The sequence below is a fragment of the Dendrobates tinctorius genome, unplaced genomic scaffold (assembly GCF_039654945.1).
Source record: "Dendrobates tinctorius isolate UK_male_01 unplaced genomic scaffold, ASM3965494v1 ptg000027l, whole genome shotgun sequence".
Taxonomy (NCBI): Eukaryota; Metazoa; Chordata; class Amphibia; order Anura; family Dendrobatidae; genus Dendrobates; species Dendrobates tinctorius.
This window is the reverse complement of record NW_027361695.1, coordinates 17,635,899-17,780,077: the sequence shown is the minus strand read 5'-3', so window position 1 is coordinate 17,780,077 and position 144,179 is coordinate 17,635,899. Positions and strand designations below refer to the sequence as shown.

The following is a 144,179-nucleotide window of genomic DNA, read 5'->3' as shown; positions in this document are numbered from 1 at the left end:
AGAATTTCATCAAAAAGAGAATTTATTTCAGTTCTTCTATACAAAATGTGAAACTCATATATTATATAGAGTCATTACACACAGAGTGATCTATTTCACGTGTTTATTTCTGTTAATGTTGATGATTATGGCTTACAGCAAATGAAAACCCAAAAGTCATTATCTCAGTAAGTTAGAATAATTAAGCGTTTAAAAAGGTCCCTTAGTCTTTTTCCGTAGCTCCACAATCATGGGGAAGACTGCTGACTTGACAGATGTCCAGAAGGCAGTCACTGACACACTCCACAAGGAGGGGAAGCCACAAAAGGTCATTTCTAAAGAATCTGGATGTTCACAGAGTGCTGTATCCAAGCATATTAATGGAAAGTTGAGTGGAAGGAAAAAGTGTGGTAGAAAAAGGTGCACAAGCAACCGAGATAACCGCAACCTTGAAAGGATTGTTAGGAAAAGGCCATTCAAAAATTTGGAGAGATTCACAAGGAGTGGACTGCTGCTGGAATCATTGCTTCAAGAGCCACCACACACAGACATATCCAGCACATGGGTTACAAGTGTCACATTCCTTGTGTCAAGCCACTTATGACCAATAGACAACGCCAGAAGCGTCTTACCTGGGCCAAGGAGAAAAAAAAACTGGACTGTTGCTCAGAGGTCCAAGGTGTTGTTTTCAGATGAAAGTAAATTTTGAATTTCATTTGGAAATCGCGGTCCCAGAGTCTGGAGGAAGAGTGGAGAGGCCACAATCCAAGCTGCTAGAGGTCTAGTGTGAAGTCTCCACAATCAGTGATGGTTTGGGAAGCCATGTCATCTGCTGGTGTAGGTCCACTGTGTTTTATCAAGACCAAAGTCAGGGCAGCTGTGGCACCTCATCCAAAGGGGTGATATCCCACCCTCAGGTAAGGAGGGATTACCACCCAGGACTCTTGACACTGCACTCAACACACACACTAGCTAGTCAGGGCACCTGGGCGTACCCTTCGGGAGGATGGCCTCATCCCTGACTGGCTAGGAAAGGGTGTAGGGGGGTTAGTGTAGAAGGTAGGTAGAGTGGGAGGAGCTTAGGTAGTGGAGTGATAGTTAGGCATCCAATCAGAGTGAGAAAGGTGACGGTGGGAAGACCTAGTTCTAAGGTAAAGAGATCCTTCCAGAAACTAGTCAGTTGGTGACAGGCCCACCGAGAGAGCAGGATTGCTGTAGGGGACTGTGGGTGGAAAAGAGAGAAACATCTTAACCACGCTCCTGGACTAGGAAGAAGGGGTCCTAGGGGCACGGGTAGTGCGACTGGCCACCCGTGGTGCCCGCATCCTAGAAGGGAAGGACCAGGCCAGAGCGAAGGAGCCGGCCCCTGAAACTAGTGGAGGATTACAAGACTCAGCTGGCAAGCCAGAGGTAACTTTAAGTGCCTCAGCCACAGCCACAAGCACCCTCCAAAAGGCAGCGGTATGAGTAACGGACCTCGGGGCCTGACCCACGTCGCCTGAGGAGATCCGTGGCTGCCAGCTGGGGGCACTACTTGTGAAGGCACAGGGCAGGGAAAGTAAGGAGAATTCAGCGCATAGACACGGCCTTGAGAGAGACACAAGGAGGAGTCCTGAAAGGTGTACCCAATCTGCCTGGGAGTTTGCCGGACCCCTCTTTCGGAGGACGCAGCTCTAAGTGGACCAACGTGTACACGAAACTTTTGAGTAAAAACCCAGAAACTGCACCCAACCGTGTCCTTTGAGTTATTTTACAACTGCCTGCCTCACACTGGAAACTCTACCATCAGTCACCAGCTCAACTGCCCTGGGACACAGCTCTACCCGTGGAGAGCTTCACCATCTTAGCTGCTAAATCATCATCCCAGAGGGTCTGCATTGCAGCGTCGGCTATCCTAGCCGAGAACCACGGGTGGCGTCACGATTCCCCTTTTCCTAATTCATTTTCCTACCATCTTCCCCTTCATCTGAACTTCCATCATCTACACTGGACACCCAGGGCCACGGACCAGGTCACTATCACCACCGTGACACACTTCCCCTTTGAAAGAGCCTGATCAGCCCGGTACCGAGTACCCCCCGGCCCTGCGGGGCGTTCCACGGCCATCTACCAGTAAATTTTAGAGCATTTCATGCTTCCCTCTGCCAACAAGCTTTTTGGAGATGGCAATTTCATTCTCCAGCAGGACTTGGCACCTGTCCACACTGCCAAAAGTACCAATAGCTGGTGTAAAAACAACAGTATCACTGTGCTTGATTGGCAGCAAACTCACCTGACCTTAACCCCATAGAGCAGGGGTGGGCAATTAATTTTCCCGAGGGGTCACATGAAAGACCATGACTATTGTGGAGGGCTGAACCAATACACCAAAATTAATTCTTCTCAATATTAATATCGATATTTTATCATTATTATATTATTGTCAATTTTATTCATATTAATTGTATCAGAATTGTATATTGAGCAAAATTAAGTATGCTGACATCCGCCTATATATCGTTTGAACCCGAGCACAGCCCCTTCTGTATATCATATGAGCACCCCAACATCCCCTTGTATGCGTTATGAGCCCCACACAGCCTCCCTATATACACTGCATGAGCCCCACACAGCCTCCCTATATACTGCATGAGCCCCACACAGCCTCCCACATATACAGCATGAGCCCTACACAGCCTCCCTATACACTGGTGAACAACTTGTGCAGGCAGCAAGGATTTGGATTCTTGGACCATGGCATGAATCACCTCTACGATGGACTTCTCGCAAGAGATGGGATACACCTCACAAAACCTGGGAAACACACATTCGCCAGAAGACTTGCCACACTCATCAGGAGGGCTTTATACTAGAAGAAGAGGGGATGGGAAGAAAAACAGCAGACAAGAACATGCAGCCAGGGCCGCCATCAGGGCATGACAGCCCTTACTGCTGTATGGGGCCCGATGAACATCAGTACAGAAGGGGGCCCGCAGATCAGGGGCCCCGCTCCTGTGCTGCCAGTCATCGGGCCCCAAGTGCTGTGCGTCATAGGGGCACCGGGCAGGCCCCATGTGTGTGCTGCGATCGGGCCTGCAGCGCACACATCAGCAGAGCCGCCACAGCACCTGACATCCCAAAGATAGAGAAGAGCTGAAGGACCTGTGGTGACGTCATCATTATCACAGGCCTTCAGCATTGATCAGATCCGCCCCCTGATCACATGACGATGACGTCACTACAGGTCCTTTCAGCTCACACAGCAGCAGCTCCATCTTCAGCGCAGGAGCGAGGTCAGGTAAGAAGAAAGTTTTTATTTTTGAAAGGGGCAATATGTATCCCTGGCAGAATGGAGACACGGGGGCAGGATTGGAGACACACAGGGGCAAATATGGAGAAGGGGCAGGATTGGAGTCACACAGGGGCAAATATGGAGACAGGGGGCAGGATTGGAGACACAGGGGCAAATATGGAGACAGGGGGCAGGATTGGAGTCACACAGGGGTAAATATGGAGACAGGGGGCAGGATTGGAGACACAGGGGTAAATATGGAGACACGTGGGCAGGATTGGAGACACACAGGGGCAAATATGGAGACAGGGGGCAGGATTGGAGTCACACAGGGGCAAATATGGAGACAGGGGGCAGGATTGGAGACACAGGGGCAAATATGGAGACGGGGCAGGATTGGAGACACAGGGGCAAATATGGAGACAGGGGGCAGGATTGGAGTCACACAAGGGCAAATATGGAGATGGGGCAGGATTGGAGACATACAGGGGCAAATATGGAGACAGCGGGCAGGATTGTAGTCACACAGGGGCAAATATGGAGACAGGGGGCAGGATTGGAGACACGGGCAAATATGGAGATAGGGAGCAGGATTGGAGTCACACAGGGGCAAATATGGAGACAGCAGGCAGGATTGTAGTCACACAGGGGCAAATATGGAGACAGGGGGCAGGATTGGAGACACAGGGGCAAATATGGAGACGGGGCAGGATTGGAGTCACACAGGGGTAAATATGGAGACGAGGCAGGATTGGAGACACACAGGGGCAAATATGGAGACAGGGGGCAGGATTGTAGTCACACAGGGGCAAATGTGGAGACGGGGCAGGATTGGAGTCACACAGGGGCAAATGTGGAGACCGGGCAGGATTGAAGTCACACAGGGGCAAATGTGGAGACAGGGGGCAGGATTGGAGACACAGGGGCAAATGTGGAGACAGGGGGCAGGATTGGAGTCACACAGGGGCAAATATGGAGACAGGGGGCAGGATTGGAGTCACACAGGGGCAAATATGGAGACGGGGCAGGATTGGAGACACAGGGGCAAATATGGAGACAGCGGGCAGGATTGTAGTCACACAGGGGCAAATATGGAGACGGGGCAGGATTGGAGACACAGGGGCAAATATGGAGACAGTGGGCAGGATTGTAGTCACACAGGGGCAAATATGGAGACGGGGCAGGATTGGAGACACACGGGCAAATGTGGAGACATCGGGCAGGATTGTAGTCACACAGGGGCAAATGTGGAGACAGGGGGCAGGATTGGAGTCACACAGGGGCAAATGTGGAGATGGGGCAGGATTGAAGTCACACAGTGGCAAATGTGGAGACAGGGGGCAGGATTGGAGTCACACAGGGGCAAATATGGAGACTGGGGGCAGGATTGGAGTCACACAGGGGCAAATGTGGAGACAGGGGGCAGGATTGGAGTCACACAGGGGCAAATGTGGAGACAGGGGGCAGGATTGGAGTCACACGGGCAAATGTGGAGACAGGGGGCAGGATTGGAGTCACACAGGGGCAAATATGGAGACAGGGGGCAGGATTGGAGTCACATAGGGGCAAATGTGGAGACAGTGGGCAGGATTGGAGTCACACGGGGCAAATGTGGAGACGGGGGCAGGATTGGAGACACACAGGGGCAAATATGGAGACAGGGTGCAGGATTGGAGACACACAGGGGCAAATATGGAGACAGGGGGCAGGATTAGAGACACACAGGGCCAAATATGTAGATACGGGGGCAAAATGCAAGACATGGGGGTAGAATGCAAGACATGGAGGCAGAATGCAGACATGGGGGCAAAATGCAAGACATGGGGCAGAATGCAAGACATGGGGACAGAATGCAAGACATGGGGGTAGAATGCAGACATGGGGACAGAATGCAAGACATGGGGACAGAATGCAAGACATGGGGGCAGAATGCAAGACATGGCAGAATGCAGACATGGGTGCAGAATGCAGACATGGGTGCAGAATGCAGACATGGGGGCAGAATGCAAGACATGGGGGCAGGCAGAATATGACAGTGAGACACAGGAGGGGGCTGAATGTGACAGTGAGACATGGGGCAGTCTGCCCCCATGTCTGCATTCTGCACCCATGTCTGCATTCTGCACCCATGTCTGCATTCTGCACCCATGTCTGCATTCTGCCATGTCTTGCATTCTGCCCCCATGTCTTGCATTCTGTCCCCATGTCTGCATTCAGCCCCCATGTCTGCATTCTGCCCCCATGTCTTGCATTCTGTCCCCATGTCTTGCATTCTGCCCCATGTCTTGCATTTTGCCCCCATGTCTGCATTCTGCCTCCATGTCTTGCATTCTACCCCCATGTCTTGCATTTTGCCCCCGTATCTACATATTTGGCCCTGTGTGTCTCTAATCCTGCCCCCTGTCTCCATATTTGCCCCTGTGTGTCTCCAATCCTGCACCCTGTCTCCATATTTGCCCCTGTGTGTCTCCAATCCTGCCCCCTGTCTCCACATTTGCCCCTGTGTGACTCCAATCCTGCCCACTGTCTCCACATTTGCCCCTATGTGACTCCAATCCTGCCCCCTGTCTCCATATTTGCCCCTGTGTGACTCCAATCCTGCCCCCTGTCTCCACATTTGCCCCTATGTGACTCCAATCCTGCCCCCTGTCTCCATATTTGCCCCTGTGTGACTACAATCCTGCCCACTGTCTCCACATTTGCCCCTATGTGACTCCAATCCTGCCCCCTGTCTCCATATTTGCCCCTGTGTGACTCCAATCCTGCCCCCTGTCTCCACATTTGCCCGTGTGACTCCAATCCTGCCCCCTGTCTCCACATTTGCCCCTGTGTGACTCCAATCCTGCCCCCTGTCTCCACATTTGCCCCTGTGTGACTCCAATCCTGCCCCCTGTCTCCATATTTGCCCCTGTGTGACTCCAATCCTGCCCCCTGTCTCCACATTTGCCCCTGTGTGACTTCAATCCTGCCCCGTCTCCATATTTGCCCCTGTGTGACTCCAATCCTGCCCCCTGTCTCCACATTTGCCCCTGTGTGACTACAATCCTGCCCGATGTCTCCATATTTGCCCCTGTGTGTCTCCAATCCTGCCCCGTCTCCATATTTGCCCCTGTGTGACTCCAATCCTGCCCACTGTCTCCATATTTGCCCCTGTGTCTCCAATCCTGCCCCCTGTCTCCATATTTACCCCTGTGTGACTCCAATCCTGCCCCCTGTCTCCATATTTGCCCCTGTGTGTCTCCAATCCTGCCCCCTGTCTCCATATTTACCCCTGTGTGACTCCAATCCTGCCCCCTGTCTCCATATTTGCCCCTGTGTGTCTCCAATCCTGCCCCGTCTCCATATTTGCCCCTGTGTGACTCCAATCCTGCCCACTGTCTCCATATTTGCCCCTGTGTCTCCAATCCTGCCCCCTGTCTCCATATTTACCCCTGTGTGTCTCCAATCCTGCCCACGTGTCTCCATATTTGCCCCTGTGTGACTACAATCCTGCCCGCTGTCTCCATATTTGCCCCTGTGTGACTCCAATCCTGCCCCCTGTCTCCATATTTACCCCTGTGTGACTCCAATCCTGCCCCCTGTCTCCATATTTGCCCCTGTGTCTCCAATCCTGCCCCCTGTCTCCATATTTGCCCCTGTGTGACTCCAATCCTGCCCCGTCTCCATATTTGCCCCTGTGTGTCTCCAATCCTGCCCCCGTGTCTCCATTCTGCCAGGGATACATATTGCCCCTTTCAAAAATAAAAACTTTCTTCTTACCTGACCTCGCTCCTGCGCTGAAGATGGAGCTGCTGCTGTGTGAGCTGAAAGGACCTGTAGTGACGTCATCGTCATGTGATCAGGGGGCGGATCTGATCAATGCTGAAGGCCTGTGATAATGATGACGTCACCACAGGTCCTTCAGCTCTTCTCTATCTTTGGGATGTCAGGTGCTGTGGCGGCTCTGCTGATGTGTGCGCTGCAGGCCCGATCGCAGCACACACATGGGGCCTGCCCGGTGCCCCTATGATGCACAGCACTTGGGGCCCGATGACTGGCAGCACAGGAGCGGGGCCCCTGATCTGCGGGCCCCCTTCTGTACTGATGTTCATCGGGCCCCATACAGCAGTAAGGGCTGTCATGCCCTGATGGCGGCCCTGGCTGCATGTTCTTGTCTGCTGTTTTTCTTCCCATCCCCTCTTCTTCTAGTATAAAGCCCTCCTGATGAGTGTGGCAAGTCTTCTGGCGAATGTGTGTTTCCCAGGTTTTGTGAGGTGTATCCCATCTCTTGCGAGAAGTCCATCGTAGAGGTGATTCACGCCATGGTCCAAGAATCCAAATCCTTGCTGCCTGCACAAGTTGTTCACCAGTGTATAGGGAGGCTGTGTAGGGCTCATGCTGTATATGTGGGAGGCTGTGTGGGGCTCATGCAGTATATAGGGAGGCTGTGTGGGGCTCATGCAGTGTATATAGGGAGGCTGTGTGGGGCTCATAACGCATACAAGGGGATGTTGGGGTGCTCATATGATATACAGAAGGGGCTGTGCTCGGGTTCAAACGATATATAGGCGGATGTCAGCATAATTAATTTTGCTCAATATACAATTCTGATACAATTAATATGAATAAAATTGACAATAATATAATAATGATAAAATATCGATATTAATATTGAGAAGAATTAATTTCGGTGTATTGGTTCGGCCCTCCACAATAGTCATGGTCTTTCATGTGACCCCTCGGGAAAATTAATTGCCCACCCCTGCTCTATGGGGTTAAGGTCAGGTGAGTTTGCTGCCAATCAAGCACAGTGATACTGTTGTTTTTACACCAGCTATTGGTACTTTTGGCAGTGTGGACAGGTGCCAAGTCCTGCTGGAGAATGAAATTGCCATCTCCAAAAAGCTTGTTGGCAGAGGGAAGCATGAAATGCTCTAAAATTTACTGGTAGATGGCCGTGGAACGCCCCGCAGGGCCGGGGGGTACTCGGTACCGGGCTGATCAGGCTCTTTCAAAGGGGAAGTGTGTCACGGTGGTGATAGTGACCTGGTCCGTGGCCCTGGGTGTCCAGTGTAGATGATGGAAGTTCAGATGAAGGGGAAGATGGTAGGAAAATGAATTAGGAAAAGGGGAATCGTGACGCCACCCGTGGTTCTCGGCTAGGATAGCCAACGCTGCAATGCAGACCCTCTGGGATGATGATTTAGCAGCTAAGATGGTGAAGCTCTCCACGGGTAGAGCTGTGTCCCAGGGCAGTTGAGCTGGTGACTGATGGTAGAGTTTCCAGTGTGAGGCAGGCAGTTGTAAAATAACTCAAAGGACACGGTTGGGTGCAGTTTCTGGGTTTTTACTCAAAAGTTTCGTGTACACGTTGGTCCACTTAGAGCTGCGTCCTCCGAGAGAGGGGTCCGGCAAACTCCCAGGCAGATTGGGTACACCTTTCAGGACTCCTCCTTGTGTCTCTCTCAAGGCCGTGTCTATGCGCTGAATTCTCCTTACTTTCCCTGCCCTGTGCCTTCACAAGTAGTGCCCCCAGCTGGCAGCCACGGATCTCCTCAGGCGACGTGGGTCAGGCCCCGAGGTCCGTTACTCATACCGCTGCCTTTTGGAGGGTGCTTGTGGCTGTGGCTGAGGCACTTAAAGTTACCTCTGGCTTGCCAGCTGAGTCCTGTAATCCTCCACTAGTTTCAGGGGCCGGCTCCCTCGCTCTGGCCTGGTCCTTCCCTTCTAGGATGCGGGCACCACGGGTGGCCAGTCGCACTACCCGTGCCCCTAGGACCCCTTCTTCCTAGTCCAGGAGCGTGGTTAAGATGTTTCTCTCTTTTCTACCCACAGTCCCCTACAGCAATCCTGCTCTCTCGGTGGGCCTGTCACCAACTGACTAGTTTCTGGAAGGATCTCTTTACCTTAGAACTAGGTCTTCCCACCAACGTCACCTTTCTCACTCTGATTGGATGCCTAACTATCACTCCACTACCTAAGCTCCTCCCACTCCACCTACCTTATACACTAACCCCCCTACACCCTTTCCTAGCCAGTCTGGGATGAGGCCATCCTCCCGAAGGGTACGCCCAGGTGCCCTGACTAGCTAGTGTGTGTGTTGAGTGCAGTGTCAAGAGTCCTGGGTGGTAATCCCTCCTTACCTGAGGGTGGGATATCACCCCTTTGGATGAGGTGCCACAGCTGCCCTGACTTTGGTCTTGATAAAACACAGTGGACCTACACCAGCAGATGACATGGCTTCCCAAACCATCACTGATTGTGGAGACTTCACACTAGACCTCTAGCAGCTTGGATTGTGGCCTCTCCACTCTTCCTCCAGACTCTGGGACCGCGATTTCCAAATGAAATTCAAAATTTACTTTCATCTGAAAACAACACCTTGGACCTCTGAGCAACAGTCCAGTTTTTTTTCTCCTTGGCCCAGGTAAGACGCTTCTGGCGTTGTCTATTGGTCATGAGTGGCTTGACACAAGGAATGTGACACTTGTAACCCATGTGCTGGATATGTCTGTGTGTGGTGGCTCTTGAAGCAATGATTCCAGCAGCAGTCCACTCCTTGTGAATCTCTCCAAATTTTTGAATGGCCTTTTCCTAACAATCCTTTCAAGGTTGCGGTTATCTCGGTTGCTTGTGCACCTTTTTCTACCACACTTTTTCCTTCCACTCAACTTTCCATTAATATGCTTGGATACAGCACTCTGTGAACATCCAGATTCTTTAGAAATGACCTTTTGTGGCTTCCCCTCCTTGTGGAGTGTGTCAGTGACTGCCTTCTGGACATCTGTCAAGTCAGCAGTCTTCCCCATGATTGTGGAGCTACGGAAAAAGACTAAGGGACCTTTTTAAACGCTTAATTATTCTAACTTACTGAGATAATGACTTTTGGGTTTTCATTTGCTGTAAGCCATAATCATCAACATTAACAGAAATAAACACGTGAAATAGATCACTCTGTGTGTAATGACTCTATATAATATATGAGTTTCACATTTTGTATAGAAGAACTGAAATAAATTCTCTTTTTGATGAAATTCTAATTTTGTGAGTAGCACCTGTATATGGAGCAGTTTCAGAGTGTATTTATTCCTTTCACCACAAGATGTCAGTATACAGTTATAATTTGTTATGTTGTAATAATATAAATCTGCCACAAGATGACACCCTTACCCAGCATTGATTTTTCATAGTTACAGAATGGTTTCTTTATTCCCATTGAGACCTGTAGGGGGAAAGGTTTAACACTATAAATGCTGACAGGGCCAGAGTTATGGGCAGCCAGACGCCTAGGGCCCACCAGTGCCACCCCCTCTCCGCATCGCACATTCAACTTATCGGCATCATAGATGCTGATAAAGTTGAAAGCAGTGATGGAGGAGAGAGCATCATGTGATGCTCCCTCTCCCATCGCTCCCCCTCTGATGAGACACTCTGCAGAAGCCAGAGCAGCTGGGGAACAAGAAGGAGGTAAGTGTTTTGTGTGTGAGTCTGGGCACTGCACTATACTGTGTGTTTGTTTGTGGGGGGCTGCATTATACTGTATGTAGGGCTGCTTTATACTATGAGTGTGTTTGTGGGGGCTGCATTATACTGTATGTAGGGCTGCTTTATACTATGAGTGTGTTTGTGGGGGCTGCATTATACTGTATGTAGGGCTGCTTTATACTATGAGTGTGTTTGTGGGGGGGCTGCATTATACTGTATGTAGGGCTGCTTTATACTATGAGTGTGTTTGTGGGGGGGCTGCATTATACTGTATGTAGGGCTGCTTTATACTATGAGTGTGTTTGTGGGGGCTGCATTATACTGTATGTAGGGCTGCTTTATACTATGAGTGTAAAACGGAAACGTTTCGGTCCTAATAGCGGACCTACATCAGTCACCGTTAAAGTTCACACAGGGTTGTGGGTGGACCCATGAGATCACTTCATAACTAGACTTAGTCAGGGTATTTCGGATAATGCCGCCCTTTATTGTAGAAAGTACGGCCAAATTCACATTAGAGAAAACCAGAATTATTTGACAGACTGTTGTCTGTGCTAGCAGGTCAGGTAGGCAAAAAGAGGAAGGGTGGCAGGGCAGACCATGTCACAGATTACTGCCGGCATGTGATGATGATATGCCTGAGTCTGAGCTGGTAAGTCATGGAGGAGCCGGGTGCTGTGTGTCGTGCCGGGGCAGCGTGGGGACGCGGTATCCACCGCTCAGCCGCATAGCAATGCATGGAGCCGCACGCTCCGCTCCCGAGTACTGGCGGTAATGCCGGGTATTAACATGCAAGACATGGCTGTGTTTCTCGCATGTGTGATCCCGGCCTTAGAGGAACAAAAAAAATTTACTTTTTCTTCCCATGTAGAATACAAATACATAGAAATACACTGCTATATACAATGTATCTCTGTGTATAAAAGTAAAATCTGCTTCTGGGTTCACTAACTCCAATACAGCCCAGGATTACCAAATCCTCCTGTCTACTTCATTGTGGCTCATTGCTAGAGCTTCTCCCTGTGAACATGAGATCATTGGTTTGAGACTTGGGGTCCGTCCTACCCCTATTTCCCACCCCTGAGGAGGAGGAGCTCTGTAGCAATGAAGATGTTGAAGAGAGGTGAGTATTTGAAGCCCAGGATGGTGAGACTGAGCCATCAAATTAGGATAGTCCTGGTGACTCCACAATGGCTGGAAGCTTTGTTTCCTACCCCATAGATCAAGTGGCATTATCAACACTGAGAGGTGAGGATGGAGATACACAAGATGTTTCAGCAGCTGATTGGGGCCCATGTGAGGCTCCACTAGTGAATAGGATCAATTATGTAAATGACTCGCTGATCAGAGTTTGATCTGAGTGTCAGTTTATTGTGATCCGATTCTCTCGAAGGCGAGAAACAGCGCAGATGTGGAAAAGATGGAGAGTTTAATCTCTCCATCTTCTCCATTGTTTGAGTCTGCAGATGTCTGATTGCACTCGGATGATAGCAGCACGGATGAAAAGCGCCTATACAAGTGTACCGGTCTGTGGAAACATGTACAGGACGTGGATGCCATTCGTGTGCAGGTCTTATTTAACATTGCTAAGTAGAGGAGAAGTTTTGTAATTCATTTATCCACCTGTGAAAAACACTAATGACACTGATGGTAAAAACAGACACTGATGACACTGATGGTAAAAACAGACACACTGATGACACTGATGGTAAAAACAGACACACTAATGACACTGATGGTAAAAACAGACACACTAATGACACTGATGGTAAAAACAGACACACTAATGACACTGATGGTAAAAACAGACACACTGATGACACCGGTACCTCGTTCAGATGTCATTTTTTTGCACATATAAGAAAAACGGCCCGAGTTTTTAACAGAGTCTCATCAAAGTTTGAACAGAACTTTATCAGTTTTTTTCACTGTTGAGAAAAAAAAAAAGTTTCTCCACCTATCAGTCATTGAAAAATGGACAACACGCGGAGGATAGCATCCAAGTGCTATCTGATTTTTTTCACGGACCCAAAGACTTGCATTGCCGACTTTTGATCCGCCCCTCGGATCAATAGTGGACATTTTTCAGCAATTTTGCACAAACCTCTCGGTCCGAGGAACAAAATCTGACGTGAACAGCCCCACGGACTGTCATATGCACAAGTGCTATAAAGAACAGAACACGGCACTTCTGGTAGGTGGGTCCAATCCTATTATTCAATAAACATAAACATTTGGCACTCGTAGATGATTCAAGACATTATTTTTTGATAGTGATGAGTGAACGTGAGGACTCGAGCATATTATTGGAGCACGCCGAAGACACTCGGTTAGCACTCGAGCATGCTCATTTAACACCTTATCCCAGCACATACGCTCATAACTACTAAAAACAATGTCTGGAATCAAATACGAGTGCCAAATGTTTATGTTTATATGTATAAGTGCAATTCATTAAAAACACGGATAACACTTGTACAAGAAAAAAGGACAACGGAACGAGTCCTAACAGTGCGATCATCTTACACACTGTCCTTGGACAGGAATTTTGAAAAGCGTAAACTAAAAAGAATGAGTTGTGTAATATTGGAATGGCAAATATTGAGAAGTTGATATTCTTTCTGTATCTCTCTGATTGATATGTGTTTAGATTAATTTTATTTATTTAATGTCAACCCAAAAAATGGAAATTTAGTAATATGTCGAATAGCCGGTCTTGTGTGAGTTAAATGCTTAATACAAATTAATAAAGGAACCGGATTGAGACATGCCGGATATTTCACGGATATTTGTTTAGAAGTTATTAGCGTAAGAAGAACAGAGACTTCACTGTGCTTTAATATCATCAAGAGACAATTATATAAATGAGGAAACACATGGATGTTTGTCTAAGGCTACTTTCACACATCAGGTTTTCGGCGTCAGGCGCGATCCGGCGTCGTGCCGGAATGCCGGATCCGGCAAATGTTTTGTAAAACCTGATGTGCCGGATCCGGTTTTCTGCTGGATCCGTCTTGTTCTTGACAGACAAAACCGGATCCGTCTCATCCGGTTCATCCGTTTTTCTATCCGTTTTTCTACAGATTACGCCGGATCCGGTTTTTAAAATTGACCCTTGTGGCCTTCCGAACGGGATTGGCTACTGGAAAACTATATATAGAGTGTTCCTACAGCCCTTCTTTGACAGGTTGTAGAGAAGAAAGTGCAGGTTGGAGAGAAGAGCAAGTTACTGGCGAAGATGGATGTTGTCATTGGAAATATTACCACTAGAAGTTCTGTGACGGTTTCAGTAATGAGGGACAATTTTGCACTATACTTTATGTCACCTCAAGGCAGAGTACACTGGCAGGATGACAGAGTGTGAAAGATTTGTGCCCTAACCAAACTTGTGTACCTTCTGGACCAACAGTATATACCTTTGCCAACCAAAGTTGGCTATCTTGTCATGGTCTTACTATTTTTACCTTTAGGCCACAGGTGTGTACCTGGTTGTGTTTTATGCAAAGTATTTCACCTTTTAACAAAAGTTGTGTACATTGTTAGGAAATCACCAACAATAAACACAACTTTTTAGGTGAAATACTTTGCTTCAAACACAACCAGGAACACAACTGTGGCAAAAAGCTAAAATTTACCCACAGTTATACCTGGTTTTGAATACCTTTTTACCTTTGAAATACCCTGTATTTAACCTTTTTTTTAAACATAGTTCGCCGCAGAAAGAAATGACAGACAACCAGTGTGAAACGATAATTTAACTTTTATTTAAAATTTTTTTTTTTTGTAAAATGTTTTTAAAGTGCAAAAAACTTTTTTAATAAAGGTTTTAAACCCAATGGGCATTTTTATTAAAAAACACACATTACAAATCTGTGTAGTGTGGGGTGGAAATACTGCTGGAGGGGCTGCGGGACACTTCGACACTGGGTGTGTGGAGAGAGGACTGGGATCGTGGTGGGGAAGGAACAGTTAGAGGTGAAGGTGTGGAAAAAGCTTCAGAATGGGTGGACATGTGGGAGGCAGAAGAGGTGGTGGGCGGTGGAGTGGAGGGTTGGGCAGGGACTGTAGGAGCAGATGATGTTGATGGAAAGTTGTATGGGGAAGGAGTTTGGTACGGGGAAGGAGTTTGGTACAGGGAAGGAGTTTGGTACGGGGCAGGTTGCTGGAAGTGGGGAGATGTCTGGTACTGGGGAGGTTGCTGGTACTGGGAAGGTTGCTGGTACTGGTGAGGTTGCTGGTATGTAATAGGAGGGGGAGGATGGAAAGTGGCTGGAGGGGGTGTAATAGGAGGGGGAGGATGGAAAGTGGCTGGAGGGGGTGCAGGTGGAGGAACTACAGTGGTGGGAGGTGGAGGTTGGGAGGTAACCTGCTGTAGAGCACCGTGGCACGAATGCATTACATGCATCTGCTGGGTAGGAGATAGTGTTGCCATGCGCTCCACAACAGACCTGAAAAAGGTGTGGTTTGGCGAAGATCTTGCTTCTGAATGCATGGTTTGCAGAAGTGTCTTCACCTCCAGAATGCTGGAGTTGATCTGCTGAAAGCCTGCGGAGATTTGCTCTGACAAGACTTTTAGACAGTTCTGGAAAGATGCATTCAGATGCAAGAACTCTTGCGCATAACTCTTTTCCTGACCCCTCTGCCGCTGCCGCCCAGTACCCGCAGGTGTACTAGAGGTGGCAGGGGCAGAAGGGCGGGGTAAAGGGAAAGCGATCTCCTCACCAGCAGCTTCATGTAATGTAGGCGGCCACGATGCTCCTGTGCTGGTGGATGGGACAGATGGGTCGAATGTGTGGGAAGGCTGGGAAGGTGCAGATGTACCGGGGCGGTCGAAGTGTCCCTCGGTGCCGGTCTCCTCAGGGATCGCCTCAGAAGGGTCCAATCGTGCAGGCTCCCGAGTGCTGCTCACCGTGCTGTGGAATAAAGAGAAAAAAAAACAATTAAAATACTGACATGGTATGGCCCTGGCTGAAAAAAAAAAGTTACATCTAACATTTTTTTTCACATGTGGTGTGTAATATTTACCTTCTAGTGACCATTGTTTCCCGGAGGAACGACAGGGCTTGTGCGTACTTGTACTTGCTCCTGCGTCCTCCAGATCCACTCGGGGCCCGCATCTCTTTATTGAACTCCTTCTTGAAACGATCCCTCACAGACCGCCACCGATTCACAATTCTGTTCCCTGAAACGAGAAAGGAGTGGTTAGTATACAACATCAGTGTTTCACAAACTCCAGTCCTCATGGTCCCCAGGGGTCATGTTTTCAGGATTTCCATAGTAAATAGAAATCCTGAACACATGATCCGTGGGGACCACGAGGACTGGAGTTCGGGAAACACTGGTTTACATCAAGCAACCGGTACTGTATATACTTACGCTCTTTAATCTGGGCCCGAACATCGAGGTCCTCCCAGCGGCCCACAAGGAGCGAACAGATTTCCTCCCAGAGTCGTCGGGTAACGATAAGGTCAGCGTGACGGCGGTCAGCCATATTCCAGAGCGGCTCCCTTTCTCTGACGAGATCGATGAGGTGGTCCACATCGAGTCCTCCATCCTCACCGTCAGAGTCGGGAGCACGCTGTGAAGGCTGTTAAAGAAAAAGACAAAAATAACATAATTAGCCTCCACAAAAGAAATGAAATAAAAAGTGCAAAAAAACAAAGCAAAAATATTTATACTTACACGCTGGTGACCGCCGCGTTGCTGTCGCCGACGACCCTGGGAGGCACTGCGAGGACCTCTTGGCCGAGCACCAGATTGGGAAGACTAGAGAAGAAAACAAAAAATGTTATGTCTTTGGATGTAGGCATTTGTTTGCTGTGTGTGGTCTGCAGAACATTGTTTTCTATGTGTTGTGTGTAGTGTGATGTTGTGTTTCTGCGTTTGATGCAAAAAACTTACCAATTGTGAGCCCACTCCAGGTGTCTGTTCACCCCTTCCTTCTTCTTCTGGGAGCTCCTCTTCATCTTGTGATTCCTGTTTTGAAATAAAAGGCAATGAATAGACATATATTACAGAGATGATGGATTTTGGAAATAAAAACTTACCGTCAAGCGCTGACGATGCGAGGGAGGGCTCCCAGAAGATGATATGCTGTCCTGTTGATGGCCAGACTCCATGGCTGTGGGTATTGCTGCTGCTGTTGCTGCTGCCAGTGATGCCATTTCTGCTGCTGCTGCTGCTGCATCTCTTGGGCGGCTGTTGAATAAAGAGAAACAAAGGGCCAATGAATATCTTGATATTCCATGGCCCTAGTTTGGAGGAATGGGGGATTTGATAATTACCGTCTCTCATCTGCTGCTGGACTCCCCTCCTCAGCATGTTCCATTTGCTGCTCCATTTGGGGTGGTGGTGGTGCTGATGGTGCTGCAGTGGTCTCCTGCCTTCTCCTGCTGCGCTTGGTTGCTTTCTTGGGTGGCATGTTGGGTGTGGCTGTTGGTCCCACTGTCTTGCTTTTATATATGTCTTGTGGGCAGAGCTACTGAGCATGCTCAGACCAAAAAAACCGAATCCAGCCACCGGATCCGGCTTTCGCCGGATCAGGCGCATTGCGGCGCTCATAGGCTTTCATTGTGTGAAAAAGCCGGACGCGCCGGATCCGGTGGGTCCGGCTTTTTCGCCGGAGACAAAAAACGTTACAGTAGCCGTTTTTTCCAGACGCCGGATCGCGACACATTGCCGGATCCGGCGAAAACCGGATGAAACGCATGGCCATCCGGCGCGATCCGGCGCAAATGCAAGTCAATGGGGGGGAAACCGGATCCGGCATTGCATTTCGCCGGATCCGGTTTCTGTCAAAAGCGCCGGATCACTCCTGACGGCGAAAACCTGATGTGTGAAAGAGGCCTTAGCAGGATTGTGCACAGTAACCTACAGGCAGTGTCAGGTTGGTGCCGTTATACTGATAAAAAAGAAAAAATGATACCTGGTGATGAAATCCATCTTGTGGTTGTTGTTTAATCTTTATTTTCAGTTCTGAGTTAATGAGACTCTCGTGCTCCAGGGCGACCTGTGGGAACGACTGTGGGTGGCCTGTGGGAGGGGCTGTGAGGGGTCTTTATGCTCTGCTTACATATCCATCTGTATGGGCTTATGACAGGTCACTGATCCATCACTGGTCTGCCCCTTGTTTTGTATACTGTATATCTTATTGTTTGGAACAAAACAAAAATTACATTCATCATGCAAGTGTCATTTTGCTAGAGGGAAAAAAGTTGTCTCAAGCAAGATGGCGCTGGCCGCGCCTGCGCAGTAGGATCGATTCTGTTCCGAATTATGCGCTGCGCCATTTTGAGGAAGACATTTTTTCTTCTCAAGAAATTTATATGACTAAATGAAATGAAAATATGGGTGTTATAGATCCGGACATGCTACAGCGTCGGTGCCTGCGTGATGAATGTAATTTTGGTGCAGGTGCTGTAGAAATGTTGTCACCCTGTCTAAACAGGACAGTAAATGCCTGCCTATCGGATTGCATGTAGTCAATCGGCAGTCGTTTAACGACTGTGGTTGGTCACTCTAGATGGGGCCATTGTTATTACTTGTTATTAAGAATTGTGCCAGGTACAAGAGAAACCATCAAGAGCCAAGACAGAGGTAAGTGCCCAAACTGAAGGAATAGGCCAATGCTGAGAAATCCACAGAACTGTAGTTCTTTAGTGGTGGAAAGTAGGTGGTCATCCAACTATGACGCCTGTATCTGTTACACATCTCATTCCAATGCCATGGGAGCTAAAATGGAGTGATGTCCTCTTTTATCACTTTAGCACCCTATATCATTCTTGGAAAGTCATAAGACAACTGTGACGCTGAGAAACTATTCACTGGCAAGCCGCGAGGCATGGTAGCCAGGAGGTCTGAGGTCAAATACCTGGAGGGCTCTTAGTACAGAGGGGTTAAATAAAAGCGTGGGTCCGGTAACAATCAGGGGTCAATTACAAGGAGGGCTCCTAGCACAGAGGTGTGATACAAAAAGTGTGGTCAGGTAACAGTTCAGGGTCAAATGCCAGGAGGGTACATCAAAAGCAGAAGGGGAAATCCAAAAGAGTAGTCACAACAAAATCCAAGGTAATCAGCAATGTCAGAGTCAGACACAGAGCAAGCAAACACACCTACCTAAAGCAAATCTACAACTGACACAGACTACCAGCAGCTAGCCAGCTAAATACCTTGCAAATGATTAGGGATGGGAGGCAACTGAGGAAACGCCCAGAGAATAAACTACATTGAGCAGCAGGGCTGTCAATCAAGCTGTTCACAACCCAGCACACCCTGCATTAGATTGGGTAACTGGACTGTCACTCACAACAATGACAGTCCAGCACACTCCAGATCCCATAGGGTGGCTGAGCTGTCACTCACAACGTTCCCTGGCCACAGTCAATGTACAGGGTGGGCCATTTATATGGATACACCTAAATAAAATGGGAAGGGTTGGTGATATTAACTTCCTGTTTGTGGCACATTAGTATATGGGAGGGGGGAAACTTTTCAAGGTGGGTGGTGACCATGGTGGCCATTTTGAAGTTGGCCATTTTGGATCCAACTTTATTTTTTTCAATGGGAAGAGGGTCACGTGACACCAAACTTATTGAGAATTTCACAAGAAAAACAATGGTGTGCTTGGTTTTAAAGTAACTATTCTTTCATGAGTTATTTACAAGTTTATGACCATTTATAAAATGTGTTCAAAGTGCTGCCCATTGTGTTGGATTGTCAATGCAACCCTCTTCTCCCAGTCTTGACACACTGATAACAACACCGCAGAAGAAATGCTAGCACAGGCTTCCAGTATACGTTGTTTTAGATGCTGCACATCTCATGTCTTCACAGCATAGATAATCGCCTTCAGATGACTCCAAAGATAAAAGTCTAAGGGGGTCAGATCGGGAGACCTTGGTGGACATTAAACTACCGCACGATGACCAATGCACTTTGTGTTGCCCTCTTTATGCACTGAAGATGGCACGTTCCCTGAGTTTTTCCAGCAAGATGGTGCACCCACACATTATGGGTGTCAGATCCGAGCATTCCTACAAGGAATCTGACCCACTTAGACTAGCATTTCTTCTGCGGTGTTGCTATCAGTGTGTCAAGAGAAGGAGAAGAGAGTTGCATTGACAATTCAACACAATGGGCAGCACTTTGAACACATTTTATAAGTTGTCATAAACTTGTAAATAACTCATGAAAGAATAAAGTTATGTTAAAACCAAGCACACCATTGTTTTTCTTGTGAAATTCTCAATAAGTTTGATGTGTCATATGACCCTCTTCCCATTGGAAAAATAAAATTGGATCCAAAATGGCCGCCTTCAAGATGGCCGCCATGGCCACCACCCATCTTGAAAAGTTTCCCCCCTCCCATATACTAATGTGCCACAAACAGGAAGTTGATATCACCAACCATTCCCATTTTATTTATGTGTATCCATATAAATTGCCCACCCTGTAGAAACTGTGACGACAACATATTGGAATTTCTGAATATTTTCTTAAAAATAGTATTTACTTTTATCATCCATTTATTATAGTGTAAATCACTTTGAAACCCTTGCATGGAGCCCCAGACTGAAGAAGATTGACAGTCATCTTGTGTGTCTTCCATTTTCTATTAATTGGTACAAAGAGAAGGCTGGTAGTGCAATAAGAGACTGCGCTGCTGTGGTAGAATTCAAGGTATCATCAGGTATTGATGCCCTGATGAAGTGAGCTGGGACTGGCTCAGGAAACGCGTTGGCAATAAAGATATCTTGAGTTCTACCACAGCAGCGCAGTCTCTTAGGCTACTTTCACACACCAGTTTTTTGCCGTCAGGCAGGATCCGGCTATTTTTAGAAAAAACGGATCCGGCATAAATTTTGGAGAACTGTAGAAACGGATCCGTTTTTTGCTGGATCCGTCTAGCAGGTTATATCTGTTTCCTGGGGGCTGGCCAATTGGATCTGAGCATGCGCAGACTTAAAAAAACGGATCCGGTGGCTGGATCCGTCTTTTTCTGGATCCGGCGCATTCCGGCGCCCATAGACTTTCATTGTAGCAAAAAGCTGGAAGCGCCGAATCCGGCGCTTCCGGCTTTTTCGCCGGAGACAAAAAACGTTACAGTAGCCGTTTTTTCCAGACGCCGGAATGAGACAAGTAGCCGGATCCGGCAAAAAACGGATGAAACGCAATGCCATCCGGCGCGATCCGGCGCTAATGCAAGTCAATGGGGAAAAACTGGATCCGGCATTGCATTTTGCCGGATCCGGTTTTACAAAAAAAAGCCGGATCGCGCCTGACGGCAAAAAACTGATGTGTGAAAGAGGCCTTATTGCACTACCAGCCTTCTCTTTGTACCAAGTCCTTGGACCTTGTGCAGACTGCTGCAGCTGTTTTATGCGATTATAGGTGTTGTGACTCTCACAACCCTATCAGGTGAGCCTAACACTTACTGTGCACTCATCTACTTTCCATACAGACCTACGCATTGGAAGCGCCCTGTCTCCCCCTTTTATTTTCTATTAATTGGTCCAACAGTTGTTGCCTTATCAGTAAACTGCTTGCCTATTGTCCTGTAGCCCATCCCAGCCTTGTGCAGGACTACAATTTTGTCCATGGTGTCCTTAGCCAGCTCTTTGGTCTTGGCCATAGTGGAGAGGTTGGAGTGTGATTGATTGAGTGTGTGGACAGATGTCTTTTATACAGGTAATGAGTTCAAACAGGTGCAATTAATACAGATATTAAGTGCAGAGTTGGAGGTCTGTGAGAGCCAGAATTCTTGCTGGTTGATCAGTGATCAAATACTTATTTCTTGCAATAAAATGCAATTTAATTATGTAAAAATCACACAATGTGATTTTCTGATTTTTATTTTTAGATTCTGTCTCTCACAGGTGAAGTGAACTTACGATAAAAATTACAGACCTCTCCATTCTTTGTAGGTGGGAAAACTTGCAAAATCGTCAGTGTATCAAATACTTGTCTTCCCCACTGTATGTATATATTATTTTGCATTGGCTTCCATGTGCTTAAAATGCATTCTCCCCAATGTTGGTATTACTGAAGATGGTATGATAATTATTAAAGACATGTTGGACTCAGTGGTGTGGAGAGGGGGCGTCCAATATGACAGATGCTGCAGGTGCAACATGTTTGTCCTGTCCCATTGTCGAGAAGATTGGTAGACCAGTCTCCAGCCTTAAAAAATCTTCACTGAGCCAAAGGCAAGTGCCACTTCTTCTGGCAAAGCACTGGTGCAATGAGTGCCAAGACTGAATGAGATGACAAAAGCTGCAATGAATATTCTACAGCTCCCCGTCTCTCCCCTCACAACTGATTTTGTGAGACAAAAGACAGAGGCCTGCTGGTAAAGCTGTCCCACATTTTTTAGGAATAGTGTCCCCTTTCAAAAGAAAAATCATTAATGTTATAATGAACTTTTAAGCTTTTACATACTTTTTACATACAGTAATAAGGCTAGGACTAGGGTTAGCACTAGGAATAAGGTTGAGGTTAGGAGTAGGGATAGGTTTAGTCCTTGTGTAAAGTGCTCGAGGTGTCTGCCTTGGGCGAGCTGCTGCTTCTCCACGCCCTGGTATTCCACAAATATACAGTGTCCCAGTCCGTCAGTGTTGTGCTATGTAAAATGCAGTGTACTCACTTGCAGGCCAGAGACCTCTGCTGCATCCACGTCCTTTGGTTCAGGATCAACCACACACATCAGGGGACACCTAGTTCGTTTCAACAGGATGAACTTTACTGGGCAGTTCAAGTACATCAGTCCTTAGCACACAGTATTGGGCACAGCACCCTCCGGTTCCAATTTAATTAACACATTACATTTCAAGCCTCTGCTTACGTTCAGCTCAGATTATCCCTACGCTTAAACAACATGTCAGCCCCAGGGATTTCTCGTCCGGCACCACAGCACTTCCCAGATCCATTATATTTCCCTCTTGTGTTTCCTCTTCCGGCTTCCTCTCAATGGAAGGAAGTGAGGCACACTCCTCAGTATCTTGTTCAAGCCATAGGTCCTGGTCCTGGTCGTTACAGGTATGTCTGCAGGAAATTTGGTACGACCTCAAGCTTTATACTCCACGTGCCTCCAGCCCACTGCAAATTGAACCTGAACTTCACACGAACTTACAACTCACTATCTGGTTATATTATTATCTTCTATCTGACTAAACAGGAAAGTGTTCCTCTTTTTGCTTACTCTATCCCCTCTCAGTATGGGCTATTGCCAAAGCATTCAACTGTATCCTAACTTGCTTTGCTATCTAACATACTATTAGGCCCACCATTTCCTATCTTCCCCAATGTTCCTATCTATCATTGCCTAGCTACTAACCAATGTACTATGCTTTCCTTAAACCTGAGCTGAGTGTACCAGAGTTACCTTACAGTAACCACACAGCATCATCAGTAGCTATAACGTTCTATGCATTTTACATTACACGACAAAACGCAATACATCCTTATGTTAGTATTCACATTATAAATGTTGTCTTCAGGGGTAGGTATATGACAGTCCTTGTCACACTGTTACATTAGGGTAATATAATAGTTAGGCTGGGCTTCAAAGAAGATCATTGATTATACTATAAATGGAATTACTGTATATAGAATACTGAAAATGTCACAGGTTCAAGATCCCTAAGAAGACTAAAATATAAAAAAGTGTTTGAAAAAATCTAAGTGTTTGAGTCCTCGCTTCCCCTCCCCCCTTTTCCCAATTTAACAATAATTAAATAAAATAATAAATAAGCAATTAAACATATCTGGTACCATCATGTACATAATTGTCCAATCTATTAAAATCTAAAATTAATTGACTTGTCTGGTAAAGTGCATATAGTCAAAATGCCAGAATTGCTATTTTTCGATTTCTCAAAAAAATACAATAAAAAGTGATCAAAGCATCATACGAATCTCAAAATGGTATCAATAAAAACATGAGCTCACCACACAAAAAATAAGTCTACAAATAGCACCAATAATACAAATATATATAAAAAGGTTATCGATATGATAACATGGCAAACAAAATAATTTTTTACAAAGTTCTGAATTGTTTCAACTGCTAAAATAATTTAAATCAAAAACTATACAAGTTTGCTATCACTGTAATCATACTGATCTCAATAATCATGGTCATTGCCGGGTCATTTTTACCAAACACCGTACCCTGCAAAAATGAAAACACAAATACCAATGACGGAAATACAGTTTTTTTTCGCCATTTCACCACAACTGGAAGTTTTCTTCCCTGTTTTTTTTTTTTTAAGCACATTGTATAGTAATGTAATAAATGATGGAATTCAAAATGACAAGTTGACGTGGAAAAAATAAATTCTTATATGGCTATGTTAAGGAATATTAGTTATGCCTCTTCCAAGAATGTAGGAGGGATACAAAAGGGCAGAAACAAAAAATTACTTTGGGGGGAAGAGTTGAGAAATCTGCACAGAATTTTTCACCATACTTATTGCTAAAAATATTTTATTGCATTTTATTCATTATATTTCCACGCCAAACCTTTTAATTTCTTCTAGATACTTGAAACTGCAAGGAATTGCAGCAACAAGGGAATTTCCTCAGTGGCTGGTACAAAATATGTCCAGATGGAGAGAATCCCCTTACAGTCTTGTGTGACATGGACACAGATGGTGGAGGATGGATTGTGAGTGATGAAACAGCTTTTATTTCTTCTAAGCGACTCATTGAACAGAAGCTCTTACTTCATCCCGAACGGTACACGGTACTTACGGTAATTCTCCTTGTTGATAGGTTTTTCAGAGACGGTATGATGGCAGCGTGAATTTTTCAGAGGTTGGAATGACTACAAACAAGGGTTTGGTAATCAGTCGAGTGAGTTCTGGCTGGGGAATGACCATATTCACAACCTCACCTCTTCAGGTACCTACTCCATCACTGACCGTTCCCTACCAGAATCCTCTGTCCATAACTTCATGCATTCATTATTTATATGTTTAACCTTCTAGGAATCCATGAATTTCGAGCTGATCTGACAGATTTTGAAAATAATAACCTTTCGGCATCTTATGCTTCCTTTGCTGTGTCTGGAGAAGATGACAAGTATAAGCTTCAACTTGGCGCTTTCATTGGAGGCAACGCAGGTAATGTCTTTCCTGTTAATAGGAAATCAATATCCAAAGCTACTAGAGCAGTCACGCGGTTGTGGCATGGAGAACCACAGGGAACACTATTCTGGAATATCTAACAGGTCCACCAGTATAAGGACTCAGACCAACCCTACCTTCAATGAGCTGTTATCATCAGGGCCTGTGCTAGTGAAACGAAGTGGGTTTGACATTCAGGCCTCTGTGAGAATTGTAATAGTACCATATTGGTTATCAACAATCTAAAAAGATATAGAGGCCAAAGGTGTTTTTTTAGGTAAAAAAACAGATTGCATTCAGTGGGTATAGATAGAAAGAAAACCAAAGAAAAAACAAAAAGCCTATAAAATTTAACTTTTAATTATTTTAATTAAGAGTGATAGATAATGCAAAAAATCAATTATAAGATAATAAATCTAGGGAAAAAAAAAACCTCCCAAGCCCTTTTAATAGGGGGATATGTCAAAATGTCATGTGATATAGCTTCCCTCTTGAGTCAGAGATAGGGGTATCAAAGACAAATATAACTGGATGTTGGATGTGAGCGCCCCACGGGAGTCAAGTCGCCACAGAGATTCTGCACCTCACCCAGAAGGGTGGTGTCCCCCTCCCCAGGTAAGGTGGAGACACCTCACAGGACTCTAACATCTGCACCCAACTCACACCCTATAGCAGCAGGCCATCTGATTGTACCCTATGGGAGGAGGATCTCAACCCTGCCTAGGTAGTAAAGGGTGTTGGGTGGAGCTAGTGGGATGAGAGCGGGAGAAGAGAGTTTAGTCAGGAGTCTGTCAGGAGGGGAACAAGTGGAAAGACGTGTGTGAAGCAGCTCCCTTTCAGGAGGAGCTGCAGGGAAGCTCCCTGTCAGGAAGAGCTGCAGGGAAGGAAAGAGACAGAAGGAAGCTCCCTGAAGAGGGAAGGGATCCTTGAGGCACGGGCAGCGACCATACTGTCCGTGGGGCTCGTTCCACGCCGGCTAAGGTCGGGTGGAGGGATCAGGTCGCAGTATAGGGACTGGCCCTAAAACTAGTGGAGTGAACAACGGAATCAGCTTGATCAACCAGAGGCTACGAGCATTGCAAGTGCTGCAGCCAAATCCACAATTATTCGCTGAAAAGGCAGACACATAGGATCCAGGGACCTAGAGGTTATTCCCGACAAGATCTGACTTTGCTGGCTTGGGACACTACTTGTGAAGGTGCTGGACAGAAGGGAGGAAATCAGCACAGGGAGACGGCCAGGAAAGGCATATACTGAAAAGAGTCCTGGAAGGGTGTTCTCCATCTGTCTGGGAGTTTGCTGGACCCCTCACCTGGAGGACACAGCGCCAAGCGGGCACATGCATGCAAGTGAACTGTGAGTAAAGCTTTGGAAACTGCATTTGTGGCACCCTTGAGGCTCAGTCGCCACAGAGGTACTGCACCTTCTCCTAAGGTGTAGTGCCCCACCAACTAGGTAAGTTGGGAACTCCATTCCACACTCCAACACCTGCACCCACACACAGGATAGTTCAGCAATGGACCAGATTGCGGCTTCATGCTTAAAGGGTAGCAGAGCACCTTTCGTGATTCCTTGCTTCGTAACACGAGATGAGGTGGGTGGAGTGGAGATCCATATAAAAGAGTGGGAAGGTTTAGAATTACAGGTCAGTCTGGGGTGAGTCCCAGAGAAGGAGAGCAGGCTGACAGAAGGTTAGCCTGACGGGAGGTCAGGCAGTGGAAGACAGTCAGTTAGGAGAGGCGGAGGACTGGTCTTAGTGGAAAGATCTCCCATGGAGAGGAATAGCAGAAGGAGTGCTGCAGCGGCCTCAGTGATCTAAGCCAGCTGGCACGGGAAAGGAACAGAAGGAGAAAAACGTAGAACTGCAACCTAAGCTTCCATAAGAGAGAGAAGGAACAGCACGGAACGAAGGAGTAGGAGAACAGAGAGGAGTTGTGGGTTGGAAGAGTTCCTGCCTATAGTTTCTCAGCGCAAGGCTGGGGCCCGGTCCCCGAGGTTATATGGACACTTATGGTTCTGCAACAGACACCGGTGGAGTAGTTGGCTGTAAATGCACTACTCCCAACTAAGACTTGGGACACAACAGCAACACGGATAGAGAGCCGGGATCCAGGAGGTCCCTGATCAGGCTACAGCTGTCTGTCATACAAGTAGAGTTGTTAGGAACATCTGACAGGAGGAACTTCAGAGTAACCACGGTACTGGAGCTCTTCACACTAAAAGGCGCTATAGAGGAGTCGTTCAGGAAAGGTACATGTTGGCGGAGTGTTGGAGAGGAGAAGCCTAACTTGCCCGGGAGGTTGATTGAGTCTCTGCCCCAGAGGACACGGCATGGAAGCGGGCACCAGTGGTTACCAAGAACTGTGAGTAAAGCGTTGAAACTGCAAGCCCTGGTGTCCTCCATTCCTTCTTGCGTCTGCCAGCACTGCTACATTCCCTGCGCCGGACACTACACTGTTATGAATGAGTCACCGTAGGAGGCAAAAACAGAAATACTAGCTAAGTCCAGAAAACCAGAGAAGTTGGCAGCTATTGGATTGCAGACCCCTGAACCTATCAACAACAACTAGCAGTAGCCGTGGGGGGTTCCTACGGTGCCCTAGACCCCTCGATCACAGCCGGAGAACTACATAGCCTAAAGACAGAAAGGGAAATCTAAATTGCCCCAGAGCAGACCCCAAAGCAATAGGCAGCCCCCAACATATAATGACGGTGAAGTAAGATGAAAAAACACTAACATGGGGGCAGAATGCAAGACATGGGGGCAGGCAGAATATGACAGTGAGACACAGGAGGGGGCTGAATGTGACAGTGAGACATGGGGCAGAAAGGACATGGGGCAGAATGTGAGACATGAGGGCAGAATGTGAGACATGAGGGCAGAATGCAGAACGTGAGGGCAGAATGCAAGATATGGGGGCAGAATGCAGACATGGGGGCAGAATGTGATAGTAAGACACAGGGGGGGCAGAATGGGACATTGAGACACAGGAGGGGGCAGAATGTGAGACATGGGGGCAGAATGTGACAGTGAGACACAGGAGGGGGCAGAATGTGACAGTGAGACACAGAAGGGGGCAGAATGCCCATGGGGCAGAATGTGAGACACGGGGTCAGAATGGACATGGGGGCATAATGTGACAGTAAGACACAAGAGGGGGCAGAATGTGACAGTGAGACACAGGAGGGTGCAGAATGTGACAGTGAAACACAGGAGGGGACAGAATGTGAGGCACGGGGGCAGAATGTGACAGAGAGACACTGGAGGGGGCAGAATGTGACAGTGAGACACAGGAGGGGGCAGAATGTGAGACACAGGGTACAGGATGGGAGACACATGGTGCAGGATCATGGGGCAGGATGGATACGATGTAGACAGATGGGGCAGGATCTGGAGATCATGTGGGGGCAGAATGGATACTCATGAGGGCAGGATGAGAGAAAATATGGCTGGAGCCAGGATGGGGGATATTATTACCATAGGGGCTAATTAAGGGATATTATTACTGCAGTGATGTATTTATTTTATTTTTTTGAGGATACTGTTTTAAATGGGGGGGAGGTTCTGTTACTGTGCAGAGCGACACTATGTCGCCTTTATTTCTTCTTCATCTGGTGTAGTGTAGAAGTTGGGGAAAAAATTATGTAATGTGTTCTGCAAGTGGAGCTCTAGATAACTGTGTTATTTCCTCCAGAGACAAGCCCTGGCTGGAAGACGTGATGGCGATCTGTGCTGGATGAAAGATCAAAAGCAAAGATGAAGGACTTCACCTAGAGACATCACTGGTGAGTTTGTGTTACCTGTACAATGACACTATACACTATATACAGAGTGCCTGTGTACAATGTCACCAGTGATCACTGTATTACCTGTACACTGACACTATATACAGAGGTCCTGTGCATAATGTCACCAGTGATCACTGTATTACCTGTACACTGACACTATATACAGAGTTCCTGTGTATAATGTCACTGGTGATCACTGTATTACCTGTACACACACTACATACTAAGTACAGATCTCCTGTGTATAATGGCACTTATGGTGATAGTAATGTTTTTTTATTAATGATCAGTATTGTAGTATTCAGTCACCATGTGCTGGTAATATGTGGTCTGGTCATGGTGCGGTGGTATTTGTCCCTTGTGTGTGCTATTATTCTGTCACTGGTGGTAATATGTGGCCTGGACATGGTATGGCTGTATTTGTTCCCTGTATGTGGTATTATTGGTCACCATGTGGTGGTAATATGGTGTCTGGGCATGGTGTGGTGGTATTTGTCCCTTTGGATGTGATATTATTGGTCATTTTAAACATTGAAAAATCAGTGACCTGGGTCTGCTGGCACAGGAAAGGAAGAGAGAGAGCAACATAGACTGAAATCCTGATTCTCCATAGAAATAAAGGATTAGTACGGAACGTGAGGAGTAAAAGAGAACAGAGGGCGTGGGTTAGAAGAGAACCCTTCCTAGAAGTTCTATTTACTCTAGAAAAGAGAAGACTTAGGGGAGACTTAATATATATGTACAAGTATATCAGAGGGCAATACAGAGATCTCTCCAATGAACTGTTTGTACCAAGGACTGTGACAAGAACAAGGGGGCATTCTCTTCGTTTGGAGGAAAGACAATTTCTGCACCAGCATAGAAGAGGGTTCTTCACAGTAAGAGCAGTGAGGCTCTAGAATTCTCTTCCTGAGGAAGTGGTGATGGCCAACTCACTGAATGAATTTAAGAAAGGAATGGATGCTTTTCTTGTGAGTAACAGTATAGAAGGTTACGAATAACAGAATATTATAGGTAGATGGTTGACCCAGCTTGGGGGAAGGAATTTTTTTCCCTATGGAGAAAATTGGCTTCTACTCTGTGGGTTTTTTGCCTTCCACAGGATCAACAATGCAGAACAGCTGCACTAAAAATAGGCTGAACTAGATGGACATAAGGTCTTCCTTCAGCCTTCAAAACTATGTTACTATGTATGTTACTGCATAAGCCCCACACAGCCTCCCTATACACTGCATGAGCCCCACACAGCCTCCCTATACACTGTGAGCCCCGCACAGCCTCCCTATATACACTGCATGAGCCCCGCACAGCCTCCCTATACACTGCATGAGCCCCGCACAGCCTCCCTATACACTGCATGAGCCCCGCACAGCCTCCCTATACACTGCATGAGCCCCGCACAGCCTCCCTATACACTGCATGAGCCCCACACAGCCTCCCTACATATACTGCATGAGCCCCACACAGCCTCCCTATATACCCAGCCTGCCTGCATGCACTGCATGTTTCCCGCATGTCACCCCCTCCATGTGCACAGCACCATGTTGTCACTCCCATAGCCTCCCCATGCCTACCCAAATAGCCCATACACACATGGGAAAAAAAACACCACATATTCACCTCTTCCCATTCCCTGGCGCTGTTCTTCTCTCCCTCACTCCCTGCTTCTGGTGCGTAGATACTCCGGAGTAAACAGCTGACGCGATGACGTCATTTCATCATGTCAGCTGTTTCACACTCTGATTTCATACCAAAGGAGTCAGCAGCTCTGCGATGCACATGGAAACAGAGAGCGGCCGGGCATTGTGTGGCCCATGGACCTCTGATTTCCAGCCTCAAGGATGTGTTGGTCCGCAGGCCAGACTGAGACAGCCAGAGGGTCAGATATGGCCTGTGGGCCACGCTTTGCACAGGTCTGCCATAGAGAATCTATGGGGTATTGTCAAGAGGAAGATGAGAGACACCAGACCCGACAATGCAGACGAGCTGAAGGCTGCTATCAAAGCAACCTGGGCTTCCATAACCCCTCAGCAGTGCCACAGGCTGATCGCCTCCATACCACGCCGCATTGATGCAGTAATTGATGCAAAAGGAGCCCCGACCAAGTATTGAGTGCATCTACTGAACATACATTTCAGGAGGACAACATTTCAGATTTTAAAATAATTTTTCAAGCTGGTGTTATAAAGTATGCTAAATTACTGAGATAATGACTTTTGGGTTTTCATTGGCTGTAATCAATTATATTTTTGCCAAGTGTCTTTACATGGAATTTGCATCAGAAACGTGTGCAGGTTTTTTTTTTACATTATAATGTTTAAAAAAATTATGAACTTTATAAAAAAACAAAAAAAGTACTTTGTGTAAGATCCATAACTTTTTTTAAAAACTTTTTTTCCCATCAATAGAAACTAAAAGTGGCATTTCTGACAGTACAATATTTTTTTTTGTTTTCTTATGTGCTTTACTGCTAGGGTTAACCATTTTATATTTGTATAGGCTGTATACAGTAGCTGTGGCAATACCAAATGTCTTTTATTTTTTTAACCCCTCAATGACCAGGGGTAGTTCAGTTTTTTAATTTCAGTTTTTTTGCTCCCCTTCTTCCCAGAGCCATAACTTTTTTTTTTCTATGGTCAATATGGCCATGTGAGGGCTTGTTCTTTGCAGGATAAATTGTACTTTTGAATGACACCATTGGTTTTAACATATCTTCTACTGGAAAACAGGGAAAAAATTCCAAAAAAATCTGCAATTCCACAGTTGTTGTTTTTTTCTTTACCATGTTCACTAAATGCTAAACTGACCTGTCATTATGATTCTCCAGCTCATTATGCGTTCACAGACACCAAACATGTATAAGGCTAGTTTCACACTAGCGCTTTTGAGCGCAGCGACGGCCTGCGCATGGCCGCCGCTAAGCCCCGCCCCCTGCCGCGCCTCCGCCGGTAGCTCCACCTACCGGCGCATGACGCTGCATGCGTCCCCTATCTTTATCACTGGGGGCGCAGGCCGTGCGCAGTATGCGTTTGGCGGCGCATGCGTCCTTTTGACGGTGCGCCGAGCGCAACCAAACTGCAGCAGGTTGCGTTTGGCGCAGGTCGGCGCACCGTCAAAAGGACGCATGCGCCGCCAAACGCATACTGCGCACGGCCTGCGCCCCCAGTGATAAAGATAGGGGACGCAGGACGCATGCAGCGTCATGCGCCGGTAGGCGGAGCTACCGGCGGAGGCGCGGCAGGGGGCGGGGCTTAGCGGCGGCCGTGCGCAGGCCGTCGCTGCGCTCAAAAGCGCTAGTGTGAAACTAGCCTACGTTGTTTTTTGTTTAAGTGGTGAAACAAAATTCCAAAATTTGTTAAAAAAAATGGTGGCATTTTCCAAGACTTGTAGTGTCTTCATTTTTCATGATCTCGGGTGATGGGTTATTTTTTGTGCGCCGAGCTGATGTTTTTATTGATACCATTTTGGTGTAGATACGATCTTTTGATCGTTTTATTGCAATAAATGGTGACCAAAACAATGGAATTCTGGTGCTTTGAATTTTTTTCTCATTATGCCATTTAGCGATCGGGTTAATTCTTTTTTTTTTTTGATAGATCGAGTGATTCTGAATGCAGCGATACCAAATATGTGTATATTTGATTTTTTTATTGTTTTATTTTGAATCGGGCGAAAGGGGGGTGATTTGAACTTTTAAATTTTTTTATAGATTTTTAAAAACATTTTTTTTTTTACTTTCTGCATGCTTCAATAGTCTCTATGGGAGTCTAGAAGCTGCAGTACTTTGATTGCTTCTGCTACTCACAGGCGATGATCACATTGCCTGTGTGTAGCAGAAATACTCACTTGCTATGAGCGCCGACCACGGGGTGGCACTCATAGCAGTCTAGCAATGACAACCATAGAGGTCTGCTTCAGACATCCGAGATCATGTGACGGCGTCATGGACAGGATTAGCGACATGCTTCCAGTAAGCGCGAGTTAAATGCTGCTGTCAGAGATTGACAGTGGCATTTAACTAGTTAACAGCCATGGATGGATCGCGATTCCACCCGCGGCTGTTGCGGGCACATATCAGCTGTATAGATCAGTTGTCATGTGCCTGGAAAGGTGTGGGCTCAGCGACGGAGAACATACCAAACAGGGGGAGTCTGACGTGGGGGTACTATTACTATTATAAGGGGTTAAATAAAATAGTAAATGTTATGCCCACTCTCAAAGTGTTGAAGGAACAGTCACTATATTGAATAATATCAAATAACTGGATCAGTATGATAGTTTTTTTTTAAATTTATTTTGATTATATTCGGCTTACTATGTTTACTATGTTTGTTTTATTTTTGTGCTCATTTGGTAAAATTCATTTTTTTTGCCAGTGCTCTCAGCATTCATACGTGTTTAAGTGCAGGTCTGATCCTGTAATTTATATCACTATGTTTCTTTATTTTTATTCTATATATTTTCATATAAAGAAAAGGAGGGTGATTTGGGTCTACACCCTGCAGTCTCAGGCGTCTGCTGAATGTTCCTTACTGCCAGCGCCCCTCTGACATCTCTTCCTGCCAGGGTAGAAACAAATGGGCGTTGATCTGGGTGTGGCTAGAGGCGTGGCCAAAACTAGCAGCAGTGCGCTCTTTGCGCCACATGATTTGTCCCTCTTCCTGTTCTTCAAAAGTTGGGAGGTATGCATTCTTAATGATGCAGAAATGTTCCAGATCTTGGGGCAGATGTAAAATAGCGCTCGCTAACTTAGCCCACGTATATGTGATAGCACTGAAAAGTCGTATTCAGTAAGTGCTTTGTAATATTATATGCATTCGTTTCGATTTAATATTTTATAATTTGTATATTTTCCATATTTTTACTAATATGTGTAATAATGATTTAGATAAATACAAACATAAAAAGCATTTTTTTTATTTTGTGCAAAATTCATGCCCAATTTTATTCATTTGTTGCATAAAATTTTTAAAGATTTTTTTGAGGACACCACCATCTAGTGTGAAAATCTGCTAAGTAATTCTGCACAAAACAAAAGATGGAAGACGCTGTCCCTAAATCATTAATCGTTTCTTATGCCAATTTTTATGAACGGCGTGTAAGAATAAGATGCATCAAGTTAATTTAAGAGGTGCCGTCCCTAAATGAATTTATCAGTGGCGCTTGCCAAAAATGTTACTCCAGTCAGTGACATTTCTGGAGTATAGAACCACATTTTTAAAGAATACGTCAGGCTGGCATTGTCTCCCCCCATCCCATTGTGGCTCCTTCCCAGCTTTGCTTATTTTGGTGGAGTTTCATGAAGCGTGAAAACACCAAAAGTCGCCAAATTTTTTGTACAACTTTGTGTTACTCAAAAATTTTGGGGTATTTAAACGCCGTAATTCTGGCGTAAACTTCATGATGAATTGGAGTCATGGTGTCCAATTAATCTTTTGTGTGTTTTTTCTTTAGATACTTTTTTTTTGCCATTCGTTGACACTTTTGTTTGTACTAAATTCTTCAAAATGGCTGAGCAACACTAGGGGTGCCCTAGCTCACCCGGTTCCACGGGATATTTCAGATGGCAAAGACGCCGGGGCCTCCGCCCATGCCTTATCTCCTAGAACATCCCTATGTCTGTCCCCTTCCCCCACCCAGGGAAGAGGGGCGCTACTGTGTACCGCAGGTCACCAACTCAACAGACAGGGGGACAAGGACAAGGGTGAACTAAAAACTTCACACACACAAAATATACACTCATATATAACAGAGGTATTCACCAGGGTGTGTAGGGAGGGGGAAGAAAGCAAAACAGGGAAGGATAAGGAATTTCCAAGCGTACAAACCAGACAACAGTCGTTAATAAACTCCTCCAGGTGTCCTTCACACCAGCTTCTCCCGCTCTAAGATCATGCAGCAAGTGCCAACACTGACAATGACTTGGTAATCGAGCCCAGATTTTACAGGGAAAAGGAGTGGCTAACCAAGAACAGCTGAATGTTGGAGTTTTCCAATATGGCCGATTAACCCCGGTTCTGCTGGAGGAAATAGACACATTTATTACACTGGAGAAGTGCTTCTTCTCAGCATAGTAGGAGCAACCAGACGCTGTGGACTTCTGGCTGCGCTCCGTTGCGGTAAACCCATGACAAATAGCCCCTGATCACACAGAAAAGCAGGGCCTTATAATTGCTTGTGAATAGGTTCTTACTCAGTTACAAAGAGGGTGTCTATAATTAGGGCTCGACCCCCTTCTTCTTAGAGCTCATGGTCTTCTCACATCACTCTATTCAACTGCAATAAGGCTACTTTCAGCGCTTGCCACAACTACACTCACAGTCACATCTCCTGTGGTTCCCTGTATGGCACTTTGTGCCTACTGGTAGCATATTCTTCAAAATTACCACATTATCAGCTCCTTTCTGGCATGACTCTCCTCTTCACACTCAGGCAATAGTTTATAGACTCCCTCTGGTTTGGCTACTCCTCAAATCTTGTGGGTGGTGAAACATGACTTCTGGAAGATGCACTCTTCAGAGTCAGGAATAAGCCTCTTTCTTTTTCTTGATTGTGGAAATCCTTTCTCTCTCAGTAATGGTGGTACACCGACTGAAGCTCAGGCAAGGAGAGCTTTTTGTGTTTGTTTGCATCTCTCTCTAAAGCCCTTTGGGTAGTGCACCTTAAGAGTGAAGGCTACTCACCCCTACTTCCTAGCTATTACGCAGTCTCTTCTGTTGGGCAGCACAGCTTTTCCTTCTTCAGTCTGTCTGCTTTCCTCTGACGTTTACAGCTTAGCGGCCTGCTTTCTTTTCCGGTCATATGGCCCACTTCTTCCTATCATGAGGTCTCAGGATCCTCATTTAAATTTATTCACACCCATTAGATTTGTGATTGGTTCTTACGCACACACCCCATTTTTACTCCAGGACTTTTTATTGGTTTCTTTGTATATTTAAACCACCTTCTTTCTCTCTGCCACCACTCCCTGACGAAGGCAAACAGGCCGAAATGCGCATGGGGTTAGGCACGCCATGCCCGGAGAGCGAGACTACACTACTCCTGTAAGCATTTTATTTTTTACTATAATTTTTTATTTATCAATCAGGTTGGTTCTTCTCTCCATTTGTTTCACCATTACACTGCTCCTTTGTCTCACTAGTTTTTGCAGTTTTTTTACTGTGTACACATGTCATGTGCACTAACGTTACTAATTCCGTTTTGTTATTGTGGCTTTGATAATATGTTGCTTGTTGTGACATTTTCACACTATGCACTTTTTCACATTTTATATATATAATTTATATTGTATGATATCTTGTATTGTGTAATTTTTTGCACTTTTTTAATCACCTGGGTCAGGTGGTCTATTTAGGATTCTTTCCCATAACTAATGGTGGCCCTGTAGTGTACTTACTGTATCATTATATGTTTCTAATCATTTCCATTATTATTCCTGATTGTTTATCATTGATAAAATAGAAATTATAGATTTTATATCACTATTTGGATCTTTAGTCGGTGTTTCTTTTTGTTTTTTTTCCTTTGACCCTAGTATCTTTGTGCATTAACTTTTTAAGAACACAGTGGATCGCTCACTTCCAATGAGCAACATCTAAGACTTCTTGACTGTGGGCATTTCTGTCAAATACACCTTAGTAATTTGCTCTTTTGTCGTGTCATTGGCAGCTTGTTTACACTGCTTGATAATCGCTCGTCCCTGATAATTGTGCAATGTATGTGGTTTATATATAGAAGATCAAGGTAATTTGTAAAACTGTAGTATTATGGTGTTTTCTATTATAAACAATGATGATGCAGTAATTTAATTCAGCCACCAGAGGTCACCTTTGAGTAACAGACAGAAAACTCTAGAGACAGGAAATGAAGACTCAGAGACTTTCCCGGGTAAAGGAGAAGAAGGAGCTTGTTGCTGAGACAGAAAGCCAGAGCCTGAAGGATTCTTGGTTGGAAAGTGTGATTCCTAGAAAGCGGCTCCTGTGAGTAAACTGAGAACCGTGACCGGTCACCGACTGTGTAATTAGTTAGGGATAGCTAGATAGAGATCGAAGCATATTCAAGGACACTCTTGTTACTAAGAATTGCATATGAACTGATAAAGACTGTGTGGATTCCTGTGTATCAAGACTCTGGCTGTGAAATATTACTGGAACTGATTGGGAACTTTATCTGCATCTGCAACAGAAGATTTGGTGGCCCAGGAAGCTGTTTAATCTGGTGTTGGACGTCTGTATGACAAGATCAGTTGTTTATTATTGAAGCATATTCTGTGAAGGCGTACGCTCTGAGCACTCACTAAAAAGACAGTGCACTGTGTATATACTGTGTTTATAATGTGATGGTTTAAGTGATTTATCAGGTATATATGTATTTTAAAGGGAAAAAGGGTACCTGCGTCCTATTGTAAATAAGGCGGGAGGCGGAAGTAAGATTGTATTCCTGAGAGAACCACGTGTCACAGTCACGGCAGAATCCTCCCGTATAGGCCTATTACGGATAAGGGAGGGAGTGATATAGTCTTGGGGTAGTCTGATTCCTTTCTGTGAAGCTGGCACTGGGGGTCTCTCAGGCTGCATAATTTGTTCTGTGTGGGTTGTGGTTGTTGTGGCCCATATTTTGTTGAGAGAGAGAGAATTCTGTTATTCTTTGTATCAGTTATAAAGAAAAGTTGGTATACTTTCATATTGTGTTCTGAGTCATTCATAGCAGCGCCATATTCCAATCCCGAGCAACGACCGGCGTACCGGCCGTTAAACAACGGTGACCAGACAGAACAATTCAGTCGGAAACATTTGCATTATATTATACAAAACACATGTGGTTACATATATATCAACAATGTTTCATGAATTTGGGTAATGTCAATTACATTTATCAGTAATTGGCTGCACGTTAGCAAAGACAATTTCTTTTATGTATTGGTGGGCTGAAAATATATGGTGGTCTGAGACCAAACATTGACCGATACTTCTGACTGTCAATGGCTGATTCAATAGGGCTTTTGTCAACCTTAACATAAAGATATCAGACGTGTTAAACAGGCCTGAACTTCATTTCAGTTATTTTATAAGAATAGTGCTGCCCATTTCCACTTTCCCAATTCACTCCATCGGCGTAGCTGGTGTGCTTCCCCCTTAGATACTGTGCATTCAGATTGGAATTATGGCATCCTCCATACCACCAAGCGCCTTTAAACCTTTCTGCGCAATTTTCAGGAAAATCATCATTGTCTCTGTCTTTGGTGGAGAAGGGGCGGTCGTTATGATAAGTGAGAGAGTCACCTGTATAGACGATAGAAAAAGAATTAAAGCCAAGGAAAAATAGTGCAGGTCTGGAAGATGGAAGGAAGCAAGCAAATTGAGGATGTAAAAAATGATAGAATAAGACGTGTTTGGAGTTTTGGAATGCTTACGTGTCATGTGTCACAACAGATACACCTTTTCTTTGGGTGTTTTAGTTCTGTTATCTTTATTTCTGTTGGTTTTTAACAACAGGTGTTTCTCACTTACTCTGTTTGTCTGGCCTATCGCCTTTCAGGTGCAGCTTTAAATACCTTCCCCTACTGGTGTTTCCAACCTCTGCTGTCAGGCAGGGTCAGAAAAGGGCTTTTCTTAGTCTGAACAGAGACCTGTCAGGTTCAGGTATTTGTCTAACAGGTTTGTACGTTATGTGAATTGGCTTTGGCGGTCATAACACTATGTTTGGACTCATTTTTTTTTTGGGGGGGGGGTCTTATAGTTGTGCTGTGGATTTTTGTCGCAATGTTTTGCAGTCTTAGCAAAGTAGAAGTTTCTTTTATCAAAATCACCAGCAAATCATAGACCTAAAGTTGTCAAAATCTGGTAAACAAAATATATATGCCTTTTCATTACTATATCTTATTAGATTGTTGATAACCAATAAGGGATCATTACAATTCTCACAGAGGCCTGAATGTCAAACCCACTTCATTTCTCTAGCACAGGCCCTGATGATAACAGCTCATTGACGGTAGGCTCGGTCAGAGTCCCGAGGCTGGTGGACCTGTTAGATATTCTAGAATAGTGTTCCCTGTGGTTCTCCATGCCACGACCGCGTGACTGCTCTAGAAGCTTTGGATATTGATTTCCTATTAACAGGAAAGACATTACCTGCGTTGCCTCCAGTGAAAGCGCCAATTTGAAGCTTATAATTTTCACCTTCTCCAGACACGGCAAAGGAAGCATAAGATGCAAAACTGATATTATTTTCAAAATCTATCAGATCAACTCGAAATTCATGGGTTCCTGGAAGGTTAAACAAGTAAAAAGTGAATGAATGAAGTTATGGACAGAGGATTCTGGTAGGGAACGGTCAGTGATGGAGTAGGTACCTGAAGAGGTGAGGCGGTGAATATGGTCATTCCCCAGCCAGAACTCACTCAACTGATTACCAAACCCTTGCTTGTAGTCATTCCATTCTCTGAAAAAATTCACGCTGCCATCATTCCGTCTTTGAAAAACCTATCAAAAAGGAGAATTATGTACCGTGTAGCATTAGGGATGGAGTAAGAGCTTCTGTTGAAAGAGTCACTTAGAGGAAGTAAAAGCTGTTTCATCACTCACAATCCATCCTCCACCAACTGTGTCCATGTCACACAAGACTGTAAGGGGATTCTCTCCATCTGGATAAATTGTGTACCAGCCACTGAGGAAATTCCCTTGTTGCCGCAATTCCTTGCAGTTTCGAGAAGCTAGAAGAAAAGGTTTGGCGTGGAAATATAATGAATAAAATGCAATAAAATATTTTTACCAAAAAGTATGGTGAAAACTCTGTGCTGATTTCTTAACTCATCCCCGCCACAGTAATTTTGCATTTCTGCACTTTTGCATCCCTCCTCCATTCTTCGAAGAATTGCACCTGCAGCATCAGTCATATTGGAACCCTTCCCCACACCACACCACCGAGTACAACATGTCTTTACATAATTATCATGCCAGCTTCATTGAACCATCTTCAGTAATACCAACACTGGGGAGAATGCATTTTACACACATTGAATCCAAAGCAAAAAAAATATACAAATACACTGGGGAGTATAAGCCGACCCGAGTATAAGCAGAGGCCCCTAATTTTGCCACAAACAACTGGGAAAAGTTATTGACTCGAGTATAAGCCTAGGATGGGAAATGCAGCAGCTACTGGTAAATTTCAAAAATAAAAATAGATACCAATAAAAGTAAAATTAATTGAGACATCAGTAGGATAAATGTTTTTGAATATCCATATTGAATCAGGAGCCCCATATAATGCTCCTTACAGTTCATGATGGCCCCATAAGATGCTCCATACAAAATACACCCCATATAATGCTACATAAATTTCATAATGGGCTCCATAAGGTGCTCCATTCAAAAATATGCCGCATATAATGCTGCACAAAGGTTAATAATAGCCCCAGAAGATGCTCCATAGAATAATATGCCCCATATAATGCTCCATAAAGGTTAATGGCCCCATAAGATGCTCCATAGATATATATGTCCAATTTGCTGCTGCGATTAAAAAAAATGACATACTCACCTCTCGGTGCTGGAGGCCAGGTGCCGGTGTCCTGAGCAGGCGAGGACTCCGGTGTGCTATGGGGGCCAGGTGCCAGTGTCGCCGCTGGCTGAGGGCCCCGGCACTTGTGATATTCACCTGTCCCCATTCCACCTCCGTGTGCCGCTCTGTCTTCCGGGTCTCTACAGTGACTGTTCAGGCAGAGGGCGTGCACTAACCACGTCATCACACCCTCTGACCTGAACGACACAGCCAGAGGATGCGGAAGACAGAGCTGCGCGCGGCGGTGGAACGGGGTCAGGTGAATATCGCATGGCTCCCCCCGTCCTCCCAGTCATACTCACCCCCTCCTGGTGCCGTCTCTGCAGTCCCTGCTTCTCCGATGGTCTCCAGCATCGGCAGCTCCTTCCAGTGTTCAGCGGTCACATGGTACCGCTCATTAAAGTAATGAATATGCGCCGGGTATTGAGGAAATACCACATATAGCTTACGTGGTATTTCCTGAGGAAGGGGTGGCATTCACCCTGAAACGCGTCGATTAAACCACTATTGAACCTTTACTACGTCTTGGAAATTGATTACTTGGGCAGCACGGACAAAAAAATCCACATCCTTTCCTGCAGTGTACTGTATTGTCTAGGCGGCGACCGACCTGTGGGTCTGCGGTAGCCTATCCTCATTATACCTGCTTTGACCACTTTTTTCCAGGTGAGCAGTTTTATACGTAAAAGTGTTAATTTATCGTTGGATAAGACCCTATTTGCGCTTTGTGCCTCCCTTGCTTTATTTACTAAAGTCATACAATGTGATTTTCTGGATTTTTTTTTAAGATCTCTCACAGGTGAAATGTACCTACAATAAAAAGTACAGACCTCTCCATTCTTTGTAGGTGGGAAAACATGCAAAATCGGCAGTGTATCAAATACTTATTTTCCCCACTGTACCGTGTATATATATATATATATATATATATTTTACTATATTGTAATTAAATGCAGTAAAAAATATCAATTTAATCGATAATTCTTAAAAACAATTCCAAAACATTAGGTGCTATCATTTTACAGATGAAACACACAGAACATAATTTTATATTATTCAAATGCAATGTTTATTTTAGGACCCACCATACGCTGGACTTGAGATGCCTGAATCCCCCTTTTCTCCTAGAAGAAAAAAAATATTGTAAAATGAATGCAGGAGTAGGCGAGAGTGGATAGTAAGGCTATGTGCACACGGTGCAGATTCTGTGCAGTTCTGAAGCAGATTTGGCCCCGCAGAGCTGCAAGTGATGTGCAGTACCATTTAAGGCTATGCAAAACAAAAAACGCTGTGCACATGCTGCAGATTTTTCCACGCAGATTTGGTGCAGATTTAAAACTGCAGCATGTCACTTCTTTTTGCAGTTCTGCAGCAGTTTTTCATCTGCTCCATTATAGAAATCTGCAGGTGAAATCTGCACTAAATCTGCAGATTTTGCAAAATCTGCGCGGAAAGTTCCACAGCAGAATCTGCACCGTGTGCACACAGCCCCTTTGTTCCAGTGTCTGTAGATATACCCTAATGTCAAATTCACAGCTATTTTACTAACTAAATTGCTTGGACTACAGACTCCATAGGAAGATGTTCTCCAGAAGTCAGCCCATGCGGTTCTTCTCACCTTTTTGTCCTGTTAATCCAGGAGCGCCTGCAGGTCCTGTAGTAATAAATAATAAAATGAGTATCGCTGCACCTTCATGTATTAGATGTTGATTGATCAAGAAATATATTGATTTTTCCATTTTTTTGTGTGTTCTATAATAAATGGAGCATAGTGAAATATTATCCATTTTGGCATAATGCGGACGCTGACAACTGTTAGTGCATTTCCTAAAGGGGAAATAAATGGTAAAGCCCCAAAAACCTCATGTAAATGGTGCATTTATTTTCATACTGGGCAAAAGTGGCTACTATGCCAAAATTCTTTATGATTGCAGAAAAATTTCAATCTTGTGGCCTCTTGCGGATTAATTTTTCTAACGAGAATATTCAATTCTAAGACTACTAATTATATATATATATATATATACAGTATATACATACACACACACATACAGACATTTTAGGTATAGATAGATAATGTAGTTGTAGGGAAGGTGACCTGACGGACGGACGGACTAGTCAGAGTGAAGAAGGAAAGGTTTGCACAGTGTAGGTAGGTGTACAGTGGGGAAACAGCTAGGAAAGTGTAGTGGACGTGCAGTACCTTGGGTTGACCATTAGATGGCAGGGAGGAGTGTGAGCAAAGGACTTGACAACGGCTTAGGGCTTTAGAAACCGTTGGTCATGGGGGGCGGGGTTACAGTGACAGGGGACCGGGAGAGCTATAAATACTGAGGGAGGGTTCCAGAAGGTTCCAGTCCCCAGGGGGAGCTCCAGTGACAGGAGGACTGCGACAGTCTGTGCGCTGTGAGGAGAATCTAAACCAGGGGGACTGAGGAGAGAGAACGTCAGGGGGGTGGTCCTGACAGGAAGGACCGCAGAAGGGATGAGGCATTGGGTGTGAGACACCATATTTGACACGACGACTGATCAGTGGAAGCGCTGTTGGTTTACGGGCCTAAGGTGGCCACAGTGACGGACCTGTCAGGAGCGTCGACGAGTGAAGAGGGGACGGTGTACGCACACGCGTCCCCAGTTCAGAGTACGATGTGTGAGAAGCGGCCCTGGAAACAGAGGGCCGTGAGGTAAAGAAAGTGCGGTGTGCTCTGAGGCCGTCAGGCGGACGGCAAGTGAATAATATAATAATAATAATAATCTTTATATAGCGCCAACATATTCCGCAGCGCTTTACAGTTTAACAGTTTCAAAACACAAGTCATAAGTAACAACGCTAACAATACAATAATTAAAGCAAAATAAGACGAAATAAGACGACCCTGCTCGTGAAAGCGTACAATCTAAGTGAAATAAACTTGGACCTGTTGCACCCAGAATCTGCCTCCATCTTGTCTCTGTTTCGTCTCTGCGCGGTAAGAAGAGGGACCACCCCCCCAGCTCGGCCCACCAACCCTACATAGTCTTTTTACAACAGGTGGGGAAACTATCTTTGTGGATATACATACTTTAGAAATTGCCATGACTAGAGAAAACCCATTTATTTAAATGCAAACCTGGTTGTCCTGCAGGTCCGGCTTTCCCAGGGTCTCCTTTAGCTCCTGAAAGAAAGCAATAATTATCTATCGTCACACAGATATCCCAAATACAGTTGTCCCAAAACAATAGGTAAGAAATAGTAGCCCATCCATATTCACCTTTTTCTCCTGATGGACCAGCTTCACCTTTTGGTCCTGAAGGTCCTGGTAGACCTGGACATCCTCGGAGGATGGTCAACTTCTCAGTTTCTCCAATTGCCACATATTTTACTTCTGTAAGCAAGATAATAAAGGATTAAAATGAAGTATATTACATTTGAAATTAATTGTAAAATGTTGCAACTAACCCTTTTTGCTTCGTTTGGAGATGTCATGATTTCATATCTGACTGTGGCCCTGGGACGTTTTGAGTGACAGCTCAGCCGCTCTATGGGATCTGTAGTGTGCTGCACTGTCGATTTTGTGAGTGACAGTCCAGTCATCCAATCTGATCCTGGGGCGTGATGGGTTGTCAGCATTTTGATTGACAGCCATGCTGCTCAAGCTGGTCTAGCCTTCAGGCATTTCCCCAGATGCCTCCCATCTTTAATTATTTGCAAGGTATTTAGCTGGACTGGGTTGCTGTGTGCTGTCCAGTGTCAGTTGTAGCTTTGCTTAGTTAGATGTGTGCTTGCTATTTGTCTGACTTCTTGATCTTTTTGCTGACCTCAGATTTGTTGTGACTATCCCTTTTTTGACAACCTCTAACTTCAGGGGTATCTGAACCCAGACTTAGCCTCTGACTATCCATTTTTTGTACTCCCTTGTCTTGACATACCCTCTTGGCAATTGACTTGGACTGTTCCCTGACAACGCCTCTGTTCTACGAGTCTTCCTGGTATCTGACCTCAGACCTCCTGACTGCCCTGTCTCACGGCTTGTCCATATTATAATCCAAACCATAAATGTTACTTCCATCCCAGCCTTTCATATTTGAAACATAAGAAACTCCAATCCAGCTCTGACCACTGGAGGTTGAGCTAAGGAATCATTAGAGAGCGGCTCAGTCGCTTTCATCAGATTCTATAGCTCTACTTCCAGCGAGCGGAGCTGGATGGAGTTCTTTGCATCTCAGCAAAATGAACAAGATTTGCAAAGGATTTCAACGTGATTTACACTATAATAAACGGATGAAAAAATTAGCTGCTATTTTTAAGAAAATATTCAGAAATTCCAACATGCTGTTGTCACAGTTTCTACATTGACTGTCGCCAGAGAACGTTGTGAGTGACAGCTCAGCCACCCTGTGGGATCTGGAGTGTGCTGGACTGTCAGTTTTGTGAGTGACAGACGAGTTATCCAATCTAATGCAGGGTGTGCTGGGTTGTCAACAGTTTGATTGACATCCTTGCTGCTTTATCAAGTTTATTCTGTGGGTGTTTCCTCAGTTGCCTCCCATCCCTAATCATTTGCAAGGTATTTAGCAGGCTAGCTGCTGGTAGTCTGTGTCAGTTGTAGATTTGCTTTAGGTAGGTGTGTTTACTTGCTCTGTGTCTGAGCGATGTCCGTGATTTTAACAGACCTATGAACCTGTTTGGATATTTTCATCCTTGGCATGGATCAAAAACAGACAAGTCTCCGTAATTTTTTTTTTACGAGCACACAGGCCACAAAAAAAAATCCATTGACCTGTGAATCGCACGATAGACTATGCTGGGTATGGCTTCCATCAGAGAAAAACAAGGACTGAACGCATAGATTAAAAAAAGATGCCTGAATGAGAGTTAAAGGGACCTGTCACCGTGAAGATGGAGCCTAATCTGGCCACGGTCATGTGAATAGCACCTAGAGCACACACGCATTATAGTCTGTGAGCTGCATACATAAAAATGAACATCTGAATAAGATTTCATAGATTATCTCGTGGATTAAAGATCCCATCTTTCTTCCACATTTTCTCTACAGACTTACAAGAGTAGACAAAAAAGTGTACTAAAACAATGCAGAATCAAAGCTATCCTGTAGTAAAAAAAATGCAAAAAAATGCTTCAAATAAAGAGGAAAACGCATAAAAAATACAGGAAAAATACATCATGAAAGGCTGTTATTCCGTATTAGGATAATTGATTGATACAGTCATGTGCGGATTACATGCGGTTTTGATGCAAAAACGCACATCTGTTTTACTTGCAGATTTTCTGCAACCAATACAAGTCTATGGGTAAAATCTGCAGGTAAAACTCAGCAAGTGAAAATGTCACGTTAGGGATGTGAAATGCGCACCGCAGGTCAGTTCTTGTGTTCGGGCTTGCTCGCAGGATCGTGTAACTCAGGCAATGTTTGATTGGACAGCGCTCGGACCAATGTTATATTATGGGGCAGTTGCAGATCTGCGTTTTTTTTTCTGCAGACCAAATCGGACCATGAGCACCCATTCAAGTCTATGGGTGCATGTAAAAATAGAACTGCAGTCGGATGTCATCCAGATGCAAACAATGGAGAAGATGGAGAAATTAAGGTCTCCCTCTACTCCACAGTTGTGCTATGATTCTCTCATCCTATAGAAATGGATCACAGTAAACGGACACTCGGATCAGAGTTTGAGTAAAGTGTCATTTACATAATGGACCCGATTATCAGAACTTGTGTGACCCCGATCTGAAATGTGTAATATCAAGTGTTGTTTTTTTAATTCCTGCCAAGTATCTTAAGCGCCCAAAAGGCATTACTCACCTGGACAAGCGTCCTCAGCACTTCTAATACAGGATACCAGGCAGAGCACCGTGACCACAGAAGTCCACATCGTCACCACACTCACCGTCTGACTTCCAGCTCTCCTACTGCAATGGGTTTTTATCTGCACCCTCTTACACAAAGCCATGTGTTTCCTCATTTACATAATTGTCTCTTGATGATCTTAAAGCGCAGTGATTGTTGCACAATAAAGTCTTTGCTAATAATCGCTAAACAAATATTTGTGGAATATCCGGCATGTCTCAATCCTCTTCCTTTTACTAATTTGTATTAGACAAAGTATTTCGAAACCTTTAGCACACACACGAACGGCTATTCGCCATGTTACTAAATTTCCATTTTTTTTTGTGTTGACATTTAATAAGGAAAATTAATCTAAACACATATCAATCAGAGAGATACAGAAAGAATATCAACTTCTAAATATTTGCCATTCCCATATTACACAACTCATTTTTTTTTTTAGTTTACGCTTTTCAAAATTCCTATCCAAGGACAATGTGTAAGATGATCGCACTGTTAGGACTCGTTCCGTTGTCCTTTTGTCTTGTACGAGTGTTATCCGTGTTTTTCATGGATTGCACTTATACATATAAACCTAAACATTTGGCACTCGTATTTGATTCCAGACATTATTTTTTAATAGTGATGAGCGAATGTGCTGGGATAAGGTGTTAAATGAGCATGCTCGTGTGCTAACCGAGTGTCTTCGGCGTGCTTGTATACTATGTTCTAGTCCCCGTGGCTGCATGTCTCGCGGCTGTTTGACAGCCATTACGCGTGCAGGTATTGCCTGCCAAACAGGCAAAATCGGCAATGCAAGTCTTTGGGTCCGTGAAAAAAATCAGACACATGGGACCGTGTGTTGTCCGTTTTTCAATGACAGGTGGAAAAACTTTCTTTTTTCTCATCAGTGAAAAAAAACTGATGAAACTCTGATGAGACTGTGGTGAAAATCACTAATGAAACTCGGTCCGTTTTTCTTGTATGTACAAAAACCTGACGTCTGAAAGATGTACCGGTGTCATCAGTGTGTCTGTTTTTACCATCAGTGTCATCAGTGTGTCTGTTTTTACCATCAGTGTCATCAGTGTCTGTTTTTACCATCAGTGTCAGTGTTTTTCACAGATGGATAAATGAATTACAAAGCTTCTCCTCTACTTAGCAATGTTAAATAAGACCTGTACACCGATGGCATCCACACCCTGTACATGTTTCCACAGACCCGTACACTTGTATAGGCACCTTTCATTTGCGCTGCTCTCATCCGAGTGCAATCAGGCATCTGCAGACTCAAACAATGGAGAAGATGGAGAGATTAAACTCCATCTTTACCACATCTGCGCTCTGACTCTCACCTTCGAGAGAATCGGATCACAATAAAATGACACTTAGACCTGCTTGATTTGAGAGTCATTCACATAATTGATCCTATTCAGGGGCGGACATACTGCCAGTGCAGCCTCATATCAGCTGCTGAAACATCTTGTCTATCTCTGCCCTCACCTCTCAGTGTTGATCATGTCTCTGGAGGTAGGAAGCAAAGCTCCCAGCCATTTCAGATTCAAAGGGGCTGTCCCGATTTGATGGCTCAGTCTCATTGTCCAGGGCTTCAAATACTCACCTCTCTTCCACATCTTCATCACACCTCCTCCTCAGGGGTGGGATAGAGGGGTAGGTAGGCCCACCTGTGACCACATCTTTCCGTTCAGGGCATCATTTAAATTAATCTATTTCCTTCTTGTCTTGTGATCACCGCAAGACTCAAACCAATGATCTCATGGAGCAGCTCTAGCAATGAGCCACAGTCCACAATGAAGTAGACAGGAGGATCTGGTAATCTTGAGCTGTATCGCAGTTAGTGAACCCAGAAGCAGATTATTCTGTCCCCAGGGCCTGTGGCTGCAAATATGGCTCTGAGATGCTGGATCTCTTCACCTTACTTACAATTGGCGACGGTCGCAGATAGCTCAACTCAGCTGCCGGCACATGTTATGAAGAATCCAGAAGAGACTTTGATTGCTTTAAGAATTCTTGTTGAATGCATACAAACAGCAGCAGGTAAAAAAGACTTTCTTCAGACATGCTGAAAAGCACATGTGCCTCTTATGAAGCCAAGATGGAGAATGAGACACAGGGGGAAGAAGAAAGAAGTGACATCACACCCAGAAGAGGGAGACAGAAGGGACAAACTTGATGGAAAGGGAGGATTTCAGCTATGCAAAACACAGGAACACATAGCAACAGTAAAACAATATGAGAGACTGCAATACAGCATGTGTAATGTACAAGACAGTCTGTAAAATGTCTCATTCATGGGACATAACACAGATTATACTTGTCTACATAGAGATACATTGTATATAGCAGTGTATTTTTATGGATTTGTATTCTACAAACAAAGAAAAAGACGATTTTTTTTTTTGTTCCACTAATACTACTAAAAATATTGAAAACAATTGCAAAAAAGTAATTTTTCCTTTTTGTGAGTCTCTCTGGCATTTGAACCAACAACCTCAATAATTGCAGACAGGAGCTAAAGCTATTGAGCCACAGGTTCTGGTGGTGTCACTGGGAGAATTCTATGCACTTGATCTGTATTACAGCCACTAACCCACACAGGCAGATGATACTGAGACATAGAGATACATTGTATATACCAGTGTGTTTTTACGTCTCTGAATTCTAGCGGAAGAACAAAAAGAGTTGTTTTTCTTCCCTTAAAATGACTAAAAAATAATGAAAAACAATTTCATAAACATCATTTTCACTGCTCTTAAAAAAAATAAAATAAAATAAACATCACAAATCAGCAAATAACACGGACATACAGTATTTGGTGCCCTCTAATTGTAATGAACCTTACAAGTAAGTGATAAGATTATTCATGGGGATCGGTAAATGGTGCAAAAAAAAAAATGGCATGATTGATATTTTTTCTCTACTAAGCCCCATAAAAAGTAGCAAAAATGTAAAACTGAGGCCGCGTTCACACGTAACGTGAATGCTATGTTTTTTCTGCTGCGTATTTTTTCTGCACTTTTTTTTCAGGTGTCCGCACCACACGACGTAATAATCTCCTCTGTTTATTACATGTTTGCTGTGTGTCTTTTATGCGTCTTCCCCCATATTTAATGCGTTTTTGGTGCAGGTGTGAACTTGCATTTTTAATGCTACAGTAAAGCTTTGATTCCACTCTTAAAAATGCAACAGCGTTTTTTTTTTTCTTTTTTAGGCGCCCAGAGGGAGGAGATTTCATGAAATGACATCCAGTTTCCTTGGACATTTAGTGTCCGGCGAATGACTTAGTAGGGAGTGATGAGAGCACCTTACCACGACGCGCGCCGTCGGTCACTGGAGCAAAAGTACCAGTGATTTGCCGGTGACTGTGCAGAAGAACAAAGATGCCAATGTTCATAGAAGGGTGGATAAGGTACGTATAATCGTGCTATTGCAGGGCGCAGGCGCGAGATTCTTGGGCCACCAATACATGTCACAGGGCACTCTGACATTGATGGGAGGGGGCTGGTACGCTAATGAAGACTGGAGGAAGAGTTTCCCTTTAGGCGCCGCATGCCACAGAGCCTGGAAGAAATCATTACCATAAAAAAATAAAAGAACGATTACTGCTGATATAGGCATACAGCTATGACTGTTTTCACCATTGTATCGCCTGTATGCCCATATTAATAGGTTAAAAACATCCCAGGTGGTGACAGATTCACTTTAACTGTCGAAGCAAGTGAATGCAACTTCATGAAAACTGTGCCCCCTGTGGTCTAAAGACGCTGCGGAACTGTGCAGTTTTGAAGGTTTTTTTGTCTCTATGTTGAGTTTTAAAAAAAACATTAAAAAAGTATCCGCAGTTTTTTACTAGTGCAGATTCAAAACTTTTCTGCACTATGAAAGAAACACATTGAAAATGCGGCTTCACATCTGCACCAAAAAGGCATCAAATAAAGGAGAAAAGGCAGCAAAAATGCAAAAATAAGAGAGGATTGTTATTGTGTAGTTTGGTGCGGATCCTGCAGAAAACAACAACACAGTATTTCTGCAAAGTGTGAACACGGCCTTACAGACACAAAGAAACGGATGTCATATAGTGAACTACACAAAGATGAGAAAGTTCTGGCGGCTCCGACTGTGAATGAAGGAACAAAAAATAATCCCCAGGTCCCAACTAAAGATGAGCAGGACGCAGAGATGACGTAGCTCTGCCCTGGCTTATCAAAACATGCGCCAGGGACGCTAGAAGGTAAAAGATTCGAGGCCTCCATCCAGCCGCCGCCAGGTACCACTGATATGGACACTGGATCGGAGTCTTATGAATCAATCCACTCATCTCTAGTCTCAACCATCCTGGATACAGTGGACAGTCCCGGATTAATTATCAGCTGTATCTGCATTGTTTCTCTGTTAGCGGTTTAGACGACACCAGCATTTATAGTGTTAAACCTTCCTCCCTACAGGTCTCAGTGAGACTAAAGAACTCATAACAATGGAGAGACATCTAGTGGCAGAGTTATATTATTACATAACAAATTTCACCCTTATAATCTCAAAGAGTGACATACTGACACCTAGTGGTGAAAGGTATAATTACACTCTGAAACTGCTCCATACTACTCCAGTGTAATGGAGTTTCTTTACCACCAGCTTACCACTGCTAGCTTTCGTTTTTACGCTTTTGTTCTTTTCTTTCCTCCTTCAATTTCAACAGCCATAGCATATCCTTTCCATAACTTAAAAAAAAAAAAAAAGTTCAACGACATTTTCTGAGACCTGTAATTTTTTTCTTTTTTTTTTTTTTACTTTTAACATAGTAATATAGTTAGTAAGGCCGAAAAAAGACATTTGTCCATCCAGTTCAGCCTATAAAATTCTGTCAGAATAAATCCCCAGATCTACGTCCTTCTAAAGAACCTAACAATAACTGTAAGATACAATATTGTTACGCTCCAGGAAGACATCCAGGCCTCTCTTGAACCCTTCAACTGAGTTTGCCATCACCACCTCCTCAGGCAGGGAATTCGAGATTCTCACTGCCCTAACAGTAAAGAATCCTCTTCTATGTTGGTGGAAAAACCTTTTCTCCTCCAGACGCAGAGAATGCCCCCTTGTGACCGTCACCTTCCTTGGTATAAACAGATCCTCGGAGAGATATTTGTATTGTCCCCTTATATACTTATACATGGTTATTAGATCGCGCCTCAATCGTCTTTTTTCTAGACTAAATAATCCTAATTTTGCTAATCTCTCTGGGTATTGTAGTTCCCCCCTCCTTTGTACCCACTCTAGTTCCATTATATCCTTCATGAGCACCGGTGCCCAAAACTGTACACAGTACTCCATGTGCGGTCTAACCAGAGATTTGTACAGAGGCAGTATAATGCTCTCATCATGTGTATCCAGACCTCTTTTAATGCACCCCATGATCCTGTTTGCCTTGGCAGCCGCTGCCTGGCACTGGCTGCTCCAGGTAAGTTTATCATTAACTATGATCCCCAAGTCCTTCTCCATGTCAGATTTACCCAGTGGTTTACCGTTCAGTGTTTAATGGTGATATTGATTCCTTCTTCCCATGCGTATAACCTTACATTTATCATTGTTAAACTGCATCTGCCACCTTTCGGCCCAAGTTCCCAACTTATCCAGATCCATCTGTAGCAGAATACTATCTTCACTTGTATTGACTGCTTTACATGGTTTTGTATCATCTGCAAATATCGATATTTTACTGTGCAAACCTTCTACCAGATCCTTAATAAATATGTTGAAGAGAAGAGGTCCCAACACCGACCCCTGCGGTCCCCACTGGTCACAGTGACCCAGTTAGAGAATATACCATTTATAACCACACTCTGCTTTCTATCACTAAGCCAGTTACTTACCCATTTACATACATTTTCCCCCAGACCCTGCATTCTCATTTTGTGTACCAACCTCTTGTGTGGCACGGTATCAAATGCTTTGGAAAAATCAAGATATACCACATCCAATGACTCACCTTGGTCCAGTCTATAGATTACCTCTTCATAAAAACTGATTAGATTGGTGTGACAGGAGCGATTCCTCATAAACCATGCTGATATGGCGTTAAACAGTTATTCTCATTGAGATAATCCAGAATAACATCCCTCAGAAACCCTTCACATATCTCACCGACAATAGAGGTTAGACTTACCGGCCTATAATTTCCAGGTTCACTTTTAGAGCCCTTTTTGAATATTGGTACCACATTTGCTATGCGCCAGTCCTGTGGAACAGACCCCGTCGCTATAGAGTCTCTAAATATAAGAAATAATGGTTTGTCTATTACATTACTTAGTTCTCTTACTACTCGTGGGTGTATGCCATCCCGACCCGGAGATTTATCTATTTTAATCTTATTTAGCCGGTTTCGCACCTCTTCTTGGGTTAGATTGGTGACCCTTAATGTAGGGTTTTCATTGTCTCTCGGCATTTCACCTAGCATTTCAATTTCCACCGTGAATACCGTGGAGAAGAAGGTGTGTAATATATTAGCTTTTTCCTCATCCTCTACAACCATTCTTTCCTCACAATTTTTTAATGGGCTGTGAGAATCATGTGGGAATAGTGGATGAGGGCAGGTATATCTCGCCCAGATTCCTTTCCTATGTGGCCTAGTCTGGTCAGTATCGCACCTGCTTACTAATGGATAATGGGAGGTGGATATAAAAGGATGCCAGGTGGTTGTGTGAGTGTCTCAGCCTGGGAACACAGAGAGCCTGTCTGTGTGAGAGACACACGTGAGTGGAAGCAGTGCCCACTGCAACTGTGGTTTGGCTGGACGGGAGAAGCCCGCCAGTTGGTAGTTAGGTTGTCCATTGTTTAGTTAGTGCCGGACAGGCAAGGATTTGTTTTATGTTTTATTTCTTTATGCATTGCTTTCACCGTTAATAAACCTGACCCAGGGTCAGTTATACCCGAATCCCAGCTCTGCGCCTGAGTTTTATGCTGAACGCACGTGACCTTTGACCCCAGCAAAGGCGATCCCGGAGTGTTTTATCACATTGTGGTGGAGAACGCAGGCATCACGTTGCAAGCATGAGCATGGAGGACGTGGTGAAAGTGCTGGTACAGTCCACCGCCGTCCAGCAAGAAGCTAATCGGGTGATGATGGCCCAGCTGAAGGAGTTGGTGGACATGACAGTTACCGATCGTTCGCTTCTCCAGCAGGTGGCGCAGCGCTTGGCAAGCTTACCTGAGCTTAACCTGGAAGCCGAGTCGAGAGTGATTCACGTGAGTCGGTACTGGCAGAAAATGACGTCCGAAGATGACGCCGAGGCATACCTGACCACGTTTGAACGGACGGCGGTGCGAGAAAAATGGCCGAAGGCACGATGGGCCCGCCTGATTGCCCCGTTTCTTTCCGGTGAGGCCCAAAAGGCTTATTATGACTTAGAGCCTGAAGCTGCGCTGGACTTTGACAAACTGAAAGCCGAGATCTTGGCCCGGCTGGGAGTGACGACCGCTGTCCGTGCACAGAGAGTGCATCAATGGACTTATCAGCCGGATAAACCACCGCGGTCACAGATGTTCGACCTGATCCACGTGACGAAGAAGTGGCTACAACCCGAGGTGTTGACAGCGCCAGAGATAATCCAGAGAGTCGTCATGGACAAGTACCTGAGAGCTCTACCGCCAGCCCTGAGGAAGTGGGTAAGCCATGGAAATCCTACGACGGCAGATCAACTGGTGGATCTGGTTGAACGTTACTCCGTGGCGGAAGGACTCCGAGACGACGCTACCCCACCTCGTTCTTCATCATCTCCACGTGGAACCGGTAAGACTGTTCCAGGGAGTAGGGGAGATGGAAAAATCCCTAAGACAGTGGGGGAGGAAAACGGGACTGCCCGCACGGCGAGGCCGAGAGTAATGAACTATGGTCTAAGCAAGGGGCCCGTTAGGTGTTTCCGCTGCCAAGAGATGGGACATATTGCTGCGAACTGTCCGGTCACTACTGAACCCATGCAGTGCGACGTCACAGACTCTAAAAACCGCATGTCTATGGTTGCACGGGTAGTGAGTGTGAATGCCGGTCAAAAGGATGTGGAAAAACACTTGTGTGATTTAACTGTTGATGGCAAAAATGTGGTGGCATTGTTAGACTCGGGAAGTGTGGTGACTCTGGTGAAGGCCAGTCTGGTGTCAGCCCCGACTGGACCATCAGACAAATTTTCTGTAACGTGTGTGCATGGAGACACCTGTTCGTACCTCACCACGGTCATATGCATTACTACTTCCTATGGGTCTGTGCAACATAAAGTGGGACTCGTCCCAGCGTTATTGCATGATGTTATCCTGGGCCGGGATTTTCCCCACTTCTGGCAATTGTGGGAGAATCAGTTGATGCCCTCGGGTAATAGTGTACATGATTCTTCTCCCAGGGAGCGTGTGGGTCCCGAACCCCTGGAAGAGGTCTCCCCGGAAGACTCGGGGGAAGAGTCTGCGGGAAATGACCTGCAGTTCCCGTTTTCAGTCATGGCGGGTGATAATGAGGAGACCGGGGAAGAGGAGGAGGCTGACAGCCATCCACCTCCCCGTTTGCCGGATTTAGAAGTTCAGAAAGATGACTTCCAAAGCGAGCAAATAAAGGATCCTACCCTTTCTCAGGCTAGGACAAATGTAAAAGTGATAAATGGGGTACCCGTAGAACCTGGCTCTAGGCTGGCATATCCTTACATGGTTCTGGAGAATGATTTACTCTATCAGATAGAGAAAAAGGGGGAAGATACGGTGCAACTATTAGTCGTGCCAAAACCCTACCGGCGGCAGGTGCTGGACCTGGCCCACGGACATGTGATGGGAGGTCACCTGGGAGTCCAGAAAACCACCGAAAGGATATTACACTGTTTTGTTTGGCCAGGCATGCATCATGATATTCGTGTATATTGCGAGTCTTGTCCTGACTGCCAAGCCTCTGCACCTAAGCCCCGGTTCTGTAGCCCTTTGGTACCCCTACCTATTATTGAAGTCCCGTTTGAGAGGATTGGGATGGATTTAGTTGGGCCCCTTCCACAGTCTGCACGTGGACACCAACATATCCTGGTCATCTTGGATTATGCCACTCGTTACCCGGAGGCCATCCCTTTGCGTAACACGGCCACCAAGACGATTGCCAAGGAGCTGGTGCATGTGTTTAGTCGGGTCGGTATACCAAAACAGATACTCACCGACCAGGGGACCCCCTTTATGTCCAGGATAATGAAGGAGCTCTGCCGATTGTTACAAATCGAACCGTTACGCCCATCCGTGTATCACCCTCAAACAGACGGGTTGGTTGAACGGTTCAATAAAACTCTGAAGCAGATGCTGAGAAAGGTGATAGACAAGGATGGGAAGAACTGGGACTATTTACTTCCGTATTTGCTTTTTGCCATCAGGGAAGTACCCCAGTCTTCCACGGGATTCTCGCCTTTCGAGTTATTGTACGCCCGACGTCCTCGCGGACTGTTAGACGTTGCAAAAGAAACCTGGGAGGGTCAGGTCACTCCATTTAAAACAGTGATAGATCACGTCACACAAATGCAGGACCGTAATGCGGCTGTTATGCCTATCGTCAAAGAACACATGATACAGGCTCAAGGAGCCCAAAAAAGAATCTATGATAGGGGCGCCAAGATCCGTACGTTTGCACCCGGAGATAGGGTGTTGATCCTGGTCCCCACGGTGGACAGTAAGTTCCTGGCAAAGTGGCAGGGCCCCTTTGAGATCAAGGAAAGAGTTGGTGAAGTAAATTACAAAGTATACCAGGCAGGTAAACGGAAACCTGAACAGATTTATCATGTAAATCTGATAAAGCCCTGGAAGGATCGGTCTGCCTTGTCAGCGGAGCTGGCCCGTCCTGTCTGCTCGCATACCGTACCGGAGGTACGGGTTGCAGAGACTCTCTCGGAGCGGCAAAAGACGGAAGTCAGGCAGTTTCTACTTCACAACCAAAAGTTTTTCTCAGAAAAACCCGGGCAGACTATGCTAATGAAACATGACATCATAACGGAACCTGGTGTCACCGTTCACGTAAAGCCCTACCGAATCCCGGAAGCGCGCCGTGAAGCCGTGTCCCGAGAAGTGAAGGCAATGTTAGAGTTAGGAGTCATTGAGGAATCGCACAGTGCGTGGTCCAGCCCGATTGTGCTAATTCCTAAACCGGACGGCACCATCCGGTTCTGCAATGACTTCAGGAAACTGAATGCGGTCTCAAAATTTGATGCCTACCCCATGCCCCGGGTCGACGAGTTAATAGATCGGTTAGTAAAAGCCCGGTATATTACGACCCTAGACCTAACAAAGGGGTATTGGCAGATCCCTCTGGTGGAGGCTGCCAGAGAAAAGACGGCATTTGCTACGCCGGAAGGTTTATTTCAGTATGTGTATATGCCGTTTGGACTGCACGGGGCACCGGCGACCTTCCAGAGACTGATGGATCGAGTCTTGAGGCCACATAGGCGGTACGCTTCGGCCTATTTGGATGACATTGTCATTTACAGCTTGGACTGGGAGACTCATCTCCAGAAAGTACAAGCTGTGATTGACGACCTGTGGGAGGCAGGTCTAACCGCAAACCCCAAGAAATGTCACATTGGGCTAGAAGAAGCCCGGTATTTGGGGTATGTAATTGGGAGGGGTGTTGTTAAACCCCAGGTTGATAAGATTCAGGCGGTTCAGGACTGGCCACAACCTGTCAACAAGAAGCAGGTGCAAGCCTTCCTGGGGATCGCCGGTTATTATCACCGGTTCATACCCAATTTTGCAGCCATCGCTACCCCCCTGACGGATCTTACAAAAGGGAAAGACTCCGTCATGATTAAATGGAGCTTAGCGGCTGAAGAAGCCTTCCATAGCCTAAAACGGGCACTTTGCTCTCAGCCCGTACTGGTGACTCCGGACTTCCGGAGCGAGTTTGTGGTACAAACGGATGCCTCTGATACCGGTATCGGGGCCGTACTCTCACAAGTGAGGGACGGAGTGGAACACCCAGTCCTCTATCTCAGCAGGAAGCTGAATAAACACGAGCAAAGGTATGCAGTCGTAGAAAAAGAGTGCCTCGCCATTAAGTGGGCTCTAGAGGCCCTCAAATATTACCTGGTGGGCCGAAAGTTCAGGCTGATCACTGACCATGCCCCTCTCAAGTGGATGCACTTGAACAAGGAACAGAATAGCCGGGTGACCCGGTGGTTCCTTGCCCTGCAGGCCTACACTTTTACGGTGGAGCACCGCCCAGGGGTACAGATGGGAAATGCAGATGCCCTGTCCCGAGTGCACTGTTTGGCGGGTGTCATTGCTCGACCGGAGTGGTCTGAGCAGAGGGGGGGGGATATGTGAGAATCATGTGGGAATAGTGGATGAGGGCAGGTATATCTCGCCCAGATTCCTTTCCTATGTGGCCTAGTCTGGTCAGTATCGCACCTGCTTACTAATGGATAATGGGAGGTGGATATAAAAGGATGCAAGGTGGTTGTGTGAGTGTCTCAGCCTGGGAACACAGAGAGCCTGTCTGTGTGAGAGACACACGTGAGTGGAAGCAGTGCCCACTGCAACTGTGGTTTGGCTGGACAGGAGAAGCCCGCCAGTTGGTAGTTAGGTTGTCCATTGTTTAGTTAGTGCCGGACAGGCAAGGATTTGTTTTATGTTTTATTTCCTTTTGCATTGCTTTCACCGTTAATAAACCTGACCCAGGGTCAGTTATACACGAATCCCAGCTCTGCGCCTGAGTTTCATGCTGAATGCACGTGACCTTTGACCCCAGCAAAGGCGATCCCGGAGTGTTTTATCACAGGGCCTACACTTTCACTTTAGATTCTTTTACTATTGATATAGTTGAAGAACAGCTTGGGATTGGTTTTACTCTCCTTAGCAATTGGCTTCTCTGTCGATGGGGCTGTGTCACGGCTTGTTTTTTTGGGTGGCAAGCTGGAGTTTTTACTGTTACCATTTTCAGGTAGAAGTATAGTTTTGGTCACTATTTAATGCACTGTTTTGGTACTGGTGAAAGAAAACCTGCTTTTCTGGCACTTAGGCCTGTTTCACACATCAGTTTTTAAGGTCAGTCGAAATCCGCCAAAATAGTGGAAAACGGATCCGCAGGTGGAGTGACAGCAACGGGTGTCACCGGAGTGGCGGATGGACGGATCCGGGGAAGGTTAGAATTTAAAGGAACCCGCTCCCGATTGCAGAGATGTGCGCGAGAAGATATCGGCGCGATGAGAGAGAGAGATTTTAGCGGCTCCCGGAGTGAAAATAGCGGACCATCACTGCAAAAAAACGTTGCAAAATTGGCGGATCTTGACTGATGGGAAAAAACCGATGTGTGAAACAGGCCTTAGATATTTTATTTTGTTTTTTTTAGGATCATTACAGTAAAGGGTAAATAATTCTAGACTTTGGTCTAAATATTTAAAAATAGCAAACCTGTCAGCACCAGGGAGGATGAGAGCCTGAAATGACACTCCAGTTGCATTAGCGATAGTGGCATTTAAGGCCTCTTTCACACTTCAGTTTTTTGCATCAGTCATAATCCGCCAAAAGGACGGATGGCGGATCCGTTGTAGTACTGATGACAACGGATGTCACCCGCCCGTTTTTTTTGACGGATCCGACAAAAGAAGAATTTTAAAGGAATCGCAGCCCGGAAAAGGAGAGAGAGAGAGAGAGAGAGAATTTTTTTTACGTCCAGCACCCAGAAAGAATATTGGGTTAAAACAGTGTCTGGAGGATCCCCAAGAGAAAAAAACGTTGCAAGCTCCGTTTTGAAATGTTTGAGGATGGTGACGGACAGCAACTTTTGGCGGATCCACAAAAAAAACAGATGCAACGGACGGCAATCCGTCACAATCCGCCATTAATGGAAGTCAATGGGGAAAAAAACGGATCCTCAAAAAAAAATTGCGGATCCATTTTTTTCAAAACCTGGCGGATTGTGACTGATTCTAAAAAACTGAAGTGTGAAAGAGGCCTAAGCGGTTAAAATTAGCGATGAGCAAACGTTGTTGTGTTATCTGAGCATGCTCGGGTGCTAATACATGAAATGTCACGGTCAGTGACTGACAGAAGCATTTGAAAGGTTAAACAGCAGCCATCAGAGATCGCTCCAATCACAGCTGTTACAGGGTAATGCCGGCGTGTGCCAGGTATGGCAGGGGCTTATTACATCTACATCACACGTCAGGTATTGGTTGTACACTCTTGTTTTGTTATATTACTATTTAAAGCTGATGTTTCATTAGATTTCACAAAGGAAACTGTGTAAGGTGCTGGAAGGCGATAGTTGTGGTCAATCTGCTGCTCCATGACGCCCTGACACTTTACCTGAAAATCGTGTCCCAGTGCCGCTGTGCTGTCAGGTGCGAGGTGCATCACACTCATGTGTAGGCCGCAGACCACCGCTGACTTCAGGTGGTTTCCGAAAGGAGCCACTCCTTGGCTGGGTCCTTCCCTAGAGTAAGATCTGGATAGTCCCGTGTTTGAGACTCTTAAACGAGGCTCCACGGACTTTATTTGCATATTTGTATTTCCCAGGGAGCAATGCACCTAGGATTTCACTGTGATTGAGCGCCTTTGCCAGCTGCCGCAGTGTTTTCTTTGAGTGGTCTCCCTGAGGTCAGTGATTGTTTCGTAATATTATAAATGAGTACTGTTGTGGTCATAGAGCTTCTTATTTCTGAAATTAACTGAAGGAACCAAGATTCGATTTGCCATAAAGTTATTTATTATGGATCTGTAGGCCAATTAGTCCTTTATTGTACAAATATTGGCGACATGCCTCCACAGCCCGGTAGAGACGTGATGTCCATACAGTTATACATTACCGCATCATGGAGAGGAATCCCAATGTGTCCCGAAGTCTGGATCTCACTTTTTGTTTTGTCGAAAAACATGGATGAGAAAAGGATTTGTAAAAAGTCAACGTTCCCCACTGATCTCCTTCCTTTATTAAATAATAAAATATATACATCCGCATGTAAACAAATCCCTGACACGTCCTAAAGGAGTCCAGTTCTAACAATTCACTCGTAGAAGACTGTACAAAGATGACATTAGTCCATTTTTTTAGGAATACATCCACTAATTTCCAGAACTTCAGGCCAGCCGTCATACTTATTGGTTTCCTTGTCGTTCTTGAGGTGCTGCTCAGGAATAAAAAAAAGTGACAATTACTCTTCAGTATCAGATCTTTAGCAGCAAAAGTCTTATTTTGCATGTAGATGTGCTGATTTTCGCCGGTAATGCGACTTATCGAGGTCCGATCGACCATATACCAACTTATCGGCACTTGGCTACTGGCCGAGAAATACTGATGGTAGCATAACGATTATTAGTATTATCATTGTGTCCCCATACAGCAAGAGAATCATGCTGGCAGTCACACGACAAGCTTGAAAAATGCTTATTAGAAGTGGATCTCAACTTTTCACGCTGGCGTAAAAAATCATCATTATCGGTAGCACATCGCACCTTGTAAACAACAGATGTGCTGCCGATAATGAAAAGGTGTGATGATGCAATTAATACTGATAGTAACATAACGATCATTAGTATTATTATTGTGTCCCCATACAGCAAGAGAAACATGCTGGCAGTCACACAACAAGCTTGAAAAATGCTCATTAGAAGTGGATCTCAAGTTTTCATACTGGCCTAAAAATCATCACTCTCGGTAGCACATCGCACCTTGAAAACAACCGATGTGCTGCCGATAATGAAAAGGTCTGATCGTGTAATTAATCAGCTTTTTTTGCGTGATTGCCGGCATGACTACGTGGACCAATAGGTGTAGAAAAATACCACGGCACTTCGAATAATGCATTTATTTCACAGGTAGACATCATGTCTATACTTTTGGTTTTCCTTTGTGTCGTTTGACATTTATTTTATTTACCTTGGCTCTCATCCTATTTCCATTAATTTCACCTTTTTTCATAAATTTGCTACATTCATTTCTCAAGCTTTAAAAACATTTTAAATCATTTTTTTCTATTTTTTCTATACCTTTATTATGCGGCTCTAAGATTTGGATCACACTTTGTTCTATAATACATGTATCTGGATATATTTATTTTGCATCATGTTTTATGCCTCTCCTCTTCCTTTTTGTAATAATGCCATGTAATGTTGCTTTTCTCTGTGCATTTTTATTTTTTTTATCATATTTTCTTCTATTTTATTGCCATGAAATTTATATTTCTGCTTAATATCTAAGGGGTAAGGCTTCTCCTTGTGGAGAGAAATAAGCCAAGCTTGGCATGTCAGTGTAAGGAGACTTATAGGCCATGCATGCTCCTCTGGGAAATTAAATATACAAATTGCCTCTTCAGAGAAGAAGAGGACTGGAGCACTAGCGCCACTTATTGGACACCACAATCATAGTCAACTCTTTAAAGAGCCTTGCCATATGAATTAGGAGAACAGCCAAACCAGAATCTCAATTTGCAAACACATGTTTCAGGGTGTTGCCCCTCCTCAGTGCAAAGCACAAGATCTGATTGGGTTAGGTGAGAGGCTAAGACGGATCTAAGAGGTAATGTCTATACTTGTGAAGAGTGACATGCCTGACATTCGAGAGTAAGGAGACTGTTAGGCCATGCAATGCTCCAGAGTTGAGCGAAACAGGTCGAAAAAATTCAAAAGTCGCCGACTTTTGGCAAAGTCGGGTTTCATGAAACGAAACCCGACCCTAGGATGAGGTCGGCCACAAGGTCGGCGACTTACGCGCCAAAGTCGCCTTTCAAAAGTTTGTTTTGCGCTCTTTTTCACCCAATCAGGATCCACGGACACTGTGGGCAACGTGATGACATAGGCACGGGTCACCACCATCTTTCAGAAGGGCATGCAAGTGATTGGCTTGCTTTGGTGGGCGTCACAGGGGGTATAAAAGGGCGTGCACGCCGACCGCCATCTTACTTCTGCCGATCTTAGTATAGGGAGAGGTTGCTGCTGATTCTGTAGGGAGAGCGTTAGGCAGGGAAGAAGACAAAAAAACTGCTTCTGCTGCTAGCGATTTGGCCTGCACAACACACCAGTCACTGTGTGTGCAGTGCAAGGGGAGGCTATATAGTGGTGTATCAGTGGTGTTGGTTGTTGGGCTGCCTTCTAAGGCTTCCTGACAGGCTGGCATTGCTGTTTACCCACTGCTCCGCAAACTGCTTTTTTAAAAGCAATCCAATCTCCCTTATCCTCTAGTCACTTTGGTCACAGCTGCGCCATCGAGCCTGTCACATAGCGCTCAGATATTCATTGGGCCTCAAACTGCTTTTTTAAAAGCAATCCCAATTTTTTTTTTTTGTCCTGCTGAGAAGAAAAAAAAACTGCTTCTGCTGCTGATAGCAATTTGGCCTACACAACACACCAGTCACTGTGTGTGCAGTGCAAGGGGAGGCTATATTGTGGTGTATCAGTAGTGTTGGTTGTTGGGCTGCCTTTTAAGGCTTCCTGACAGGCTGGCATTGCTGTTTACCCACTGCTCCGCAAACTGCTTTTTTAAAAGCAATCCAATCTCCCTTATCCTCTAGTCACTTTGGTCACAGCTGTGCCATCGAGCCTGTCACATAGCGCTCAGATATTCATTGGGCCTCACACAATCCAAAAGTGTCCAGTGTCCAAAAGTGTGTGCAGAGATTCAAAATCTCACTTATCCTCTAGTCACTTAGGTCACAGCTGTGCTATCGAGCCTGTCACATAGCGCTCAGATATCAGTGGGCCTCACACAATCCAAAAGTGTCCAGTGTCCAAAAGTGTGTGCAGAGATTCAAAATCTCACTTATCCTCTAGTCACTTAGGTCACAGCTGTGCCATCGAGCCTGTCACATAGCGCTCAGATATTCATTGGGCCTCACACAATCCAAAAGTGTCCAGTGTCCAAAAGTGTGTGCAGAGATTCAAAATCTCCCTTATCCTCTAGTCACTTAGGTCACAGCTGTGCCATCGAGCCTGTCACATAGCGCTCAGATATTCATTGGGCCTCACACAATCCAAAAGTGTCCAGTGTCCAAAAGTGTGTGCAGAGATTCAAAATCTCACTTATCCTCTAGTCACTTAGGTCACAGCTGTGCCATCGAGCCTGTCACATAGCGCTCAGATATCAGTGGGCCTCACACAATCCAAAAGTGTCCAGTGTCCAAAAGTGTGTGCAGAGATTCAAAATCTCACTTATCCTCTAGTCACTTAGGTCACAGCTGTGCCATCGAGCCTGTCACATAGCGCTCAGATATTCATTGGCCCTCACAGAATCTAAAAGTGTCCAGTGTCCAAAAGTGTGTGCAGAGATTCAAAATCTCCCTTATCCTCTAGTCACTTAGGTCACAGCTGTGCCATCGAGCCTGTCACATAGCGCTCAGATATTCATTGGGCCTCACACAATCCAAAAGTGTCCAGTGTCCAAAAGTGTGTGCAGAGATTCAAAATCTCACTTATCCTCTAGTCACTTAGGTCACAGCTGTGCCATCGAGCCTGTCACATAGCGCTCAGATATTCATTGGGCCTCACACAATCCAAAAGTGTCCAGTGTCCAAAAGTGTGTGCAGAGATTCAAAATCTCCCTTATCCTCTAGTCACTTAGGTCACAGCTGTGCCATCGAGCCTGTCACATAGCGCTCAGATATTCATTGGGCCTCACACAATCCAAAAGTGTCCAGTGTCCAAAAGTGTGTGCAGAGATTCAAAATCTCACTTATCCTCTAGTCACTTATGTCACAGATGTGCCATCGAGCCTGTCTCATAGTGCTCAGATATTCATTGGGCCTCACACAATCTAAAAGTGTCCAGTGTCCAAAAGTGTGTGCAGAGATTCAAAATCTCACTTATCCTCTAGTCACTTAGGTCACAGCTGTGCTATCGAGCCTGTCACATAGCGCTCAGATATCAGTGGGCCTCACACAATCCAAAAGTGTCCAGTGTCCAAAAGTGTGTGCAGAGATTCAAAATCTCACTTATCCTCTAGTCACTTTGGTCACAGCTGTGCCATCGAGCCTGTCACATAGCGCTCAGATATTCATTGGGCCTCACACAATCCAAAAGTGTCCAGTGTCCAAAAGTGTGTGCAGAGATTCAAAATCTCCCTTATCCTCTAGTCACTTAGGTCACAGCTGTGCCATCGAGCCTGTCACATAGCGCTCAGATATTCATTGGGCCTCACACAATCCAAAAGTGTCCAGTGTCCAAAAGTGTGTGCAGAGATTCAAAATCTCACTTATCCTCTAGTCACTTAGGTCACAGCGGTGCTATCGAGCCTGTCACATAGCGCTCAGATATCAGTGGGCCTCACACAATCCAAAAGTGTCCAGTGTCCAAAAGTGTGTGCAGAGATTCAAAATCTCACTTATCCTCTAGTCACTTAGGTCACAGCTGTGCCATCGAGCCTGTCACATAGCGCTCAGATATTCATTGGGCCTCACACAATCCAGAAGTGTCCAGTGTCCAAAAGTGTGTGCAGAGATTCAAAATCTCCCTTATCCTCTAGTCACTTAGGTCACAACTGTGCCATCGAGCCTGTCACATAGCGCTCAGATATTCATTGGGCCTCACACAATCCAAAAGTGTCCAGTGTCCAAAAGTGTGTGCAGAGATTCAAAATCTCACTTATCCTCTAGTCACTTAGGTCACAGCTGTGCCATCGAGCCTGTCACATAGCGCTCAGATATCAGTGGGCCTCACACAATCCAAAAGTGTCCAGTGTCCAAAAGTGTGTGCAGAGATTCAAAATCTCACTTATCCTCTAGTCACTTAGGTCACAGCTGTGCCATCGAGCCTGTCACATAGCGCTCAGATAGTCATTGGCCCTCACACAATCTAAAAGTGTCCAGTGTCCAAAAGTGTGTGCAGAGATTCAAAATCTCCCTTATCCTCTAGTCACTTAGGTCACAGCTGTGCCATCGAGCCTGTCACATAGCGCTCAGATATTCATTGGGCCTCACACAATCCAAAAGTGTCCAGTGTCCAAAAGTGTGTGCAGAGATTCAAAATCTCACTTATCCTCTAGTCACTTAGGTCACAGCTGTGCCATCGAGCCTGTCACATAGCGCTCAGATATTCATTGGGCCTCACACAATCCAAAAGTGTCCAGTGTCCAAAAGTGTGTGCAGAGATTCAAAATCTCCCTTATCCTCTAGTCACTTAGGTCACAGCTGTGCCATCGAGCCTGTCATATAGCGCTCAGATATTCATTGGGCCTCACACAATCCAAAAGTGTCCAGTGTCCAAAAGTGTGTGCAGAGATTCAAAATCTCACTTATCCTCTAGTCACTTAGGTCACAGCTGTGCCATCGAGCCTGTCTCATAGTGCTCAGATATTCATTGGGCCTCACACAATCCAAAAGTGTCCAGTGTCCAAAAGTGTGTGCAGAGATTCAAAATCTCCCTTATCCTTTAGTCACTTAGGTCACAGCTGTGCCATCGAGCCTGTCACATAGCGCTCAGATATTCATTGGGCCTCACAAATCCAAAAGTGTCCAGTGTCCAAAAGTGTGTGCAGAGATTCAAAATCTCACTTATCCTCTAGTCACTTAGGTCACAGCTGTGCCATCGAGCCTGTCACATAGCGCTCAGATATCAGTGGGCCTCACACAATCCAAAAGTGTCCAGTGTCCAAAAGTGTGTGCAGAGATTCAAAATCTCCCTTATCCTCTAGTCACTTAGGTCACAGCTGTGCCATCGAGCCTGTCTCATAGTGCTCAGATATTCATTGGGCCTCACACAATCCAAAAGTGTCCAGTGTCCAAAAGTGTGTGCAGAGATTCAAAATCTCACTTATCCTCTAGTCACTTAGGTCACAGCTGTGCCATCGAGCCTGTCTCATAGTGCTCAGATATTCATTGGGCCTCACACAATCCAAAAGTGTCCAGTGTCCAAAAGTGTGTGCAGAGATTCAAAATCTCACTTATCCTCTAGTCACTTAGGTCACAGCTGTGCTATCGAGCCTGTCACAAAGCGCTCAGATATCAGTGGGCCTCACACAATCCAAAAGTGTCCAGTGTCCAAAAGTGTGTGCAGAGATTCAAAATCTCACTTATCCTCTAGTCACTTTGGTCACAGCTGTGCCATCGAGCCTGTCACATAGCGCTCAGATATTCATTGGGCCTCACACAATCCAAAAGTGTCCAGTGTCCAAAAGTGTGTGCAGAGATTCAAAATCTCACTTATCCTCTAGTCACTTAGGTCACAGCTGTGCTATCGAGCCTGTCACATAGCGCTCAGATATCAGTGGGCCTCACACAATCCAAAAGTGTCCAGTGTCCAAAAGTGTGTGCAGAGATTCAAAATCTCACTTATCCTCTAGTCACTTTGGTCACAGCTGTGCCATCGAGCCTGTCACATAGCGCTCAGATATTCATTGGGCCTCACACAATCCAAAAGTGTCCAGTGTCCAAAAGTGTGTGCAGAGATTCAAAATCTCACTTATCCTCTAGTCACTTAGGTCACAGCTGTGCTATCGAGCCTGTCACATAGCGCTCAGATATCAGTGGGCCTCACACAATCCAAAAGTGTCCAGTGTCCAAAAGTGTGTGCAGAGATTCAAAATCTCACTTATCCTCTAGTCACTTAGGTCACAGCTGTGCCATCGAGCCTGTCACATAGCGCTCAGATATTCATTGGGCCTCACACAATCCAAAAGTGTCCAGTGTCCAAAAGTGTGTGCAGAGATTCAAAATCTCCCTTATCCTCTAGTCACTTAGGTCACAGCTGTGCCATCGAGCCTGTCACATAGCGCTCAGATATTCATTGGGCCTCACACAATCCAAAAGTGTCCAGTGTCCAAAAGTGTGTGCAGAGATTCAAAATCTCACTTATCCTCTAGTCACTTAGGTCACAGCTGTGCCATCGAGCCTGTCACATAGCGCTCAGATATCAGTGGGCCTCACACAATCCAAAAGTGTCCAGTGTCCAAAAGTGTGTGCAGAGATTCAAAATCTCACTTATCCTCTAGTCACTTAGGTCACAGCTGTGCCATCGAGCCTGTCACATAGCGCTCAGATATTCATTGGGCCTCACACAATCCAAAAGTGTCCAGTGTCCAAAAGTGTGTGCAGAGATTCAAAATCTCCCTTATCCTCTAGTCACTTAGGTCACAGCTGTGCCATCGAGCCTGTCACATAGCGCTCAGATATTCATTGGGCCTCACACAATCCAAAAGTGTCCAGTGTCCAAAAGTGTGTGCAGAGATTCAAAATCTCACTTATCCTCTAGTCACTTAGGTCACAGCTGTGCCATCGAGCCTGTCACATAGCGCTCAGATATCAGTGGGCCTCACACAATCCAAAAGTGTCCAGTGTCCAAAAGTGTGTGCAGAGATTCAAAATCTCACTTATCCTCTAGTCACTTAGGTCACAGCTGTGCCATCGAGCCTGTCACATAGCGCTCAGATATTCATTGGCCCTCACACAATCCAAAAGTGTCCAGTGTCCAAAAGTGTGTGCAGAGATTCAAAATCTCCCTTATCCTCTAGTCACTTAGGTCACAGCTGTGCCATCGAGCCTGTCACATAGCGCTCAGATATTCATTGGGCCTCACACAATCCAAAAGTGTCCAGTGTCCAAAAGTGTGTGCAGAGATTCAAAATCTCACTTATCCTCTAGTCACTTAGGTCACAGCTGTGCCATCGAGCCTGTCACATAGCGCTCAGATATTCATTGGGCCTCACACAATCCAAAAGTGTCCAGTGTCCAAAAGTGTGTGCAGAAATTCAAAATCTCCCCTGTCCTATAGACACCTTGTACCTTGTTTTACATACTATATAGTTTGTTGGATTTTGTCTACATTTCTACCAAAAATGAGGAAGGCTGGTGGAAGAGGCCGTGGAATTGGGCGGGGGTTGGCAGCTGGTAATGATGGTGTTGGTGGTGGATCTGATGGTAGTGGCAAGAGCAAAATAGGACCGAATGCAGGAGGTGTTGAGCCTGCATCATCGTCTGGCTACATAAGGCCTCGAACGAGTTGGCAAACCGCTTTTAAAGCCAGAGCATCAGGAAAAAGTTTTGTCTTACATTGCTGACTCAGCCTCCAGCTCTATCGCCTCCTCTTCTTCAGTTGTAAAAAGTAAAAGCACTGAGTCGTCATTGGAGGCTCATGTTCATGAACCACACCTTTCCTTGTGTCCTTCACCCCAACCAAGATTGAAGGATGACGCAGGCCATACTACTCATTACTCCATGGAGCTGTTTTCACATACCATGCCTGGATTATCAAGTGAAATGGTGAATTACCCAGGCCAAGATGAATCTGACATGGAGTGCACTGATGCACAGCCGCTGATGGATGATTCTGCTAGTACATTCACTCAGAGCACTACATTGTCCTCGCAGTGTACAGAGCCAGATTCTGACCCTGATGAGACTCAGGTACCCCTTCCCGCACACTATACCACCATACACGGTGACACAGAGGAAGGTGCACATGACATAGAAGAGGTGATGGATGACCCAGTTGTTGACCCAGATTGGCATCCATTGGGGGAAGAGGGTGCTGCTTCCAATAGCTCAGATGAGGAGCATCCACAGCAGACATCGACATCGCAACAGCTGTTATCTGGCAGGCCCGGAGCACTCCAAAGACAGGTTCCAAACATCAAAAGAGTTGCTGGACAGCTTGTCCAGAGGGTCAAAAGATCACAGCGTGCTAGGCCGCAAAATGTCTGCCAAAGTAGGAAGAGTGCAGTGTGGCACTTTTTTGAACAAAATCCTCATGATCAGGCCAAGGTTATCTGTAAGAAGTGCGCAAAGACCTTTAGCCGAGGGAAAAATCTGAAAAATTTGAATACCAGTTGCATGCTTAGACATTTAACCAGCATGCACTTGCAAACGTGGACACAACACCAAACCTCAAGTGCCACATGTGCAACTGATCACAACGAAGGTAGTCAGCAACGCTACATTGTTTCCCCCACTGTAAGCCCACCGGTTAGCACAGCAGCAATTGTTGAGGTGTCGTTGCAAGGCCACAGCAGTCAGGGAATCCCACTGTTATATCAACGAAAGACTGATTCTAGGCCATCAGAAAGAACACCAACTCCATCACCATCATCAACCCTCTCTCAGTCCGCCCTGTCCACAGCTACTTCCACCATATGCAGCTCTCAAGTCCAGCTCACCCTCCCAGACACTATGAGTAGGTCAAGAAAGTACTCAGTCTCTCATCCGCGTACACTGGGTTTGAACGCCCACATTGCCAAACTAATCTCGTTTGAGATGATGCCCTTTCGGTTGGTGGAAAGCACAGCTTTCCGCGAACTCATGGCCTATGCAGTACCACGCTATGACCTACCCAGTCGCCACTTCTTCTCTCGCAAAGCCATCCCAGCCCTCCACCATCATGTGAAAGACCGCATTGTCCATGCACTCAAGCAGTCAGTGAGCGGAAAGGTGCACCTCACTACTGATGCATGGTCCAGTCGGCATGGCCAGGGCCGTTACGTGTCCATCACTGCGCACTGGGTTAATGTGGTGGATGCAGGGTCCACAGGGGACAGCGGTGGTGGGACAGTGCTGCCTAGCCCACGGTATAGGAAACAGTTGGCTGTAGGCGTTCCACCCTCCTCCTCCTCCTCCAGAAGCGAAAGCTCGTCCACAGAGCGCAGTCGTACGAGCACTCCATCTGCAGCTGCCACTGTTGCACACGATGTGTCCCCCTATCGAGCAGCTAGTGGAAAGCGTCAGCAGGCTGTGTTGCAGATGATGTGTTTGGGCGACAGACATACCGCCGAGGTGCTGGCCGAGTACTTGAAGCGACAAACTGAGTCATGGCTGGGCAGTGTACATCTTGAGGCAGGCAAGGTAGTTAGTGATAACGGCCGTAATTTTGTGGCAGCCATAGCCCTTTCAAAACTCAGCCACATACCTTGCTTGGCTCACACCTTGAACCTGGTGGTGCAGTGCTTCCTCAAAAATTATCCGGAGTTAACAGCCCTGCTCCAGAAGGTGCGAAGACTGTGCGCGCACATCCGCCGGTCGCCGGTACACTCCGTTCGTATGCAGAAGCTGCAGCGATTGCTCCACCTTCCCAACCACCGCCTCATTATCGACATTGCAACAAGGTGGAACTCCACCCTGCACATGGTGGAGCGGCTGTGCGAGCAGAGGCAGGCCATAATGCATTTGTGGGAGGATACACGGCCAGGCACTTTGAGAGCAGACATGGAGTTGACAGGTGTGCAGTGGTCGAAGCTGAAAGACCTCTGTAAAGTCCTTCAGTGTTTTGAGGAATGCACACGGCTGGTAAGCGCAGACGACGCCATCCTAAGCATGAGCATCCCACTTATGCGTCTGCTCATGCAAACTTTGACGCACCTTAAGGAGCAGGCGTCTGCAGCCAATGTTGATGAGGAGGAAGAGGAGGAGGGAATCCTTGATGACATTCAGCCATTGTCTGCTCAGGGACCTCTCCTGGATGAGGTGGAGGAAGAAGAGGAGGAGGAGGATGATGATGGGGATGATTACTTAGGGGAGGAGGATGCATCTCGTGGGGCAAGTGAAAATGTTGGCGTGGCAAGGTCTGGTACAGGGTTTGTGCGTGACTGGAGGGATGTGGATTTGCCAGAAAGTGCTCCTCCAACCAGCACTCGCAGTGCATCATTGACACCGGGAACATTGGCCCACATGTCAGATTATGCCTTGCGGATCCTAAAAAGGGACCCCCGCATTGCCAAAATTATGAACGATGACGACTACTGGTTGGCCAGCATCCTGGATCCACGCTATAAAGGCAAATTACAAAACATCATGCCACAGGAGAACTTTGACCTAATATTGGCTAATAAACAAGCAACTCTGGTAAATCGGTTGCTTGAGGCATTCCCAGCACACAGCAGCGGTGATGGTTCTCACACGAGCCGTACGGGCCGGGGGCAGCTTGGCAGAGGTGTTCGTGGTGCACACAGCAGAAGTGGCGTTGGAGACAGGGGTTTCATGACAATGTTGTGGACTGATTTTTCAAATACCGCTCACACAACTGGTAATACTGCATCGATGGAAAGTGACAGGAGACAGCAGTTGTCAACCATGGTTACAAACTACTTTTCCTCCCATATCGATGTTCTCCCACACAGGTCATTCCCCTTTGACTATTGGGCCGCTAAACTGGACACCTGGCTTGAATTGGCCCAATATGCCTTACAGGAGCTCGCTTGCCCAGCTGCAAGTGTGCTATCGGAAAGAGTCTTCAGTGCAGCTGGATCAATCCTGACAGAAAAAAGGACCCGTCTGTCAACCCAAAATGTGGATGATCTAACCTTCATTAAAATGAACCATGCATGGGTTTCCAAGGATTTTGTCCCACCTTCCCCTGATGACACATAGGGTGACAGAAAAATGGCTTGCTTTGGTCCACCTCTTCCTGGGACTTAACCTATTTCGCCTTTTGCATCAGCTGAATGTCCAACATCAACATATGCCCCTTTCTAAAACTCCCTAACTGTGCTGCCTCCCCCCCCATGGCCGGGGTCACCACCTAGCGCACGACACCGTGCGAGTGCCGTTGCCCTGGACAGGTGGGTAGGCCGACTCTTGGGCGCGGGCACTGGCACAGGGTCCCTCATAGTGCAATCAAGTGTCTCTGATGGTGATGGTGCACACCCGCCGTCAGACACACCGCTGTACTATGAGGGGCCCAGTGCAAGTACCGACGCCCACGAATGGGCCCCCCTTGCTTGGGCAGGGCCCCAGCATTTGCAATCTTTACCTCTCCCTGCTCCTCCGCTGTGTAATCTGGGCCGTCAAATCCATACTGTGCCTGACACCGTCTGAGCCTGCCTCCTGAGACATATATTTTGAATGTGTACGCTATCCATACATGTTATCCGGGGATACGGTACCCTTTCTAACCTTTGTGCAATCACGTGCAATCCATACTGGGCCTAACACCGTCTGAGCCTGCCTCCTGAGACATATATTTTGAATGTGTACGCTATCCATACATGTTATCCGGGGATACGGTACCCTTTCTAACCTTTGTGCAATCACGTGCAATCCATACTGGGCCTAACACCGTCTGAGCCTGCCTCCTGAGACATATATTTTGAATGTGTACGCTATCCATACATGTTATCCGGTGATACGGTACCCTTTCTAACCTTTGTGCAATCACGTGCAATCCATACTGGGCCTAACACCGTCTGAGCCTGCCTCCTGAGACATATATTTTGAATGTGTACGCTATCCATACATGTTATCCGGGGATACGGTACCCTTTCTAACCTTTGTGCAATCACGTGCAATCCATACTGGGCCTAACACCGTCTGAGCCTGCCTCCTGAGACATATATTTTGAATGTGTACGCTATCCATACATGTTATCCGGGGATACGGTACCCTTTCTAACCTTTGTGCAATCACGTGCAATCCATACTGGGCCTAACACCGTCTGAGCCTGCCTCCTGAGACATATATTTTGAATGTGTACGCTATCCATACATATTATCCGGGGATACGGTACCCTTTCTAACCTTTGTGCAATCACGTGCAATCCATACTGGGCCTAACACCGTCTGAGCCTGCCTCCTGAGACATATATTTTGAATGTGTATGCTATCCATACATGTTATCCGGTGATACGGTACCCTTTCTAACCTTTGTGCAATCACGTGCAATCCATACTGGGCCTAACACCGTCTGAGCCTGCCTCCTGAGACATATATTTTGAATGTGTACGCTATCCATACATGTTATCCGGGGATACGGTACCCTTTCTAACCTTTGTGCAATCACGTGCAATCCATACTGGGCCTAACACCGTCTGAGCCTGCCTCCTGAGACATATATTTTGAATGTGTACGCTATCCATACATGTTATCCGGGGATACGGTACCCTTTCTAACCTTTGTGCAATCACGTGCAATCCATACTGGGCCTAACACCGTCTGAGCCTGCCTCCTGAGACATATATTTTGAATGTGTACGCTATCCATACATGTTATCCGGTGATACGGTACCCTTTCTAACCTTTGTGCAATCACGTGCAATCCATACTGGGCCTAACACCATCTGAGCCTGCCTCCTGAGACATATATTTTGAATGTGTACGCTATCCATACATGTTATCTGGGGATACGGTACCCTTTCTAACCTTTGTGCAATCACGTGCAATCCATACTGGGCCTAACACCGTCTGAGCCTGCCTCCTGAGACATATATTTTGAATGTGTACGCTATCCATACATGTTATCCGGGGATACGGTACCCTTTCTAACCTTTGTGCAATCACGTGCAATCCATACTGGGCCTAACACCGTCTGAGCCTGCCTCCTGAGACATATATTTTGAATGTGTACGCTATCCATACATGTTATCCGGGGATACGGTACCCTTTCTAACCTTTGTGCAATCACGTGCAATCCATACTGGTCCTAACACCGTCTGAGCCTGCCTCCTGAGACATATATTTTGAATGTGTACGCTATCCATACATGTTATCCGGGGATACGGTACCCTTTCTAACCTTTGTGCAATCACGTGCAATCCATACTGGGCCTAACACCGTCTGAGCCTGCCTCCTGAGACATATATTTTGAATGTGTACGCTATCCATACATGTTATCTGGGGATACGGTACCCTTTCTAACCTTTGTGCAATCACGTGAAATCCATACTGGGCCTAACACCGTCTGAGCCTGCCTCCTGAGACATATATTTTGAATGTGTACGCTATCCATACATGTTATCCGGTGATACGGTACCCTTTCTAACCTTTGTGCAATCACGTGCAATCCATACTGGGCCTAACACCGTCTGAGCCTGCCTCCTGAGACATATATTTTGAATGTGTACGCTATCCATACATGTTATCTGGGGATACGGTACCCTTTCTAACCTTTGTGCAATCACGTGCAATCCATACTGGGCCTAACACCGTCTGAGCCTGCCTCCTGAGACATATATTTTGAATGTGTACGCTATCCATACATGTTATCCGGGGATACGGTACCCTTTCTAACCTTTGTGCAATCACGTGCAATCCATACTGGGCCTAACACCGTTTGAGCCTGCCTCCTGAGACATATATTTTGAATGTGTACGCTATCCATACATGTTATCTGGGGATACGGTACCCTTTCTAACCTTTGTGCAATCACGTGAAATCCATACTGGGCCTAACACCGTCTGAGCCTGCCTCCTGAGACATATATTTTGAATGTGTACGCTATCCATACATGTTATCTGGGGATACGGTACCCTTTCTAACCTTTGTGCAATCACGTGTAATCCATACTGGGCGTGAGAACGGCTGGCGAGCTGTTAAGCAAGCTACAGCACCTGTGGTTTGCACACGTAAGTTTTTCATTTTTTCAGGAATGACGGTTAGGCCTAATTCCGGAACTGCAGTTGACCTGCACTTACTGGGAAATCATTGTTCGCGGGTAATAATTGTAATCAGTGATCCCCATCACTAACGTTGTTCAGCGGGTTATCTGCACCTGTAAGCGACAAACGCTGGCCTTTTCAGTGTAGCACACATGCAGCCACGGACATGTAAGGGCATGACACACCAGTTATTGGCCAATCTCATGTTCCAGAGCCTCACGTGTCCCTCTAGTAAGCCGGACTCGGACCGTGGGGCATGACGGAGTCTCGTTCGTTAACGGAATTAAGCTTGCAATGTGTGCATCTGTTCTGTAGCTGGCATGGTTGAGGTTTTCCAGGTGGAGTCGAATTTAACCGTAGGCTCCACTCCTGGTGGTGCCCTTCTGGACATTCCTTTAAGGTTCAGCTTTGCAACCATACTGCCCACGTAAAACAAACAATTTGCCTTCATGAACGCTGTTTGGAGGGTCATGACTCGTGGGAATAGCGCCGCCCAATCAGTTAACCTGCTAGAGAGATCCTTCGTTGCTCCCAAGCATGACATCACACTCCCTAGGAGGAAGGTAATGCCACTGTGGCGACCGTACTCCTGGGGGCGACACAAGTGCACTGATGCCCAGCCACTGCTCGATGAATCTGCTGGTACATTGACCCAGACCACTACATTCCCCTCGCATGCTACACGGCCTGAATCTGACCCTGATGAAACTCAGGCTACCCTTCCCATATACAGGTCCATCTTACACGGTGACAAAGAGGAAGCTGCAGATGAAAGTGCAGGTTCGGCCCACCCGCCATCAGACACACCACCGTACTATCAGGGGCCCTGTGCCAGTGCCGTCGCCAACGAGTGGGCCCCCCCTGCTTGCTCAGGATCACAGCACTTGCAAGGTTGAAATACTGTGCAGTGAGATGGAAGATGGGGACGACGAGGAGTCCAGACTAGTACAGGGATTCCCTAGCGAGGAGACTTATTTTATTGTTTTCAATGTTGGGACAGAAATTTTTGGGGAGCACGTTACTCTGGAGAATGATAGATGGGGCCCACCATACACTGGAACATTCCAAAGGTGGACATCAGACACTGGAGCAGCATTTACAGGGCCCATTATACACTAGAGCATTAGAAATGGGGCCCATTATGTTTGGAGCATTATTTGGGCCCATAAGACAGTGGAGCTTCATCCATGGGGACCAACATATACTGTAGCATTATGTGGAGCTCATCATATACTGTTTCAAACATTATATGGGACCAATGATTCTGTATGGAGAAATAGATGGGCCTCGTCATGAGATGTAAAAAGTGAAGTATTTTTCATTGTACTATACCGCTATTTCTCTGCCGTATCGGAGCATGATGAGTTTTGGTATGTGTTAAAGGGGCGCTCTTTCGCCCAGGGCACATGAAAACCTGGAGCCAGCCCCCCCCCACAACTTTAGCCAAATAACCCACATTTTTCAGTGCGTAACTTGTATTATGAAGTTAATTAAGGTTGACAAGCTTAAGTAAGAAGAATTGATGCTTTTGGCATTCAAATGGGCACTGTAGGTGAGTTTCCTGTCCTCCTCTCACTGCCGACTTTTATTCCCCATTGACTTACATTGGGTTTCGTGTTTCGGGACGACCCCGACTTTTCCCTATAATCGGACGATCTTGCTCGACCCGACTTTTGGAAAAGTCGGGTTTCACGAAACGAAACGCGACCCTAAAAAACCAAAAGTCGCTCAACTCTACTCCAGAGGCATCTCATACAGTCAAATCACACATCATATTTTGCACTGACACACCCCGAAACATCGTGCCTGGAAATTGAGATTCTGATTTGGCTTTTATCCTAAGTCATGTGGTGAGGCTCGTTAAAGGGTCGATATCGACTTTTAGGACTGCTACGTCCAATAGGTGGCGCCAGAGTTCTACTGAAAAGGCAATTTGCATATTTCTGATTTATTTATGTATATAGTTACTGTTTAAATACTTTTTCTCGGCATTGAGCAAGGTCATGTGACCGAAACATTGACTCTTTTTCTTGCAAAGACATGTTGCTAAATAAATGCATGGTTTCTGAATGTGGAAGTGCCGTGGTATTTTTCTACATGTACTGGATTTAGTCTACCATTGAGCACTTGATCAAATTTACCACAGAGTGACTACCATAATCTTCTCTACATAGACCGATAGTCGGGAACAAGTCTTCTTATTAACCAACTTATTCACTGACTATCAGTCCATCTAAATGCTCCATTAAACATAACATATCCACCATATGCAGGTCATCAGCTCTGCACAGAATACATTATAACTGTCTGATCACTGAGTCCCTCCATCAATCATGGGACTGAGTCTAGTCTGTTCGATAGCCGGTGGTAGTCGTACTCAGACACTGAATACAGAGGTGTCCCACCTGTATGGCCACCCCCCATCTTGCCGGTCTTTTCAGGCCCCATTCTTGGGATCCCAGCTACACTGTAGGTAGATGGGAAAGACTAATAAGGTGGGTCGAATAACTGAAGATACTAAATGGCACATCTAATGCCTCCACTGAATGATTAATAGATGAAGATGGCGGAGTTTGTGAATAGTTTTGGTAGCCATCTGGAGTGGGAGGGCTTCATTCTGTTCCTGTTATGCATCAGTCCCTTCATACTTTATACATCTTTGCCAATATATTATGTCATGAAGAACTAAAGTCAGTATAAAGTTATAGATCCAGACTTCACAGACAGACAATCTGCACGGATACTCATCTGCAAGGCAAATGTGCTATAGCACTGTTCACACTGCAACGTCCATCCGAGCAACAGCAGATTACTACAAGCAGTTGATGCTAGCTCTTAGATGAGGGGTCCCATGTGGGTTCCATTTGTATGAAATCCTGTTGACATCAGCCACATCTAAACTGAAGAACACATTGACCGTACCTGTTCAAAGGGGCTCTTGTTCTTTAATCCTTTTCCTCCAACGAAAGTCCAGGAGTCTCGGAATTTCAGTTTATTGGCATAACTGCTTCCATAACTGGTAAGCAGTTCCCTGGCTTTGTCATCTAGTCTAAAGTGAAAACATTAATAAAAGTTTAGGATTCTGTGAGTTTACACTTCCCAGATTACAGATAATCATTACGAATGACAACGTAGATCCACTGCCGTGTGGATTTTTAAGTGGAACTTGTAGGCAAGAGATTATTTGCCATTTTACAGTAATCCTTCCATTATAGAATTATGCTACCAATGTCCATGCCTTCATCCAGATGAAGCCACAATGGAACTGCCAGAACACTTCATTTTAGAGATATGCAAGGAGAACAAGAGTTCTAGCTCCTGGCTAAGTCCAATATTTTCCTACCAAGAAAAGGAGAACCCTATACTGTAGAGACTCAAAAACTTCCCCACACTTATTTTGTTCCTAACGTAGCTTCCATAGAAACTCCTCTATGTGTTCTTGACAGGCTGTCGAGCCATCTCCTGTTACCTACTCGCCCTACTCTTCCACCAGTTTGTTGTTCCAAGAAACTTGTTTCATGGCATGAAGGCTCAAAATGTTCTCACATCCCAAAGGGTTTATATTCATTGCGCAACTTTGAGTTCATGGAGCCCAATGCAAAATCTCAAACAGGGGTTCCAAGTATCACAACTTTTAAAGGGGTTGTCCGGGCTTTTCACATAAACTCAGTACATATCTGGGCTGCAGAATGGTGACAATAAGTAATTTACCTTCTGTGGCCAGTTTGCAGGGTTTCCAAGATATGATCTCTTGCTTCTAAGAAAAACATCCAGGGGGGGGTGTTCTGGCATTGAAATGAGAACTGGTCGTTTCCTCCTAATCTACTCCAAACATGCCCTCTATAGCAACAACCCCACCCTCCATAGCAACAGGCCCTCCCTGACCACATGAACAAGCCCTCCTCACTCAGTAACAAATCCTCCCCCTCTAGCAGCCTCAGTGCAGAGAGCAGGACCACCCAGCTGCTCCTCCCCCATACACACGCTGAACAGTGATCTATGGAAAGTGAAACTATTGAGGAAGAAACGACCAGTTCTCATTTCAATGCCAGAACACCCCCCCCTGGACGTTTTTCATAGAAGCAAGAGATCATATCTTGGAAACGCTGCAAACTGGCCACAGAAGGTAAATTACTTATTGTCAGCATTCTGCAGCCCAGATATGCACTGAGATTATCTGAAAAGCCCGGACAACCCCTTTAATATTGGTCTTCTCATATGGTGCAATGGGACATTTTAGGTCCCCTATGCTTTAGGGCGTAGCTGCGGCTGCAACTCTTGCACCCACTTCAGCTTCGCCCCTGGATATTTTTGTTTATGTAATTTTGGGTCTGTGGACTGTTGATTGTGGGTATCATCTTTACTGGGTGAGGACCCCTTAGCTCAGATTTACAGTATTTCCATCTTGTACATTTGTTGGGCATCTCCAAATGGTTCATACAAAGTGGAGGAGCTGATTACTAATTGGGATCTGAGGAGTTATACTTGTGTGAAATAAAAGGCTCCAAATTGGGAACCAGAGTGGTAATCTTCACCTAATAAATAAGTCACCACATAGTCCCCTTACATTGATTGGTGGATGATCTTGGACCTTTGAGAGTTTTACTCCCATACTGCCGTAATGATGGACATTTTGAAGCCAGGTACCTCTTACAACAAAGTCTCCAAACTTTCAGACGGTACTTGTCCTCCATGCAGAAATCCAGTTGGCACAGGGAATCTTACATAAAATTTTCACTGGGAAAATTGTGCAAATTAGCTCTAACATGAAAGGGAAAGACAGTCTATGTAGTGCCTCCTAGAGAGAGGGTAGCTTCATATGGATGGCACTAAACAAACAGCTTCTTTCCTTCTGAAGGAAGGAATTAAGTCCCTTTTAATATCACAAGTAGGCTTGGGTTGTCATCAAAGTGGTTTTTTTTTCATAATTGGAATATATGACTAGCATGTGCTTTTACTTTCCGTCAATGTTAAAGTCCTGGACAACCCCTTCAAGGCACATAATGATCATACTAAGGGGTTTCATTTAGGAGTGATGTGTATACTCCAGTTGAGTAGACTAATCATGCCAACCTGATTCGAAAACACATTTTGCCATATCATGTGTCTTATATTACTTACTTTGTGGCTGGATCATCGAATGACGCCATAAGTATTAACGTGCCGTCTTTTGTTGGTTCCAAGAAGCTTATAAAATCCTTTACATCTTGAGAAAAATAACCAAATACATACAATTATGAGCTAAACTTACAAATCAGTAATAAAGTTTGCCCAGTTTTTTTCAAATCATCTGAAAGGACCTCCAAGACCTGTTACCAATATGTACAAGTACAGGGGCCGTGAAGGACACTACAAACAGCACAGGAAGTGGTGTGCTGACCATTGGTGGTCTTGTGATTGGCCTATATAGCAGATTTAGAAATATTAGTGAAGGTGGACATTGAGTGTAAGAGGTCTCAGTGACAACTGTGGTCACCAAGGCATCTCCCTTGTTCCCAAACCCTTGATGGTTGTCACCTGCACAAATGAGTGCCTTCTGCTTTATATCAGAAAAAGGAACAAATTAGATGATTCCAAAAGGATACTGCAGTATTTTGTGCTCTTGGTTATTGTTCTCATGCCATACATGATTCTATTATCACAGTTTACAACCACATTATCCTAATATTGTTCTTTAGACTGGCATCAAGAAGAGAACAAATGAACTGTACGCGATGGCAGTGGGTGTGGACCCACTGCACCACGGGCCGGGCTTACCCTGGAAGGGCGTGACTAAGTGACCACCTGGTTTTCACTAGAACCTCTGGTGGTGAGGATATGCTTGGCCATGGGTAGTCGCCAGGTGTCAATCCAGGGAGTTCGACAAAAAGGAGAGAAAGAAATAGGCCATGAGCAGGGGATCACCCTGAATAGGACATAGCATATATAATACAAATTTTATTAAACACAGCAAACAGCAAAAATTTCTTATAAACATTAAAAATGGTCACAAATGTGACACATACACAAATAATACAATGCTCATAATAGAGCAACCCACCTGCTACCAACTATCATCCTCACTGAGAATGATGCCTATATCCCTAGGTCCATGTAAACAGGATTCTCAATAGGAGAATTAGTAAGCCCACACATAGGTAATATAGAGCATATGAGTCAGAAACACCAATAATATACAAATACAATGAAAAAATGATGCAAATCCAACCCAATATTTACAAAAAACAGTACAAGGGTCTCTGGCTCTACCTGCCCCACTTCACTTCTCATGGGTTTTGTATTGTGCTGATTTGTATGTGTGGTTATGGAGATTTTCTCTGTCCACTTAGACCCTCTCTAGCCCCTAATGGTCTGGCAGATCTGGTCCTTGATGTTCCCTATGCCTGATCTTGGGCTGGGGTACCTCTACGCATATATGAGGTCTATTTAGTGTGCATTTCTGTACACCTCATAGTGATCAGCATCTTCTTGGGTTTACATTATCCCTTGTACTGTTTTTTGTAATTAATTGGGTTGGAATTGCATCATTTTTTCATTGTATTTGTATATTATTGGTGTTTCTGACTCATATGCTCTATATTACCTATGTGTGGGCTTACTAATTCTCCTATTGAGAATCCTGTTTACATGGACCTAGGGATACAGTTGTGGCCAAAAGTATTGACACCCCTGCAATTCTGTCAGATAATACTCAGTTTCTTCCTGAAAATCATTGCAAACACAAATTCTTTGGTATTATTATCTTCATTTAATTTGTCTTAAATGAAAAAACACAAAAAGAATTGTCCTAAAGCCAAATTGGATATAATTCCACACCAAACATAAAAAAGAGGGTGGACAGAAGTATTGGCACTGTTCGAAAAATCATGTGATGCTTCTCTAATTTGTGTAATTAACAGCACCTGTAACTTAGCTGTGGCACCTAACAGGTGTTGGCAATAACTAAATCACACTTGCAGCCAGTTGACATGGATTAAAGTTGACTCAACCTCTGTCCTGTGTCCTTGTGTGTACCACATTGAGCATAGAGAAAAGAAAGAAGACCAAAGAACTGTCTGAGGACTTGAGAAACCAAATTGTGAGGAAGCATGAGCAATCTCAAGGCTACAAGTCCATCTCCAAAGACCTGAATGTTCCTGTGTCTACCGTGCGCAGTGTCATCAAGAAGTTTAACCCCTTAATGACCGCCGATACGCCTTTTAACGGCGGTAATTAAGGGTACTAAAACCACAGCGCCGTTAATTCATGGCACTGTGATTTAAGTGAATAGCGCCCCCCAGTGTCGGATTTTCTCCAGGGTCTCAGCTGCCAGGGGTAGCCGAGACCCCAGAGAACATGAATCGGTCGGTTTTTACCGACCCCCACTTTTGCGATCGCCGTTATTAACCCTATAACGGCGACCGCAAAAAAAAAAAAAGCCGCGATTTTACATTTAATTTCTCTCTCCTCTGATGTGATCACACATCAGAGGGGAGAGAAATAGGGTCCCCGATCCCCCCGGTACCTCTCCGTGGCCCTCCGTCCCCTCCCGGTGGTCCCACGTCCCGCCGGCATCCTCCGATGGGCGCCGCCATCTTGAAAATGGCGGGCGCATGCGCAGTGCGCCCGCCGGGAATCTTCCGGCTCCGGCTGGCAGATTCCATTTATTATTTTGATCACTATGTCATAGTGATCAAAATAAAAAAAAGTACATAACCCCCCCGTTCATCACTCCCTTATATAGGCCAATATAATGAAATAAAGAAAATATTTTTTTTTCAGTTTTCCATTAGGGTTAGGGTTAGGGTTAGGGTAGGGTTAGGGTTAGGGTAGGGTTAGGGCTAGGGTTAGGGTAGGGTTAGGGCTAGGGTTAGGGTTGGGCTAGGGTTAGGGTTGGGCTAGGGTTAGGGTTAGGGTTGGGCTAGGGTTAGGGTTGGGCTAGGGTTAGGGTTGGGCTAGGGTTAGGGTTGGGCTAGGGTTAGGTTAGGGTTAGGTTAGGGTTGGGCTAGGGTTAGGGCTAGGGTTAGGGTTGTGCTAGGGCTAGGGTTGGGCTAGGGTTAGGGCTAGGGTTAGGGCTCGGGTCACGACTAGGGTTAGAATTAGGTTTAGGGCGAACTAGAATTAGGGTTAGAATTAGGATTAGGGATTAGGGTTGGGATTAGGATTAGGGTTAGGGGTGTGTTGGGGTTAGGGTTGGAGCAAGAATTGAGGGGTTTCCACTATTTGCCAACTTTGGGGGTCTAAAAATTGGGGTCTAAAAAATCACTTTTGTGGAAATAAAAAAAGACTTTTTATTTTCACGGCTCTGCGCTTATAAACTTTTGTGAAGCGCTTGGGGGTTCAAAGTGCTCACCACACATCTAGATAAGTTCCTTAGGGGGTCTAATTTCCAAAATGGGGTCACTTGTGGGGGGTTTCCACTGTTTAGGCCCATCAGGGGCTCTGCAAGCGCAACATGATGCCCGCAGACCATTCCATCAAAGTCTGCATTCCAAAATGGCACTCCTTCCCTTCCGAGCTCTCCCATGCGCCCAAACAGTGGTTCCCCCCCACATATGGGGTATCGGCGTACTCAGGACAAATCGCATAACAACTGTGCGGGTATGATTTCTCCTGTTACCCTTGTAAAAATAAAAATTTGGGGTGAAAAGATCATTTTTGTGGAAAAAAATGGATTTTATATTTTCACGGCTCTACGTTATAAACTTCTGTGAAGCACTTGAAGGTTCAAAGTGCTCACCACACATCTAGATAAGTTCCTTAATGGGTCTAGTTTCCAAAATGGGGTCACTTGTGGGGGGTTTCCACTGTTTAGGCCCATCAGGGGCTCTGCAAGCGCAACATGATGCCCGCAGACCTTTCCATCAAAGTCTGCATTCCAAAATGGCACTCCTTCCCTTCCGAGCTCTCCCATGCGCCCAAACAGTGGTTCCCCCCCACATATGGGGTATCGGCGTACTCATGACGAATCGCATAACAACTGTGCGGGTATGATTTCTCCTGTTACCCTTGTAAAAAATAAAAATTTGGGGGCGAAAAGATCATTTTTGTGGAAAAAAATAGATTTCTTATTTTCACGGCTCTACGTTATAAACTTCTGTGAAGCCCTTGGGGGTTCAAAGTGCTCACCACACAACTAGATAAGTTCCTTAATGGGTCTAGTTTCCAAAATGGGGTCACTTGTTGGAGTTTCCACTGTTTAGGCGCATTAAGGGCTCTCCGAACGCAACATGGCATCCGATCTCAATTCCAGCCAATTCTGCGTTGAAAAAGTCAAACGGCGCTCCATCCCTTGCGAGCTCTGCCGTGTGCTGAAAAAGTGGTTTACCCCCACATATAGGGTATCGGCGTATTCAGGAGAAATTGTACAACAAATTTTGTGGTTGATTTTCTCTTTTAACACTTGTGAAAATAAAAAAAATTGGTTCTGAAGTAAATTTTTTGCAAAAAAAAGTTAAATGTTAATTTTTTCCTTCCACATTGCTTTAGTTCCTGTGAAGCACTTAAAGGGTTAATAAACTTCTTGAATGTGGTTTTGAGCACCTTGAGGGGTCTAGTGTTTAGAATGGTGCCACTTTTGGGTATTTTCTGTCATGTACACCCCTCAAAATGACTTTAAATATGATGTGGTCCCTAAAAAAAATGGTTTTGTAAATTTTGTTGTAAAAATGAGAAATCGCTGGTCAACTTTTAACCCTTATAACTTCCTAACAAAAAAAAATTTTGCTTCTAAAATTGTGCTGATGTAAAGTAGACATGTGGGAAATGTTATTTATTAAGAAATTTGTGTGACACATCTCTCTGATTTGAGGGCATAAAAATTTAAAGTTTTAAAATTGCAAAATTTTCAAAATTTTCGCCATATATCCGTTTTTTTCATAAATAAACACAAGACTTATCGAATAAATTTTACCACTAACATGAAGTACAATATGTCACGAAAAAACAATCTTAGAATCAGCGGGATCCATTAAAGCGTTCCAGAGTTATAACCTCATAAAGGGACAGTGGTCAGAATTGTAAAAATTGGCCTGGTCATTAAGCTGCAAACTGGCTCTGTCGCTAAGGGGTTAAAGCCCATGGCACTGTGGCTAACCTCCCTAGATGTGGACGGAAAAGAAAAATTGACAAGAGATTTCAAGGCAAGATTGTGCGGATGTTGGATAAAGAACCTCGACTAACATCCAAACAAGTTCAAGCTGCCCTGCAGTCCAAGGGTACAACGGTGTCAACCCATACTATCCGTCGGCGTCTGAATGAAAAGGGACTGTATGGTAGGAGACCCAGGAAGACCCCACTTCTTACCCCGAGACATAAAAAAGCCAGGCTGGAGTTTGCCAAAACTTACCTGAAAAACCCTAAAACATTTTGGAAGAATGTTCTCTGGTCAGATGAGACAAAAGTAGAGCTTTTTGGGCAAAGGCATCAACATAGAGTTTAAAGGAGAAAAAAGGAGACATTCAAAGAAAAAAAACACAGTCCCTACAGTCAAACATGGCAGAGGTTCCCTGATGTTTTGGGGTTGCTTTACTGCCTCTGGAACTGGACAGCTTGACCATGTGCATGGCATTATGAAGTCTGAAGACTACCAACAAATTTTGCAGCATAATGTAGGGCCCAGTGTGAGAAAGCTGGGTCTCCCTCAGAGGTCATGGGTCTTCCAGCAGGACAATGACCCAAAACACACTTCAAAAAGCACTAGAAAATTGTTTGAGAGAAAGCACTGGAGACTTCTAAGGTGGCCAGCAATGAGTCCAGACCTGAATCCCATAGAACACCTGTGGAGAGATCTAAAAATGGCAGTTTGGAGAAGGCACCCTTCTAATATCAGGGACCTGGAGCAGTTTGCCAAAGAAGAATGGTCTAAAATTCCAGCAGAGCATTGTAAGAAACTCATTGATGGTTACCGGAAGTGGTTGGTCGCAGTTATTTTGGCTAAAGGTTGTGCAACCAAGTATTAGGCTGAGGGTGCCAATACTTTTGTCTGGCCCATTTTTGGAGTTTTGTGTGAAATGATCAATGTTTTGCTTTTTGCTTCATTCTCTTTTGTGTTTTTTTCATTTAAGACAAATTAAATGAAGATAATAATACCAAAGAATTTGTGATTGCAATCATTTTCAGGAAGAAACTGAGTATTATCTAACAAAATTGCAGGGGTGTCAATACTTTTGGCCACAACTGTATAGGCATCATTCTCAGTGAGGGTGATAGTTGGTAGCAGGTGGGTTGCTCTATTATGAGCATTGTATTATTTGTGTATGTGTCACATTTGTGACCATTTTTAATGTTTTTAAGAATTTTTGCTGTTTGCTGTGTTTAATAAAATTTGTATTATATATGCTATGTCCTATTCAGGGTGATCCCTGCTCATGGCCTATTTCTTTCTCTCCTTTTTGTCAAACATATGTACTATTTAGGTCTAGGTTGGATCCCCTTAATTATCCTTTCGGTGTGCCCCCATTTCTTTGTAACCCAGGGAGTTCTTGACCTGCAGCAGCTTACCCACGGGTCAAAGAAGGAAATCGGAGCACAAGAGAGTGAAACACAGAAGTGTAGTCAGACGGTCCGAGGACGGGGAAGCCAGTACAGGTTCAGAATACAAAGCTGAGGTCAGGAGCGGAGAGGCCAGACAGAATGGGTGAACGAGCCAGGTCAGTAACAGGAGGGACAAGACAAACAACACAGGACTGATTGTTGAGACTTACAGAAACCTAAGTTCAGGCAGGGAATAGAAGGAGGAGCTACCTAATATAACCTTTGCTGGCACAGCAGGGTGAAATTCCTGAATGATCTGGCCACCCCTCCCTATAGCCAGATGGAGACAGCAGGAAGATACAGCAGAGTATAAAGTTTGGCTTGAGGTAACTCAGTGAAACGGTCTGACATGTGGAAGAGCAGAGCGGCGAGCGCAGTGAGTAGCCCTACACTGGGAATGCATATGAGTTACCGCCGTGACACAGTAACTTACCTCCAGAATACATATCAAAATGACCCGTCTTTATAAGCTCTGCTGTGCTGGCTACAAGTAAATTTAAAAAATAAAGTAAAATATACATTATAAAAGAAAAGTTGTAGTACAACATGCTTTGTGTAAAAGTACTGTGAAATTCCGATTTTTCCCAACATTTTTTCCAATAGTTTGATGGCAAAGATTCACAGGATATCCTGTCATAAAATTACTTCCTTAAAGATTGTAAAAGGGTTTTCTCACAATTTTCAACCCTCCCAAAGAACTTCTAGGAGTTTCTTAAGAAAAAAAAAAAAAAAGAGGGACAATTAGTGGGAAATAATGATATGAGAGGGGCACTGAGAGGTGTGGCCTGTAAAAACGGGCTGTCATGATGCACTTCTGAGAAGTCTATCACTCAGGTTAGCATGTTTGGGTGGTCCAAGTAGCGTAACTTGAAGATCGTAGGCCCCAATCCGAAATCTCCAACAAGGCCCTCCAATATCACAGATCTTTAATTGTAACAGTCTTTTCATATGGGAAAAGAAACCATCAGCCCTCCTCTAGTCTCTAGGGCCCTGGTGTGTTTGCAACCCTTGCACCTACTGTAGTTACACCATTGGGTAATCCCATGTCAGACATTACATATACACAGTAATGGAAATTCTCACTTATTAAGAAATAAGGGTCAATTGCACAGCTTTTTCCATAACTCTCACCAAGATAATGGAAAGAGTCATACCAAGGACCACCTTTTCGCTTTGCCCGCTCTTAAAAAAGGTTGCTCCAGGCCATCTTGGATTGTGGAAGAAAAGTCATGGGAGGTTATGTACAGAAGTCCTATTGAACAGGACAAATATATCTAAGGCCGGACTGCATGGGAGACTTTTCATAGTTTACAACATTGTGCCAGATGATGTGGTGGCCCAACAGGATAATCTTATTACACCTAAGCAGTATTTATATAGCACATTAAATGGAACAATATAGAATTTCCAAGCTTTACCATTTACTAGTGCAATATTCATTCCTCTTCCAATGTTGTTTTTCACGCTACTCATAAGTCTGAAATTGTAAGCAAAAAAAAAAAAGAAAGAAATGTTAAAGCAAAAAGGTTACAGTATATTCATATTCCACAGATTATATTTACCCACAATTAGAGGAGAGCAAATAAATTTGCAGGACCCTGATAGTGGCCACGAGTCAGTATTATGCGGCCACCATATGGTAGCACTGTGAACCGCCTCATACCTGCCGTTACTCCGGGCACCTCTTCTAATTAGAGGCCCGATGCGATGACATGCATATATGAATCATATCGCAACGATACATATCGCAACGATAAATCTAATAACTAAAGGAAGTCGCTAATAACTTTACTAAATGATATCCCCAAAATGCCAGTCATGGGATGGAAAAAAACCAGCTTAGTTTACGAGACAGTTTAGGGTCTGTATTTGGCATACTTACTAAGAGGTTTTTATATTTGGATTTTGGCATGGAGCCTGTATTTAGGGGGTCTCCTCAGGGGGTCTGTTCTGGGGTTTGGATTTGTTTACTTACTACAAAGTCAGGGGTCTGAAAGAAAAATGTAGCAGTCTAGTCTATGGTCTGAATTTAGCTTGGGGTCTTGTCTGTGGGTCTTAATTCAGTTTGAGGGTTTGGTCTGTAGTCTGATTTTTTTTGTGCTGCTACGGAGATAAGGGATCTCTGCAAAAGAGAGGAGTCAAAGATTTTTTGGGCACAAAATGCAGTTGTCAGGACAGGAGAAGTAGTCTCGGTGGTCAGATGGAGAAGAAAACAAAAGTATACTCCTACAATTAGAGAAGAGGTCACTTTTGGGTTATAGACTTCAAATAACACACGTGTAGTCTAATCCTGCAGTCAAATGATGGGGATACACTGGTAATTCTTCCCATAGCGAGCGCTGATCATCATTCTACTAGTCCACCAGCTCTAATTTAAGGTCCTTGTTCTTGGGCCAATGAAACCTGCAGCGATTGTTAATATGATCCTTTGATTCCTCTACAGTTTGCATTTTGTCTGTAGCACATTCCCTGTTTTCCATCATTGATTATTATAAGGACACATGTAAATGATCCAATCAACCAATGAACAAGCATTTTGCTCATTTGTGTGCTGATCGGTGACACATTGACGACGTCCAATGATCGTGGGTGAGTGTAAAGGGTCTTATCCCCTATTCTGTCTTTTTTCTTGCTCATGTACATTTGGAAGGAAATCAAGAAGAAAATAAGTCAAATGTAAATTAGCATAACTAATAGGAAATAGGAACCAGGACACTACCGGAAAATGTTAAGAATGTGGAGAACAGCAAGTAACATTTTACCGTAAATACTTATTGCCATTAAGCCTAAACATGAACACCACAATGTGCACTGTCCTGGGAGAGGTGAAGTGTTCACTTCTGCAAATCATTAACCAAAAACAAGAGACATTGTGCCGCCTTGGTCAGCGCACCAGGCAATAAATAGTATTCAGCCTGTGACATGGCATGCCTGGTTAGTTGTAACCTCACAACAGGAGGATGTTTTTCTTGAGTTAAGTGCCTTGAACTTACCAGATGACATTTATCGCACCGTCAGAATGAGGTCGATATCGACTTGATAAGGAAAACCATAACACAATGGATTACTCATAGTACTTGTGGAAAATCGGTAAAATTTCATTAGAAAGGAAAGTCTAGGCAAAATGAGAGAATCACATTGGTTAATTCTATGGCTTGGCCTGATCCCTGATGTAAGGACCTAGAATGCTGGTCAAAAGTTGGGACTCATTTGTTCTAACTGAAGGCAGAGAAGTCACGAAGGAAGAGGTAGGCAAACAAGAAATAAAGAAACATGAAGCATGCCAGAATATGTGATAACCCTTAGATTCCTCATAGTATCCACTCGCTTCTTAGATTATAGTTTCCCACCCTTTTGGCATTCTTTTTGGCTTCATGAGCTGTTACCTGCAGTGGCCACCAATGAACAGTTCACCTCATTACGAGTTCATCTGTGGAATCACTGATCTTTAGAAAGTGTTTGAGACTGTCGGCTGTGTTTTTCAGAGGGAGTGTTAGTATGTAAGAGGAAGAACAAGATCGGGTGTACCTTTCTCGCACCGGTTCCAGAACTACCGGGACCCCAATCTCTACAGACTGCTCCGAGACATCACATGCCACTGTTGTCGGTGCCAACGTTGGAGAACTGAGGTGCTTCAACCAGAAAGACTCCGGACTGATAAGTTTATTTGCCTTTTCTTTTGTCTTCCTATTGAACTATCGTTCGTTCCTGCCCTGAGCCTTCCAAGCCCCCAGTTCTGCGCTTCTTCCTAGCACTCTCCCTTGACCTCCCACTCCCTGCGTGGAGTAATCGTGATGTTAATAAACCTGTTAACTCTTGATCTGCCTCCTGTCTGTGATGACATCTCACGTTCCTGCAATTTTTACAGGTACACAGATCCATATAGTGTTGAGCCCTATTCAATATCTGTTCTTTTTCTTTTCAATGTTTTATTTATTGAAATTTGCCAGTTACATCAAAAAGAAAGCAGTCAACAATGTAGCTTCAGAAATTATTATATAACCTACAAATTCCACTTTTCGGGAGTTAAACAAGTGATCTGAAATATCAATACATGGCAAAAAACTATTGATATACAGAGGCTTAAGGACGACAACAGCCTTAAAGGAACTTCCAGTAGCAAGATATATCTGGGTTCAAATCCGGGTTCCTTCCATCCACACGCCCTGGCTACATCACATATGCCATGATGTCAAACAAAGATGAAAAAAAACAGTATAGGGAGTAAAGGGACAGGAGGTCAGACAGAGAAAGGAGGAAGTTGGAAGATAGGGGTGAGATATAGGGGCAGTAGGGGGAGGAGGGGTAGAGGGGAGCACTAGGCAACAAGGATTCTGTCTACACTGATAGAACCGAACAAGGAGGCCACTATAGCCTTATTAGTTTTTACTAATGGATCTAAATCGGGTCCATGGGTGCCATATTCTTTCAAAAACTGAAAGAGAGCCATTCACCAGGGCAGCTAGTTTGGCTACCTGATATAGCATGTCTACCTTTCCCTGTAGTTGGGATATAGATGGAATAGTAGTTGTCTTCCAGTTCATAGGTATCAGAAGTTTCGCTGCTGAAAGAATGTGTTGAGTCAACAGAGTGGTATTCTTATGTCCAGTCGGTGACAGGAAATTTAAGAGCACTATCTCCGGTGTCAATGTAAGCTTTTTGCCCACAATTTTCCCGATATAATCCTCTACCAGGTGCCAGAACTGCAGCAGGGGTGGACAAGACCACCACATATGTAAGTAAGTTCCCTCCGAGTCCCAGCACCTCCAGCACCTAATAGAAGACCCCATCCGCCAATGAGTATTTTGTTTTGGTGTTATATACCATCTGGCGACTATTTTAAAAGAATTCTCTTGTGCTCTAACGCACTGTGATGGGCCATGAGAAAAATTATATTCAATATCTGTTCTAAGCCAGAATATGGTGAAAAATACTAGACTAAGAGAAACAACAGCTAATCATTACTGTAAGACACAAAGGTTTGTTAATCTAGAAAATTGTAAGAACCTTGAGGGTATCCTTAAGTGCAGCCATAAATATCATCATTCATCATGATGAACCTTGCTTTAATGAGGACCACTCCAAGAAAAGATCAAGAATTATTCCTGCTGCAGAGGATAAGTTGATCAGAGCTGCCAGCCTCAGAAACCACAAATATACAGCACCTCAGCTAACAACCCTCATAAATGATGCACAGACATCAAGAAATCTCAACAGTGGTCTGATGCATCAAAATTACAGACTTTTGGTACTAACCGTCACATTTTGGAGAGAAGCAGAACATGTGAGCGGAGGGTTTCCACATGTACGGTGCCCACTGTGAAGCATGGAGGAGGAGGTGTGATAGTGTGTGGTGCTTTGCTGTTAACACTGTTGGTGATTTATTCTTGATTTTTCTTCCACAACTACAGGGGAAGTTTTTTGTATTAATCAATTTTTAAACTGCAACTCTAATTTTGTGATCTACTTGTTACGGTGTGACCGCAAACTTTCAATATGTCGGGTGGATGACACAAGCAGTTCCCAACAGAATGAATGGTCACCGATACAATATACACAACCACATTATTAACCATAGTTTGTCCAGGCATTTCTTACTGGAACACAAAAAGGATGCCAGTTGTCCGAGACTTATTATTCTTGAATTAATAGAGAATATATCCATTATATTCCGGAGACTTGCCAATCATATTGAATAATTAAATTGTCCGCCTTAACACCCGAGGGCCTCAATAAATGTATAGAAAATACCATTCAGTGAGAGGTGTTTGATTAAGGATTCCCTTTGGTTGAACTTTTTTTTTTTTTATTTACTCCAATTATTATTTTTATCAGTATTTTTTCTTCTCTCTGGTTGTTATTTAAAAAAAAAACAATAACAAAAATATTTTAAAAAGTTTTTTTTAATTATTTTTTGTTATAGGATTGGGGTGTATTAAGCTTGTGTTTAACATTGGTATTGTTAAGGCTACTTTCACACATCAGTTTTTTGCCGTCAGGCAGGATCCGGCTATTTTTAGAAAAAACGGATCCTGTATAAATTTTGGAGAACTGTAGAAACGGATCCGTTTTTCTGCCGGATCCGTCTAGCAGGTTATAGCTGTTTCCTGGGAGCTGGCCAATTGGATCTGAGCATGCGCAGACTTAAAAAAACGGATCCGGTGGCTGGATCCGTCTTTTTCTGGATCCGGCGCATTCCGGCGCCCATAGACTTTCATTGTGGCAAAAAGCCGGAAGCGTCGGATCCGGCGCTTCCGACTTTTTCGCCGGAGACAAAAAACATTACAGTAGCCGTTTTTTCCAGACGCCGGAACGAGACAACTAGCCGGATCCGGCAAAAAACGGATGAAACACAATGCCATCCGGCGCGATCCGGCGCTAATTCAAGTCAATGGGGAAAAACTGGCTCCGGCATTGCATTTCGCCGGATCCGGTTTTACAAAAAAAAGCCGGATCGCGCCTGACGGCGAAAAACTGATGTGTGAAAGAGGCCTAATCCTTTTCATCTTTCTGTTCAGAAGATTTGAGAAAAATGGATCAAGAACGGATGGTAAAAATGAACACCCCAAAAAAATACACAAAAATCGAATCCCACACACACTGGGAAAGGGAAAAAAGAAATAGATTCACATTTTGCTTTTCAGAAGAAAAACAACAACCGATGTGCAAATTCGTACAAAAACAATAAATAACCAGATGAAAGAATAAAAATATCTAACCACAGCTGAGGGTTTGTATCTGGTTCAGGCAAAGTATACGAACATGGGGAAATCGTATCTACTGTAAGGATTGCCCAGACTGAATATAATTAGTGCAAACTTGAGGACCCAAAAATTCTTGGTCCGTAGAGGGATCCAGGTTCTGGACAACAATGTCGTTCTTCGCTGGCAACAAACACTAATGATAAGAATTGAAATACAGGTTATATTAGAAACAAATATAACGTTACATTACGTAGTGATTGGGGCTTCCATACATTAACCTGGTAAAGCTGTGTAGTTAGAGACGTGTAGCGTTCACTCATTACAACCAAATTACGTGACATTGGCCCTGTTACAACATAGAAGCTTTAGAAACCTGATAGTTCAGTATTATGTAAGAGCCAATAAATGACACATGTACGACATGTACGACGACTATCACATCCTGGACAGAACACAATGCAAACAAACCCGAGCTCTCGAAACAATGAAGACGTCTATGTCAGGGAGAATTACACCTTGTCCGTGGTGAAAACCGACTTAAATAAACTTATTAAATCTTAAAGGTGCTTTCTAATGAAAACAATCGATCAGGTGAATCAATAAACATCAGGTATGTCACATCGGTGCTTGAGATTCCCCCAAAACAGGTCTCATCAGCTCTTTTTATAACTCCTTCTTTAAAAATTTTTAATTTTTGGAGTTTTTTTTTATCCTTACTTTCCAAAAGCAAAAACTTTTTTTTTTATTTTGCTTTAGCTTTTGTGTATTTTATCTTGTTACTTTTATTCTATACAATTATATGTATAGTAGAGTCTGGTCCAAAGTCCAGTCCGGGCCTCTGTGACAATTTTCACTTGTGTACCGTCAGCCCGGGCTTCTCCGGTGTCTATGAAGCCCCGCAAAAGTAAACGATCCCCTGGCTGTGCTGTCATGGAAGACCGGAATGGACAGCAGACCAGAGCAATGTAAATATTTTTTGCTAAACTCTTCTTTACTATCTTTGAATCTTTTACTATGTCTTCAAAATAATAGCACATTTAAAAAAAGAAAAAAATTAAATTTTTAAGGCTTGTTTTTTTAATGTGACAAAACATATTAAATATAAATATTTGGGGATAAATGTAGATTAATATTTTTATGGCGGGATGAAAAAAACAAAAAAACCCCAGTTCTGATGGGGTTTTATTTTCTTCTTTTACATTGTTCAATAATGAGTTAACTTTGGAACTTCCCAGCACCTGCATATGTGTGTTGCCTGCCTAAAATCTATGAGCAGCCACAATGGCATCCTCATTCTGTACCTATCAGGTTACATTGCCTGGATCTAAGGAACATGTCTGTGTAATACAGTCCTGCTGCTTATCTTTCAGGTGCACTGACTTCACATGTGAAATTACCAGGTTGGAAATGTTCGAAGGGGTGCAAATCCTCTCCATTCTCAAGATGTCTATCAGAGGAGGTCGGGCTCTTAGGCAAGAATTGCAGAGCTTACAAACTCTTTGCTATAGAGCCTGTAAGTGCTGCTGTTAAGCTGTCCAGATCACAATTTCTCCATCATCCGATGTCATCCGAGTGCAGTCCGATGTTTTCCATGAACTCATTGACTTGCACGGCCAAGTGAAATCAGAAAAGTGGATGCAAATCAAGCAGACTGCGTTTTTCCTTGGACCTTCTCGGCACATGGACAAAAATCCGATATGTACAAGACCTGGTAGAATAACATTGGTCCATGTACAATCTGATGTTTTGCTGGATCGCACTTGGACCAATAATATGGTCTTCTGAACCTGCCTTAACTTTGCCATTTTAACAACACCATACCCTAAGAAAGCTCCCAGCATCCTGCTGGAAGCTTCTAGATTCAGTCATGGTTAAAAGTGCTGGCATCCTTGAAATTGCTCCAGAATATGAAGTATTTCTCCCAGAAAATTATTGCAATTACACGTTTTGTTATACACCTGTTTATTTGCTTTGTGTCTATTGGAACAACAGTAAAAAAAACTGAGGAAAAAAAGGCAAATTAGACATCATTTCTCCACAAAATGGTCAGAACAAAATTGTTGGCACCTTTTAAAAATCGTGGGTAAACAATTTTATTTCACGCATTTGATGCTCATTCAAACTCACCTGTGGCAAGTAACATGTGTGGGCAATATGAAAATCACACCCGACGCCAGACAAAAAGGGGAGAAGTTGACTCACTCTTTGCATCGTGTGTCCATGTGTGCCACACTAAGCATGGGGAACAGAAAGAGGAGAAGAGAACTGTCTGAGGACTTGAGAACTAAAATTGTTGAACAATATCAACAATCTCAAGGTTTATAAGTCCATCTCCAGAGATCTTAATGTTCCTTTGCCCAAGGTGTACAGCATAATCATGACGTTTAAAACCCATGGCACTGTAGCTAATCTCCCTGGATGTGGATGGCAGAGAAAAATTGATGAAAAGATGTAACGCAGGATAGTCCGGATGGTGGATAAGCAGCCCCAATCAAGTTCCAAAGAAATTCAAGCTGCAGGTTCAGGGTGCATCAGTGTCAGCACAAACTATCCGTCAACATTTGAATGAAACACTATGGAAGGAGACCCTGGAGTACCCCAGTGCTGACACAGACATAAAAAAACTAGACCGCAGTTTGCCAAAATGTACGTGAGTAAGCCAAAATCCTTCTGGAAATGTGCTGTCGACATATGAGACCAAGATAGAGCTTTTAGGTAAAGCACATCATTCCACTGTTTCCTGAAAATGAAAAGATACATGCAAAGAAAAGAATACAGTACCTACAGTTAAATATGGTGGAGGTTCAAAGATTTTTGGGGTTGTTTTGCCTAACGTTTTTGTACCTTGTCTGCCATCCTGATACATACCTGGTTACCTGACCATTCCTGGCAGCCAGCACTACCGAGAAGCAGCAGCTGACCCCATGGCCCCAGCTCCATGTACAGGGGTTAAAGAGTGACCATCAGGGTAACCCCTGGGATCTTTAAAACATAGTGGCTGGCCTTTTAGCAGTAGCCATTTTTAGAGCTGCCAGGCAGCTATGAACAGTGCCCCCCCCATTATATTTCCAGCTAATGAATCGAATTTTCAGTCATCAGAAGTGAACCCGCTCCCCGACGAGCAAGATAAGACAACCCCTCTAATGGTAGATGAGGATGCTTATGAACACATGCATAATATACATAGCTCCTATGGTGAGCAGCTAAATATTCTGTATAATCTGAGTTTTTCACAAGATTCCGCCCTTGTTTTCTCGGTTTTCTATTTTTTTGTGGCATGAAATAACACTGATGTGACCCTTCTCAGATACTAGCATTCTGAGGACTAGAAATATGGTCCATGTGTCAGAAACAATTGTACATGTGATAAGGTCATACTAGTTGACTAGGATAGCAAAGGAGTATCAGGTGGGCACAGGCTCTAAAACAATATTAGCCCCAAAAGGTGCAACACTAGGGTGTGTTTCCTACGGTCTTGTATAGGCAATGACCACCAAGACAACAAGGATTACGACGCACTAAAAGTGGATGTGCACATGTTACACATAGATGGAGTGTCGACCCCCAGGATCATTTCTCTAGTTCTAGGATCGTCAGTGAAACGCTGCACGATTCTACGCAACAACCGTGAATAGTTCTTCTATAGATCATCAAACAAGGTCACACTCAGGTTCTGCACTCACATTGTGTTCTCCAAGCAGATGGACGGGCCGACCACATTGGCTGCTCCACTAATTATTTTGAAGGAAAAGTAGTTGGACGGACATTCTTTATCATTACCGCATTTTTTAAGCAAATTTCTGTGCCCTAAAAGGTACAATATGGAGAGACATAGGTTAGGAAATGTTTCATGGTTTCTGACAAGATAATTTGTAAATGTAAAATCTGCAGGGCACATATCATCTGGCCCTGGGACATACTGCCCAAAAAGATTTTCTTGTGAACCGTGAGTGGCATGTGTGGCACTGTGCCCATCAGTGAGGGCAATGTGGCTATCATGTGGGGAACTGCCGCTGGCAGTGGGGGTATTGTGGATGTAATGTGGGGACACTTTGGCAGTAGGGGCACTGGCTGTAATTTGGCACATTGTGGCTGTAGTGTGGGAGACACTGTGGCTGGCAGTGGGGGCACTGTGACTGTAGCTGGAATGTGGGCATTGTGGCTGTAGTGGGGGGACAGTGTGGCCGTAGTGTGGGAGACACTGTGGCTGTAGTGTGGGAGACACTGTGGCTGTAGTGTGGGAGACACTGTGGCTGCAGTGGGGGGGGGCACTGTGGCGGCAGTGGGGGGCACAGTGGCGGCAGTGGGGGGCACTGTGGCTGGCAGTGGGGGGCACTGTGACTGTAGCTGGAATGTGGGCACTGTGGCTGTAGTGGGGGGACACTGTGGCTGTAGTGTGGGAGACACTGTGGCTGGCAGTCGGGGGCACTGTGGCGGCAGTGTGGCGGCAGTGGGGGGTAGTGTGGCGGCAGTGGGGGGCACTGTGGCGGCAGTGTGGCGGCAGTGGGGGGTAGTGTGGCGGCAGTGGAGGGCACTGTGGCTGGCAGTGGGGAGCACTGTGGCGGCAGTGGGGGGCACTGTGGCGGCAGTGGGGGGCACTGTGGCGGCAGTGGGGGGCACTGTGGCGGCAGTGGGGGGCACTGTGGCTGGCAGTGGGGGGCACTGTGACTGTAGCTGGAATGTGAGAAAATGGAAACGGTCTTAGGAGCGCAGGAAAGAGACTCAGACAAGAGATGGGGTTAAACCACAACGCGTTTCGATGGAGAATCCGTCTTCATCAGGTGGAAGTTGGGGGCACTGTGGCTGTAGTTTGGGAGACACTGTGGCAGCAGTGAGAGGCACTGTGGCTGTAGTGTGGGGACACTGTGGCTCTGGTGTGAGAGACACTGTGGCTCTAGTGTGGGAGATACTGTGGCTGTAATGTGGGAGACACTTTGGCTGGCAGGGGGGCAGTGGGGGGCACTGTGGCGGCAGTGGGGGGCACTGTGGCGGCAGTGGGGGGCACTGTGGCTGGCAGTGGGGGGCACTGTGGCTGGCAGTGGGGGGCACTGTGGCTGGCAGTGGGGGGCACTGTGACTGTAGCTGGAATGTGGGCATTGTGGCTGTAGTGGGGGGCATTGTGGCTGTATTGGGGGGCATTGTGGCTGTAGTGGGGGGCACTTTTGGTTATAATGTGGTAACCCTGTGATCAACATTTTATCAGTTCTATTTCGTTACACCTTTCTGTAAGGTGGTGCTGACAGCTGTCATTACACACATGGCTTTCAGTCACCGGCAAACGTGTTTCTTCCAGATCCTCCATATCCGAAAGATACACTAATAGTTTAAGTCACTTGCTAGGAAATTGTTCCGAATGTGTATGCACGAGATCGGATTAGACCAGTTTTCGTACAACCCAGCGAAACTGAATGGTGAAATACTGCATATAAGAAAAAAATCTAATATATAAAGCTTAATGTGTGTATGTACAGTATGTGTGTATGTCCGGGATTGGCATCCGCACCGTCGCAGCTACAGCCACAAAATTTTGCACAGTCACACGTCTGGACCCCGAGAGCGTCATAGGCTATGTTGTGAGGCGAAATTTTAACCCCGCGCGTTCCAATTCACCAAACAATTTTGCCTATTATTCTTATCACTTCTATGGTGTTATCGTCCTTCTGTAAAGCTGGAAATAACGCGATTTATTACCGTGCCAACACAGACCACCCTCTGACACAGACTGCAGGGGGAGCCCAGTATCACACAGGACAGGATTAGATACACGGCTCAGCAGTCAGTAACACACATGATAGGATTAGGTACACGGCTCAGCAGTCAGTAACACACATGATAGGATTAGGTACATGGCTCAGCAGTCAGTATCACACAGGATAGGATTAGTTACACTGCTCAGCAGTCAGTATCACACAGGATAGGATTAGATACAGGCTCAGCAGTCAGTATCACACAGGATAGGATTAGATACAGGCTCAGCAGGCAGCATCACACAGGAGAGGATTAGATACACGGCTCAGCAGAAAGTATCACACAGGATAGGATTAGATACACAGCTCAGCAGTCAGTATCACACAGGATAGGAATAGATACACGGCTCAGCAGAAAGTATCACTCAGGATAGGATTAGATACACAGCTCAGCAGTCAGTATCACACCGGACAGGAATAGATACACAGCTCAGCAGTCAGTATCACACAGGATAGGATTAGATACACGGCTCAGCATTCAGTATCACACAGGATAGGATTAGATACACAGCTCAGCAGAAAGTATCACACAGGATAGGATTAGTTACACTGCTCAGCAGTCAGTATCACACAGGATAGGATTAGATACACGGCTCAGCAGTCAGTATCACACCGGATAGGAATAGATACACGGCTCAGCAGACGGTATCACACAGGATAGGATTAGTTACACGGCTCAGCAGTCAGTATCACACAGGATAGGATTAGATACACGGCTCAGCAGTCAGTATCACACAGGATAGGATTAGATACACAGCTCAGCAGTCAGAATCACACAGGATAGGAATAGATACACGGCTCAGCAGAAAGTATCACACAGGATAGGATTAGATACACAGCTCAGCAGAAAGTATCATACAGGATAGGATTAGATATACAGCTCAGCAGTCAGTATCAAACAGGATAGGATTAGACACACGACTGAGCAGTCAGTACACACGATAGGATCAGATACACAGCTCAGTAGAAAGTATCACACAGGAGAGGATTAGGTACACAGCTCAGCAGACATTATAACACAGGATAGGGTTAGATACACGGCTCAGCAGTCAGTATCACACAGGATAGGATTAGATACACAGCTCAGCAGTCAGTATCACACAGGATAGGATTAGGTACATGGCTCAGCAGTCAGTATCAGAAACAGGATGTGCCAAAGGAGAGGACATTTTCATTCCAAGAATTCCACTCATTCCATCTGTTTTGTTTTTTGATTTTAAACGCCTCCAGTTTCCAGTTCAACTGCTATTTGCAATGTCCATTAACAAGGCTCAGGGACAGTCCTTGAAAGTAGTAGGGATCGATTTGCAATCTCCATGCTTTTCTCATGGTCAACTTTACGTGGTCTGTTCAAGAGTTGGAACTGCCAAAAATCTGTTCATCTTTGCACCAAAAGGAAAAACCAAAAATGTTGTTTATCAAAAGGCTCTTTAATGAGTTGAAAATAAAATACTATCAATACTTGGGTAATCGTTTAGCTAATTTGTGTTGCAAATCTGTAGTGTTGAATATATGATGTGAAATGTTTTTATGTGTAATGTAATCATTATAATTTGTTATAACTAACCACAGTTGGTTATTATGCCCGGGCAACGCCGGGCTCTTCAGCTAGTATATTAATAAAGCCCCAGTGCCTCATTACAGGTGAAGGGGCCCCTAGACACTACACCCCCCATATATGTTAAAAAGCTCACACGCGGAGGGCGCTGCTGCTGACACGGTGGCTCTTGTTGGAGTGGAGGCAATGTGGATGACACTGTTATGGGGCCATTATTTTTTACATTTGTTCTCATACAGAAGAACGCGTTCCTATCATAGATGATTAGGGTAGGTGACGCTTTAAGAAAGTTTGAAGGAGGTTAATAGAATGTGATGAATATTACTTCTCACTTACTCTTTTCAGCTTTCACATCTTTTTCTACAACAGAAAGAAATAAATTAAGACCGGAAGAAATAATTGTATTTTAACATCTAAAATCACGTACGCGACTACAGGTACGGAAAGAGGAACATCTCGAATCCCGGGGATGAACGCCACTTTCATGTTAAAGAGTAATCATCTTTTTAATTTCCATAAATCACTAGTACACGTGAAAATAAGAAACTTTGTAATATATCTTATCAGAGAAATCCGTTTCTTTCTCCTCCCGGACTGATCATTCATTCTCAAAATTCTCAATTCACAGTTAAAAATGTGTCTTCAGTGAGTACAGGCTGTCCCATTACTGAGATAGCCGATTTCTATGACGAAATCTTACAATCTGTGTCTCTGGCTCCGCCTCCTCCATAGAATTTAACAAGCACCAACTGTCATCTACGTTTTTCAGTAATAAAAACAAATTTTACAGATTTTTTTTTTCCTATGAATTAAAAGTGAATCATCAATCCAAGAGGAGAAAAAAGCAGATTTCTCTGATAAGATGTATTACACAGTTGCTTATCTTAATGAGAACTATTGATTTATGCAATAAAAATTAAAATATTGGTTCCTTTTTAAAGTTTATGGTGCAACAAGGAGTTAAAGGTTTTATGCCTTGCCATTCTTTGATTTGTAAGTCACAGGTCACACACGCGGGAATTCCAAGATTCAGCCCAGTTGGCACACTGTTATCGCTGCATTGTATCTGCCAGAATAGTGTCTGACTGGGGTAGCAAGGACCCACCAGTAACATTGACTTTCAGGGCCCAGTTTTCAGCTGCATGCAAATATTAAATCACCCCATTTCACAAATGTACCTATGCTTCTGTATAATAAACTAAGTAGTTTTTTGAGTGAATGACGAGATTTTGCTTTTGTCCGTACATAATGAATCAAATGTATTGGACCGACTACTGCTTATGTTGGAAAACTAAGTGATTTTCTCCTGCACAGCGGCCTACCAGAGGATTCACCGGTTCCCCCGTGGGGCCAGTCCGAGCCTGAGCCAGTATCGTTGCAATTTAGCCTTTTTCAATGAGTTTTTATGTCATATATCTACAGTGAACATGAAAATAAACAACTTTGTTTTATCTGATAAGATATTTTACGTCTTTCCCCTTCCTGGACTGATTTTTCCTTCTCAATTCACATGTACAGTTGTGGCCAAAAGTATTGACACCCCTGCAATTCTGTCAGATAATTATTGCAAACACAAATTATTTGGTATTATTATCTTCATTTAATTTGTCTTAAATGAAAAAAACACAAAAAGAATTGTCCTAAAGCCAAATTGGATATAATTCCACACCAAACAGAAAAAAGAGGGTGGACAAAAGTATTGGCACTGTTCGAAAAATCATGTGATGCTTCTCTAATTTGTGTAATTAACAGCACCTGTAACTTACCTGTGGCACCTAACAGGTGTTGGCAATAACTAAATCACACTTGCAGCCAGTTGACATGGATTAAAGTTGACTCAACCTCTGTCTTGTGTCCTTGTGTGTACCACATTGAGCATGGAGAAAAGAAAGAAGACCAAAGAACTGTCTGAGGACTTGAGAAACCAAATTGTGAGGAAGCATGAGCAATCTCAAGGCTACAAGTCCATCTCCAAAGACCTGAATGTTCCTGTGCCTACCGTGCGCAGTGTCATCAAGAAGTTTAAAGCTCATGGCACTGTGGCTAACCTCCCTAGATGTGGACGGAAAAGAAAAATTGACAAGAGATTTCAACGCAAGATTGTGCGGATGTTGGATAAAGAACCTCCACTAACATCCAAACAAGTTCAAGCTGCCCTGCAGTCCGAGGGTACAACAGTGTCAACCCGTACTATCCGTCGGCGTCTGAATGAAAAGGGACTGTATGGTAGGAGACCCAGGAAGACCCCACTTCTTACCCCGAGACATGAAAAAGCCAGGCTGGAGTTTGCCAAAACTTACCTGAAAAAGCCTAAAACGTTTTGGAAGAATGTTCTCCGGTCAGATGAGACAAAAGTAGAGCTTTATGGGCAAAGGCATCAACATAGAGTTTACAGGAGAAAAAAAGAGGCATTCAAAGAAAAGAACATGGTCCCTACAGTCAAACATGGTGGAGGTTCCCTTTCCCTGATGTTTTGGGGTTGCTTTGCTGCCTCTGGCACTTGGCTGCTTGACCGTGTGCATGGCATTATGAAGTCATAAGACCACCAACAAATTTTGCAGCATAATGTAGGGCCCAGTGTGAGAAAGCTGGGTCTCCCTCAGAGGTCATGGGTCTTCCAGCAGGACAATGACCCAAAACACACACTTCAAAAAGCACTAGAAAATGGTTTGAGAGAAAGCACTGGAGACTTGTAAGATGGCCAGCAATGAGTCCAGACCTGAATCCCATAGAACACCTGTGGAGAGATCTAAAAATGGCAGTTTGGAGAAGGCACCCTTCAAATATCAGGGACCTGGAGCAGTTTGCCAAAGAAGAATGGTCTAAAATTCCAGCAGAGCATTGTAAGAAACTCATTGATGGTTACCGGAACCGGTTGGTCGCAGTTATTTTGGCTAAAGGTTGTGCAACCAAGTATTAGGCTGAGGGTGCCAATACTTTTGTCTGGCCCATTTTTGGAGTTTTGTGTGAAATGATCAATGTTTTGCTTTTTGCTTCATTCTCTTTTGTGTTTTTTCATTTAAGACAAATTAAATGAAGATAATAATACCAAAGAATTTGTGTTTGCAATCATTTTCAGGAAGAAACTGAGTATTATCTGACAGAATTGCAGGGGTGTCAATACTTTTGGCCACAACTATAACATCTCTAAACGTTCAGCTTGGTATATTTAGGCTTGAACATTAACAGAATCCTGATATAGTGAAATGTTCTCTATCCATCGATCCCTACTGCTCTTTATCCTAATTTATGTCTTACTTACCAAATAAATTCCGTAAGGAGTGCGCTTCCCATTTCGAGATAAATAGTTTTTCTGCCAAATACCAGGTTGACAGCAGCGTGCACACGATGGCCAAGATCCGTACTGCTCCTGAGTACAGAGAAGACGGGATCAGATTAAATACCATGACATACAAAACCATCCACAACCTGTCTCCTCCTTACATCTGTGACATGGTCTCCAGGTACCTACCCGCACGCAACCTTCGATCCTCTCAAGATCTCCTTCTCTACTCCCCCCTTATCTCTTCTTCCCACAACCGCATACAAGACTTCTCCCGTGCTTCCCCCATACTCTGGAACTCTCTTCTGCAACACGTTATAATTATTATTATGCATTTATATAGCGCCATTTATTCCATGGCGCTTTACATGTGAAAAGGGGAAATATAAGTATAATAAACATGTGCAAGACAGGAGACACACAAGTACATAAGGAGAGAGGACCCTGCCCGCGAGGGCTCACAGTCTACAGGCATGGGTGAGGATACAGTAGGAGAGGGTAGAGCAGGTCATGTTGTGGTTCAGTAGACCGAGGATCATTGCAGGCTGTAGGCTTGTCGGAACAGGTGGGTCTTCAGGTTCTTCTTGAAGGTTTCCGTTGATGGTGAGAGTCTGATGTGTTGCGGTAGAGCGTTCCAGAGTATGTGGGAAGCACGGGAGAAGTCTTGTATGCGGTTGTGAGAAGAAGAGATAAGGGGGGAGTAGAGAAGGAGATCTTGAGATGATCGAAGGTTTCGTGCGGGTAGGTACCTAGAGATTATGTCACAGATGTGTGGAGGAGGCAGGTTGTGGATGGCTTTGTATGTCATGGTTAGGGTTTTGAATTGGAGCCTCTGAGCAATAGGAAGCCAGTGAAGGGCGTGGTATAGGGCCATAACACATCAGACTCTCACCAACAACGGAAACCTTCAAGAAGAACCTGAAGACCCACCTGTTCCGACAAGCCTTCAGTCTGCAATGATCCTCTGTCTACTGAACCACAACCAGCTCTACCCCCTCCTAGTGTATCCTCATCCATCCCTGTAGACTGTGAGCCCTCGCGGGCAGGGTCCTCTCTACTGTACTTGTGTGTCCCTTGTCTTACACGTTTATTGTACTTGTCTATATTTCCCCTTTTCACATGTAAAGCGCCATGGAATAAATGGCGCTATATAAATGTAATAATAATAATAATACAGGTTGAGTGATCGCAGCGATATGTTAGGAAGGTAAATGCAGCGGCAAACACTGAACATCACGTAAATGGGAGCCATGTTTTATTCTGTCTCCCGTCATTCTTCTCGCGGCTAATTGAGCACAAATAATACGACTGTTATACAGCGGGAACATCGAGGCTGACAATTTTGACTATTACTGCACTGATGGATTACATAATGTTACTCATCCTGAAGAGCTTCTTTCTTTAGAAGCATACCTGTTTTACCTATCGTTAAAGGACAAATACACCCTTTTTTCCTAGTGTAGCAAGATTTTCCAGTATTTAGAGCAGGTAACATTTTTTTTTTCTTGGTATGGGAAGAAAGTAGACATTTTTCTACTGTTCCAGCTGTGAATATTTCCATCGACCTTTATATGGCTGAACTGTTGGTCCAGTTTTGTGCAAGCGTTGCATCGTGCAAATGGAAAAAAAAAAAAAAAAAAAGAGGGTAGCCAAGTGTTCTATGTTCTCCATTACAGATGCAGCGGTAGGTGAAATATCCTCCAAGTAAGGGCTCGCTCACACCACCGTATTTTCCATACGAGTGCGATCCAACAAAACATTGGATCGCACTCGGACCAATGTTATTGTAGGGGGCCGGTCCGAGAAAAAAATAGCATATCCGAGTGTGATCCGATATTCAGATCGCACTCGGCCATGCAAGTCAATGAGTGTGGGGAAAACATCGAACTGCAATCAGATGACATCAGAGCGCAGTCCGATTTCCACAGATCAACATAATGGAGATGATGGAGAAATGTTGTCCTCCAATGCTTTCCTCATCATAGACAATCAGATCACACTATACTGACACTCTGATCAAAGTTTGACAAGAACCTTGAAGATTTTTCCCAAAATAGGTGTTAGGCTTACTGGTCAATAATTATCCTGGAAGGACCCGGAGAGCTTTTTAACATGGGCACCACATTTGCTTTGCACCAGCTGTTTAGTTCAGAACCAGTGATGAGAGATTCTCTAAAAATTATGTATAGAAGTCGAGAAATATCTGAGGCTTGTTCAAATTAATTTTAAGGAACTTAACTTAGACTGTATCTGCATTTAATCAACTGAGTATATTAGAGGTCATATTAAGGGCAATAGGATTCACTTCATCTGCCACTGATGTTCACCCTATCATATCTAATTGCAGAGATACTAGGGAATCTGAGGCAAGAAGAGGCTGCTCACACTGCTGTCCACACTGCTTCTGTGATCTAATACTTGAGATACCAGGAGTGCTGAGGTAAGAAAAGGCTGCTCACACTGCTGTCCACCCTGACTATCTCATCTAATACTGGAGATACCAGGGGTGCTGAGGTAAGAAGAGGCTGCTCACACTGCTGTCCACCCTGTCTATCTGATTTAATACTGGAGATACCAGAGGTGCTGAGGTATGAAGAGGTTGCTTACACTGCTGTCCACCCTGTCTATATGATCTAATACTGGAGATACCAGGGGTGATGAGGTAAGAAGAGGCTGCTTACACTGCAGTCTACCCTATCTGAACTAATACTGGAAATACCAGAAGTGCTGAGGTAAGAAGAGGCTGCTTACACTGCCGTTCATCATGTCTATCTGATCTAATACTGGAGATACCATGGGTGCTGAGGTAAGAAGAGGCTGCTCATACTTCTGTCCACCCTGTCTAAATGATCTAATACTGGATATATCAGGAGTGCTGACATAAGAAGAGGCTCCTCACACTGCTGTCCAACCTGTCTATCTGATCTAATACTGGAGATACCTGAAGTGCTGAGGTAAGAAGAGGCTGCTTACACTGCTGTCCATCATGTATATCTGATCTAACAGTGGAGATTCCAGGGGTGCGGAAGTAAGAAGAGGCTGATCACACTGCTGTCCACCCTCTCTAAATGATCTAATACTGGAGATATCAGGAGTGTCATGGTAAGAAAAGGCTGCTCACACTGCTGTCCACCCTGTATATCTGATCTACTGCTGGAGACACCAGGAGTGCTGAGGTAAGAAGGCGCTGCTCAGGTAAGAAGAGGCTAATCTTTCTCATAAAACAGCCAGAGCCCACCTCTCATTCAGAGTTCTTTCCTATGAAAGCCTCAAACCCCTTATCAAGCCACTAGTTGTGTTAATAAGCAAGAGCAAGTGTGATTTGTGATTCTGCCACCTTCTGGTTGCACTTGGTATGTCTAAGACAGAAGGAAACATAACCATGGCAGTTTTTGTCAAAGTTTCACAGTTCTGGAAACCATTAGAGTATGGAAAAAGAGAATTCCAGGGGTAGACTTTTTGGATTTACTCTAGACATAAGCAGATTTGGGAAAACCAGTTTTTCTTCCGCTTGCAGTAATCTTACCTATCCACCTCATATTATTACAGAAGGCGGGGTAGACCAGGAACCGAGTCTTTAATCTTCAGTGACCTGTAAAAGAAAACAACAAACACAGCATAAATGTCTAATGTCTATTACTTTATTTCACATTGTGTTGCTGATAATAGTCAATTAGTTTAATAAAAGTATATGCATTTTAAATGTTTTTTTTTTTCAAAATAGAGCAGTCACCAAGTACAGTTTGTAGTAAAATTGCATTTTATCACCTTACCCGGGTCCAGTGCCCATTTTCTGCTGCTTCTCCCAGGAACTGATATTGACTGCAGCGCTGACATCATGTCAATAGCGCGATAACCAATCTGTGATCTAAGGACTCTGTGTACAACTCACTGATGACTGCCTATTGTCTTAAAGGGGACAACCCCTTTAATATTAAAATTCCCTTTTTGTTTGTCTGTCCAAAATCACATGCATTGCTCATCCAGAGCTTGCTGGCAGATACTTCTATATATTCTGTAATCAGGGCCCAGGCATGCCTGTGATTCTACTAGTCAGTATTGCATTTTAGCAGGAAGTAGTTCAGTGTGCGTGTTGCAGCCAATCTAGTGCCATCATCTGGGCTATATCATTACTGAAAGAGGCAACCAAGGTCCTTATTTGCTCGGACTCCTGGATTGTGCACCCACATTTCCACATATGAAGGCTTAAAGGGAATCTATTAGCAGGTTTTTGGTATGTAATCTGAGAGCAGCATGATGTAGGTGCCGAAACCCTGATTTAAGCGATGTGTCACTTACTGGGCTGCTTGGTGCAGTTTTGATAAAATCCCTGTTTTCTCTGCTGTAGATGTAGTAGTGCTATGAATCCTTAGCTGTGTATAACCCCGTCCACACCACTGATTGGTGATAATGTACACAGAAAGCTGCCAATCAGTGATGGGGGCGGGGTTACACAGGTTATCTGGACTTCCTGGCACGTGACACCTAGTCCTGCACTGATAATCTCCTGCTGGTAAAATACTAATTGTATTGAAACTACAGCAAGCTGCTGAGCAAGTGACACATCATTGGAATCGGACTCTCAGCTGCTACATTATGCTGCTCTCAGATTAAATAGCAAACAACTGAAGATATTAAGGTCTCCAAATTTATCAAATTAAATTGGCTGAACCTGACAACAGTCTGATGTGCATGGGGTCCTCCGACAGGTGATGAAGAGGATCAAGAGTGTTGACCTCTCAATGGCTAATCCTTTTGTATGCGAGGAGAAAAGCTGCTACCAAAGGAGTCAACTCTCATAGGCGACTCTCTTGTAGAAAATAGAGGAGCGCTCAGCCAAGAATTGGGGAGAATTGGGGTAGATAGCGGTCAGCCAAACTATAGTTCAGCCGACAGCTTTCTAATGTGGATGGAGGCCTTCACGCTTTGGAATGTAAGTTCCTTGTGATGGTATCTGCATGCTGTATGATTGTATTATTTGGGTCATAGTTCTAATGCAGAAAAAAGTCAACAATAGTCGGTTACTCATGCCACAGGTGGATCCTATCGGATAGGAAAAAAAATTACGCATGTTTCTATTAAAATGTCTCCAGAGGTGGAGCTTCACTTACAATTATAATACGTCAACACTTGACAAGGGTTTGGCCAGATTGGCCTTGATAACTTATCAAAGCAAATGAGCAATGCATAAATTACGCCAGTCATAAAGGAGGAAGACAGCTGTGATCGCTTCTATAAAACACCAACAAAACGTGTACGAGCTGATAACTGGCAGGTAACCAGCATGACGCACGATTCACGTGGGCAAGTCCGACCATTGGCAAGAACTGGGTTGTGTGCACAAGGATTACCCTCGCGATTCCCAGCTGCCTAATATTTTACTAGAACAATGCAAAAGTAAATTCAGCCACTTTTGCAAATAACCTACATATTGTTCTGAGTCAATAGGCCTTCATGGAAGGCCGAAAGATTAACTAGACGGACTGAGAGCCACTAGAATCTATAATAAGTGTACATTATTGTTCGATGTACGGAATATCAACGTTGGACTTGTGCCTATCAAGACGTTCTGAGGGTCCATCGTTCATCTGTACATAACGTATTCATGTCCATAGTGAATTGCATCTTTACTTTTCTTACTATTATTGCCCACACAGGATACATCATCAATAAGGTCTGACGGCCCCCACACAGTCAGTATGGGTGAGATCAGCCAACAGGTTACCATGTATTGGGACCTCCCAATAGTTGATGTCTGGGAAGAGGAGGAACCGGAACATGGGAGTTCATACTGCCTATGTGTATGGCAGGCCGCTCAACTTTTTCCTGAAAGATGATGTTGCGGGAGAGTAGGATCTGGCACTTTTTATTTTTGATAGCTGATCTTTTTGTTCTCTGGGAGATACGACACTACCAGAGGGAGCTGGAAGAGGCTCTCTTATAGGTGCGCTCGGTTGACCATTTCTGTGTACGAGTAGTCTCGATAGATAGGTGATGGCAAAACGGTGGCCAATATTTAAGTACTGGACATCCCCTTTATTTCGATTGTGATCGCCTACACCTGGCTCCCACACAACTGGGTCGCCCTCCGGGGGCTGTGGGGTACTCGGTACCGGGCCGGTCTCACAGAGGGAGGTGTCACAGCAGCGGTGACCTGGTCCGTGGCCCTGGGCGCCCATGTAAAAGGGGTTTGAGTGATGAAATAAAGTTATGAGTGATTTGTGACGCCACCTGTGGTGTTCGGCAAAGGAGGTGTTAAGCTGACGCTGCAGACAGATCCTCTGGGACAGATGGTGGGGTGCAGCAGTGGTGTTATAGCCCTCCACAGGCGTAGATAGGTGTTGGGGATGAGGATGCAGTATATGGCACAAGGATGTAGCAGTGCCGGAGAGTTGCAGGAAGATGGCAAGGACACAGTAAAGTGTAGTTTCTTTACCTTTACTTGGCAAATGCAGTTCAGGATCCCGATTACAGATGACACAGGAGCAGGCTAGCCTGGAAGCAACTCAGGAATCTCTCTGTCTGATGGGTTGTGTAGTCTCCTCTCTAGCGCTTACTTGAGGTACATGCAGTACTGTGTTACACTGACGTTCCTTCTTCTTCCCTTTTGGATCTACCTCGTATGGCAGACAGCTGTAGCCCTCTATTTCTCTTGGCTCACCCGTCGCTGTTGTGCCTCCGAGTCTTAGGTGGGAATAGAGCATTTACAGCTTCCTATTCCTCTGGTTTCTGTTGCAGGACCTTCAGTATCCATACAACCGTGGAGACCAGGCTCCAGATCATGCGCTATCACTGGGAGGGAGCTCTCTATCCTCATCTCCAGCAACCTCCAGCTTCTCTCCACACATCTACACTCGTTGCCCTCCTCACACTTAACTGACTAATTTCCCCTCCTGGCCCCCAGAGAGAAACTCTTCCCCTTAGTATTGGTTCAGAGCTCCCTCTTCTAGCCTGGAGTGGGAACCGTGTTGCATGACATGGTTAACTGCTAGAGAGACCCTTCATTGCTTCCAAGCCTGACATCACCCTCCCTGGAGGAAGGCAATGCCAGTATGGCGACCATACTCCTGGGGGCGCCACACAACAGCTGTCAACCCCGCCTTCTGGATCATTATGAGGTGGATATGTAAGATTTATTACTGAAATCAGAAGAAAAACTGGTTTTGCCAAATCTGCTACCTAGAACATTGACCTATACTAATAAACCAGAGCAATTAAGGACAGTAACTGAAGGGGTTACAGGGAATGGGTTGGGTAATGCTACCTCCTCTCCACCTTAAAGGACTTTTTGTCTGGGTCACAATACCAGATTTAGGAAGGCAGCACCTGTGACAATAAGTCATGCGTGACTGGTTCATCTCTTACTTGATTAAATTAACCAAAGCAGAAAGAAAATGACACACACATGTACACGGTATTCATTCCCATAAAACGGCTCTAGAAAGAAGCAGAGGAAAAAAATGAAAGTGCAAATGTGAAAAGTGGCCATGGTGGGAAGGGATTAAGAAATTTTCTATATAGCGTCCAGTGAAAAATGTTCCACCATTTTGCTGCTGCAATCCAGGTAAAGTTCTGATCCTGGTTCTGACAGCTCTCTGCTCCCCTCACTTATCTCAGTGATGGAGACAGCAGGGTAGACAAGGAGACAGTGCAATTTTTAAGAAGCGCTGCAGCTTGCCAAACCCTAGCAGTGTGTAAAAGCCAGGATTTGGCTCTGTTTGATGGTTAACGTTGGTTGTCACGTAGAGTTCCAAAAAGATCGGCATTACACTGTGTGCACGAGGAGGGTAGGTGGTGCAAAATCGGAGAAATCTCAGCACTCACGGAAGGTGTAACCTTATATCTTTATTATATCATACTGATCCAACTGAACGTTGCAACCCATCTCAAGCCTTCCACATCAGCATTATTAGTCTCCAGCTATGTAGGCCTATGGATGCTATGGCTTGGAGGAGCCTTAGAGGTCATAGGCAGGGGTGGATTAAGGGTAGCCAGGGCCCGGGGCAGTTCAGACTCTGTGGGCCCCCCTCGTCGTGACGGGGGTCACGAATCGTAGAGCCACACTCTACATAGAGAATAATGGGGCCTCCAGCACCGACCTCCACCCGCAGAGCCACACTCCACATAGAGAATAATGGGGCCTCCAGCACCGACCTCCACCCGCAGAGCCGCACTCCACATAGAGAATAATGGGGCCTCCAGCACCGACCTCCACCCGCAGAGCCGCACTCCACATAGAGAATAATGGGGCCTCCAGCACCGACCTCCACCCGCAGAGCCACACTCTACATAGAGAATAATGGGGCCTCCAGCACCGACCTCCACCCGCATAGCCGCACTCCACATAGAGAATAATGGGGCCTCCAGCACCGACCTCCACCCGCAGAGCCACACTCTACATAGAGAATAATGGAGCCTCCAGCACCGACCTCCACCCGCAGAGCCGCACTCCACATAGAGAATAATGGGGCCTCCAGCACCGACCTCCACCCGCAGAGCCGCACTTCACATAGAGAATAATGGAGCCTCCAGCACCGACCTCCACCCGCAGAGACGCACTCCACATAGAGAATAATGGGGCCTCCAGCACCGACCTCCACCCGCAGAGCCGCACTCCACATAGAGAATAATGGAGCCTCCGGCACCGACCTCCACCCGCAGAGCCGCACTCCACATAGAGAATAATGGGGCCTCCGGCACCGACCTCCACCCGCAGAGCCACACTCTACATAGAGAATAATGGAGCCTCCAGCACCGACCTCCACCCGCAGAGCCGCACTCCACATAGAGAATAATGGGGCCTCCAGCACTGACCTCCACCCGCAGAGCCGCACTCCACATAGAGAATAATGGAGCCTCCAGCACCGACCTCCACCCGCAGAGCCGCACTCCACATAGAGAATAATGGAGCCTCCAGCACCGACCTCCACCCGCAGAGCCACACTCCACATAGAGAATAATGGAGCCTCCAGCACCGACCTCCACCCGCAGAGCCGCACTCCACATAGAGAATAATGGGGCCTCCAGCACCGACCTCCACCTGCAGAGCTGCACTCCACATAGAGAATAATGGAGCCTCCAGCACCGACCTCCACCCGCAGAGCCACACTCTACATAGAGAATAATGGGGCCTCCAGCACCGACCTCCACCCGCAGAGCCGCACTCCACATAGAGAATAATGGAGCCTCCAGCACCGACCTCCACCCGCAGAGCCACACTCTACAAAGAGAATAATGGGGCCTCCAGCACCGACCTCCACCCGCAGAGCCCCACTCCACATAGAGAATAATGGAGCCTCCAGCACCGACCTCCACCCGCAGAGCCACACTCTACATAGAGAATAATGGGGCCTCCAGCACCGACCTCCACCTGCAGAGCTGCACTCCACATAGAGAATAATGGAGCCTCCAGCACCGACCTCCACCCGCAGAGCCCCACTCCACATAGAGAATAATGGAGCCTCCAGCACCGACCTCCACCCGCAGAGCCCCACTCCACATAGAGAATAATGGAGCCTCCAGCACCGACCTCCACCCGCAGAGCCGCACTCCACATACATGGCTGCTCTCAGTGCTCTGTGCTGTGCGCACAAGACCTGTGATGAGGTCACAGGAGGGGAGGAGACAGGGGTCACATGATCGGGGGCCCTGACACCTTACCTCCTGTGATCTCATCACAAGCCTTTGCACGCTACCAGCAGCATCAGCGTTCACGCTACTTGTAGATGCTGCTGGTAGCAGAGCACATAATGCCGCCCCCACGGTCACTCACTTTTAGGTGGGGAGAAGATGGAGTGCCATTGCAGCAGCCAGCAGGAATGTGGTGGTGGCCCCCTTAGAAGCTCTTGTGGTGGGGGCCCCGGGGCTGAAGCCCCGCCTGCCCTGCCTATAATCCGGCCCTGCGCGGTGGCGGATTATAATGGGGCAATTTACTGGCCTGGGCTGTGGGCCCCTTAACCCCACTGGGCCCGGGGCAACTGCCCAAATTGACCTCATTATAATCCGCCACTGGTCATAGGACTGCCATATGCTATGCTACTAGGTGGTGGCCATAGATGGTGTGGTCAATGCATGATTCCTTAAAGTAATTGTTATCTAGGCTGTTCTTCACCTGGGGTAAAAAATTAAGTGTTCTGACCTCAACATGTACCTAAGTACTTCAACCTTAGCAAGGAGGTTGGTTGGCTTCTCCATTGATGTCCAGCAATCCGGGCAAATGTTCCACTTTCCCTCAATGGCACCACCATAATCAAGATGCCCAGGTCTAGGTGGTTTATCAATGCAGCCTTAGTACATAAGGTATACTTGGTGGATTATTTTTTTTTTACTTAGACAGTGAGGCGGGTCCTGAGGTGCTTTCAGTTCTGTCTCCAAGCTTACGCCCACTTTTCGCAGCTACTCACACTTTGGCCTGGACGGGGCATGACCCACACCAGAGACAGTGGCAGGTAGGGAGTTGACTGGGGTGGTCAAACCACAACACGTGTCCTAAGGTGAAACCTGGGTAGGCCAGAAATCTCTCGTGGAGTAGAAGAGCAACAGCTCGCTTGATCGGGTCATCTAGGTGTTGATCATGAACCCACTCACATTTTGCTTTAATTACAGAGCCATCTCCAATGTCCCCGTTTTCAGAAGCAATAAGTAATAACTAAAGCGTTACACAGCTTTATTAGCAGGAGGGTAGATATTTACTTGCAAATAAGGGGGCGTTGTGCCGAGGGATCTGTTTTACCTCTTCAATCAGCCTAAGAACCGATAATTATGTGACCTGTTTATCAGCTCTATACATACATGACCAGTTCCGTAATTAAAAGCTTTCCACATCATGAGTGGATGGCCCATTCTAAATCCAGCGCTAATTATGGAATTAATTAAAGTGCCTGAGTAATATCACATAGACCACACCTTCGCAAGGCTAATGAAGGTGAAAACAATTGAAGTGTAATTAACGGGGAAAAAAGCATCTCTCAAAACTTTGATTATATTGAGGATTAATTCACTAACTGGAAAAGAAACTTCACCGTATTTCACAAATAAGTTTTCCTGCTGCTCTAATTAATTAAAACTTTAATTAAAAGATTAATTTGATGACTTTCTCGAATGCCTGATAGTTGCTCATTAGTAGTTTAAATGCACTATTAGTAGATCAGATAAGAAAAAGAATGATTTTTAAAATATATCCCTAGGGATCTGCCGGCCGTTGCCTTAAACTACCCCTGGACCTTCATTGAACTAATGGACTAATGATTCTCATCTGCTCTGAAAGTAGTTATCTGGAATCAGTGGAAAACTTTACTGAGGTAAATCTATAACTAGATGGACTAGTGATGCCCACTAGGTAGGACAGTGTTGTGAGATATGGGCTTCAGTCGGTGCAAACATAATGAATAATGGGTCCATTGGTGGCAGTCGCTCCCAAGCCCAAGAGCCTAGAGGAGGAGGCAAAAGGTTCTTTGTTGGAGATTTTGCATTGGCGCCAACAATCTCCAATTTATGCAATGGGCTCCTGTTATATAAAATGTGCCACATAGGCATCATGCACACAGGAAAGCATGTCGGCCAAACTGGCACAGAGGCAGCTGATATCCCTACAACTCAGCAGAGCTACAGACGCATACTTACCTTCATCTACCTACTGTACTTCTTACAAATTCCCTTCATGTCATTTATAAGGCAAGGGGAAATTACCAAGTGATGTACACGAACCACAATTGATGAATGTGTGTGTATGAAAAATTAATAAAGACCAAACAAAATATAACAAAAATAATATTTATTATAGATTCTGGCACAATGTATAACTACAATAGATAAAAAACATGTAGAAATGTTATAATATGACAAAAGGAACCCGTAGGTGTATTAATACTCAGATGACATATTATATTGGTCTCACCACTGTACAAAAGGGTTTTTTTGTAGGATATAAATCCAGCATACATAATATAATGTAGTCCCCAAATAAAGCAGCAAAAAAATGTGTGTGTAAGTGCAAAAAAATATAATAAAATACAATAATAAAATTGTCAAATATAAATAACTACACCAAGATTTGTAATGTGGTTCACAGAAAAGAAAAAAATGACAATAAAGTGTGTAAAAAATTATATATGTTAAAAAAAGAGAAAGTGAATAAACCCAAAATTGTGAACAAAATTTAAGCTGCTGAGATGATAGGGTGAAAAACTCACAAAAGGAGTGCTGGAATATGCAATATATGGGGAAACACTTATATATACAATTTGGACACTAAATAAAGAGCTATACAATGAGCAAGATGTCCAACGCTTCTAGAAAAAAAGCATATGACCCAATATAATAAAATAAACTATCTGGCAATAATAAGCCAACACAGAAAAATAGTGTATAACAATGATATAATAAAATGAATTACCATACAGCGCTACATAGCAGAAAAAGGGGTCGACACAGAAATAATCGGCAATAAAAGAAGCGCTTATATAGACAGAAATCTAGCGCACCATATGCACAATAAGATAAAGATCCAGCGCTCTTATAGCACAGAAAGCATATGACCCAATATATACGGCACTATATATGGAGAATGGGCCAGCACAAGAAGGAACTTGTGTAAGTAACTGTGCAGTGAGCAAAATAACTAGCGCTTAATTCGTTAGAAATATAAATTGGTATGATACAGTAAATTGCCATGTAGTGCTATGTAGTAAAAATGGGCCAACACAGGATAACAGTCTCTAACATAGTGCAATGCACAGAGTGTCTAACGCCCAAAGGTAAAGAGTGCATGTAGCCTAATAAAGCATGACATATTACCTAGTGAGCTGAATAGAAGACAGTGGTGGAAGCGGGTTGCCAAGATAACGCGCCCCGACGCCCCCCGATATAATATGTCATCTGAGTATTAATACACCTACGGGTTCCTTTTGTCATATTATAACATTTCTACATGTTTTTTATCTATTGTAGTTATACATTGTACCAGAATCTATAATAAATATTATTTTTGTTATATTTTCTTTGGTCTTTATTAATTTTTCATACACACACATTCATCAATTGTGGTTCGTGTACATCACTTGGTAATTTCCCCTTGCTTTATTGATACCGGATGGTCTGCCATCCAACCTTAAAGGAACACATTGCTAATTTATTAAACTATATAGAATATATAATATATTGATTCATCATATATTGCTGGAGTGTTCTTTTTCTTCTATGTCATTTATAAGACCAAATTCAGGACAATTATGCCCTGCTTTTAAGTCTCATCGTGCTAGGTGGATCCGCAGAGCCCCAAGGAGCAGATGAGCAGGTGTGATGCAGCACGGACTGATGGTGTAGTAGAAGAGACTCGGCAATAAGGAACCGATGTGGCAGAGCTCAGGTACACAGGAAGTTCTAAGGCAGAGCTGAGTCAGTGGGGAAGCAGTCTTATGGCAGTAAAGGTGTAGGGGCGATTTTGCAGAAGATCAATGCAGAGCTGGCTGTGGAACAGAAGAGTTGACTCAGCAATATAATAGAGCTGTGTTTGTCACTGTGATCAATGTAGAGCTTCCAGCAGTGTAACAGAGTAGACACAATGACAGAGCTGACCAAGTTTGTCACAGAGTCCAGAATATCAGAGTTGGTCAGCAGTACATCAGGGTAGACTCAGCGACATAGCAGGGCTGTGTTTGTCACTGTATCTAATATAGATCTGTTGGCAGTACAATGGAGTAGACTCAGAGATAGAACAGAGTTCATTTTGTCTCAGAGTCTAAAATATAAGAGCAAGTTAGGCTACTTTCACATGTCCGTCGGTGGCATTCCGGCGCCATGCGGCAAAAAGATGGAGTGCCGGATCCAGCCGTGAACGGAGGGACCGGAAGTATATGCGGCGCATCTTACGGCGCCTGACACGGCTATGTTGCAAAGGGGTCACCAGGGAAGAAAAGGATCCAGGAGCCGGTGAACGGGGTATGAAAAAGAGAGAGAACGTGGTATGAAAGAGAGAGAGAACAGGGTATGAAAGAGAGAGAGAGAACGGGGCATGAAAGAGAGAGAGAGAACGGGATATGAAAGAGAGAGAGAGAGACCGGGGTATGAGAGAGCGAGAACGGGTTAAAGAGAGAGAGAGAGATATCCGGGCATGCGCACAGGGTAAAACCGTGCATGCGGTGGCCGGATCAGGTAGAAGTCTGATCCGGCGGCCGGAATGTGCCATTGAGAAACATTGTCCCGCAGAGCCGGAAGGGCTGCATACGTCCATGTCCGGCTTTTTTCGCCGGACAAAAAAATGCTGCAGCACCCGTCCTGTCCGGCCGCCGGACAGAGGAATTCAGCCGGATCCGGTAAAAACCGGAACAAACGGAAGCACATGCGGCGCGATCCGGCGCATGTGCTTCTCAATGACAAAAAAACGCATCCGGCGGTAAAAAAAAACCGGATCCGTTTTTTTACACTCATGCCGGATTGTGCCTGACGGCACAAACCGGATGTGTGAAAGAGGCCTAAGTGGTACAGAAGGGTAGACTCTGGTCATAGTGACAAATTCAGGTCTGCTATGTTACTGAGCCTACCATGCTGTACCACTGACCAGCTCTTTCATTCTAAACTCTGAGACAAACTCAGCTCAGCTCTATCAGTGAATCTACTCTGTCATAGCACTGGCAGACCTACATCGGTCATAGAGACAAACTCAGCCCTGCTATGTCACTATGACCAATGTAGAGTTTGCCAGACTCAGTGATAAAACAGAGCTGAGTTTGTCACAGAGTCTTGAATAGGAAACCTGGTCAGTGGTAGATGCCCAAGTACTTTGAGTTTGTCATGAGACCAAGAGAGAACTGAACAGCACTATAGAAGAATACCCAGCAATGTAGCAGAGCTGGGTTTGCCATAAATATTTGGCAAAACTGACCAGCGGAATAATGGAGTACCCAGCAATGTAGAAGAGCTTGGTTTGTCAAGTGAATCAAGGATATTGAAGCTTTGGAAGCCAACTTCCTGAATACTCAAGGCAGCATGATGTCAGAGATGCTCACCGGGACATCATGACGTGCTGAGAGGATCAGAGAGAGCTGATGGCAGGAGGAAAATGCAGGACTTGGCTCTGAATGTAGGGGAGGAGAGAAACCCCTAACTCCAGGAATCTCCCCAAAATGCCAACTTGTTGGATATGTTCTTAGTAAGCACAAGCCATTTTGTGGCCAGTTTTGTGGGATTTATGGTCAGGATTGCTGGTAGGAACTCAGTGCCATTAAGAGGCACTATCCTGAGGCCCACTATAAAAGTATTTTCTCCAAGAAACAATGCTTCAAGAAGAAAACATCTCCTCATCTCCTTATTATCATAACTGAGGAGACAACCAATATTCCTTCTGCTAGATGAGATTCATAGATAAGATCTGAATTTATAGCAAGGTCTCGTATGTACAATATAGCTCCATAAAACTTCTATGGATAAAGCATTATAGGTCTGTAAAACTCACAGCAGGCATGCTCACAGCATGGTAACATATCCATGTCCATGAGGCCTTAAAGGGGATGTCCAGGCTGAAATGAATAGTAGATTGCCAAATTGTGACAGCATGCCACGATTCCCCTGTACTGCCTCCATGGGTGGGTGGTCGCATGACCACATGTAAGTGATTTGGCAATAAGGCGCCAGTCTCTTCTTTCAATAGAAGAAATGAGATAAGTAGAGTTGAGCGAAACAGGTCGGCCAGATTCATAAGTCGCCGACTTATGCCAAAGTCGGGTTTCGGTCGGCGAAACCCGACCACAGCGTGAAGTCGGCCATGCGGTCGGCAAAACGAGCGCTAAAGTCGTATTTCCCTGAAGGCTTGCACGTGACTTTTTTCAGCCAATGAGCAAGGACGTACACTGTGGGCAACGAGATGACATGTGCAACGTCCGGGGAGAGAGAGAGAGATTTGTGTTTCAGTCGGACCTCCGACTTTTCACGATAGTTGGCCGATTTCGTTCGACTTGACTCTTGAGAAAGTCGGGTTTCATGAAACCCGACTTGACCCTAAAAAAGGCAAAGTCACTCATCTCTAGAGATAAGTCTAGTCGGCAAGTGACTACAAGTGTGGAATCGCAACAGAATTGTGAAGACCAGAGTTAGCGTAGCTGTGCTAATTTTGCAACTCATGATATCAATTTGAAACTTCCAGAATAAATGTAGAATGACCATGTTCATCTAACTGTATAGCCTTCATAATAATGCTATAAAAATTAATCTGTATAGTATAATATTAGAATAGGGGGAGGGGGAGGAAGGAGATGCAGCTTCAGTCTCTCTGCCTCCAGATGATGAGACTGTATGCTGTGAGAGGGAAAGCAAGCACACAGCTCTGCTCCAACATCGGCAAAGAGAGAGGTAAAGACTCAAATATGACGTGAATCTCATGTACATTTCCAGTTGATTTTATTAAATTAAAAAGGTACTACAATTATACTTTTTTATATCACGTTCATGATTTCTGTGACACCACATTCTGAGAACTGTCTGTCAGTACTCACCAAAAATGAGAATTGGGTTCCCAAGGGAATACTTAAAGCGTTTTTTATTTTTTTTATTTATTTTTATACATTTTTCTTATCTAGTTCACACACCTAATACTTAATTCCTCCCCGTATAATACAGACAAGGATATAATAGAACCAGTGCTTCAAAGTTTCTCAAACATCTGGGAATTCCTTTTTATAAATGATCTTCAGGACCTCGGCTCCCGGAGACGGCTCAGGAAGTCTCCGCTGCCATGTTCACAGGTTTTTGCTCAGATAAAGCCGCTAAAGATGAATTAAATTGGTCTTTCTTTTAACATTTTTCTTCAAACTGTTCAATTAGGATGGACATAAAGTTTGAAAAGTTAAAACTAACTTTTGTTAATAAAAATGAATTTAAAAAAGGTACAGTAAACCTTGAAATCAGGGCCGTAACGATCAAGGTCGCAGAGGGTGCGACGGCGACCAGGCCCATGCGGGAGTATCTCCTGCCAATGCCAGTGCATATTTCAGTTGGATGTGCATCCGAGGACACATATTCAACTGAAAAGCATTGTGGTACAGAGACCGGCTGGGTCCCTTCACCGCAATACAAGCTGCTGGTCAGAGGCCGACAGCTGACATCAGTGTGCAAGTCACTGGCAATGCACGGCAGTGACATCATGCACTTCCCGTTGTTTGCACACTGAAGTCAGTTTCTAGCTTCTGCACTGGCTACAGAAAAGAATGCCGGGAGTAGGGGAAATGCGAGTAGTATCGTTTATTATTTTTATCCGTTAAAGCGCAGTGGCAGAATGGGGTACATATATACCAGGATGGAAGACATGTATACCAGGATGGGAGACATGTATACCAGGATGGGAGACATACAGTGGGTACGGAAAGTATTCAGATCCATTTACATTTTTCACTATGTTTCATTGCAGTCATTCGGTAAATTAAAAAAAAGTTCATTTTTTGCTCATTAATGTACACTCTGCGCCCCATCTTGACTGAAAAAAAAACAAATATAGAAATTTTTGCAAATTTGTTAAAAAAGAAAAACTGAAATATCACATGGTTATAAGTATTCAGACACTTTGCTCAGTATTCCGTAGAAGCTCCCTTTTGAGCTAGTACAGCCATGAGTCTTCTTGGGACTGATGTAACAAGTTTTTCACCTCTGGATTTGGGGATCCTCTGCCATTCTTCTTTGCAGATCCTCTCCAGTTCCGTCAGGTTGGATGGTGAATGTTGGTGGACAGCCATTTTCAGGTCTCTCCAGAAATGCTCAATTGGGTTTAGGTCAGGGCTCTGGCTGGGCCAGTCAAGAATGGTCACAGAGTTGTTCTGAAGCCACTCCTTTGGTATTTTCACTGTGTTCTTAGGGTCTTTGTCTTGTTGGAAGGTGAAACTTCGGCCAAGTCTGAGACCCAGAGAACTCTGGAAGAGGTTTTCATCAAGGATATCTCTGTACTTGGCCGTATTCATTCTTCCTTCAATTGCAACCAATTGTCCTGTCCCTGCAGCTGAAAAACACCCCCATAGCATGATGCTGCCACCACGTTTCACTGTTGGGATTGTATTGGGCAAGTGATGATCAGTGCCTGGTTTTCTCCACACATACTGCTTAGAATTATCACCAAAAGTTCTATCTTCATCTCATCAGACCAGAGAATCTTATTTCTCATAGTCTGGGAGTCCTTCATGTGGATTTTAGCAAACTATGTGGGCTTTCATATGTCTGGCACTGAGGAGAGGCTTCCGTTTGGCCACTCTGCCATAAAGGCCCGACTGGTGGAGGGCTTAAGTGATAGTTGACTTTGTGGAACTTTCTCCCATCTCCCTACTGCATCTGTGGAGCTCAGCAACAGTGATCTTGGGGTTCTTCTTTACCTCTCTCACCAAGGCTCTTCTCCCACGGATTGCTCAGTTTGGCTGGACGGTCAGGTCTAGGAAGACTTCTGGTGGTCCCAAACTTCTTCCTTTCAAGGATTATGGAGGCCACTGTGCTCTTAGGAACCTTGAGTACTGCAGAAATTCTTTTGTAACCTTGGCCAGATGTGTGCCTTGCCATAATTCTGTCTCTGAGCTCCTAGGACAGTTCCTTTGACGTCATGATTCTCATTTGGTCTGACATGCACTTTGAGCTGTGAGGTCTTATATAGACAGGTGTGCGCCTTTACAAATCTGTCCTATCAGCTTAATGAAACACAGCTGGAAGGAGTAGAACCATCTCAAGGAGGATCACAAGGAAATGGACAGGATGTGACTTAAATATATGTGTCTGAGCAAATTGTCTGAATACTTATGACCATGTAATATTTCAGTTTTTCTTTAATAAATTTGCAAAAATTTTTACATTTCTGTCTTTTTCAGTCAAGATGGGGTGCAGAGTGTTCATTGATAAGAAAAAATTTATCAAATGGCTGCAATGAAACAAAGAGTGAAAAATTTAAATGGGTCTGAATAATTTCCGTACCCACTGCACATACCAGGATGGGAGATATATATACACCAGGATAGGGAACATATATACCGGGAAGGGGCTCAGAATGGGGAACATATAAACCGGGAAGGGGCCCAGGATAGGGGACATATATACCAGGAAGGCAGACATATATACCTGAAATGGGTCCAGAGTTAGAGATATTAGTTTAGGGTGGGGGAGATTAGTAAAGATGGGCGAACCCGAACAGTAAAGTTCGGTGTCCGTACCGAACACCTACTGTTCGGGCACGGACACCGAACATGGACTTCTCCAGGAAGCCTGTGTTACTGTTCGGGTTCAGCTGCCCGAACACCGGGCGTTTGTTGCACTGTCATGTGCATGGCAGCGCAGCAAACACCGCTTCTGATCTGCAGTGAAATCATCTCCGTCGGTCAGAGAGCCGCGATTCCCACACAATCAAAAGACAGCGTGAGCGCTCAGCGGTGATCGAGGTATAAAGTTTACCTCCGGTCACTGGTGTCAGCTGATGGGACCACTGCTCCCATCCTCCGAAACCTGCTGCCGCTGATTACAGTGAGAGCAGGAGCGGCGGATGGGAGTATTCATCAGTCACTCCTGTGCTTTAAATAAATAATTAACGTAAAAAAAAAAAAGCGTGGGTTCCCCTGTGTTTTTGATAACCAGCAAGGCAAAACTCACAGCTGGGGTCTGCAACCCTCAGCTGTCAGCAAGGCTAGTAATAAAGAATAGAGGGGTCCCCAAGCCGTATTTTTTTAAAATGATTTAAATAATTCAAAAAACGACATGGGGTCGCCCCATTTTTACTCAGGCTGGTAAGGGGCCATGGATATTGGCCCCCCTGCCTAAAAATAGCAACCCACAGCTGCCCAGAAAAGGCACATCTATTAGATGCACCAATTCTGGCGCTTTGAGCGGCTCTTCCCACTTGCCCTGTAGCAGTGGCAAGTGAGGTGATAGTTGGGGGGGTTGATTAGTACATAATGAAGGGGGGGGCAAAATGTGTGCCCTTATATGATTTAGAACGCTGCAAGGGCCCATACACCCATACAACTGACCAACATGGGGGGGGCAGGACCAAACTTTGCACAAGGGCCCATTGGACTCTAGTTTCAGGTTTCTGAAAAAAAACAGGGGGAGGACCTTAACAATTCTTTATCTTACAGCAGTGAGGAGAGGCTCCTGCTGTAGATAATTTTTTTACCCACATATAGGATAGTGAGGAGATGGGGCACATACTGTATAGAAAATTTATTTTTGTATTTCTGAGTTTTATTTGTAATACGAGTCATACCTTAAGAAATATCTCTATGGTAAATAACTTCTACATTTCCCTACATGACTAAACATATTTTAAGGAAGTCGTTTCACAATTAAATATTTATTCATTAGATCAAGCACAATGTTTAAATTGGAATCATTTGGAAATACGTTATCCTCCCACTTTGTGTTCTATTTAAGTCCGCTCATCTAATGTATTCTGGTTTTCACTTTGCTTTTAAGTTTTTACTCACCAGGAAGCTAGAGTTATATTGTGTGCATACCTGGCCCAGCTCGAGTATTGCTCAGCTTTCTCCCCAGCTCTTTGGCCTTGTGGATTTGTCACTCTAATTATGTCTGTGTAAGGGTGTGACAGGGACTGTCATACACCTCTCCCCTTGAAGATAATGATTGTGACTTGTGTGGAGACACGATGGTCAGTGGGTGCTCTCGTCCGCTGGCCAAGCTGTCTTAAGAAAGACCGAATGGACCTGGGTTCATCCCACTGAACGCCTGCACTCCTTTTCTGTGGGCAGAATACTACTCAGACAACACAGGGTGAGGGTAAAACAGTATGCCAATACTTTATTGAACCACCAAACAGACAATAACATATAGAACAGTCCCAGCATATACCCAAGATGGTGCAAATTACAGTCTCACCCTTCCGCTGGCTCACCAAGATTAGAGCAACTGTGACTTTGGGGCTTTCAGAGCTGACTTCCCCCACTAGATGGCACCCTGCTTTTGGTGGACACCCACAGAGAGGAGGCAGCGACAATCTTTGGAAGCATATCCATTAAGGCATGTGGCCAGGTGACCGCAGGGTCCCAACCTGGCTTCTCTGAACATCTCCATGGGGTGAGGTGTCCAGGCGGTCCCCAACCTGGCTTCCCCAAACGTATTCATGGGGTCAAGTGACTGGTGGGTCCCAAGCTGGCTTCCCCAAATGTTTTCATGTGTTCAGTGATGGTCAATGGAACAGATCTGTATTCTTCTACCTAGGGCCGTGCTCCCTTAAGCTGGCATCCTGTAGAATGTAAAATCTGTGTTCCCCTTGATTGAGCCATGGTGCCTTTGCTGTGGTTCTGTAGAGTCTTTTTGCAGGAGAATAAAGATAATTTTTATACCCAAATCTTTGGTTCAGGCCATCATCCACAGGTCATGGATGATGAGATAAACTCTCGTCGTTTCAGTATTTTATCAATCTGCATAGATTGTCCTCCACTCTTCTGAAGGTCAACAAGCTACATGGACTTTTACAACGGGTAATCAACATATTAGCAAACATTGATTGTTCAATGACCCTGCGTTGCTGTCCTCCAAAGATAACAGACAAAAACCTGTAGGAACTGATATAAGAGGTAAACAGCAACTATTTGACAATTCACAAACATCAAGTCAACCTTCAGATTCATCTGAACAATAGTTTTTGACTCTTGATCCACCAAAAAAAAAAAAAACACATCAATTCAAGAGTCAACGTTCAGGCTCATACGAACAATAGTCTATGTCTCCTGGCCTACTGAAAATAATAGTCTGGCATAATTAAGATTACATGCTGTGTCGTCACAAATTGTGTATTTGAATATGTGCTTGCATTGTGCATAGAATCTCATGAGCACTATTGTGTGCAATTAATGTACTGTAATGGGATCAATGTATAATGTAATTGATGTGTAACATATTGGGAAAGTCTAGGGTTAAGTATAGAGTATGGGTACAGCTAGAGCATCAGAAATAAGAATGGGATAGGTGAAGTTGTGGGCACATTAGATACAGAAAGTAAATTGCACAGTTAAATGTTCGAGAACAGCTCAAACATGAAAGGGGGGCGGTTAGATAAAAAGGGAATCACTTCCTGAGTAGTGGGAGTTAAGATAAAAGAAGTTATAGCAGTAGTTCAAGGCCAGAGGGCTGGAGGACAAAAAAAAAAAAAAAAAGAGTACGGGCTATTTGGCAGCATGAAGACGTCTGCCACAAATTTCAACAGATTTTTCTGGAACATCCGGGAACTACGACCCAACTGAGGTACTGAGAAGTGTGCCTTGATATCTTCCTATAAGAGGAAGCCGGATGGGGAATCATATAGGGGACTTGGTTGAGGACTCACGGAAGCTGCAAAGTTGAACGCAGTATCCCAGGTGCTAGAGATGCCAGTGAGGAAAGGGATAGCTCAGGCTGAAGAAACAGTGGATAAAAAGAACTGTGCTGTTTAATAAAACCCCTCTCCTGTCTGTTAGAAGTGTCCGGTCTCTTTGACAAGGAGCGCAGCACTTGTATGTTCTTTGCTATAGAGCTTGCAAGTGCTGTTTTGTCGTTTTCCGAATACTATCAGCTTCAGTGATCCTGAGCTTTTCTGATCTTGCAGAGGCAAAACTGTCTCCACTTGTAGCATCAGAGATCGTAGTTTAGGCCAATGATTAGACCACGGCACTTGATCAACCTGTCAATCATGCAAAAATACAAGGAGAAAGCCCTGAGGTTAAGGAGTGGCGTGCTCCTAAAAAGGAGTGTTGAGGCAACCCCTTTAAACCTAGCACTACCTGTACTTATATGCTTTATTCTGACCTTGATATTTGACACTTTTTATATTTAACCTACAGGAGGCATAACTGTAGTGGTCTCAGGGTCTGCAGTTGGCCCCTAAGAAAAAACCTAAAAGATCTCTTAAGCCCATATGGGAATACCAAAATTATTAAAGATCCAGGATTGTTGGGTCTCTATTGGAAATGTTGCATTTGGGACCAGAAAGCTTTAAGTTACGCCATTATCAAACAAGCAAACAATAAGAATTGTGTTAGTACAGTTCTCAGATTAGAGATTATCCAGGTGACCATGACCTGGAGAACAAAGTTTATGCCTCTAAATGTCGAAGGTGAAGGCAAAGGTATAAGATTCCCATTTTTTGAAACATGCATGCGATAATGAAGACTCACCTCAATTCATGTTTAGGACAAAAACCAAAGGCTATAACAAACTTATCAAGAAGATGTCCCGAAGACCCTTCTGTTTCTAAATGATTTTACAGTGTAAATTACCAACTTTTTAAAACATTTTTTATACTTAGATTTTCCATTATTCAGAATCCCTCCAAGCAACCAGTGTCAGTCTATGATAGGTCAATGCCAACTCCACTCCATATATGGTGTCTTGGTGTATTCACTTTCACATTCCAAAGATTCCTTCCAGGGGTTGTTCCAGTATACTGACGCCATATTTGTTGCATCATAATTAGCCATTCTCTCCTTTCACAATGCTATCAAACCAGATGCACTCTACAATTACTATATAAACTTATTCCTAATATTGGAACTAATTTTTTTGTTTGCCTTCGATCTCAGGTCTCCTGAGGTCCCATAGGAAATGGGGGAACTGGAAAGTCAGCAAGTTTTTCACACACACACACACACACACACACACACACACACACACACATATATATACACACACACACACACATATATATATTTATATATACGCTGTATATATAAAACATTTTTGCTAATTTCTATTTCACAGATTTTCATTATCTCACAGATATTGAACAAAGAAAATCATAACTGCACTAATTAAATGATATTGGGCTTGGACTAAATAAGAGGTTCATACACACTGTAAAAAGTCCACACAAGTGCCCTGGACTTCACTCTGGCATTACGAGGACTTAAAAGCTGCACTGTATGCCAATTTTCATGCAAATTCAGCCTGGAAATTTTAAGCAGCATTTTAGATGTGTGAATACGCCATAAAGGAAAACAGACAGGCTCCATTGCATCCACACATTTTCCCCATAGTCATTGGCAGAGTCATGTAATCTTTACCATGACTACTGGTCCAATGCAAGTTCTCATGTGTAGACAGGAGGTCACTCTATGACTTCATGTCACTATAGGATGACATCACATATCTAATATCAGCGCTTAGGCACAGCCTCTCACAACACTTTTTTTTTACTTTACTCTGTAATTTCCCTATTGCAGCTGAAGATTTCTGCTTTACATGAGAGAGCAGTTGTATAGAAAGTGAGTCCATATAATTATTAACTACAGAGTTATACCCATCCCCTGAATTACACCAACAGCCTATACCTATAGGTGATGTGTACAGACTCTCCAGTGTATCCTATGAGATGGAGCTTCACACTTCTAGAAGTCAACAGGGAGAAACCTATCACCAGCAGAAGGCAAAGAAAACAGCGAAAGCTGCATCACATAGTCTCCAGTGGATCCTATGAGATGGAGCTTCACACTTCTAGAAGTCAACAGGGAGAAACCTATCACCAGCAGAAGGAAGATAAGACAGCCAAAGCTGCATCACATAGTCTCCAGTGTATCCTATGAGATGGAGCTTCACACTTCTAGAAGTCAACAGGGAGAAACCTATCACCAGCAGAAGGAAGAGAAGACAGCCAAAGCTGCATAACATAGTCTCCAGTGTATCCTATGAGATGGAGCTTCACACTTCTAGAAGTCAACAGGGAGAAACCTATCACCAGCAGAAGGAAGAGAAGACAGCCAAAGCTGTCTACATTGTGCTGTATGTCATTGATCTATCACTTTGTTGTATAAAAAAATAAAAACATTTCTGGAGCGCTGCTGAGGAGAGGGAGTGTAAATTGGCAAATACTGTGTAATAAACTCACTGTTATGACTCTGCTCTGTTTCACATTCCCAGTGATTGGGTCTGCTAATATTCTAGTTTCATACTAGTAATCATGTGCCGACTACTTTCTCTTTCACTTTTCTGAATACAGACCTTTACACTCAGACTATGGTAATCTCTCCATTTTAGAACACTGCTTCTTCCATGGTAATCCTATTAAACTTGACTTACCACCAGTCTGGGCCAATTCTTGGTAGATATTTTAAAACATGTACGAAAGGTAAAATTCAGGTGTCCCCTGGACAATCGACCAATCACTGCATTCATTGTACAATCTGGATATGAGAAATTAAATTTCTTGTACCCATAGTGTGTCAAAAAATCTATGGGAAAGTGGAGCTCCTAGCCTACTTGTGTTGAATTCACAAGTAAAAAATAATAAATATCACTATGGAATGAATGGCCGGAATTTGACATCTCTCTGCAGTTGATGAATCTTTTGCCAATCGGGAAATCAAATAGAAAAGACTTCAGAGATTTACACAAATGAGTATTGCAGCATTGGGGTCCTGGGTTCAAACCCCACCAGGGACAACATCTGCAAGGAGTTTGTATGTTCTCCCCGTGTTAGCGTGGTTTTTCTCCAGGTTCTCCGGTTTCCTCCCACATTCCAAAGACATACTGATAGGGATTGTAGATTGTGAGCCCCAACGGGGATAGAGATAATGATGTCTGTAAAGCGCCTGTCCATGGTGTAACCTTTCGGCAACCTTGAGGAAAGAGCTAGATAAACGTTATTTTGGGGCCTAGTGGAAACGTTGCTTCCATTTTTCTCACAAGGTTCCAATAGTGAATAAAGAGAAAGAGACGAAAAGGATGATAAATAGATTTCCACCTTCCTTCATCACTAGATGCTCTCTTTCTGGCTCAATAATTCACAAGAAACTTAGTCATATATCTTATCAGAGAAATTTTCTTCTTTCTCCTCCTGGACTGATCATTCATTCTCAATATTATAAATTCACAGGTAAAGATGTGTCTTCAGTGAATTCAGATTTCCCCACTAATGAGATAGGAGATGACAGCTGGAACTCATAAATTTCTATGGAGAACTGTAACTGTTGTGTCAGGACAACTTGCAACAGAATGTCTCTCTCAGCTTCTAGCTCCTCCCCTCTCCATAGAATCTTGTAAGCACCAACTATCATGGAAAATGTCCCCACTGAATACATATTTTAAATACTTTACACATGATATGAGAATGAGAGACCAATCAAGGAGGGCAAAGAAGAAGATGTATATAATATCTTCGGGTGTACTATTGCATTAAAAGTTACAATGATGATTACTCTCTAAAGACACCCTCTCATCAGCTTAGACAAATGTATTTCAGATTTTTTGTAAAATGGTATTTCTCGATTCTTTGCAATAACTGCCACTTTTTTATTTACTCCTAGTGTTAATGATTATCAAAGCAATTCAAAGCTGGGAGGGATAGCAAACACTAGAGAAGTCAGAAAAATGATTCAGAAGGATCTAGATAAGCTTGAACAATGGGTCGCGACTAATAGAATGGTATTTAAAAGGGAGAAATGCAAGATTCTACATCTGGGCAAGAAAAATGAAAATGACATCTACAGAATGGGAGGAACAGAACTAAGCAACAGAATATGTGAAAAAGACATCAAATGAGTCAATAGTCTGATGCAGCAGCAAAAAAGGCAAACAGTTCTAGGATGCATTAAGAGAACCACAGAGTCTAGATCATGTGAAGTCATTATCCCCCTCTACTCCTCCTTGGTTAGACCTCATCTGGAATACGGTGTCCAATTTTGGGCACCACATTTTAAAAAAGACATTGAAAAACTGGAGCAAGTTCAGAGAAGAGCTACCAGGATGGTGAGCGGACTGCAGACCATGTCCTATGAGAAATGGTTGAAGGATCTGGGAATGTTTAGCTTGCAAAAAAGAAGACAGAGTAGACTTAATAGCTGTCTACAAATATCTCATGGGCTGTCACGGTGTAGAGGGATCATCATTATTCTCATTTGCATATGGAAACACAAGAAGCAATGGAATGAAACTGAAAGGGAGAAGATGCAGATTACATATTAGAAAAAAACTTTTTGACAGTGATGTGATCAACGACAAGTGGAACAGGCTGCCACGAGACGTGGCGAGTTCTCCTTCAATGGAAGTCTTCAAAAAGAGGCTGGACAGACAACTGTCTGAGATGGTTTAGTGAATCCTGCATTGAGCAGGGGGTTGGACACGATGACCCTGGAGGTCCTTTCCAACTCTAACATTTTAGGATTCTATCATGACTTGTTATTTGAAAGGAACAGATCCCATTGCCTTTGAGAATAAGTCGTCATGGCTTGGCCCTATATACCTCATGGAAGAACCAGTGGCACAGAAACCAGTGATTGATACATATGAACCGGGTGAGTTTGAATTCTTTCTTAACTTGTTCACTCTTGAATGTTTGATGACTTGAGCCCCATTCGATCTCTTGTCTAAAGCCTATGGAATCTATAACAGATCCCTCCAGGATTAGTCTCTTTTTCACCCACCTTCCAGGCCCTTCTCAACAATGGTCAGTATTCTGACTTCAGCTTGATGTCATTTACTTCTAGCCTACTTCTCCAACCTTTACATCCTTTGTGGTTTCCTTCACCCGAGTTACACAAACTTTTTTTTAGTTTGCAACAAAGGAAGTAAAACAAATGTAGACTAACCTCAACAATGCATTTTCCTTACAGAACAATAGAGCAGATGACTATATTCTCGTTTCTTAATGGAAATGTCCTGAGCCTGAAGATATTGCTTTGTGTTTCTATTACTGCATTATTCCTACAGTATACATTGAACTAACTTCTAAAAAGTAAACAAAAAATGTATACTATGAATACTAAATGCTTAAAAAATATATTCTCATGACGTGTCAGTAAAAGCAGTAGGGAGATGATATCTATGGTGTCCCTTGTGGTTTTTCTTTGCAGAAACAAAGGGCTATTTTCAACTTTGGAATTTATCCTTTATCCACAATAGGGGATAACTTCCCGATTGCTGGGGCCTACACCAATCCTGAGCACCAACGTTTTGAAGAGCCCTGTGTAAACGAAGCAGTTATTGATCATGTTCACCTCTGATCAATTCATTCCTAATCACCAGGGATTGGCTGGTCTTCAGCACCCCCATAAGGGTGGAGCAACAGTGCACATGGTCAACCACCTCTCCATTCGCATAGGCCTGATTCTCGGGATCGGTGTGGGTCTCAGAGGTTGAAAAGTTATTCCCTATTCCATTGATGAAATATAACTTCTAAACTTAAGAATATCCCTTTAATATATCACATGTCCCCTTTTTATCTTGTTCTGAGATTTTGTTTTGGTCTTAAAAACTTAATTCATTGATAGACAGTTTGTTTCCAAAACAAAGAGGACGAAGAATGAAGCTCAGCAGACCTCATCAACATTTCTGGTTCAGGCACTATCCTTTGATGTGTCTCAAAAAAAGCAGCACAGCACTTTGAAAACCAAGGCAAAAATATCCATTTTGCCTAATAGGAGGAGAGCCAATTTTCAAAAATGACTTGTGACCTTTAACACTCTGAGGACTCTAGGACTATATCCAACCAGCTCTTTAATGCAAACGCAGTGTCACGATCCATTTTTGGATCTGTGTCAGTTTGGGCTTCTCAGATATAAACTTTTTTCCTTTCTGGACGTCAGGGGTTAATGTCAGTTTTTCCCCCCGGTGGCCGCTGGTGTTACTACATGTTTAGTTAGTCTGCTTGTGGTGACCACTCCCACCTTCCCATATAAGGTCACCTGAGGCATCAGCTGGTGTTAGTTATGACAGGTCCTTCTTGGATACCAACCATGGTGAAGACTGGAGCTACCTGGTGCAGTGGTGGTTCAGCTTATCTGATATATGCCATATAGGGACATCAGGTTAGTCTAGGACTCAGCCGCAGCAGAGTGCATGAGGTGTCCCTTTCCCCGTTCCCTATAGCAGGGCCCACCGTTGTAAATGTGTCCCTGGAGTCCCCTTGTTTGTCCAGTTGTTTTGGTGACCGACCGATCATCGGGTCGCATCACGCAGGGCCAGTCACATATCGTGACACGCAGCCTTAGTAAAGTCAATGTGACCTCTACACATATGGCTGTGGATAAATGGATGGTAACCATTCTTTACTGCTCTGCTGTCACACACACACACACTATCTGTACATTATATTCAGCTTTTTGGGCTTATTTCTATCATTAAAAACTGTGCTATCCTCTCTCTAAACAAATTCACCCCAAAATGGCAGCTGCATTCCCTGCCTCGGCTTTTAAGCAGGCTGCGCTATACTATGTGATGGCTGTGCTAGACCATATGATGATGTTATAGCTACCACGCATTGCTGAGAAGGCCGCCGCCTGGTTGCACCTGAAGCCATGCAATCTTTCTCTGGCTGATGGAATCTTGTGTAAAATGGAGGCAGATATTTGCGGTGATTTGTGGAAATCAAACTGCAAATACCAAAATTTGCCACTTTTTTTGGCCTTACAAAAAAAGTGGTGCAAATGGATAATAAATTCTTCTCATTGGACTCATCTCTCTCAATATATTCAGCATTTGTTTCAGAGGTAAAAAGTAGGTCAAAAACAGGACAAAAATTTAAGACCGGCATGCCGTTAATGACAGCTATGAAGAAGTGCCGGAGGGGTTCAGGACACCTACATTGTGCTTTTCCCTACAGCATAGTTATGTATAGTGATGATGATGATGTTATGCTCAGATGCTCATGACGAGAACATAGTATTACCTCCATACAAGTCAATAGTGCGGCTGCACTTAGATACTGGGCACAATTTTGGGCTCCAATGTATGACAGACATAGTTGGACTAGAGTGGGTGCAGAGAAGAGCGACCAACGATATTAAGGGAATGAGTGGTCTGCAGCAATAAGACAAGTTATCAAACTTGGGGTAATTCATTTAGGAAAATCTAAGTAGGGGCGATCTTATTTAAATGTACAAGTATATGAGGGGACAGCACAGAGATGTTTCTAATGACCTTTTGACACCTAGGCCTGCAATAATGTCAAGAGGGTATCCTAGAGGAAAGAAGGTTTAATTATATTCACAGATGGTGATTCTTTACTGTAAGAGCAGTGAGACTATGGATTTTCTTACTGTAAGAGCAGTGAGCCTATGGATTCTTTAATGTATGAGCAGTGAGCCTATTTATTCATTCTTTACTGTAAAAGCAGTGAGCATATTGATTCATTCTTTACTGTAAGAGCAGCGAGCCTATGGATTTTTATTGTAAGAGCAGTGAGCCTATGGATTTTTACTGTAAGAGCAGTGAGCCTATGGATTCTTTAATGTATGAGCAGTGAGCCTATGGATTCATTCTTTACTGTAAAAGCAGTGAGCATATGGATTCATTCTTTACTGTAAGAGCAGCAAGCCTATGGATTTTTACTGTAAGAGCAGTGAGCCTATGGATTTTTACTGTATGAGCAATGAGCCTATGGATTCTTTAATGTATGAGCAGTGAGCCTATGGATTCTTTAATGTATGAGCAGTGAGCCTATGGATTCTTTACTGTACGAGCAGTGAGCCTATGGATTCTTTAATGTTTGAGCAGTGAGCCTATGGATTCTTATCGTATGAGCAGTGAGCCTATGGATTCTTTAATTTATGAGCAATGAGCCTATGGATTCTTTACTGTATGAGCAGTGAGCCTATGGATTTTTACTGTAAGAACAGTGAGATTATTGAACTCTCTGCCACATGATGTAATGGTTGAGTCAGTACAAAAGAACATATAGGACATGGATGCCTTTCTTGAAAAATATAGTATTACTAGATTATGGCCCGATGCTATCGCATCGGGAGGATGCGATAGCATCACACCTCTTGCCATGTTAACCCTCAACACACACACTCCTCAACACACACTCCTCTCACCTTTCACCATCTCCACTCACTCTTTCACTCCACATACGACCCCTTCTCTCACTCCGTCTCTCATACTCACGCCGTCATCGCCGCTGCTCCACGATCCCCGACATCTTCTTCCGCCGGCGCCATCCTGGATCCAGACGTTGTCCACGCCGGCGACATGTTCTTGCGGCGACGCCATCTTGAGTATCGTGAAATCCCGCGATAGTCAAGATAGCGTCGCCGGAATAACATGTCGCCGGCGTGGACGACGTCGGGATCCAAAATGGCGTCGGCGAAATCTCGCGAGTTTTCGCCGACGCCATTTTGGATCCCGACGTCGTCCTCGCCGGCGACATGTTCTTGCGGCGACGCCATCTTGACTATCGCGGGATTTCGCCGATCCAAAATGGCGTCGCCACAAGAACATGTCGCCGGCGTGGACGACATCGGGATCCAAAATGGCGTCGGCGTAATCTCGCGAGATTTCGCCGATGCCATCTTTTTGGATCCCGAGTCGTCCACGCCAGCGACATGTTCTTGCGGCGACGCCATCTTGAATCTCGTGGGATTTCACGAAATCCAAGATGGCGTCGCCGCAAGAACATGTCGGCGGCCTGGAGAACGTCTGGATCCAGGATCGCGGCGGCGGAGGAAGATGTCGGGGCAGCGACGATGACGGTGTGAGTATGAGAAACGGAGTGAGAGAAAGGAACGTATGTGGAGTGAAAGAGTGAGTGGACGTGAGTGGAGGTGAAAGGTGAGAGGAGTGTGTGTTGAGGCGGTGTGGTGTGTTGAGGGTTAACATGTGCGTGTGTGTGGTGACGTCACCGGTTACAACTGGACGGAAGTTGTTACAACCGGAAGCTGCTTAGGGCATTTATTATTATAGATGATGAGGAAGAAGCCGTCTGTTGTTGGCGGTGATGGCGTGTAGAGGCTTCTTCAGCCAATGTAATAGATTTAGAGTTAGGGGATTCGTGTGTGAGACGACGGCGTTTATAAGCCTTAATCTTGTCAAGTCGATGCTGTTTTTCCTCAGGAGTCTCATTAGCACGGCGTTGTTTTTGTCGTAGTGCTAAAGCTGCTTTCCTTTCACTGGCATTGGCATACTGTGCATCGGTATTGAATGGTGGTATTGATAGGGCAGAAACAGATTGCTGATTAGTTATGTCAGTGAACGGCATATGGGATGAAGTGTAGCAGTAAATTGTTCCACATGCTGATGTGGAAGCATCCTGTTGTGAGTCTAATAATAATGATGAGGAAGAGGCCGTCTGTTGTCGGCGGTGACGGCGTGCAGAGGCTTCTTCAGCCAATCTTATGGATTTAGAGTTAGGGGATTCGTGTGTGAGGCGACGGCGTTTATAAGCCTTAATCTTCTCAAGGCGATGGTGTTTTTCCTCAGGAGTCTCATTAGCACGGCGTTGTTTTTGTCATAGTGCTAAAGCTGCTTTCCTTTCACTGGCATTGGCATACTTTTTGTTATGACTCATGTTGGCACAGGTAAAGGAGTCTATTTGGCAGTTATCTGGCAGTGAAGAAGGCGTCCTGGAGTATTGTAGAGTAAACAGATACTAATTGACCCTGTAATTGCCCAGCAGTAGTTATGAAGTGGTAGTGGCAAATTGGCCCTGTAGTTAGACACCGGCAGAGGAGCAAGGCAGCAGTAGTTATGGCGGAAGAGGCAAATTGGCCCTGTAATTAGACACCGGCAGAGGAGCAAGGCAGCAGTAGTTATGGCGGTAGAGGCAAATTGGCCCTGTAATTAGACACAGGCAGTGAACAGTCAGAGGAGCAAGGCAGCAGTACTTATGGCGGTAGAGGCAAATTGGCCCTGTAATTAGACACCGGCAGAGGAGCAATGCAGCAGTAGTTATGGCAGTATTGGCAAATTGGCCCTGTAATTAGACACCAGCAGAGGAGCAATGCAGCAGTAGTTATGGCGGTAGAGGCAAATTGATCCTGTAATTAGACACCAGCAGAGGAGCAAGGCAGCAGTAGTTATGGCGGTAAAGGCAAATTGTTCCTGTAATTAGACACCGGCAGAGGAGCAATGCAGCAGTAGTTATGGCGGTAGAGGCATATTGGCCCTGTAATTAGACACCGGCAGAGGAGCAAGGCAGCAGTAGTTATGGCGGTAGAGGCAAATTGGCCCTGTAATTAGACACTGGCAGAGGAGCAATGCAGCAGTAGTTATGGCGGTAGAGGCATATTGGCCCTGTAATTAGACACCGGCAGAGGAGCAAGGCAGCAGTAGTTATGGCGGTAGAGGCAAATTAGCCCTGTAATTAGACACCGGCAGAGGAGCAAGGCAGCAGTAGTTATGGCGGTATAGGCAAATTGGCCCTGTAATTAGACTCCGGCAGAGGAGCAAGGCAGCAGTAGTTATGGCGGTAGAGGCAAATTAGCCCTGTAATTAGACACCGGCAGAGGAGCAAGGCAGCAGTAGTTATGGCGGTAGAGGCAAATTAGCCTTGTAATTAGACACCGGCAGAGTAGCAAGGTAGCAATAGTTATGGCAGTATAGGCAAATTGGCCCTGTAATTAGACACCGGCAGTAAACAGGCATAGGACCAAGGCAGCAGTAGTTATGGTGGTACAGGCAATGCCAAGCGTCCGCACAGCAAGTCGGCGTGAGGTAAATGACGCAATTTCACAAATGCAAGATGGCGTCGGCGAAATCTCGCGAGATTTCGCCGACGTCGTTAAGGCTGTGTGCACACGCTGCGGATTAGGTGCGGATTCATCCGCGCGGATTTTGTAAAATCCGCAGGTGAAACCGCAGGTCAAAAGACCTGCGGTTTTACCTGCGGATTGCTCTGCGGTTTTGCCCTGCGGTTTTTCATCTCCTCAATAGAGGAGATGGCAAACCGCAGGAGAATCCGCAGAAAGAATTGACATGTCAATTCTTTCTGCGGATTGAAAACCGCAGATAATCCGCGCGGAAAATTCCGCACCGTCTGCACTGCGGTTTTTGATTCCCATAGGGAATCATGGTACTGTACACCGCAGCAAAAACTGCTGCGGGTCCGCAGCGGCCAAAACCGCTGCGGAACCGCAGCAAAATCCGCAGCGTGTGCACACAGCCTCACACCTCTTGCCATGTTAACCCTCAACACACCACACCGCCTCAACACACACTCCTCTCACCTTTCACCTCCACTCATGTCCACTCACTCTTTCACTCCACATACGTTCCTTTCTCTCACTCCGTTTCTCATACTCACACCGTCATCGTCGCTGCCCCGACATCTTCCTCTGCCGCCGCGATCCAGGATCCAGACGTTCTCCAGGCCGCCGACATGTTCTTGCGGGACGCCATCTTGGATTTCGTGAAGTCCCGCGATATTCAAGATGGCGTCGCCGCAACAACATGTCGCTGGCATGGGCGACATCGGGATCCAAAATGGCGTCGGCGTAATCTCGCGAGATTTCGCCGACGCCATCTTTTTGGATCCCGATGTTGGCGGCCTGGAGAACGTCTGGATCCTGGATCGCGGCGGCGGAGGAAGATGTCGGGGCAGCGACGATGACGGTGTGAGTATGAGAAACGGAGTGAGAGAAAGGAACGTATGTGGAGTGAAAGAGTGAGTGGACATGAGTGGAGGTGAAAGGTGAGAGGAGTGTGTGTTGAGGCGGTGTGGTGTGTTGAGGGTTAACGTGCGTGTGTGTGTGGTGACGTCACCGGTTACAACTGGACGGAAGTTGTTACAACCGGAAGCTGGTTAGGGCATTTATTATTATAGATAGGTTATGGCTACTAAATTCTGTTATAGGGCGTTGATCCAGGGAACTAGTCTGTTTGCTTTATGTGGAGTCGGGAAGGAATTGTTCCCCTAAAATGGGGCAATTAGCATCTTCTCCATAGGGTCTTTGCCTTTCTCTGGATTAAAATGTTAGATTATAGATTGAACTTGATGGACTTATATCTACTATAAGATGAGAAGTCAATGGAGTGAATTTATCATCCATTTGCACCATTAATTAGGTGTCAAAAAGTGGCAACTTTTGGCAAAAATGCGTTAAATTTGAGACTTAGGCTGGTTTCACACTTGTGTTTTTTTGCGCTGTATTTTAGCACTAAAAAACGCATGCGCTTTTTTTCCCTATATTTTGCATGGGATGCGCTTATGTGCGCATACACATGCGTTTGTATGCGTTTTTATGCGCATGCGTTTTTTTGTGGTGTGCGCTCCGGCGCACAAAATGCATCCTGTTGCATTTTTTGGGTGTCCGACTTGCCTCAAAAAAACGCATGCGCGCACAATTCGTTTTTTTTTACAGCAAGACACCCATTGTAAGTCTATGGGTGCGCATATGTGCGCATTGGCATGCTCATGTACGTGTTTTATTGCGCATGCGTTTTTTTGTTGAGCATTGGTTAGACAATGGAAATTAGGGGTTTGGGTTAGAGTTAGGGTTAGTTAAGGGGGTTTAGGGTTAGGGCTAGGGTTTGGGTTAGGGTTAGTATGGTTTGGTTAAGGGTTAGGGTTAGTTAGGGTTTAGGGTTAGGGGTTAGGGTTAGTATCGTTTGGTTAAGGGTTAGGGTTAGGGTTAGTATGGTTTGGTTAAGGGTTAGGGTTAGTATGGTTTGGTTAAGGGTTAGGGTTTAGGGTTAGTTAGGGTTTAGGGTTAGGGGTTAGGTTAAGGGTTAGGGTTAGTATGGTTTGGTTAAGGGTTAGGGTTAGTATGGTTTGGTTAAGGGTTAGGGTTAGTATGGTTTGGTTAAGGGTTAGGGTTAGTAAAGTCATGGTTTGGGTTAGTGTTAATCCTAACCCTATCTTGATTTTTTGGTGAGGCCAACAAATGTTGGAAAAAAAACGCAAACGCGGTAAAAACGCACTAAAAACGCATACAAACGCATAAAAACGCTGCGTTTTTTTCATGCATGCGCATAAAAATGCTTGAAAAAAACGCAGCATTTGTATGCGTTTTTTCCATGCGTTTCTTTGCGGGGAAAACGCGCTGCAAAAAAAAAAGCAAGTGTGAAAGTAGCCTTATATTGTTGCATTGTCTACAAAACTCTTGCCTGTTCGGTTTAAGTTCGGAGGATCCAAGTAAAGATCTTCAAGCTCTGCCGTGCTCAGCTACATCCGTACATCTATGGGCACCCAATCACTTCAAAAGCGTAAATTTTTTTTATTAGGGTCAATACTTTTGCTATAAAGCCCGACTTTAACAATTCAAATGGTAAAATCTTCCTATATATTTAAAAAAAGAAACCTTTTGAATTCCTGCAGACAGCGTGCAATAGGAGCAAAGTTCGGCCGTTATATAACAGTAAATGACGTAGAGCAAATAAAAAAAAACTTTATGATCTATTTACTGAAGGGCGTAGGAAGAAAAAATTTAATTGAATAAAGTAATGAAACAATTCCCAAATTGTTGTGATTTAACTCCTTCACCACCATATTTAGCGACTTTAGTCCAAGTCGAAGTCACCGAGAAGAATCTGATGACTTTGTAAAAGAATTTGTTTTGGAGTTTGTTTTTTTTTACCGATAGGCAAAGACATTTCCGTGACAAATATTGAATGGTAGGAGCTTACCTGTAAGGTGACAAATTCGGCTCCGTGACTGATCAGAACAAGTCAGTATTCGTCCAAGTGGGACTCTTGGCAGAGCTGGTGATTTCTGAAGAACGATTCCTGTTTGACAAGCTGAGTGAAGGAAGCACATTACACCTTGTGAAGGGAGGAGATTGGAGTCTGATAAACTGGAAATTCGTGCAGAGAGAAACTATAAACCTACCTGGTAACACGCCCTGATTTCTGAAATGTGCCCTCCCTGCGCAGACACCTGAACCCCATACACAAGGTCACAGCAATCTAGAAGATTAGGAGAGTCAGACGCGGCTTTCTAAACCTTCTAAGTAGTCTCCATCCTCTAGAGAGTCATTCTTTGAGCTGGAATAAAAAAAAAAAAATCATGGTGTTCAAGAACGATCCACATCAGATGTAGGTTTCTAATGTGATTTTTAGAGTTGAGCGACTTTTGCTTTTTTAGGGTCGCGTTTCGTTTCGTGAAACCCGACTTTTCCAAAAGTCGGGTCGAGCAAGATCGTCCGATTATAGGGAAAAGTTGGGGTCGTCCCGAAACACGAAACCCAATGTAAGTCAATGGGGAATAAAAGTCGGCAGTGAGAGGAGGACAGGAAACATACCTACAGTGCCCATTTGAATGCCAAAAGCATCAATTCTTCTTACTTAAGCTTGTCAACCTTAATTAACTTCATAATACAAGTTACGCACTGAAAAATGGGGGTTATTTGGCTAAATTTGTGGGGGGGGAGGGCTGGCTGCAGGTTTTCATGTGCCCTGGGCGAAAGAGCGCCCCTTTAACACATACCACAACTCATCATGCTCCGATACGGCAGAGAAATAGCGGTATAGTACAATGAAAAATACCTCACTTTTTACATCTCATGACGAGGCCCATCTATTTCTCCATACAAAATCATTGGTCCCATATAATGTTTGAAACAGTATATGATGAGCTCCACATAATGCTACAGTATATGTTGGTCCCCATGGATGAAGCTCCACTGTTTTATGGGCCCAAATAATGCTCCAAACATAATGGGCCCCATTTCTAATGCTCTAGTGTATAATGGGCCCTGTAAATGCTGCTCCAGTGTCTGATGTCCACCTTTGGAATGTTCCAGTGTATGGTGGGCCCCATCTATCATTCTCCAGAGTATAGTGCTCCCCAAAAATTGCTGTCCCAACATAGAAAACAATCAAATAAGTCTCCTCGCTAGGGAATCCCTGTACTTGTCTGGACAGGTGCTGTAGCTTGCTTAACAGCTCGCCAGCCGTTCTCACGCCCAGTATGGATTGCACGTGATTGCACAAAGGTTAGAAGGGGTACCGTATCCCCGGATAACATGTATGGATAGCGTACACATTCAAAATATATGTCTATACAGCATGAGGCAGGCTCAGACGGTGTTAGGCCCAGTATGGATTGCACGTCATTGCACAAAGGTTAGAAGGGGTACCGTATCCCCGGATAACATGTATGGATAGCGTACACATTCAAAATATATGTCTATACAGCATGAGGCAGGCTCAGACGGTGTTAGGCCCAGTATGGATTGCACGTCATTGCACATAGGTTAGAAAGGGTACCGTATCCCCGGATAACATGTATGGATAGCGTACACATTCAAAATATATGTCTATACAGCATGAGGCAGGCTCAGACGGTGTTAGGCCCAGTATGGATTGCACGTCATTGCACAAAGGTTAGAAAGGGTACCGTATCCCCGGATAACATGTATGGATAGCGTACACATTCAAAATATATGTCTATACAGCATGAGGCAGGCTCAGACGGTGTTAGGCCCAGTATGGATTGCACGTCATTGCACAAAGGTTAGAAGGGGTACCGTATCCCCGGATAACATGTATGGATAGCGTACACATTCAAAATATATGTCTATACAGCATGAGGCAGGCTCAGACGGTGTTAGGCCCAGTATGGATTGCACGTCATTGCACAAAGGTTAGAAGGGGTACCGTATCCCCGGATAACATGTATGGATAGCGTACACATTCAAAATATATGTCTATACAGCATGAGGCAGGCTCAGACGGTGTTAGGCCCAGTATGGATTGCACGTCATTGCACAAAGGTTAGAAGGGGTACCGTATCCCCGGATAACATGTATGGATAGCGTACACATTCAAAATATATGTCTATACAGCATGAGGCAGGCTCAGACGGTGTTAGGCCCAGTATGGATTGCACGTCATTGCACAAAGGTTAGAAGGGGTACCGTATCCCTGGATAACATGTATGGATAGCGTACACATTCAAAATATATGTCTATACAGCATGAGGCAGGCTCAGACGGTGTTAGGCCCAGTATGGATTGCACGTCATTGCACAAAGGTTAGAAGGGGTACCGTATCCCCGGATAACATGTATGGATAGCGTACACATTCAAAATATATGTCTATACAGCATGAGGCAGGCTCAGACGGTGTTAGGCCCAGTATGGATTGCACGTCATTGCACAAAGGTTAGAAGGGGTACCGTATCCCCGGATAACATGTATGGATAGCGTACACATTCAAAATATATGTCTATACAGCATGAGGCAGGCTCAGACGGTGTTAGGCCCAGTATGGATTGCACGTCATTGCACAAAGGTTAGAAAGGGTACCGTATCCCTGGATAACATGTATGGATAGCGTACACATTCAAAATATATGTCTATACAGCATGAGGCAGGCTCAGACGGTGTTAGGCCCAGTATGGATTGCATGTCATTGCACAAAGGTTAGAAAGGGTACCGTATCCCCGGATAACATGTATGGATAGCGTACACATTCAAAATATATGTCTATACAGCATGAGGCAGGCTCAGACGGTGTTAGGCCCAGTATGGATTGCACGTCATTGCACAAAGGTTAGAAGGGGTACCGTATCCCCGGATAACATGTATGGATAGCGTACACATTCAAAATATATGTCTATACAGCATGAGGCAGGCTCAGACGGTGTTAGGCCCAGTATGGATTGCACGTCATTGCACAAAGGTTAGAAAGGGTACCGTATCTCCGGATAACATGTATGGATAGCGTACACATTCAAAATATATGTCTATACAGCATGAGGCAGGCTCAGACGGTGTTAGGCCCAGTATGGATTGCACGTCATTGCACAAAGGTTAGAAGGGGTACCGTATCCCCGGATAACATGTATGGATAGCGTACACATTCAAAATATATGTCTATACAGCATGAGGCAGGCTCAGACGGTGTTAGGCCCAGTATGGATTGCACGTCATTGCACAAAGGTTAGAAGGGGTACCGCATCCCCGGATAACATGTATGGATAGCGTACACATTCAAAATATATGTCTATACAGCATGAGGCAGGCTCAGACGGTGTTAGGCCCAGTATGGATTGCACGTCATTGCACAAAGGTTAGAAAGGGTACCGTATCCCTGGATAACATGTATGGATAGCGTACACATTCAAAATATATGTCTATACAGCATGAGGCAGGCTCAGACGGTGTTAGGCCCAGTATGGATTGCACGTCATTGCACAAAGGTTAGAAAGGGTACCGTATCCCCGGATAACATGTATGGATAGCGTACACATTCAAAATATATGTCTATACAGCATGAGGCAGGCTCAGACGGTGTTAGGCCCAGTATGGATTGCACGTCATTGCACAAAGGTTAGAAGGGGTACCGTATCCCCGGATAACATGTATGGATAGCGTACACATTCAAAATATATGTCTATACAGCATGAGGCAGGCTCAGACGGTGTTAGGCCCAGTATGGATTGCACGTCATTGCACAAAGGTTAGAAGGGGTACCGTATCCCGGGATAACATGTATGGATAGCGTACACATTCAAAATATATGTCTATACAGCATGAGGCAGGCTCAGACGGTGTTAGGCCCAGTATGGATTGCACGTCATTGCACAAAGGTTAGAAGGGGTACCGTATCCCCGGATAACATGTATGGATAGCGTACACATTCAAAATATATGTCTATACAGCATGAGGCAGGCTCAGACGGTGTTAGGCCCAGTATGAATTGCACGTCATTGCACAAAGGTTAGAAATGGTACCGTATCCCTGGATAACATGTATGGATAGCGTACACATTCAAAATATATGTCTATACAGCATGAGGCAGGCTCAGACGGTGTTAGGCCCAGTATGGATTGCACGTCATTGCACAAAGGTTAGAAGGGGTACCGTATCCCCGGATAACATGTATGGATAGCGTACACATTCAAAATATATGTCTATACAGCATGAGGCAGGCTCAGACGGTGTTAGGCCCAGTATGGATTGCACGTCATTGCACAAAGGTTAGAAAGGGTACCGTATCCCCGGATAACATGTATGGATAGCGTACACATTCAAAATATATGTCTATACAGCATGAGGCAGGCTCAGACGGTGTTAGGCCCAGTATGGATTGCACGTCATTGCACAAAGGTTAGAAAGGGTACCGTATCCCTGGATAACATGTATGGATAGCGTACACATTCAAAATATATGTCTATACATCATGAGGCAGGCTCAGACGGTGTCAGGCACAGTATGGATTTGACGGCCCAGATTACACAGCGGAGGAGCAGGGAGAGGTAATGATTGCAAATGCTGGGGCCCTGGCCAAGCAAGGGGGGCACACTCGTGGGCGTCGGTACTGGCACTGGGCCCCTCATAGTACAGCGGTGTGTCTGACGGCGGGTGTGCACCACCACCGTCAGAGACACTTGATTGCACTATGAGGGACCCTGTGCCAGTGCCCGCGCCCAAGAGTCGGCCTACCCACCTGTCCAGGGCAACGG

General features: G+C 44.8%; 2 protein-coding genes and 1 long non-coding RNA gene across 3 annotated transcripts; 1 reads left to right on the top strand and 2 right to left on the bottom strand.

Moving 5' to 3' along the window:
* Positions 1–24,247: 24,247 nt before the first annotated feature.
* On the top strand, positions 24,248–24,821 carry LOC141084719 (uncharacterized). Its single transcript, XR_012231093.1, has 3 exons — positions 24,248–24,377; positions 24,485–24,613; positions 24,700–24,821. It is a non-coding gene; the product is annotated as an uncharacterized lncRNA (long non-coding RNA).
* A 12,582-nt stretch (positions 24,822–37,403) lies between these two features.
* Positions 37,404–46,161, bottom strand: LOC141084837 (ficolin-1-like). The gene is made up of 9 exons (XM_073569813.1): positions 45,993–46,161; positions 43,440–43,553; positions 43,299–43,343; positions 41,807–41,842; positions 41,274–41,312; positions 39,210–39,337; positions 38,978–39,107; positions 38,757–38,891; positions 37,404–37,907 (listed from the first exon to the last, which is right to left on the bottom strand). Exons 1-9 carry the CDS (start codon positions 46,150–46,152, stop codon positions 37,660–37,662), a joined length of 1,035 nt encoding a protein of 344 aa, XP_073425914.1. The 5' UTR covers positions 46,153–46,161; the 3' UTR covers positions 37,404–37,659.
* Positions 46,162–59,719: 13,558 nt separating this feature from the next.
* FAM3D (FAM3 metabolism regulating signaling molecule D) lies at positions 59,720–139,544 on the bottom strand. The gene is made up of 10 exons (XM_073569812.1): positions 139,397–139,544; positions 106,647–106,712; positions 103,100–103,207; positions 100,174–100,197; positions 96,216–96,339; positions 87,247–87,305; positions 86,262–86,312; positions 79,436–79,520; positions 77,237–77,363; positions 59,720–60,160 (listed from the first exon to the last, which is right to left on the bottom strand). Exons 2-10 carry the CDS (start codon positions 106,657–106,659, stop codon positions 60,071–60,073), a joined length of 681 nt encoding a protein of 226 aa, XP_073425913.1. The 5' UTR covers positions 106,660–106,712; positions 139,397–139,544; the 3' UTR covers positions 59,720–60,070.
* Between the last annotated feature and the right edge of the window lie 4,635 nt (positions 139,545–144,179).

Excerpts from the sequence above, each read along its gene's own strand:
- LOC141084837 (XM_073569813.1), bottom strand. The coding sequence starts at position 46,152 with ATGAGGAAACACATGGCTTTGTGTAAGAGGGTGCAGATAAAAACCCAT. Across the intron at positions 41,843-43,298 it reads CGGACCTGCAGGACAACCAG|GACCTGCAGGCGCTCCTGGA; the intron begins GTTTGCATTTAA and ends TTATTACTACAG. Across the intron at positions 37,908-38,756 it reads TTTCACTGGAGGCAACGCAG|GTGACTCTCTCACTTATCAT; the intron begins GTAATGTCTTTC and ends TCGTCTATACAG.
- FAM3D (XM_073569812.1), bottom strand. Across the intron at positions 96,340-100,173 it reads AGATGTGAAAGCTGAAAAGA|GGCACAGAAATTTGCTTAAA; the intron begins GTAAGTGAGAAG and ends TGTACCTTTTAG. Across the intron at positions 79,521-86,261 it reads TTTTGATATGTATTCTGGAG|ATGTAAAGGATTTTATAAGC; the intron begins GTAAGTTACTGT and ends ATTTTTCTCAAG.